This window comes from Trichosurus vulpecula, chromosome 4, assembly GCF_011100635.1.
Source record: "Trichosurus vulpecula isolate mTriVul1 chromosome 4, mTriVul1.pri, whole genome shotgun sequence".
NCBI classification, from domain to species: domain Eukaryota; kingdom Metazoa; phylum Chordata; class Mammalia; order Diprotodontia; family Phalangeridae; genus Trichosurus; species Trichosurus vulpecula.
Window position 1 is genome coordinate 431,536,260 of NC_050576.1, and position 112,555 is coordinate 431,648,814.

At 45.6% G+C, this 112,555-nt stretch overlaps 2 protein-coding genes across 5 annotated transcripts; one reads left to right on the forward strand and one right to left on the reverse strand.

The window, feature by feature from the left end:
* Window positions 1-262: 262 nt before the first annotated feature.
* THAP4 (THAP domain containing 4) lies at window positions 263-60,591 on the reverse strand. 2 transcript variants are annotated; one of them, XM_036753410.1, is made up of 7 exons: window positions 60,495-60,591; window positions 54,023-55,152; window positions 21,996-22,155; window positions 18,467-18,576; window positions 17,272-17,375; window positions 11,036-11,099; window positions 263-591 (listed from the first exon to the last, which is right to left on the reverse strand). In XM_036753410.1, the coding sequence occupies exons 1-7, from the start codon at window positions 60,569-60,571 to the stop codon at window positions 317-319; spliced, it is 1,920 nt and encodes a 639-aa protein (XP_036609305.1). In that variant the 5' UTR covers window positions 60,572-60,591; the 3' UTR covers window positions 263-316. The 2 variants fall into 2 exon arrangements, with proteins under 2 accessions (XP_036609305.1, XP_036609306.1); XM_036753411.1 differs by lacking the exon at window positions 11,036-11,099 and having other exon boundaries at window positions 384-591.
* A 3,475-nt stretch (window positions 60,592-64,066) lies between these two features.
* ATG4B (autophagy related 4B cysteine peptidase) lies at window positions 64,067-104,184 on the forward strand. Of its 3 annotated transcripts, none has more exons than XM_036756681.1 (13): window positions 64,067-64,148; window positions 76,567-76,668; window positions 76,942-77,013; window positions 81,746-81,844; window positions 83,402-83,503; window positions 84,255-84,327; window positions 89,282-89,361; window positions 91,538-91,731; window positions 93,473-93,551; window positions 94,155-94,300; window positions 99,802-99,858; window positions 100,339-100,432; window positions 102,081-104,184. In XM_036756681.1, exons 1-13 carry the CDS (start codon window positions 64,139-64,141, stop codon window positions 102,152-102,154), a joined length of 1,182 nt encoding a protein of 393 aa, XP_036612576.1. In that variant the 5' UTR covers window positions 64,067-64,138; the 3' UTR covers window positions 102,155-104,184. The 3 variants fall into 3 exon arrangements, with proteins under 3 accessions (XP_036612576.1, XP_036612577.1, XP_036612578.1); XM_036756682.1 differs by having other exon boundaries at window positions 64,086-64,148; window positions 91,592-91,731; window positions 102,081-104,158; XM_036756683.1 differs by lacking the exon at window positions 64,067-64,148 and adding an exon at window positions 65,405-65,493 and having other exon boundaries at window positions 102,081-104,158.
* The last annotated feature ends 8,371 nt before the right edge of the window (window positions 104,185-112,555 follow it).

Below are 112,555 nucleotides of genomic sequence, written 5' to 3' on the forward strand. Positions count from 1 at the left end.
GGGCAACAGGGATTCCAGGACAAAGGATGCAGAAGCTCCCATTATAATGTTAGACTCCTCCATGTTTTTCCTCAAATTCACAGAAGTTTATCACACACCCACTGTCCCCGAGCTGACAGACCTGCTCCTGATTGCTAACGATTCTGTTCTAGGTTCACCAACATTTTGATTTCACCAAATTAATTTGCCCAACGATGAGAGAGATGCGAAAGGTCCCCCCCCACCCGCCCCGCCCCGCACAAACATACAAAGGACACATGAGGATGTTCAAAACCACAGCCATAAAAATAAAGGGGTTTTATTTGGTTTCTCTTTGCTATTTAGGGGCTAGCCGAGGAACATTTGGGGTCCCGGGGGCAGTTTCACGACCCGCCCCCCTTCTGGAGCGGAGCGTTCCGGCATCACTCCCCTGAGCTGCCCCGCCAGCGCTGAAGCTGCCGCACATTCCCTCATCCTCGTTGCTCCGCCCCCTTAAGGTGCCACTTTCTTGTAGGTGATGTGAAGATGCTGAGTCATTGGCTGGGTGGTGGTTGCCATGGAGACCGTCTGCTCCAGTCTCCCCTCGGCATTCAGCCGGAACTTTCGCATGATCTGAATGAGAAAGAAGAGCCGCGTCACTTAGGGGCAAGCAGCGCGAGCCTTACTTTTAAACCCTTCGGAAGGGCAGTGCTTCACCACCTCTGTCAACAGCTGTGCTCGGAAAGACTGAGGCTCAGAAGCTGGCTGATTCTTTCCCTCTCATTCCCCATCCCCTCCCTAGCGGCCACTCTGGCCGGCTGGAGCAGATGTCCAGTGGGCCTCCAACCCCAAACCAGCTGCAGCCCTACATCCGGAGCTGAGAGTCTCCCAGCCACACTGAAGAGAGAATGCAGCTTCTCTTTTCTTGGGAAAATCCATCAGTATTTATTAATAGAAGGTCTGGAAGCATGCCCAATGTTGAAAGAAGTCTCAGTCTCTGTCTCTCCTCTGCCCCAGCTTTCCGTCTTGCAGGACTCCTGAGCACCTCCAGAAGCCCCGAGTCTTCCCGGGTTCTACCAAACTATTCACACATTGTTTTTGTGATTATGAAAGATTTCATCCAGAATTTAAATGACCAACATCCTCTTTACAATCTCAACCTCATAGCACCAAAAACCTATCAGTCTGTCTCATTTTTTCTTTAACCCTCTACAGAGACAAGAGAACCTTCTAAAGAGAAAGGAAATGCAAACTTCTAAAGTCAAAAGGGGCCATACAGCTATATCCTACCCAATGGGCCAGCAGGGGGAGGGGGCTAAAGATCCCCAGGGGGCAGACCTCCCCCAGCTAATCCTCGGAGCCAGGAGGTCAGCTGGCACAGACTCCAAATATTCCGCACTGGCCTTTTAACTTGATTCGGAGCAGCCTCTGTCCCGGCCCCTGCGCAGCTGGTTTTTGTTACTCAATCACCCTTGCCCCGACTCTGGGAGAGTCAGTGGGAGCAGGCCATCCAGCAATGTGGGAGCCCCAAAGCCTCCCCACATCTCAGTCTTTGGAGAGGGGGTGGGGCTCATTTAAAATGCCACTGACCGCTGTATGGAATAGAGAAAACTTAAAGGGATCTTAAAAAGTTTCCCAAATTGGGTCATGGTTTGGGCACATTCCCCTCATCTGGGTTTCTCAAAATTAGAAAGTGAGACAGTGTTAGTGGCACATTTCTTTTCCTCCTTTGATACATTCAAAGGCTTTCTACTCAAACAGCTGAAAAAATATTTGTCCTTTCCTAGTGGTACTGTTTATATGGCTGCCTTAGGCGCTTGGCTTCTTAGTGCCAATCTTTCACATGATTAGAGAGTAATGGGCTGGTTGGACACACTCTCAAGTCTCACTGAGTCCTCTTCCTGGCATGGAGGTGAGCCTGGGCTCTAGGAAGGTCCTGCCACAGAACTGCAGTCCTGGCAGGTGGGCCCGGTGCGAGATGCGGCCCGCTGAAGATTGGCTCAGAGGCACTCATACCCCCAAGGTGGGATGATCTTTCTAGAAAGACTCTGTTCCCATGCCAGTGCCACCACAGAGCTTTTGGAAGGAACTGTCCTCAGCCCACACCTAAACTTTTCTACAATTCTGGTGCTATTCTTTCCCATGGTGGCCTTACTGGCTGTGTGGCCAGTTCTTCACCCTCTGGGCCTCCATTCCCTCCTCTGGAAAATGTGTGTGTATGTGTGTGGGGGGCAGACTAGATGGCCTCTGAAGCCCTCTCCAGCTTTAATTCCTATGATCCGTTGCTTGATCGAGCTTGTTGATCTAATTGTCCTCCCATGGGAAGCTTTATGCTTTGTCTTTATTTTTATTTAAAACAGCGACCAGGTCCTAGCTAGCTCCTCTCAGGAAGCAGAAGGGCAGGGACCAAGGCAGTGGGATGGCTCTACCTCTAAACTGGGACAGCTATTTTCCAAATTCTGCTTTCTTCCCCCTTTCCCCCCTCAATTTTTTTCTTGAAAGAAAATTTTAAGCACCCACAAAGCACATCATGTGCAGCAGGAGAACACATCCCTTGAAGACCACAGGCAGCACCCACAGGGCAGGGGTGGTGTGCTAGGGTGGGAGCTCACTTGCCCCTCACTCCAGTCCCAACCTCCTCTTTGATCAGAGGCCTGAGGGACTCAGTGCTGCCCCCACCTACCCCCCCTACCTACGGCCAGCCACACTGCCATAGGGCAATGCCTTGTAAGTGGTAGGAGTGGAAGGCATTTAATCCCCTCGAGAAAAAAGAGCCAAACCCTCATAGCAAGAGAAAAACAAAACTTAACATAAATTTTTAAAAAATTAAAACTACCAGGCAAGATGACAAAGTTTATGGCCAGACCACTCCCTAGTGCAGGCTGCTATCAAAGGAATGCCTATACATCCCATCCCACAGAGTCAGGATGGATTTTGCACATTTACTTTTTTCTTGGGGGAAAGGAGAAACAGGGAAGAATCTGGAGACGAAAAACCAAGGGCCTTTGTTCCATTCCCAGGACCACCGGAAACATTCAGACCTGACCGCCCAGCTCCCCCAGCTGCGCTGACTAGACTGCATTTCTCTCCAGTAGGCCATTTAAAACCCTTCTGGAGTATACAGTCCTTAGAGATGAGATGACCCCCACCCCTGAACAAGAGAGCAAAGGGCCTCAGTTCAAATGGGGAAGGAAGGAGAGGAAGGGGAAGAAGAGAGGCTCGCACATGCTGCCTTTCTACACTGTTGAGAGCTAATATTCCAGACATCATTTGTCCAACCTCAGGGGAATTAGAGGGAGGGGTGTGATGGGGTCCAAATCCACAGGGTCCCTTGTGGGTCATTCCCCAAGCTCTCAAGACAAGATGTAGTTCACTGCCAGCATTTAGAGGGTCCATACTAGCTGTGGAAAATATTATACTATTTTATATCATTTTTAATTTCAACTAGACCCAGAGCCCGAATTAATGAGTAACTGGATGAAGATCCAGGACCTGGGCTTCTTTGTTCTCTCTAAAAGTTTGCTCAGGAAATACCCTTACCTCTGTCAACAAGGCCAGATACCTGTTAGCCATTAAGGGATAAGACCCTAAACCCAAGAGAGGCTACCTCGCTTAATATTAACTGACCTTTGTCAACATTCTTTCCATTAAGGAAAATCCTCTTCTTGTATCATGGTTAAACATACATGGGGGTCATAAAAATGAGGTCATACAGGCTTGCTAGGTCTGCTAAAATAACGTATATAAGTTTTCTCATTGCTTTGTTCAGGCAGCCAGAGCCTATGCTCTGACTCCTTGTACGTACAAGTAAGCTAGCTTAGCTATGCTTTAAGGGAAAATAATAAACAACATGGATTTTTCTATCACCTAGCTCTGTTGTTTCCTTCAACCAAATTTTCAGGTTTAACATAGCAAAGCCCAACAAAGCTGGGGTGTGTGTTGGGACAGGTCTGAAGGGCTGCTTAGTGGAAGGGTCTTGATGGCCATCTTTGGGGAAGGGCAAACACAACTGTGGGGATGAGGAGAGGAGGAGCCTTAACTGGTTCACTAACATGGCAGCAGAGCTCTGGAGGATCCTTCCCACGTTGGAGACTCAACATCACGACCCAGAGAAGACAATTCTGGTCTTCCTCTTACTTCTTTTTCGTTTCCTACCAATCAAAAGGAGGAATTCATTCTCCCTTGGACTTTTCAGTTCATCCAACTTTCACTTGACGTTCTTCTGGCTAAAACTATCAGGCTCCTCTTCCTCTCCAAAGGAGAATTATCTGGGAGAATTTCAAGTTGAGGCAGACTCCAGTCTCCCATCACTTCACAGAGAAGATTCATTTTGTGTTTCTAAAGCACGCCTACTGCCCTGAATCCCCTCAGGTCTTACCTCTGTGGTGAGTACAATGGCTGAACAAGTTAAGTAATCTATAGAATAAATGGGGCACTTAGTTGACCTGAGAGATTTCCTCCTGCTTAGAGAAGTGAGCTGGTGAATGGCTTCTGGAGGGAGGGGCCTTCCATCATTTAACTCAGAGCTTTTGAGACTTGTGATTCCTGGGATGCCCCAAAGGGCAGCGAACCCAGCTGGGGTCATGATCCACAGGAGTCAGCTGATGCCGGCTTGAAAATCAAGACAGGAGCCTGGCGAAGGGGACAAGGATGGACAAAGGTTCTTACTGTGGTCCAGCTTGTGGCCTTCCCCCTAAATGAGACAAATTCATTCTCTTTTACCAAAGTAAATGAGATGGCCCTGATGGGGAAAGGTTTTCGGCTGTGTGTGTCCTCACACTTCACCATTTTCTCTAGGTTGTTGGGTTTTGTTTTGGGGGAGTGGTCTGGGAGCAGAGGAAGTGGCTAAGCAGTGGTAAGCAGACTTTATTTCAAGGCTGCCCAGAAAGTCAATACAGAGAAGGCTTTACTGTTTAACAAACTTCCACGGAAGTTGGGCTTTTTCCAATGCACTGAGACACACAAAGGGAAGGGAGCAAAGAACACTCCTTGGGTGGTGGGTCATAATCCAACTGGACAAAGAAGAATCCTAGGAAATCAGTGTGGTGTGGTTGTGCATGCCTGAGATCAAGAAAAGAAAGAGAGAAAGCCCTGGGGGAGAGTCCTTAGCTAGCCACAGAAGCAGCAGCTTGAATTTGGCTTTGCCAGGCATCTGCTCCTCATCACCACCTGCCCTCAGCCTTTTCTTCCTTTACCCATCATCTCAGTCACCGTGAAATAACCTTCTTTGCTCCTTTCACTGCTCCAGGGGTCTCCCCTTTATAAATTCCCAGCCCCCTCCCATACTGATCCATACACACCTTCCATTTCCTCCCCTCCCCCAGGAGCAGGTAAACTCCAGGACGCCAGAGACTGAGTCCTTTTTTAATGACTGTATCTGAGGCTGAACAGATGCTCTGCATAAAACTGTATGAGTGAAGGGACAAAGGGCAGTGTGTGTGGGGGGGTGGCGGCTCGCATGTAAGAAATCAGCCTGGCAGGGTCTGAGAGGAGCCTGAGACCTGAGACAGGGGTGGGGAGAAGAAGCCAGTGGAGGTAGCTGATGGTCAGGTTGGGGAAATGTGGACACCACCCCTTGATGGTGACACACTGGCTGCAGGTGCTCTCATATACAGATGGTATTGAGATGAGATGTCTGTAAGGGCTTAGCACAGGCACCACCACTGCTCCTAGTACAGTGGGAAGAATGTAAGCCTTGATGTCAGGAGGCCTTGGATGGAATCTTGCCCTAGACATCAACTAGCCAGGGGACATCCATAAGTCCCTCGGCCTCCTGGAACCTCCATTTCCTTCTCTGTCCAAGAGGGCCTGCACCACCTTCTTTCTAGTGTTGATGTGAGGAAAACACACTGCACTCTGAAAACGCTACTGAAAGTGAGTTATGATTGTGCTCATGCCCAGGACTGGGGAGCACTTGGAAAAGTCACTTCTTTTTTCCTTAATGGGATCCAGCTGCTCCCAAACCCTCCTCAAAGTCCTAGGGAGATTCAGCGAGCTGGCAAATGAGATGCCACAGCACAGCCTGGCACCGTGACCCAGAGCCCTGAGGAGTGATGGTAACTAAGCCATCAGGCTTCCTACAGAGGAAGCTGGAGGGATTTTAAAGAGGAACAGCAGCATACACACACCAGCCACCTAGAACCAAAGAAGGTGGACAGAGGGGGCAGAGGTTTCTCAACTAGCTCCAGTTGGAGGGACCATACACCAGTCCCTGGCTATGAATACGTCAGCAAGATGAGCCTTCTGGAAGGTTCATTTGCAAGGTTTATAGGGATCTGTGGGGCCAGGAGGCAAACCATTCAAATTACCTGCCAGCCTTCAATAAAGACGGTAATGATGACACATTATTGGGGGCAGCAGGGTGGCTCAGTGGGTAGGGTGCTGGCCTAGAATCAGGAAGTCGTTGTTGTTGGGTCATTTTTCAGTCAGACCTGACTCTTCAGGACCCCATTTGGGGTTTTCTTGGCAATGATACTCGAGTGGTTTGCTATTTCCTTCTCCAGCTCATTTGACAGATGAAGAAACTGAGGCAGACACAGTTAAGTGACTTGCCAAGGTCACACAGCTAGTAATTATCTGAGGCTGGATTTGAAATCAGATCTTCCTGACTCTAAGCCCAGTGCTCTATCCACTCTGCCACCTACTGTCCTCAGAGTCAGGAAGACCTGAGTTCAAACCTGGCCTTGGACACTTACCAGCTGGGTGACCCTGGGCAAGTCACTTAACCTGTTTGCCTTAATCCACCAGAGAAGGAAATAGCAAACTACTCCAGTGTACTTGCCAAGAAAACCCTACAAACAGTATTAGTGTGCTACGGTCCACGGGGTCACAAAGAGTTGGACACGAATGAAGGCTCAACAAAAACCACAGCAGACACATGACAGTCTGAGGTGACACCCTGAGGCAGGCAGACCACATAAAATTTAGCCCTAAGGAGGCCCAGGGATGCACAGCTGTTCCATGAGCCAGCAGGACTGATTTCCCAGCCTACCTTTCCCCACATGGATAAAATCTCCAATGGAGATTTTAAATGAAGATACAAACAGCCACATGCCTCCTAGGGGAAACCCACATTCATCGTTTGTTTCCATTACCTGAAGATGGGTCTGTTCCAAAAGGGCTGCCAACCCACCACCGAGAGACTCAAGCCAAGGAACAGATTTCCATCTCTAAAGTTTGTGTTCCTAGTCTGGCATTTCATCATTCCATATCCTCCCACTCGTTAACTCCATTGCAATCAGGGAGTTCCTGCCCTGCCCTCAGCCTAATGACGTCAGTCAGGCTCCTGGGTCAGGATGACATCAGGGAAGGTGTCTCAAAGACAGCTGCTCCAGGTTATCTCTGAGCCGGGGTAGCCTGGGGCTGAGACCCAAGAGAAGAAGGAGGCAGCTTCAAAAAAGACAGACAGGTGGGGGTGGAGGGGGAATAATCAGGAGACAAAGGGCAACCTTCTGACTGACCACATGGAGCTGAGTGAAAGACATTCAATCCAGTTGGTTCCAAGCCCTTGGCCCGTCTGAAATGGCCTCCCCTCCGCAAAGGGGATGGCAAGTAGCCATGGGGAGGCGAGGTAGGTGCGGGCTTCTCCAGAGTCGGGCTAGAACACTGACTATTTGAAAACAAACCAAGAGCCATCCTTAGGAATCTGCCTCTTCCTAGGAAGCTTCCTTGCCTCTTGACACGTGGACAGGGATGGAACAGACACTACAGGGGCAGAGCCCACAAGCCCACCTTGCCCCCTCTGCTCAACACAGTGAACCACGAGCAAAGAACTTGGGGTCATCTGACTTCAAAAGCACAGGGACAACAGCTTTTGTCCACTGACAGCAGGATGGTCACTTTCCCCTAGACTTGCTCAGTGCAGAAAGAGCAGACATCACACCCCTGCGTAAAGACATTAACCACTGCTCTGTTTGGGGGCGTGCTTCATCGAGGGTCTCGTCTCCCTTTCAGACATGTGCAGGGATAGGCAGGCTCAGTGAGAGAGGCCTATCTGGGGAGAGGCATAAGGGAGGAATGCATTCACCTGCTCCAAGTCTGACACAAGCATTATGCTCGATATAGAACTGCTGTACAGAGTACGGCAAAGGGGCCTTCAGGCAGCCCTGTCAGGCAGAGGCAGAGACCCCAGCTTCTCCCATCTTCCTCTTCTGGGATGGGAGGGGTTGGGAAACCTAACAGACCACAGCCCCAGCTTGTTTTTAATAGCTCTGTAGGCCTAGTGCTCATTTTAATCTTGTTAACAAACAACATTCCCTCTAAGAAATCCCTCTAGCAACAAAGAGAAGGCAGGACTCAGGCCTCCAAAGCAACTCTCCTTTTGGCCAACTCTGCTGCTGAGCCTAACCTAAAGGAAAAACGGTGGGCGGAAGCAAGAGAAGCCAGGAACCATTTCCACTAAGGCCTCCCTCTTGAGGCAGCAGAAGCCAAAACAAGAACCAAGAAAACCTGCTAAGGAAAAGAAAAACCAATGGATCCATCGGGAGGCACCAATGCTGTGGCCTGGACAAGGCAGGCATGGTAGGGCTGATGCAGCCTAGAGGCACAGGCCTGGAAGGAAGCTGAGGCCTAACCATGAGCCAGCAGGGAGGGACTTTTCGGGCCAGCCTGGGAGCAAAGCAGGGCAGGTTCGCTGCCTGGCAACCAGCTTCCTTCTGGGAACAGGGCCCTCACCTGCATGGAGAACTGCTTCTTGGGATACTGACCCCACTGCCCACCAAATACACGGAACCAAAAACATAACAATAAACAGAACCTGCAGGTAACAAATGAACTCAGGAAGCAAAAGGAAAATTTCTCTTGATCTATATATAAAGAAATTTTGCAATATGAGAAAACCAAAGGACAAAAGTACTATAGAATTGCAGGCTGAAACAACATCAGAAAAGATACAAGCTGAAAAATAAATTCAAATGGAAAAGCAAATAGATGGTTGTCACATTAAAGCAGCAATTCCTAACTTTTATGTGTCCTGACTTCTCAGGCAGCCAGGCCGCTGAGGCCCATGGCCCCTTTGGGCAGCTAGGCTGGTGGGGCCCATGGCCCCTTTGGGCAGCTAGGCCACTGAGGCCCATGGCCCCTTTGGGCAGCTAGGCTGGTGGGGCCCATGGCCCCCTTAGACAGTCAGGCCAGTGGGGTCCACGAACCACCTGCATGATCCTGGGGCAAGTCACTTAACTTCTGTTTACCTCAGTTTCCTCAACCATAAAGTGGGGATAATAACAGTATCTACTTCCCAAGGTTATTGAGGGGATTAAATGAGATAAAATTCTCAGAAGAAATGTTGTTAAATAGTTTTCAAAATATCAAAAACAGTAAGTGCACGGACCCCAGGTTAAGAACATCTGCATTAAAAGGATTAACAGAAGTCTGTGGCTCAGAAAAAAGGAATCCAGAGAACAGGAGCTGGAACAACTCACAGAAACACAGAGAAAATGTGTAAAAATGTCCACCGAAGCAGCAAAGCCCAGAATCAATGTGGGGGGTGGGGGAGGGGGGGAGCAAGGCCCAATCCATCACTGGGTTGAGACCTGCAGCTGCCTTGGGTCCAGCCCCTCCTTTCACAGACAAAGAAATTGGCCCAGAGAGGCCGGTGGCTGACCCAGCATCACATAGCACAGGGCGTGCCTGAGGCTGGATTGGAACCCGGGGCTCCCCACTCCCAATGCCTCCTGAAAATCAAACCAGCACAGAATGCCAGGAAGCCCAAGATGTAAAGACAACAGAAGATAAAGCAATGCACTTCACCTGGGGGGACCCCAGAGGACATTTTGCCTGAAGAGATGAGAGAAATTTCCCCAAAGTGGTCAAGAACATGCAATCTCTGGGTGAGAAAAGAATCCACAGTATGGTGGTACAGAGAGATTCCCCCAATCAAATCTGTAAAGTAAGCCTCTTCATGGCCTTGCTCCCTCTGACCCTCTGCCATAGGCCTGGGTCCCTTGTGCCTTCACAGTCCACATATCTGGGACCCTCAGTGGCAGACTCCTCAGTGACTGTGTCTCATTTAGTCTTTTCTCTCCGCGGGTAGATACTACATACCTAGTAACATATTCGTTGGATTAAATAACTGACAAATGAACAGAGACGAAAAAAGACTTCTCTATTCTTTCAAAATCAGGCTAATCTGCTAATCTCCAATTAGTTCAGGCATCACAATATTTTATATAAAATGAAAAAAATGTATTTTAAAATGTACCAGGGTGGTATAAAAGTTATTTTACTTTTAAAAATGATCAAAAGGTTCCCATGTGGGGATGAAACCTCCTACAAGTCTTAGCTTCATCTAACACATGAGGCATTTACATGAATGCATAAGGAGCACACATTCTGATTAAACTGAATGAAGGCTTTGCATGGACGCTAGGTGGTGCCACAGGGTGCTGAACTGGAGTCAGGAAGCCCTGAGTTCAAATGTGTCGCACTTTGGAAGCCTCTCCAAACAATACCTGTCAGCTGGTCAGGAGGCCAGGCTTGGGCCAGTCCTCTAATGACTAGAGTTTAGCCAGGAGCCATCTGTGCCTCAGAAGCTTCCCAGGCTGCCAGCCAGCTCAGTGGGCCCTAAGATGTACGTGATGGCTTCCAAACTTGGATGTGGCCATCTTGGACTATTCATTCACCTAAGATCAGGAAGGAACAAACACAAGGGGGCGGCGCAAACCCAGGCTCACGCCAGCTAAGGCAGAACGTGGTCTTAAGTGGCCATGTCCTCATCTCCTCAAGGAGTGGAGAAGGGAGGAAGGCTGGCCAGGGCCCATCACCTGCCCCACCCCAAGCTGCAGATGAGAACACTTTTCTCGAGCTGTAGAACCTCGGCCAGCTCACCCGGGCCTCTCTCAGCCTGCTTTTGCATCTGTAAAATTCAATGATCAGTTTGGAATTTGGGACCTGGAGAAATACCAGTTTTGCGTATGGCCGCACCATTTGCAGCCAGAAAGGAAGCAGGAAATAAGGCGGGAGGGCCACTCCCTGATGACACGCGCTGGGTCACTGGTCCCTAGAAGCCAATATGACTTTTCATCATCTCACAAGGTAAACCCTCAGCAGTGGCGACAACAAACGTTTGTTAAGGACTTACCATGTGCCAGGGACACCGAGGAGGGCAAAAGCACGGTCAGCCCCTGCCTCGAGGACCTCACACTCTGAAGGAGGAAATACATACAAACAGCTACGTGCATACAAGACATATAGAATACACAGAAGGCAATCTCAGAGGGGAGGTACCAGTGATGGGGATCAAGGGAAACCAGGGAAGGCAGCAGGTGAAGAGAAGGCAGAGTTCCAGGCAATAGAGTAGGGTATCTCACTGAGTGGACTAGCCCCCAACCAAGAAGGGTAGTCAAAGAAAAGAAAAGAAAAGAAATGAAGTGATTATACCTCTCTATACTGCCACCTGCTACTGCCCAGAAGGTAGAAACACACACACACACACACATACACACACACACACACCCTCAGAGCCTGGCCAAGCAAGTAGAGAACCTTCTGCCAATCCTAAATAAGGATTTCTGCCTTTTCTGAAACAGCACTGAGACCTCAGGTGAGAGCCTCAACTGAGTCTGAAGCAGAAAGTGGGGAAGGCTATTGCTGCCATTAAGGAGCCCACCCAGCCGAGGGACAGTACAGCCTAGCTTAGCAGTAGAGCAGGCTAGCCAAGGGAGTCCAATGGAGACACCCATTCAGGTGAGACTGCGCACGGTGAGGGGATAGTGACTCAGCCTAGCAGCAGAACCACACTTTCAGCCCACAAGGAGAGTTGTAGTCACAGTGAATGAAGGGACGTGGGGGCCCTGCAGTTCCAGAGTTGTGAGCTGCCACGGCCATATGTGCTCCCTACACGTGCGCCTCACTATCATTGTGCCTTAAGTTTCTGCCATTCCTCCTCAATGGACCCTGTGTATTAGTGAAAGAGTGTGCCCAGGATTTAAAGGAGGAATGTCTTGAAACTCTTAAGGAAATGCCTTTGTTAAACATTGAGTCTACTGGCTGGTTGGGGCTTAAGAGCCACGACGTTAGGAGTGTAGCTACCCACAAATCTTACTCGTGGTACAGGAGGTAGCAGTTGCCCCTCTGGGAGACACAAGACTGCAAGTAGGAGTTCAAGCTGGAGGGGGTCGAAGGAGGGGACTACACGAGGCACAGGTCTATCATTCATTCCCCTGATCAGGAATGTTCAAATGTGGGCAAGTCACAATCCCTGCCTGCTTCAGTTTCCTCAACTGTAAAATGCAGATACTAAAAGCACCTGCCTCCCAGGGTTGCTGAGTGCTGAGCATAGTACACATGGCGGGCACTATGTAAATGCCAGCTGTTATATCAGCTCCATCCAAATCAAAGCAACAGTAATGTGGGTGAGACCAGACGAAGGGTCATGTGAGCAGCCTCAAAGGCCAGAGGAAGATTTCGATGGGAGGGTGAGTTCTAAATGAAACCTATTGGGCCTTTCAATTCTGTCTCCATGTGGCTCAAAAACAAGATTGTGTCTACACTACGAAGGTTTCAGAGAACAGGATGACTGATCATTTGGCACCTTCAAGACCATGGGCACTGAAAATGTCAGGTGAGGTGAGAACACTGACTGAGTTAAATACAAGAAGATGAAATTTTATAGTAAATGAAAATTTTAAGAATAAAATTAAAAGGGATTGGTCTAGAAAAAATAATAGTGAGAAATGTAATGTCTATACTCAGAGTTCAACAGTTAACTTTAGTAGTACACAATTGGGAGTGTGACTAGGTGTGTGAGACAGAGAGAGAGAGAGAGAGAGAGAGAGATGGAGAGAGAGAGAGAAAGCAAGAGAGAGCAAGAGAGCAAGCACACACATGCTCAGTATGAGCCAGCAATACAACATGGGGCCAAAGAAGGCAATGACCACCTTGGACGACCTTAGGAGGGGCAGAGTACCCAGGACTTGGGAGGCAAGAGTTGCCTTGGCCAACCTCTGGACCAATGCAGTCTGAGCTCACAGCAGCTGAGGGCAGGCAGGTGCAGAGTTCTGGGTAGGTAGCAGGGGGTGGTGACAATGATGCCAAAATAAGGGGAAATGATCCATTTCACCAGTGCAAAGAGGGGCAGCAGCAGGGAGCTCTGAAGGGGTACTCATGAACTGGGGAGTGTTGAGACTCCTGGGTTAAATCTCATATGGATTAAAAAACCCCAAACAACTTCACGTGAAATCCATTTGCATCTGTGCACATGGAAACATTTATATTTGCTGTTTGTCAAATTCATAAAAATAAGGAATTTTTAAAAAGATAGATCTGTCGGTGAGCTGGTGACCCTGCTGCTTGACATAGCCCACCAGCTGGCCAGGGCTAAGAGCAAAGACAAAGAAAGGCCCCAGGGGCAGCTAGATGGCACAGTGAACAGAGCACCCGGCCTGGAGTCAGGAGGACCTGAGTTCAAGTCTAGCCTCAGACACTTGACACTTACTAGCTGTGGGACCCTGGGCAAGTCACTTAACCCTGGCTGCCCTGCAAAAAAAGAGGAAACCAAAGAAAGGGCTTAGTTGACACAAAATACTGGAGGTAGAAAACAAACTAGAATCCAAGGATACGGAGAATGACGGCTCATCATTCTGCATGAACAGCAGAGAACACACAGGATGTGTCTGAATGGATGCAGAGCAAAACAAGAAGAACCAGGAGTAAAAGAGGCCACTGGGCCGTGAGGCCAGTGGGTCCCCCCTCCTCTGTAGGAAGCGGGGTTGGGGTGTCTATATGGCTGGGCACAATGTTGTCCTTTGGTAGCAAGCTTGGTAGTAACAACAGAAGCAGTTAAGGAAAACTGACCCAATAAGGAAGGGAAGGAACGGAAGCCGACCATAAAACTCAAAAATGGCTTCTGCTTTACAAGGTCATTTCACCTTTAAGTTCTTTGAAGAAAATGCCCTAGAGAAGTGTCTGTGAAGGAAGAAGAAAGAAGACAAGGAGTGGTGGTGGTGGGGGGTGACCAACTGGAAAGAGGCAGGAGTTATTTGGGGAGCACAGACAGGTGTGGGCGTGCTGAATCACACCAGGCAGGGTGATAGCCCAGCAGACACAGCCTGTTTTAAAGCAACTTGGAAACAGAGAATTGGTCCCACTCTCTCCATACCTTGGAAATGGTATTAAGAGACAGATGGACAGAATTGACCCATGACACCCTCAGGGAAGAACAACCTTTGGGGGGCAGAGGGAGGGCTGTTGTCCCGGGGCAGTGGGACAAGTGAGCAACCTGCTCTGTCTCTCTTCTGGCCAAAGGACAGAACGGGACAAGTAAGATCATTTCTGAGTTAGGAAAGGAAAAGCTGTTACCAGAGACTACCTACAGATGGACGGACACATCCACCTTGGCTCTATGCAAGTAAGACCCAGTATGTATGGGGGCAGTGAATGACAAAGGGACCATGTCATCAGTGGGATTCCCATTTCTGGAGTCAGGGGTTAGGTACCTGGTGGGCTGGCTGAGCTGGCAAAGGGGAAGGGGGATTGGGAAGAGAAGCAGGACCAGGGAACTACTTGGGTCTGGGTGCACATAGAATAACCGGGGCTTAGAACTCTCTGCCCAAGATGGGGTTGAGTTCAGTGGAAGAGGGGCTGTGGACCCAGGCCCAGAGAAAGGCTGGGGAGGGAGCAGGGCCAGGCACTAGGGTGTCAGAGGCCTGTGGATGTGGGCATGAGGCACATCAGCTGGGGCAGTCCCACATAGGAGAAGGAGACCTTGGGGCTTCTGGGGAGCCAGGTCTGGGAAATAGTGGAATAGGGTGGTAACTGAACCACTCACGAAAAGGGTGAAGGGCAAGGCCTCCAGGGGCTGCCAAGATGGGCGATGAGGAGATCCAAGTGGCCAAGGGAGATGGGTGCCAGGGCAGTCAAGAGGAGGGCACCCAGGAAGGGTGAGAAAGCCATAGAGAAGAGCAGGGAGGAGAGCGATGTCGTCCATCCCACAGCTGGGAGCTCCCAGCCAGTGCCATTTTGGTCCAGCGGAAGGAATGAATGGGGGGGAGGGGTGCTAAGAAGGGGGTCACTGATGAAAAACAGAGACAGTCAATAGAAAAGTTCTTTCTAGGAACTTGATAGCGATAAGAGAGTACGATCCCTGTGTTTGCAGGTGGCAGAGAAAGACCCAAAAGATAAAGAAAGACTGAGGATGCCAGAAATCTAAAGTGTGACCCACAGGGAGACAGAAGGGCTCCTGGGGCAGGGCTCACCTTGGCAGGGAGAAGGGCCACTGCATTTCCTGGAGGGAAGTGCAGGGAGGCTAGAGAGGAGGCCAGGAGAGATCCAGGGCAGTGCACACTGGGCACGTCATCTTTTCCTAGACACACCATTCATTTCATCTTTTAGTCTCAGTTTCTCCATCAATAAAATGGAGACGCTATGTATGGTGAAAATCAAAAGGGAGAATGAAGAGACAGCCTTTGTAACTACAAATGAGACCCCCTGAGAGCTGGCTGAGCTATGACCTCGGCTGCTTCTGTGGGACTCTGTGCAGTCCCCTGCCAGATGCAAAACAAAGCAGGACCTTTTAGAGGCAGGACACTGGGCCTGTGTGGAAGGGCCCAAAGGGATGGAGAGAATGACCACTGACTGACCGGAAGGAAAAGGAAAGCCCCTGCTGGCCAGGGTGCTGGGCAGGACAAACGTGAAGCCTGGCTTAGGACCCAAGGGGGCAGCTGCTGAATCTTGGAGAGCTTCTGCAGAGAAGCACTTCCTGGGCGGTGGTTGCTGTGCTGGGAGCTGGGGATACACAGGCCAAAAGACAAGAACAAAACGGTTTCTGCCTTCAAGGACTTCATGGTCTAACCTGAGCATGGAAGGGCAGGGTGGCTGAGGGAGCCCTGCTGACCCAACTCTACAACACTCTCTTGCTCCTCCGGCTTCTTCAGGGGACTCCCACGGAGGAGAGCCCTGCCTCCTCCCCGGCTCCTCCTTGAAGAGCCCAGGAGAGAAGAATGCCCTTGTATGGGCTCAGTCACTGGGGCCTGCCCTCCCAGACACCCACAGAAATGCTCAGCTGAGCTGAGTCACCAGGAACAGCCGCCAGGCCCAGAGCTTGCCTGCTGGGAATATCCCTCTTCTCACTGGGAGGTGGAACTGTTTATTCTTCCTGCCACTTTGAGGAGTCATGGGAGGTAGAAACTGAAAACTGAAATGATAACACCCAAGTGGGTCCCAAAGGAGGGATCCCAGCAGGCTTTGCAGAAGTGGGGGACTCCAGGCACGGCACACAGCAGAGGCAATGTGCTGTTTGGCTCGGCTGACCTGCAGCTATGAAGGACAGCTCACTCTAAGAAAGACTGGGGAGCGCCGAGGACACAAAAACAAAAAGCAGTCAAAGAAGTCTGTAAAAATAGGATGAAACAAAGATGAATGGGGTCTCAGGAGAGTCCAAAGAGAATCCTTAACTTTCCCCTGCAGGCTTTGTAGGAACTTTCTTAAAAATAAAACAAGCATCAGTTTGTCAGTCATCATCTCATCTGCAAATGTCTCCATAAGCTGCACCTTAAGGAAGAAGACCAGATCAGCTGATGCACACTCAGAACGCCTTCTGGGCCCCCAGCACAGTCAAGAACTCCAGATCTCTATGGCCTGCATCGGCCCCAGGTGCCTCTTGGGAGCATGCAGGTGACCCTGGCTTCTGGACAGTCTGGACCCGTCCCCTGAGCTGGAGAGGCCTTGAGGCCCAGCCCAGCAGCATTCTGACACTGGCTGCCGCTGACACAACGGAGACAGAAGCTATGCTAATGAGATCATTGCTCCTTGAAATAAAGATGGCACCTGTTCCCCAGGGAACTGGGTGCCAAAGGAATTCTGCCCCGATATCACTGGTCTGGGTCCACTTCCCAAACATGGTTTGTAACTAAGTGAAAAATACCTATTAAGAGTTTCAAGGAGGATGACAGCTCTGGAAGAAAAAGGGATGAGAAGATGAAGGCCTCCCCATGGCAGGGGCCTGAATCCCTGGCAGTGCTGAACCAGCTCCAGCTTCCAAGTAAATCTTGATAAAATCTGAATCTCATTTCCGGGCTCTCATGCAGCCCCCACCACTGCCCATTTATGCTCAGGGACTGTTCATGGCAGACATATTAAAAATCTTGGAGGCAGATTTGGTGTGAGGACAGAAAGATCCTCTCAGGACAGAAGATAAGGGATGTTAATCCTCTCTTCCCCAGGGCTGGTGAGAATGAGGAGATGAGGGCATCATGAGGCCCCAGCTGTGGGGCAGCCTCTGAGCCAACACTTACAAATACAACCTCCTGTGCCCCAAGGTGGTGTTCTGGGGGGCGTCTCCAGAGGGGCGCATCCCTAAAGGGGCAGGTGGGCTCTCACCTGCTCCACGCGGGGCTCTGCAGCAAAGGAGATCCGGGCTATTGAGTGAGACTCTATGCACAGCTCCTGCCCATTCACTTCGCCCTCCTCCACTTCAACAATACCTGAAAGAACAAGTTCCGTCCTTTAGCGGGGTGGTGCCAAAAGCCTGGCGCTGGGGTCTCTTGGTGTGGCTGCTCTGCCTTGGCTGTGAGGAATCTAATCCGGGCCCTAAATGCTCACCCCCCACCTGGCTAGCATCCACCCACTGAGTCTTGAGCTGTGAAACCACTCACTTCACCGATATTCGTGCCGTCAGTCAGTCACCCAGACTCTATCATGCCATCCCAGGCCCCCATGGCTGGTGACAGGTGGGTGCAGACGCTGCCAGGCTCCATTACCTGCTCTTGTGCTTCCTGGGCAGTTACTGAGCAGGATGGGCTAGAAAGCCCCCAGGATTCGGAGTCTCCCCATAAGTGTCCCAGCGGCTGCACCTCTCCCTTCAGTCCTACCTGAGGGTGCTGGGTTAGACAGGATCTCAAGAAGGTTCTAGACTGTCCAATTTGCCCTAGGACTGCGCGGCACTGAGTTAGGCCTTGTTCTCTATCCTCCTAAGTCTGAAACTCCCACCCTACCTCCAGGTAACGGATACACAAAAACATGGTCAAGTGGGTTCATTTCGGAGAGATTTTTTAAATTGACGTGGTCGGGATGAGCATCTGAGGACAATCAAACCTGCCACAGAAAGAAGCTTTCAGACGTGGTGACTGAGGCCTGACCCACTGCCACTTTCCCTCCTTCACAGTCCCCCCAGATGCACCAGCAGAGACGGTCACCCAAAATCCCACTGGAGAGCCAAACACTCCTGAAGCCTAAGGCTGTCTGAAGCGTGAGGGCCAGAAGTCTCTGCAGCCCATTACTGAGATCCCCGCCCATATGCTGGAGGAGTGGCAGTGACTCACTGAAAGCAGTCTTCCTGGAGGGCCCCAATTCTGAACATGTATATTTCTGACCTTTCTTCGTCAAACAAAGAAAGTTTGGGTCACCCTGACCCCCATCTTCCTTCCCTCTGTGGCCAAGATGGTGCCTGGCACACTCTCCCCAAGAGCCTCCCTCTGAGCCCAGCCTGGCAGTAGCCTGGCCCTGAGGGCACACCTCCACTCTGCCCCAGGTGGAGATGACATGGGGTCCTGACGCCCCATGAAAAGGCCAGTACCTGTGTTCTGGGCGCTGACAAAGGCCACCTTGTTGGAGTCAGGCTTGAGACGGATGAATCCACATTCTCTGTGCATTGGCTTCTTCGTGTCTGGATGGAAGGCATTGAACCTAGGCAGGAAAACCATCCAACTGTAAGGGCAAGAGACTTCGGTGATCCCCAAGCACTGCCAGGGGCATACCGATCCTTTAAACATAACAACAATAAGCACCTTTCACTCTCATAGTAGGGCGACAGGCTTCATTCTCATAGTAGGGCGAGAGATGCACTCAGCTCAGGAGGAAAGCTTTGGGCTCGGAAATTTCAACTCAGCAATGGAAGTCTGCTGTTTCTGACATGACTTTAAACGCGGCCAAGCTCAGCGCCCCACACCAGGCCCACACGCTGTAAGAGCCCAGATTCCAGCCCCCCTTCTAGTGAATGGTTTGAAAAAATGTGAATGACTTGTAACTGTTCTTTCCTGATCAGGCAAGGAAGCCACAAGGCCATAACTGCTGTTCCCTTGAGACAGCACAGTGCCCGGAACATAGCAGGCCCTCAATAAATGTTTATTGACTGACTGATTGATATAGGGCAACATAGCAAAGCTGTGTGATCGATCACACTGCAAATCACTGCAGCCTTTCTGAAGCCCAAATAGGCAGAGGAACCTTCCTGGGAAGGGCTGCCAACACCAAGTGAGAATATTCATGAAGCACTTGATCGAGGCTCTTTAAAGCCACTGATAATGTAACAGCAAAGTGCCATAAGAACATTGGCTGCCATTATCATCTCTGGTCAGCTCTGATAAGACAAGAGAGAGAGTGGCTTGGCTCAGCAGGCTTCCTCCATTAGCTCAGGGAGAGGGGACATTTGGAGAACAGCAGATTTACTTAGCACTTTCCTCCCAACGACCTTATGAGGGAGGTAGGAAAAGCTACTATCATGCCCATTTTAAAGATAAGGAAACTGAGGCTCTGAGGACTGGCTCACTGGCCTCCAGAGCAATGATGGGCATTGGTTCAATTCCAGGACTTCTGTACCGACTGCTGAGGGTGATTCTGCCCTGCCCATCACTGGGCTCGGCTTCACAGACAACCTAAGAACAGACCATGCTGAACTTAAAAACAGCAGCTGGGCTGCAGAAGGCCGAACGTGAGGAACCCCACTGAGTCACAAGACCAGCACTAGAGTAAGAAGAACAGAGGCCACCAGGGACAGACAATTCACTTTCCAAACCAAACACCAACCACAAGCTGACTTTTCTCTTTTCTTTTCTTTTCCTTTTTCCTCTCCTCCCCTCCCCTCCCCCCTCCTATCCTTTCCTCTCTCTCCTCTCCTCTCCTCCCCTCTCCTCCCCTCTCCTCTCCTCCTCTCCTCTCCTCTTTCCCCTCCTCTCCTTTCCTCCCCTCTCCTACCCTTTCCTCTCTCTCCTCTCCTCTCTTCCCCTCCCCTCCCCTCTCCTTTCTTTATCCTTTCCCACCCACTAACTTATCTATTTGGAGAGTACAAAACATTTTCACTACGCAATTGCTAATTCTTTCCAACCCCAGAAAACTTAATGGGAAGGTGGGTTTCCCAAAGGCTCTGTGGCCTTTCTGTGAGACATTTACCCAATCCAAGAATAATCCTATTTGGTTAAACTGGAACTGCCTCTCCTGCCCTTTCATCTCACTGTTCAGTTCTATTCAATTAAATCTAGGAAGGATTTTAACAGGGGCCACTTTAAAGAGGAGAAGAATCATACACTTAATTTGGTCATAAAAGTGACCCGGCTGCCAACAAATGGCTAAAAACAGTGGAGATTAAACCCTGTTTAAATTGCTATCACTGCCCAGCACTAGAAAGACCAGTGTTTAGTTCAGTGGTATAGAACTAGGCCCTGGCCCCTCTCTGGCACCCACCATTAGTGTGATGTGTGGGGACACAGCCATGCTCTCCCTCACTGGAGAATCCAGCATGTGAACCCAGGCTTCTCAGAGACCACCTCTCAACAGCTTAGTGTCAGCAACCAGAGACACAGTGGACTGTGTGATGCTGCTTTCTATTCCTCCCAGGGGCAGGAAGGCAGAGCTTCCTCCCCACCTTTCTGGCTAAGACCAATGTAAAAAAGTATCACGTAGCCACAAGAATTCACTTTTCCGTTTAATCATCCTGGAGCCAGAGACCCCAAAGGTGTCTTTCCACATCAGACACCATGCTGCACTTGAGGAGGGTCACTGGCTTTTGGCTGCAGCCTGGATGAAGGCTTTCTGGGCCTGGATAGTCTGGTGAAGAACTTTCCCAATGGGCCTGAGCAGGACTTCACGGCTCAGTCTGTAGAGGCACTTTAGTTCTGCCAGGACCACCGAGCTTCCTTTAGCAAACTGGGAGTACTTCGTTTAAGAAAAAAAAAAGGGTCCCGGTGGGTCTCAGCACCTCAAGGTCATCTGTAAACTGGCTTCTCATAGGTCACTTTACTGCATCCATCTCATATATGCTGTGTTAGGGCCATGATTAACTGGAGCACCCCACTGCTCTAACTGAGGAGGGAGGTCCATGGGCATGGAATGCTGTATGAATTCTCAGACTTTTCAATGCACTGACTGACTTTGCTAATTTTTTTCCTCTTTGTCTTCCTTTTCTTTTCTAAAGAAAATATCACCTCTTATATGGGATAGCTCTCCCGGAGCAGCAAGGGCCAGAGCTCCTGGGGAAATTCTGATTATATAAAGAACAAAGCTTTATTTTAAGTAATTCTGCTCAGGTGACCTCTTCTCATTCTTAAATAATCAACAAGCATTTATTAAGTGAGAGGCCACAGAGGCTGCAGTCCCACCCTGAAGGAGCTTCCATTCTAGCCACGGGCCTCTGGCCTTAGTGAAGAGGGAAAGGTGGAGATCCACCAGGCCACTGGGCGCCACGAGGCCTCCAAGGCCTTGGATCTGAGCCAGCGGCCCTGTTGGCCAAGATGCTTGCATGCAGAAACTGTGGGGTTCAGAGGCAGGGATACTGAACCACTGGCTCTCTGGGGAAGAAGGGATGCATGGCACACTAATCTGCAATAACATGGCATCCACCACTTTCTTAAGTCTACACAATGGACAAAGGAATCAATCAAACCCTGATTTACACATGTGCTGATTTTTGAGGTGTAAACGCTAAAACTGAAAATTTAACATTTGGCTCTCCTAAGTTGGAGTGGGCTCAAGCACACCCCTGGTTAGAGGCTTAATTAATGAAATTAAATTAATGAATGAAATATTGCTCAAAGTAGGACTTACAGTCCAAGCACACCCCACAGAGTTCTGTGCTTGTTAAAACAGTCAATAATTTTAACAGAGGTAACATCTATGTTGGCACCTGAAAGAAGTACACAGTTCATTTTTCTGAATGTACAAATCAGCTGCCTGACCAAGAAAGGCAAGAAAGGGGCATTTCTCTCAAATGCCACTGTCCAGCTGGACTTCACTGCTCCCAACGGATGCTTTTTTATCAGGGTCATTCCTAATGAGACCAAACCAAAGGCCAAACTCACGATAAGAAAAGATAGACTGAGTCTTCTACTTACGAAAAGTTCAGCATTGGCTGGCCCACGTGAGTGATGTGCACCTCCTCCAGGTAATGGAAAGGCTGCAGGGTCGGGTAGATGCCGTCTCCCGGGGGTTCAGAGAGCCAGGTGCCCAGCATCCAGGAGAGAGGCTCAATGGCAGGGTTCATCTTAGGGGTCTCTGAGGATGACAAGGAAGGCGGGGTCAGAATGTGCCATGTCACCAGCTCCAACCACGGAATGAGGGACTAGCCTGACCCACTCATTTAATAGGAAGCAATGAAGGGGAACCCAGGTGGCGAAGGGACTCCAGGCTCCAGGTCGGAAAGCCAGGTAATGGAGGAGCTAGGCTCAGCACCAGATTTCACAAGCACCAGCTCAGTAATGCTTACTACTTCTCTCTTGTACATTAGTATCTGAATGCCTGCTGGTTCCTATTCACTTCGTGGTAGCCCACGCTACTGAGAAGCTGGTAGGGAACATCAAGCCACCAGCAAAGGTCAGTTTCCTGGGATCCTGCTCCTGCTCAGACCCCAGCTGATGCAGCCCCTGCCCACCAACAGCTTTTGGAGACCACTGCAGTAAGACCAACAGGAGCCTCACAGTCAGTGCCAGGCTCAGTCAGAATTGGATGCTATGATGCTGATGATCAATGAGGGAGAATGGGACTGAAAACAAAAGGTGTGTTCAGTGGGAGAGATTCCGGTCTGGACTCCTGAAGGACTTTCACTGGAGCTGCACAACACACCTGGTGGCCCCTACAAAGTGACAAGTCAAAGCTGTGAGCCACAGCATGGAATCCACTGAAAAGTGTGGGAGGCCCACGTAAGAAGCTGCCCGCCCAGGGAACTGTGGTGTGGGGAAAGGGAGAAAGGGTGAGAATTAGGGGAGGGGGAAAGGCTACTGTTCCAATGATTCTAAAAGATTCCCCAAGGCCTTCCCCACAGAGTGTCACCAAAAGTCAATTCAGTGCATGGAAAGCCAACGCTCAGCTTTCCAGATAAGCAAATTCAGTTGAAAGCCTTGTGAGAAACCTTGCCTGAAAGACATTTAATATTACAAAACCCAAGAAAGTTTCTGAATGTGAACACTGAAGTACAAAGGTATAAATGAGGAAAACATATCTAATTTAAAGGGAAAACGAGTCCATTTAAAAGGCAGGGAGATGTTTTTTTTTAATCTACTAAACCTAGATAGAATCAGCAAAAAGAAAGAGTCCCTGACACCAGCTGCTGCCAAGGGACTCATGCAAGGAGTAAGGAGCATGCCTTTGGTGGCAGGGCGCCATTTTGTTTACCTAAGTTTACTTCGACAGTTACACACACAAGGACACCAAATGAACGACATTGGGAACTTCACAAAACTTAGACAGGAAAGGATAGTATCTACCACACAAGAATATATGGGACAAGGTACAGAAGATGCCCAGTTAAAAAGAGCTGGGAGCTATATACAGGTCCCACACCAAACAAGCCAAGATTCAGAGGAACGCTACTGAGTCTTTTTATAATGCCTGTAATTGAGGACACGTATGTAATGGTGAGGTTCAATAAAGTCTGTGCTCCTGAGAGACAAACACCCCAACGATGAGCAGGCTGAAGAAGCCCAGGTCTAAACCAATACTGGCTGCTCTCCATCCCCCGCCCCAAGAAGTCTTAAGCTCACAAAGAATCAAAGGTGGAGGTCACAATTCCTTTTTCTCCAAATGAGGACCTTCAGGCACCAGGAGGTTAGAGTAATTCACCCCAGATCAAGATGGCTGAACTTGAACTGGAATCATCTGACTCTGGGGTCATGGCTAATAAGACCCACCAGGGTGTCCATAATGCTTCAAGGTTTACAAAGCACATTACAAGTCTTTTCTCATTTTGGCCTCACAACTCTGAGAAGGAGGTACTACTGTCTCCATTTTATAGATGAAGAAACTGAGGAAAAGGTTCCTTAGCTCTCTCCACTGCACCACCTTTCTACTCTGCAACGGCTGCCTCATACTTCAGTATTTCAAGCATCTGGGATTTCCCTGATATGCGAACACCCTTCGCTGATAAAGACTGTGACACCTCTATGCCTTAGTAGATGGTCTTTGAGGGCTCCTGTGGCCACTCTAGCTAGTTTGAAGATGAGGCCTCTCCAAACTCTGCTGGACCAGTCCTTTGACATCTCCAAAGCCTTTCTGCAAGAGCATTCCCACAAAGTGTCTTAAGAACTCGGGGCTCCTTCCACTTCAGGGTGAGGCCTTTGTTGGAAGGACTGCTGTAATAGTGGGGAAATGGTCCTTTTTCTCGCTAACAGGCATCCGCCTCCCTCTAAAATAGCCAATCAACAAAAGAGTGAAGAGGAGCAGACTGAACTGAACTAAGAAAATTCCACAGCAAAACACTAACAAAGTTCACCCAAATTCATGTTGCTATATTGCTGAAAATTCTCCTTAAAAATAATGCTGTTTATTCTTTTCAGTCGGCGCCCGAGGCAGGCCAGGACCCAAAGAGCTATTTGCATATGGCGCCTGACTGGATCTCTGCCTCATGTAGGTAGAAGTTTGCACATCACCCTCAGTGTTCAAGTGGACACCAGTGGACTTATGGGGCTTGAATTTCTGGGCAAGTGTTTCATTAAAGGAAGAGAAAAGCATTTATTAAGTGCTTACTATGTGCCAAATGCAGAGGATACCAACAGATAAGCAAGACAGCCCCTGCTCTGCAGGGGCTGGTTCTAAATGGGGGCTCCAGGTCAGGTTTAGTCCTCAGATGATGGAAAAGGCCAGGTAGTTCTCAGGCAGGCAAAGTAGCCAGGTCGATGGCAAGTTCCCTCCCTAACCCGAAGCCTTGGGGAGGGATGGCAGGAGAGAGGAGCATTTTTCCTTCAAATTCTGACACACAAGGAGAGTTTGCAGGCTACTTGCTGCTATAAAAACACAGGAGAGGGAAGGGAACATGAAAGAATTAGTGCAAGGAAGAAGGCTTTGTGGGAGTCTGCCCCAGGGCAGTTAGGCGCTGCTGATTCAGACGAAATGAGTAAGAACCAGGCAGAACCAGATCTGGTGAGACATCTAGGCAGGGGCAAACCCCAAGGAAGCCTGAGCGTTCCAGCCCAATGAAAGGCGGGACTCAGGATCCAGGAGTCTGGCAGGGGCCAAGGAGCAGGCAGGCTTGGAGCGGGCTGCTAATGCTTTGGGGAGGTTTCTGCTGTCCTTCTCAAGGAGGAGGCTCCAGAGTTTAGGGATCATCAGGCTGGGAGGGAAGAGAACCAAGGCACTTTGCCACTTCTTCAAAGACCAGGCATTTCTTTAAGGGGACTCCCATCTGCTTTCTTTCCAAACCTTCTCTTTGACATAAACAAATTAGAGTTACCAAAATGTTAATGTGGAAAACAGTCCCTCAGTGACCCTGGCAAAGGGCTCTGCCCGTTGGGCCTTGGGGGAGGGCCTTTCCAGCTCTCCAGCCAGTATGCTGTGGTGTCACTGTTACACACACATACACACACACACACACACACACACACACACACACACACACACACAGCACTCGTGCCTCTCTCTTCTCGTCTAGCAGACCGCTACGATGCCAACTGTTATGAACAATCAGCCGCCTGGACCATGCTTGCCCCCTAGTGGACATGAGATGGAACAGCCAGACTTGTCCAAGGGTCTCAGTCTCTCAGATCTTGCTTCTCATGCAGGGCATTTACAACGTACTCAAAGAAGAAATGATTGATTGCACTTTTGGGCAGAGTTACCTGGTGAAAATGTTCCCTTCTTTTGAGGTCTAGCTCACGTCCCAGATTTCTCCTTGGTTTCCCCTAATTCTCTGGACATATCTCCCTTTAAATTTCTCATGAAGGAGCTCTGTCACTTTGCATATTATTATTATTAAATCATCTGTGTTAGAGTTCCTTGGGACACAGAGCTCAGGTTAAAGGACTAAGGGAGCCTTTCTGGGCCAGCCCTGCTGAAGGCTGGGCTAGGTTCACCTGTCCAGAGTCCCTCGGAAAATGTGCGGCAGAGCCTAGATGGGAGCTGCCCCCTTCAGGCAGGCACCGCCCCCTTCAGGCAGGCACCACCTCCAGACCCTGGACTCCCTAAAGAAGGTCCAGTGATTTTGGGCATTTTCTCAAGCAGGCTCTCCCTACCTGTCTCCTGTGATGGGGGAGAGCAGCAGCTCCTCCCACCCAAACACAATATAAACTCCCCAAGGGCAGGGGCCATCTGTGTCACCTCGGCATTACTTAGCAACAAAACATTTTGCCAAACTGAATGTTCACCCCCAACCACCTACCACGTGAAAACTACTGAGAAAATACATAAACTGTGATGAGTGAGGTTTTTCAGAAGCTAAGTTTTCCCTAAGATGGACTCCATCTGAGCTCAATAGCCCTAATTTTCACCTCAGCTACATCCATTGATGGCCTCCTGGCTCAGGCAGACAAGCCGACCCCTTGGGGCTGAGTTTCCACTTCTGGGAGGTCCCTACACCACTGGGGATCCCTGCTGGCCACTTTACTGACAGACAACCACAAATTAACATGATCTTTGTTTTTTTTTAATTGTTTTTGTTCAGCCTTTCCCAATTATGTTTTTATCTGCTTCAGCTTCCTTGGGAGTTTTGTGGGCTTGCTACTCATGTCGGACACCAATGCCCTATAACAGCCAGGGGCTCAGGATCCTGCCCTTGTCATGACTGCCCATCCAAGGGCCTCCTCCTTCAGATCCTGGGGTCAAAAGGAGCCAGTACCAGGTGGCCGGCTTGGCTGGCAGACAGACACACAACAGAGGAGGGAGTTGGGGCTTCCTGCTGGCACTGGGATCCTGCACCCCACTTCCACCCACACTCTTTGGCCTACATTCAGCTCTCTTGGGCCATCTCCTTTCTCTTCCCTTCTCTTCTTTTCCAGTTATCCCCATAGCTCCTGTAACCAGATTCTGTTTATAAAACAATCATGGCTGGATGAGAGGCTAATCCCAATTCTCTGTGGGCCCTGAGCACCTTCAGGCAGACCTTGCTTCGCACCTGATTAGTCCTGCTTTAACAGCCTCAATTAGGTGGATTTGTTCAACAAACCCTAGAAGTCCTCCACCTCCTCCATGGGTCTGGCCATTTGCCTCTTCCACAAGAACAATATTCGATTCCTTGTCAAAAGCTCTGATATAATTTTGGTAAATCACATCTCTAGACAGGCGGCTAGGTGCCTCAGTGGATAGAGTGCAGGGCCTGGAGCCAAGAAGACCTCAGTTCAAATCTGGCCTTAGAAACTTACTAGCTGGATGACCCTGGGTGAGTCGCTTAACCCTGTTTGCCTCAGTTTCCTCATCTTAAAATGAGCTGGAAAAGGAAATGGCAGGCCACTCCAGTATCTTTGCCAAGAAAACCCCAAATGGGGTCATGAAGAGTAGAACATAACTGAACAACACCTGAACAACAAAATAACTCCAGACATCTAGAAGGCACAATGGATAGGGCCCTGGATCTCAAGTCAGAAGACCTGAATTCAAATGCTGTCTCAGGCACTTGCTTACTAATTAAGAGTGACCTTGTGTGCCCCTGGGCTTCTTTGAGTTTCTTCAGTTGCCAAATGAGGAGAGTGTGAGCACCTCCCTCCCAGAGTTCTCATGAGAAAAGTAACATCTAAGTGCTGTGCAAACCTTCAAACGCTATAGAAACATTAGCGATGATTATTAATGTCAGCATCTCCATGGCAGGGTTTCTTCAGTTTCCCCAGCAGCTGAAGCATCCAACAAATGCTCTACTAACATGTAGGTGCCCACTGGTCTAGTAACCCTGCCTCCAAAGGCCGTGAGGCTAGTCTGGCATGACTGGTTCTTGGGGAGGCTCAGCTGGCTCCTATGAGCTCGGGGCCACAAGTGAAAGTCCACTTCCGCACTCTAGTTTCCAGAAGTCATGAGCTTCCACTGGGAGAGACCAGAGATGTGTGCTCCTTTTCACGTTTCACCCCCTTTCGTTCTCCATCGCCATTCAAAGATCAATGACGATGGCCCTACATACAGTCAGACCTACTGGGTCTTGCACTTGTCTGAGCCTGGTGTCTTAGACTCATCAAGGCTATCTTGGCACTAACTACTGCCCTATTTATCTTGTGGAGAAAACAAACAGCCCACTTGACTAGGGGCAAACTTTTGGACCCCGATTAGCTGAATTGTCTTTAAGTCCCCTCTGGCTCTCCATTCACAATCCCATGATCCTGAATCTCTGGCCACCCAGCACCACGGGTCCAAGCACACCCTAGGACTTTCACTGAATCCAGTGTACCTTTGGTACCACCTCATGGTGGTACTGCTTCCTGCACAGGCCTGAGGGGGCTGGACTTGAGAACCTCTGAGGCCCTTCCAGCTCCCAACCCTCTAGTCCTTCTCACTCTCCAGAGGGTCCAGGGAAGGGCAACCAGGTGCCCTATGGAGACCAGTTAAAGCAAATGAGAAGATTGAGCTGGGAGACAGACCAGTCAGAGAAGAACACCACAGCTGGGTTCTGCTCTAGAGGGGAGTTCATGCAAAGAGGGTGCCGACTCTTGGTCTGCTGGGCCCCAGGAAGCAGAGCAGGGCAAGGGTAGGGGCTGCAAAAAGCCCAACTTAGACTTAACCTAATGACAAATGTCTCTGCCCCAACACGGGAAGAGTAAAGTGGATCTCCCTCCCAGGAAGCCTCCAAGCCAGGATGGCTGGCTACTTGCCAGGTGTGGGATACAGGGAATTCCGATGCCTCTGCCATTCCTTCCAAGTCTGGAGTTCTGTCAAGTGATGTCCTTCACAGGACTGGAGTCAGCTGAGTCCTGGATACGAATCCTGGCCTTCACTGGTCAGCTGTGTGACCTCAAGTCCCTTACTGCCTCTGAGCCTATTAAATGAGAATCCTTGAAGTATTTACACCTCCCAACGGTATAGTGAGGCCCATGAGAGATGACAAGAAAGCATTTTGTAAACCTCCAAAGTGCCATATAAGCAACTGTTGACTTATGTTCATTATCATTAATTATGATCATTAACTTAGATATAAGTGTGGAAAGATTCGGGGTGTTCCGGCCTCACGTGGACATTTCTTTTCAATATGACAAGGACTGTGTTCACTGAAAATGGAATCTCTCATCACAAAGTCCTCCCCACAAGAAGATTAGTTCTCCATGATTGAACACTGTCAACTGATCATGAGAAAAACACAGAAAATCAGTTAAGTGTCTACCTGGAAACTTGGGACGGAGTTGGCGAGGCCTGTCATTTACCAGCAGAGGCTAGGGTTACAAAGATCAAACAGTTTGTATGATAAATGCCATTTGTTTGAAGGGATTAAGTGAAATAACAGAAAGGTTATGTGGAATATCAGGAAAGATCAGTAAAGAGAAGCTTGTGAACATGGAGTGACCATACGGGACAGTGTAAGGAGCGAGCGGGAAACCTAAATTCTGTTTGTGAAACCCATTCTTAGGAATAGTTTTACAGCGCAGTCAGTAACCTGAAATTAAATGAGAAAAGACTGAGGCGGGGTTTAAGATTATCTGCAAACTCGATCAGATGAGCTTCCAAAACATAAATTCAAGCCAAATCTTCCGAAGACTTAATATTTCTATTTTAGAACTTGCCTGTCCCAGTGGTCTTTGATCTCAGCAATCAATCTGGCCCAGAGACATCGATCACATTATGACAATAAAGAAAGAAGTGGGAGGAAGTAGAACTTTCTGAGGTTGTGAAAAATATTTTACATATATACGTGTGTATATTAATATATACGTATATACCTACACGTATTATATGTAGTACATTCATGTAGAAAATATCTATATGTGAGTATATGTATGTGTATGTAAATGGGAGGAGATAAGCATTTCTATAGTGCCTACTATGTGCCAGGCAAAGGGCTAATCACTCTACAATTGTTATTTCATTTGGTCCTCATGAGAACCTTGGGAGGGAGGTGCTATTATTATCCATATCTCACAGATGAGGAAACTGAGGCACACAGATGTGAACTGACTTGCCTAGAGTCACACAGCTAGTCTGTCTTAGGACAGATGTGAACTCAGGACCTCCCGACCCCTGGCCCAGTGCCCGATCCACTGTGCTGCCAGCTGCCTTCGATCTAGCTATCTATAAATAGTGTGTGTGTGTATACTATACATACATAAATGTATGTATAACATATATCTTTAATTTTTAAGAACTTAAGAAAGAAAAAAGTATGAGAAAATCTTAAAATTCTATTGAAATATTGAAAACTACATTTTTTGAAAGAGTTCTTTTGGAGAAGAATGGAAAAAGGACTCTAATTATTTTGCCCTAAAACCCTTCTTGTCATGAAAGAGCCTTTAACCTAAGTCTTACTATTAAAGAAGAAAAGGGCCAATTGTAACATGTTTTTAAGCACTGGCTTCAGAACAGACTCTTCAGCTGGACCTTGTAGAAGCCACTAATTACCTGCATACACATTCCTGCCAATTCATCTCTCAGTGGCTTTGGCAAAGGCTCCAACGCTTTAGCCTGGCTACATCCTTTGCTCAGCACGGTGACTTGGGGTTTGGCACTGACCTCCCAGCTGCTTCTTGCACAAGACCCCCCCCCCCCCATCCATTTCCCAACTCCAGGTGCTCCCTCTGGCTGTCCCTGGGTCCTGGGAAGCTCCCCCTCATCATCTCAGCCTCTGGCCTTCCCAGGCCCCCTCCAAGTCCCAGCTAACGTCCACATTCTACAGGATGCCCTTCCTGACCCTGAGCAGATCATTCCCAGGCATCCTCCTTGTTTGGAAGTAGCTCATTTGTATGTTGTCTTCTTGATTAGACAGTGAGGACCTTGAGGGGCAGGGCTGCCTCTGTACTGCCAGGGCTTTACACAAAGCCTGGTGTGTATGCAGCAAGTGATCAATAAATGCATTTTGATAATAAACACAGAAGAGGCTCCACACTGGTGACCCCAATCCAGGAGGATCCACACTGCTCTTCAGATCCACCAACCATCGCCTTTCAGGGACCACAGATGTTAACCCAGAAGGCCCAGGAGACTCTTCAGCTTCTGGTCTCCTTCTGCCCCTTGCAGTTCCCTTGTTTCTGGTTTAGAAGGGGAAAGGCTTCTTGGGGCCACTACCAACAATGACATTTTCTATCACTATTTTCACTAAAGTATTGGGGGAAAGAAAAAGCAAGGCTCAGTAACATCATTCTTTTTAAAAAATAAAAAACCCATTAAAGTCAAAATGAACCGTGGAGGCCTGATCACCGTCGGCCTCTCTGCACGGATCGGGCTGGCTTGACTAGACAGCTCTTCGGGTAGGAATGAGCACTTTTCTTCATGGAGTCTCACCCCAGATGCTGGAGGCAGAAATGGGTCACTCGAGAGAAATCTGAGCTCCTGGCAGAAGTTTTATCTGTGCTGCCCTGGAAGATGATGGAGCCACCCCAAGAAGGTCAAGGAAGGAAAAGGAGAAAGGGAAGAAAGGCAGGTCTTTTCCAGCCTATCCCAGGCAGGGCGGCAGCCAGCGCCCAGGCCACTGCCACCTGCCTAGGGTGGGGAGGGCTTCTGGGAAGACCGAAAGGTTACCTTGACTGGACCACGTGTTTTTTGGAAGAGGCTGACAGGAAGAGGAGGAACAGCCATGGCTGCAGAAATACAAAGGAAGAACCATAGGGAGAAAGCACCGAGTGCCAGGAGCAGTCACCACCGGTATTGCCCAGGGAACAGGGCTAGAGAAAGGGGCTAGCTACTCCTGCCACTGTGCTCCCCCTGAATTAGAGGGGAGGGATGGACCACAAGGCCTGGGGGGAGCAGAGCCCCTGAATCTCCTCCAGCCGCCCCACCCCCATCACCTGGGGTGGAAAGAGGCAGAGATAAAAACCAAGAGGAAAAACTGAGGCTGCCTCTGTACCAGTGCCCACAAGTCATATTTATACAGTACTTTAGAGCTGGCAAAGCTCTTTAAGCGTGGCAATGCATTGGCGCTTCCTAAGAACCTTGAGGATATTATAGGTATTATCAGCTTTACAGATGAGGAGACCGAGGCTTGGGGCAATGATTGGCCTGTAGCCACAGACCTGGTACGAGGGGCAGGACTTGGGCAAGGCCCCCTGACTCCAGACCTGCTCTTGGTTAACTGTGCTGAGTCGCCTCAGGCCAAGGACTGAAAACTAGAGGGGAGAAGCTACGTGAACAAGAAGGTGAACCTAGACACTCCTGGAAACAACAGCCACTGGAGTTGGGGGGGGGCGGGGAGGAGCAAGCTCCTCCATCCCAAGCTTTAGCTGTCTGGTGGTAACCTCTAGAGACTGATTCATCTTCTTTCTTCCTCCCTCCCTCTCTCTGTCTCTGTCTCTCTCTCCCTATCTCTCTGTCTGTCTCTCTCCTCTCTTCCTCCTCTCTCTTTCCCTCTCCTCTCTCTCTGTGTCTGTCTGTCTGTCTTGTGTGAGCGTGTGTGCACACACACACATACACACACACACACACACACACACACACACACACACACACACACACACAAAAGGAGGACAATACAGGACAGACCTGCTCTGTAGGAAGGGGAAGGAATTTTATCTTAACTCCAAAGTCATCTGCCTTTTAAGATATTAAAGAAAAAGGATGAAAAATAATTTTTTAGAAACAAGGGGGAGGGAATGTTCATCTGAGAGATAATGAATGAGGCAAAGGAAAATACTATTTAAATGCTTCAGTATAAAAGAAACAACAGAAAAGAAATGCTACAAAGTTGCACGCTGACTCTGCATCAGAAGGAAAAGGAAAAATACCAAAAGATAAAAGAAATGCCTTAAAGTGATTAAAGAAAGGTTCCAATGCAGCAAAATTTTTACAAAAAAAAAAACAAGATAAAAAAGGCCAACATACTGAAATGGAAGGCACAGAGCAGGAGAACGAGCAACCACGTGGGACAGAAGCAAACTTGGGATAAGGAGGCGAGCAAAGATAGTGGGCTGACAGCAATGAAGAGAACAGATGAGCCCAGAACGGCACAGAGCTTGGACAATATGCAACACAAGGCCTGGGCTTGGGAGAGCGCCGACAAGGCCAGGCTGGATGGGCCTTGTTCCCTTCCCTAGCAGCTTCTCTGCCTTGCTTAAGCAGCCTAAAAACAACCATTTTCTGGCCCACTATATCACACTGTGGGTTCACGCAGAACTTGAAGTGCTCCACAGCCTCTAAATCTTTCTCAGAAGGCCTGCAGTTGGGCCAGGCCTCCCCCATTTTGTACTTTGCATCCATTCCCAGATAGTCCTTGCTTGATTCAGCCTAATGTTATCATCTGTCGAGGTCTCAAATCCTGACTCTGTCGCTGATTTTGTTGGTGAACGCTTCCATTTTGTGTCGGCTGTAAATCTGATAATGAAGCTGTCTATGCCTTTGTCCATGGCTCAGCAGGGATGCCTGGGCACTCACTCAGTGGAGAAGGGTCATTTCCCACCACCATGCTGACCCTGAACCAGAAGTGAATGACTACTCTTGGGGGTTGGCTTCCACCAGTCCTAAATCATTCTCCTTGAAGCACTGCTGGGAGGCTCTACTCTATGGATAGCCTGTCTTCCTCTTCAGCCTATCTCTGGTCCACCACAGATTTTCAGAGACCAGCCAGGCCATTTGATGGCTCCTTCAGGCCTCCAGGAGGGCTGGCATGCAGCTGGACACCCTTTCAAAGCCTCCCTGTCTTGAGTACCAGCCCCCACTGGTCATCTTTGTCCTGTCTTTTCCAGGCCAAAGATTGTTCTCCATAGCAAAAGAAAAAAAAAAGATGAAAAATCAGCCTTGTGCAATTCTGTATCTCTCTCACTAACCATCAGTGGCCCTTGGCCCCAAACAGCATGTCTAGAGCTTCTGTGACCCTCCTCTGGGAGCTAATAGCATTACAAAGCCCCAGACCCAACCTCTACCTTGGGGCCCTCAGCTTCTTCCCCAGCCTGATCTGCTCCTCCACTCACCTGGGCCCCAACCTTGCCTCCATCTGCTGCTCAAGTCTTCTAACAATCTCTCCTCCCTGGGCCTCCTTCTTCTGACCTCTGACCTCTGGCTCTCCCCTATGCCATCATTCCTAGCACTGATCGAATGACCCTTTGGACACCCAGCTCTGGCCATGTCACACCTTTGCTCAAATATCTTCATTCACTCCTTCATGGCTCTCGCCAATCTGGGTCACCCTGCCTCCCACGCACTCACTCCATCCTCTCGCTACACTGGGATACAGTGCTCAGCCTCCAAAAGGCTCCTTTTTCCCATCTCTGCACCTTTGCTCACCAAGCTCCCTAGACCAGGCAGGTGAAAGTACTACAAGAAGACATGAATAAGGAGGAAATGCTGCTCCTCTACTATCGACGTATGTTGAGGATTGACTCGTCAAAATCCAGTTAGGCTGAAGAAAGATGGTAAAAATGACAAAACTCCTAAATTAATTTTTTTCACATAATAAAACTTAATAAAATCATAATGAAATTTATATGGAAAAATAAACAAGCCAGGATCACTTTAAAAGGATTAATTTGAAAACAAAAAAGCAGAAGGAAGAGTTGACCACTCAGGCATCTGATACTGGAGAGAAAATGGAAAACTGAAATACTAGAAAGGAATGTCTCTCAACAAGCCCTCACCGAGCATCTCCAAAGTGCCAGGTCCTGAACATAAAACCAAGTACATTAAAAAAACCAAAACAACCCAAACAAATCAACAACCAGGGTTGGGTTAACCTTTATATAAACAATAAAAATGGAGGGAATGATTCACTAATATTCTTTGTTGGGAAAACTAGTTATAAATACAGCAAAAAACATTGTACATTTGTATATCATACCATATCCAAGATAAATTCTAGCTTGATCACAAAATTAAACTAATGGGGAAAACAACTATTAAAATAATTAGAAAAAAGGGAACAGTATACTTATTTCAATTGTGTGGGACAGAGCAATTTTTAACTACTAGAAAAAATTACTAGGCAAAAAGTAGATACCTTGGATTATATAGGAATAAAGTTCTTCATAACAAAAACAGTATAATGCAGATAAAAATCATAGACAAGGATAAATAGAACAGATAAGAACTAATCATCTAGAATTTTTAAAAATTGACACAAGCATTCAACAACAGCATTCTTGAATAAAAAAAGGCCATGATGTCCAAGTGAATGGCAAATGGTCAAAGGCTAGCCACAATTTATAAAAGAAAATACAAACAAGAATCTTAACATTGGAAAAATGTTAGCTTCACTAATAAACATAGAAATACATATCAAAGCAACTTAAAGGTCCTATTTCACACTCATCAAATTGGCAAAAAGGACAAAATTCAGTATTGTTAGGGTTAGAGAAAAAGAGGTTAATGCATACATTGCTGGTAGAATTGCAAATCAGCAGAATAATTTTGGAAGTTAATTCGGTAGTATACATCAACATTAACAGAAGTGATTATATCTTGGACCTTAGAATGCCATAAAAAAAAACATAAGAAGCATATTATCATCAAGAAAAGGTGAGATTTCTGTTAAGTATTAGGGGGCATATATGCCCGTGTGGCTCTCCCACACACACCACGCACGCAACACTACATACACACACCGCACATACACGTACACATGATGACTGCCCACCATGACATGTAGGCACAAACGCACTGACAGAAGATATAAATATATAATATAGATAATAAATACATATATATGATATAAATCCATGTGTCACGTATGTGTGAATAGCTGTATGTGTTTGTGTGGTTTCAAGTTAAGTTCATAAAACACTGTTAAATAAAGCAGGCCCTTCCTCTCCTTCTCCCTCTCCCTCTGGCTCTTGCTTTCTCTCTCCCTCTCTGTCCCTCCCAGGAAATGAGCACTTTCACTGGCCCCGTGCTCCCTGCCCCTGTGCTCCCCGGTACCTGTGCTCTCTGTGCTGCTCATCTCACTCCCAAGGTTCTTCAAGGTTGTTTCCAGGCTTTTCCCTAGGACAAGCTTTCTACCTGATTGTTAAGTAGTTGTACAGGAAGCAATTTCTAGGTCTGCAAAGTGCATCCTGGGAACTGTAGTGCTTTCTTTAAAAGATCATTCCCAAGGAGGGAGAACAATAAGCAATGAATGACAGCCAAGGGAGCCCAGGGAGTGTGAAGAAGGGCCCTCCACGGGCACCCTGGCATGGAGCCACTTCAGTGGGGCACAAGCTAGCCACCTTCAGCACTGTGGGAGATTCTTGGAAACAGCCTCTTCTGTCTCTGGCCCCAAAGGAGAGATGAGGCGAAGGGAGCTCCCACCATTCCTTTGCTGAGGCTGGGGAGGGGTCCACGGGGTGGGGGGCGGGGGGGGGGGCAGAGCACTGCAGAGATTTTCAGAGTTTCTCAATGCAGCGCTCAGCTTGGCTGATTTTTCTCTTCTTCCTCTTCTTTTTGTCTTTTTAAAAATTACCTATATGGTCACATGATCGGTAAATGTTATATGACCAAATGGGTTAACATGTACAGCACTTTGTACATCTAAAAATGCTGCAGAAACGCTGGTGCTTCTTTTTCTTTGGGACGGTTCTCTATGCATGGGAAAATATAGGCAATCCACAAACAAAAGATATCAGTAAAAAACCAAAAAACAAAAAAACGGGTATTTCCTGGTTGTTGATGATACCCTGAGTCTTGGCCACTAAATGACCAGCAATTTAAAAAGCACCCTTACACAAAACTGCCCCTCCCCCAAAATGACACCAGCAAACAATGTTTGAAGTTTTCTCTGTGAGTCACTGATTTTATGGCAGAAAACAGTGAACTTGGCCTCCCTTCTCATCCTACTCGATCACCTCTTTCTTTGGCCATGTAATCCTAACTCCTCAGGTGACATCATGAGAACGAGGGAGTTATGGAGGGACAGACACACTGAGGGTTCCACAGATCCCAGATTTTAAAATGGAAGGGGCTGATCTCCTTCCCTCAGTTTATAGCTGAGGGCAGAGCCCCTCCCCGCCAGCCTCACCTGAGCCTCTTGGAATCCCCAGACTGTTTCAGCACCAACTGCACCAACACTGGGACTTGTGCAGCCCTTCCAGAGCTTAGAGTTTTCCTCTCCCTACAATTACTCAGCCAGCTGGCTCCATGTTATCATTCGATTATAAGCTCCTTGAGGCCAGGGCCTGCTTTCAACTTTCTTTTGACTCTCCAGTGCCCAGGTGGAAGTAGGCATTTCATAAATAGTCACTGCTCCCCCTTACAGAATGGAAGATCTTTGAGGGCAGGGACTATTCCATTTTTGTCTTCATATGCTCAGTGTCTAGCACACCGTAGGAGCACTTCATAAATGTTTTCTGAATTATGTGCCAAAATCTCTTGCAGAAAAATTCTATGGCAAACTTGCTCAGACAATGCTCGGTAACTTTAATGCTCAGATAGGAAGGGGGAAGAATGGCAAAAAAAAATGTAGGAAAACTTCATTCAGAATTAAGAAATGAAAGAAGTGAGCAGCCTGGGAAGAGGGCTCCCATTTGGGAGCAAATCCAGGATTTCACAATTAGTGAGGAGAAGAGCAAGGCCTTCCAGCCACACAGGGCCTCTGACGGTCCCACCAACTGACTCAAAAATACTGAAACTTCCAAAGCCCAATCCATGGGCTTTTGTCACCTCTGGATTGGTGCTTTTTTGCTTCAACAGGCGAAACTCTTAACTACCTCATTCTTCCTCAAATCTCCTCTTGTTGATCCAACTATTGTGGAAGACAACTTGGAATCATGTAGGAAAAGAAATGAATCTATTCATAAACTTTACCCCCCGCTCCTCCCCGAAGTGGGTCTGTATCCCAAGGAGGAGAAAGAGCAAATCAAACCTCCAATCCATGCCAGCACACTTTTTAGCCTAACAAAGAATCAGAAATAGAGTGGGTGGCCTGCCAAATGGGGAATGGCTGAACCAACTCAGGTATAGGGATGTAAGAGGCAGTGTGGTGTAGAGCCCTGGACTTGGAGGTCAGAAGATGTGGGTTGGAAGCCTGCTCCAGACACTCCCTGGCTGTGTGAATCTGGCCAGTCATTTAAGGCCTCTGGTCTCACATTTCCTGTAAAATAAAGGGGCTGGACCCTTCCAGTGCTAAATAGATGATCCTGTCATCCTATGCAGTAAAACCTGAGAACTCAAAGAAATGTGAGAAGACTTATATGAGCTGATGCAGAGAGAGGCATGACCAGTTATGCAAATGAGGACTCACTTGTGAGACGACTAAATACTAAAACAATACTAAACTCTGAGTAACGATAAGGACCAATTTTGGTTCTGGAGAACAGACAGTGAACCATCCCCCTGTCTTGTTGGCAGAGCTGGGGTGTGGGGGGAGGTGTGAAGACAGATCCGTGCATTGGCTTAATTGTTTTTCTTTATTACAAGGGAAGGTTCAGTGCTGGGAGGAAAGAGGTGGGGATGGGACAGGGCACTGTATCTGGAAATGACAGTGCTGTAAAAACACAAGGAATCCAGAAAACTTAACACCGCACCCTCCCCAAAAAAACCTGCCTCCTTGGCTTCCTTGATACTAAGCAATCCTGATTCTCCTCTTTCTGATTTTTCCTCTTCTGTGTCACTGTGTTGTTTTCTCATCCTTCTAGCCCTTAAAAGAGTTGGGCCTTAATGTTCAGTTCTTGGTCCCCTGATCCCCTTAAACTCTTCTCCTTTGGGAATCTTAGCAAATTTCATGGCTTCCAACTATTACAAACCTGTGAAAACTCTCAAATTGACATTTCTCTGAGCTTCAGACCCCCAGCCCATCGTTCTACTTCAATGTCACCAAATCATGTCAAACTCAACATGTTTAATCCTAAAATGTTTATTTCCATCAGCACCCCAAAAACCAGTTCCTTCTCCTAAGGACAGTCCAAAGGTCTCCTGGGAGCACCTGCCTACTCTTCTGCTAATGATGTTGCTATGCTCCCTACGCTCAAAACTCCCAGTCCCTTCTCATTCCCTTGTCCTCATCCTCCAGATAGCCAGTTGGCCACAACTTACGCTGAGTTTTCCTTTAGCAACTTGTAGTAATGCCTTCCTCTCTGTTTACCTTGACACAACCCTAATGGATATTCTTATCTCTTCATACCTTACTTCAACACTCAAATCCACACAAGCACCTATAGAACACAAGATTAGATAAGAAGTAATCCCAACTCTCACCAGCTATGGAAATGAACTATGACATACATAATCATGGTACACAATACTCCAAGACAAAGCCACACCAGAGGGATTTCTAAGCTCTCACTCCATCCCTCAGTGATCCCACCTCCTGGGGGGTTCACTCAGTCCACATCTACCACCCAATCAAAATTCTGGTAGCTATTGTCAACTAACCTCCAGGACATTCCCTTTGCTTCCTCCCTGAGTTCAATCTCAGTCTTTCGCTCCTCCCCAACTCCTGCCTTCATAACAGGGGTCTTGAATATACATAGTGATGCTCCCTGAAATACCCTGACCTACCAGTTCCTCAACTTATTCATCTCCCATGACCAATTCTTCCACCCACCTCATCTACCCCCAGAGATGGCCACACCCTTGGATCCTGCCAGCACCTACAAGTGTTCCACTTTTCCTTAGCTGATCACAAATCTGTTATCATCCCACCTCTCTCTCTGCCTTGCTCCCAAACCTTATTCTTCCTCCTCAATGGGACTTTCAGCCCTCCACCCCTCAGATTTCTCCCAGGCTATCACGTCTGCACTGGCTATACTTCTTTCCCAAGCTTGACCCCTTGGTGAACCAGTTCAATGCTACACTGTCCTCTTCTCTTGAGTACTTCGCTACCTTATCCTGTCGCTGATCTCACCCTGTTGAAGCTCAAACCTGGGTTTCTCCCCACTTTTGATGTACTCACTTCTACTCACATGCTGGTGAATGAAGCTGGGGAAAATCATGAAACCTTGTTAACTGGATCCACTACAAATGTAAGTTGTCTAATATCATCTGGGTCCTCACTGCAGTAAGGCAATCCTTTTACACTCCCCCATTCCATTCGCACAAGGTGAAGGGCATAGAAGACACAAGAGGTTTGAGGAAGGACGACAGTTCAGAAAAAGGTGCTTCTCTTCTCCCCACTCTTTTCAGCTGAGAACCTTGCCTCTTATTTCACTGAAATAAGAAAGCTCCCTCTCATCCCCTCTACCTCATTCATATTATTCAAATGCTTTCCACAATCCGCTCCTTCTCCCATCTCCCATAAGTGGCCTTTTTCGTTAACAAGAGAAACCATTCTACATGCACATCCCCCAGACGATTGCCCCTCTGTCATCTCTAGGCTTGCTAAAACATCCAGTCTCTATCAGTAGTTCCCCTACTGCCTACAAACGTGTCCACATCTCCCTCTTCTTCAACCCCCCCCCCCTTGCTCTATCCACCCCCACTGGCTGTGATCTCTGGGCTTTCTTTCCTTTTGTGGCTAAATTCCTTGAGAAGGCCATTTACACTAGCTGCCCTCCCCTTCCTCTCTCACCTTCTTCATAACTGTCTGCAGTGTGGCTCCTGAGCTCACCATTCAATGCAAACTGCTCTCTCCCAAGTTACCAGTCATCTCTCTCTACAGCCTCTAATGCCATCCATTACCATCTTCTCCTTGATACTCCCTTTTAGGTCTTCCTAACATGCTCTTTCCTGGCTCTCTTCCTACCTGTCCCTTCCTCAGTTTCCTTTGCTAGAGCTTCATCCAGCTAGCCATGGGTGCCCCAGGCTCTGCCCTCATGTTTTCTCCTTCAACATTGTTTCACTTGCTGATCTCATCTGTTCCTTTGGCTTCAATGATCATCCCAATGCAGATGATTCCCAGATCTACTTGCCTAGCCCTAACCTCCCTCCTGATCTCCAGTCTCCTATCTCCAATTGCCTACTGAACATCTCAAACTGGATGCCTCAGAGACATATTAAACTCAGTATGTTAAACACTGAACTTATTCTCTCCCCTCCAACATTCCCTTCTTCCTCATAGCCCTAGGACTGTTGAAGCTCTTAATCTGGGAGTCATTCTCAAGTCCTCACTCTCCTTCACTCCCTCCTCTAATATGGTGCCAAGTCCTGTCAATCTTACTTTTGTAACATTTCTTCTACAGGCCTCTTTCATCAGACACTGCCATAACGCTGCTGTAGGCCCTCATCAGCTCAAGTCTGAACTACTGAATAGGTTGCTGGTGAGTCTCCCTGTCTCAAGGGTCTCACTGATCTTCCTAAAGTGCAGGTCTGACCAACAAAGCCCGGCAGCCCCACCTCATGCTTAGGACTAACATCCTGTCTGGCATTCCAATCCCTTCACCACCACCACCACCACCACCACCACCACCACCACCACCACCGCCCCCCTTCATGCTTTCTGGTCTCTTTACACCTCATTCCCCTGGGTTGTGTGATCCAGTGGCACAGGCCTCCATGCTGCTCCTCCTGTCTCAAGGCACCTTCACTGGCTGATGCCTAGGCCTTGGGCTCTCCCTCCTCATCTCTGCCTCCTGGCTGCTTCTCTGGCCTCCTTCAAGGCCCAGCTCAAACCTCACCTTCTACAAGCAACCTTTTCCAAGCTCCCTTAATGCTAATACTTTCTTTCTGTTGATTAATACCTTGTCTGTACATTGTTGTTTGTACGTTCTTCCCCCCCTGGACTGTGAGCTCCTTGACAGCAAGGCCTGTTTTTGTCTTCCTTTGTATCCCCTAGTACATGGCACACAGTTGGAGCCTTATCAATGCTCATTCCTCTCCAGGCTGAGCTCTGGACTTCTTCAACCATGCCCCCAGTCTGAACCCTCATTGGCTCCTCTCTACATTTCCAACACTTGCTCCCTACCCTCTTTGGCTTTCTTTTACATGTTATTTTCCCCCACTAGAATGGAAGATCCTTAAGGGCAGGGTCTATCTTCTTTTCTACTTGTATCTGTATGCTTAGCACAGTACCTGGTATATAGGCAGTGTTTAATAAATGCTTGTTGACTGGCTGACTTGTTGACTCACTGACAAATGAAATGCTAGATCAGGGCCAAGAGAAAGGTCATTGCCAGCTGTGGGAGCCAGGGAAAGCTTTACAGAAGAGGCAGCATTTGAGTTGGGCTTTAAAGAGTGGATAAGAATTCCACAGATTAATAGGGAGAGAGGAACAGGTGAGGCAGAGGAAAAAACATGAGTAAAAGTGTGTTTGTGTGAAGGTGAAGGGTATATACAAGGACAGGTCAATGGTCCAGCATGGCTGGGGCATGAAGTATGTGGAGAGGAACAGAAGGAAAGAAGGCTAGAGAGTTCAGGTGGCCCCAGGTGGTTGTAGAGGGCTTGGAAGATCAAGCAAACACAGTGGTGCCGCCAGATCCACACATGAAGAGAATTCTTCTGGCAAGAGCATGAAAGATGGACTGGGAGGAGGGAGGGAAGCAGGAAGAGCGGCCAGGAAGCTCTGGAAATAGTTCATATGGAGAGTAATGATGGGCTGCACTACAGCGGGGACAATGGAAATAGGAGGGGATGCATGCCAGACACATCACAGAGGCAGAATCATTAGGACTTTGTAAGCGACTGGCAAAAAGCTGAGTCAGAGAAAACATGGAGGTTTCAGACATGGGAGATTATGGGAAGACGGCATCCTTGACTCTTGCTGTTCAGTTAGCAAGCAGATTACCACAACAGTCTACTAGAAATAATCTCCTTGCCTCTGGGGTCGCCCCCACAATTCATTCTATCCTACCCAACAACCAGAATAATCTTTCAAAAAAGCCCAGTTTCACTCGGGTTCAAAAACTCTCGCGAGGTCAAGTCCACACCTAGCATTCCCAGTCCTGTACAATCTGCCTCAGAGTACCTTTCTAGCTTTATTTTGTCACTGTTACTCTGTTCCAGTTATATCAGCCTGCTCAGAATCCTTCCTTTAGTATGTCCTCTCCTCCTCTTCTCTTGGCCTTTCTGAATCCTGAGTTCCCCAAGGTGGATGATCCTTCTACTCATGGATATATAGTAACCCTTCCATATCTGGCTGCCTGAGCTTCTAGAACCAACACCCACACACCCACCAACTAGTAGCTACCCTTTTAGACTAAGTCTCTCCTGGCCAAACTCATAGTCTTTGGACAATTGTTCATTTGGGGGACCATAACTGAAACCTTTCCAGTTTGGGAGGCCCTACTAGTAGCACAGCCTTTGGCAACACAGAGAAAACTAAAAGCTGGCCAATGTTTACTCTAGAACAAACTGAAGACTTTGGAGTTACAAATTAGGGCATGATATTGCAGAATATTGTGAAATAGCAAAGAAAAATAGAGAGTTAAAATATGTTCAAAGGCATAAACATGATGCAATAAAGAATCGAGATGTGCTCACTTCTTCCTGAATGCACATGATTCTAGAAACAAAGGCCAAATTAGAAGATGTAATTCAGCCAGCATCCTTGTCTGCTAGGGGGCTTTCAAGAAAAACCATACCATAATGCCATGATTAGGAAAGCTTTTGGTCATGAAGTTATGATAAAGTTAGCAAAGAAAAATCATTCAAAGCAATGGTAGCAAAAATCATGCAGCTCAATGAGAAGGTCCATGGAACAAAAATCTAATTCCATCCAGAATAAATGGGGGAAGAGACAATAGGACGCTCACAGCATGTGGGTGTGGGTGGGTATGTGTGCGAGTGTAGGGAGGCTTGCCTTAAATCAGTCCTTTACTTTCTAATACAGTCTTCTTTCGGAGTCGCAGATGTAGGGGTGGGGGCAGGAGGGAAGGGGGGGCTCTGAAAGGCTGGTTCTTAGCAGCTCTGACCCAAGCAGACATCAGAGGCTGGCCTGCCTTGGGTTTCTGAAGGTCTAAGACATTGTGTCTTTTTTTTCCCCCAGATCTGCCCTGTCCTTCTCTCCCTACTTTTACTCCTCCCATACCAAGACTCCTTCATGCCTACTGTATTTCCCACCATTCCTGATATTCTTTTAGTTGTTATTTCGCACTGAATATTGTATTGGCATCCACAGCACATTGCCTCCCTGATTCCTGCTTTTGACTTTTGGTAACAGTTTCTAACCAAGCATAAAAATGACATTCTCTTTATTATATGTAGAGCTGTATTTCTCACTGAGTTCTCAGGCTTGCACTTTAAAAAAAAATATTTATCCAGTAGCCTTGAAACAGAATTGGTAAGATGATGATACAGTATACAGTAACCTTTAAAAAGGCTGGTAACATTTTACAAACATTGTTTGCCTTTTTCTTAGGACATTTCCTAATTTTGTTCTGTATTACATTCACTTTTAAATGCAGTCACTAAACTACCCCGCCTCCCACTGTAGGCTCTCGTCAGAGCCTGCTGAGGCATTGGTTAGTTTCACTGAACTTCTCTTTTTCCCTTTCTTTTCTGCTCTTTATTATAAGGGATGACTTACTAGGTAGAACAGGCACATATTAGGAAATGAAGCCAGAATGAAATCAAAAGATACCAATACAAACTTATGTATAGTTCCCCTTCAATGAGTGTTCCTGGTATGACCACTGGAAACTTCCAAATCACACAGATCGTTCGTCATAGCCAAAGCACTATTGTCACAGTCCCAACTCTCATCCAGGTGAACATCAAGCTTTTACCAGCTCTGGCATCCACATTTCAACCAAACCCCCAAATTCATGAAAGAGGCGACAAGAGAAAAATGGATGGCAAACAGACTGGTAAGCAGACACCTAGCAGCTAGATACCACATGGGAAAAGGAGTGTAGGGTGATCCAGAGATCGAGGCAGCCCTTTTTCTTCTCTCTGGTGTTTCTACTTGGGTTTTTTTTGGTTTTCTTGGGTTATGTGACTTCTAGGGGAAAGACAAGAAAAATGTCAAAATACTCCACGAGAAAACAAAAAAAAATATTAAAAACAGAAAATAGGCAAAGCAAAGGGGGTTTCTGATATAATAGAGAAAATGAGTCACTGAAATTGCCAGGAACAATAGCAATGGAAACCAATCCAATCCAACGTAAGCCATTTAGTACCTGCCATGTGGATGGCCCTGAGTTAGATGCTGGAGTTAGAAAGACCAAAATCCCTGCTCTCAAAAAGCACATAACCTATTGAAGGAATAAAACACATACCCAGATTAACAAACACAAGATAATCTGAAAGAGGAGAGCAAGAACAACCAGGGGTAGGGGGAGATCAAGAAAGGTAGTGAATACAGCAGAACTCTTGCCTAAGTCTTGAAGGAAACTTGGAATTCTAAGTGGCAGAGATGAGAAGGAGTGGATTCCTACCAAAAGGACAGCCTTTTCAAAGGCAGAGTGGTGGGAAATGGATTGTTGAATTCAGGGCACAATAAATACGTCAACTGGGCTGGAATGCAGAGGTTGTGAAGAGGAGTCACATGAAGTTAGTCTTCAAAGGTATGTAGGAGTCAGATTATGGAGAATCTGAAGGTCAGCCTGAAGAATTTGTGTTTTATCACGTGGTCAAAAGGGAGCTCGAGCATAAGTGGCAGGTCCAGACCTGTGCCTTTGAGGTATTGGTTAGTTTTGGCATATTGCTGAAATATCACTTTGGCAGCTGTGTGGGAAATGGATGGCAGAGGGAAGAGACAGAGAAAACAATTAGGAGGCCATAGCAATAACTAAAAAGAGGGGACCAGGGTCTGAACTAGGATAATGGTCATGGGAGTGGAGAGGAGATGGATGGGAGAGATGGTATGGCAGCAGAAGGCACAGGGCTTGAGAGCTGATTAGACAGGGAGTTGGAGGACAAGGAACAACCAAGAATGACTGGCAAGATGGTAGACTTGGGTGGCATCCTTAATAGAAAGAGGGAGGTTTGGAGGAGAGGGAAGAAGGGAAGAAAACAATGTTACATTTTTGACCTGTTGCACTTAAGATTCCAATTAAGATACCCAGATGGAGACAGATGTTATGCCCTGACCCTAATGCCAACTCTAACCCTAATGAGACTGGAGTCCACAAGAGATGAGGTCTAAAGAGAGAGATCTGGAAGTCATTGACATAGAGGTGATAACTGAATCCACAGGAGCAGATATGGGGGGAGGGACGGAGAGGCAGAGCAAGGAAAGGAAGAGAAATGAAAGAGGAAACAGAGAGAAAGGAGAGAGAGGAAACAGAAAAAAGAAAAGTGGAGAAGAGAAGAGAATAGAGAAAGAAGAGATAGAGAGAAATAGAGAGACAGAGAGAGAAAAAGAGAGACAGAGACAGAAAGAGAAGGGGGGAGAGAGAGGGGAGAGAGAGAGAAAAAGAGAGAGAGAGAGAGAGAGAGAGAGAGAAGAGCCTATGATAGAGCCTTAGAAGTCAGAGAGAAACAAGAAACAAGGCAATACTTGCCTAGTGACATCTTCAAATGAAAAAATGACACATTCATAAAAATTAGGCAAAAAATCAACGACAAGAAAATCACCAAGCCAAACAAGAGCTTGAAGAAAGTAAGAAATCATGGGAGAATTAAGCTAGAATTAAAATATGCAAAGAGCAAATATTGAAAAAAGTGACCAACATGAAGAATGGAATAGAAAACATGAGTCAATTGACTCAATCCACAAGAGTCAGTCCAGAGGAAAATGCATTTCTAGCTAGCACCAATCAACTAGAAGAAAAAGAAGTGTCCAAAGCTCAGAATAATCCCAAGAACTGAAAACAAGCAAACTTACAGGTTGTGGATGGAAGAGAATCCAGACGTCACAGTCTGAGGATTTCGGACATCTCAGAAAACTTACTTTTTAAAGACGTGAACTCAATATTCCACGAAACCATCAAGTAAAACTTCCCAGGATAAGCAAAACACAAGCTGCCAAATGAAAAGAATCTACAGAGAAAAACCCAAGAATCAGGATTCCCAGATATATTATTGGTATTAAAATGTTAAAGGAAAAAATACTTCAATTTGTTGAGAATAAGGGCAAGAATTATTTACCAGGAACCATTCATCAGGACTGCAGTAGGCTTTGTCAAAGAAGACAGATGGTGACGAGAGAAAGTGGGCTGCGCTATGTGCAAAATTCAAAAAGCATGGACTATAATTCAGAATGAGCTACCCAGCAAAATGCCATATCCTATTTCAAAAGAAGAGATCCCATGTGAACAGCAACCAGACTTTTCAAAATGACAAAGGCATCAATACTTCCAAGAAGTCTTAAAAGTACTTAAGACAATTCTCAAAGAAAGATAAATCCACGTAAGAACCTACAGAGTATATTATTAGCAATGTTACTAAGTGTTTCATAAGGATGTCTGGAGAACTAGGCAGGGGAAGGGGCAACATGAGACGGAAGAAGGGAAGAGAACACGGTAATCCCAGAACAAAGTCAAAGAAGCGCCCAGCACTGTTCATATAAAAGGATTTTGTGTAGAGTATTTTCAAAAGTTTGAAATGAAAACAGAAATACAAAGAATGAGAAGTGTATGTTCACTAATAGGATGACTAACAAAAAGTCAAACCTAACAACTGTAAAGCTAAATGTAAAAAGGCTAAAAGCTCTAATAAGCAATTGAAAGAAATAAAAGGAAGAATATATTTGTCATGACTATGGAGAAGAGAAACATTTTTATCAGTCAAGCAAATGTAAAAAATTACTAGGCAAAATCTATAGATCTAATTACAAACAGAAAAAAGGATTTTGCCAAGCAAAGAAGCAGCTCCTCTAGGATTAAAAGAAACATGTACTCCCCAATGAAAAACCAGTCAACAACAACCAAAAAAGATCCACTTTCACAGGAGAAAATCCAAACTAGTAATAACCACATTAAAAGATGCTCTAACGCCCCAAGAGTCAGAGAAATACAAATTAAGGTGTACTCAAGATAGTACTTTGTGCTGACTGGGATAGCAAAAGCAATAAAAAAATGATCAGAAAAAAAGTTAGTGGGGCTTCAGGGCAGTTAGTAGGTATGTTGATACATTATTGGTGGGATTATAGAAGGGGGTCAATTTGGCGATTTATTTATACCAAATGTAACAAAACCCATTCTTTTCATACTAATTCATTCATTTGGAATCTTTTGACTGAATGATTGAATTACTAGGACTTTAACCTAAAGATATTATGAAAATGAAAAAAGGCTCTGGTCCTACATAAACATTCAAAGTTGTATGAAAATATTAATTTGCTACATTGAGCCATATAAAAATATGTAAACAAAATATGTGTCAGATGATTAGCAAATGACTGAGTAAATAAAGGTAAATTACTTTACCAGCTTCTGATGCCATTAATGAATATAATGACTCTAAAGAAACACGGTGAGACTTAAAGTCACACAAAGAGGCCAAGTAGAAGAACTGATGCCTGTTGCCTAGAAGGCAATTTTAACGAAGCAAAGGAAGGCAAAGGGAGCCCAGCCTCAGACTGACTTGCAAACGGATGCAGAGCAAACCAGTTCTTGTTTGTTGTACCATTTGTTTGACTCTATTCTGTTAAATGCCAATGGTTTTATGTCAGATTTCAGTCCCTATTGTGTATGTTTGTCAGGTTTATCACTAACCCGACTCTAACCCTAACCCTAAAAACCCCAGATTTTCTGAGTTGGAACGGACCTCTGGAACCATCTCATACAAACCATTCCTGAAAAGGAATTCCTGCTATCACATACCCAATGGGAGAGAGAAGAGAAGAACTGACCACCTCCTTAGCGACCCTATTCTACTTTTCAGTAGCTCTAATTGTTAGGAAGTGTTTTGTTCTATGTTTAAATTTATCTTTTTTGCAACTTTACCCAATCGATGCTACAAGTTCTTGATTATTTGGCTTTGTTCTTGCTTATTAAGTTCATAATTTTAAAAACTGTACACATTAAAGCATTTTAAATAGAAAAAAAATCCTAATCATCATTGACTGAAAGAACAATTGCCCAAGGACAAAGCTAGCATTAGGTTAAGTGATTGAAAAGAGCTGAAAATTAGCAGACTCTGTGAGTATACTGAGGCTGGATTTCTTTAAATCTTGGCTTAACTGAGTATCCTCTTTAAATATATCAAAAACTTCTAAGCAGAACTATTAAGGAATATGAAGATAAAGGGAGCTGGGAGTTGAGTTTTGTTTTTGTAAAGCAAAAATGAATAGGACTGCACTAATTAAGCCGTGTATATCTCTCAGAAAATTGTGATTATAAGAGTCTGGCTGTTTGTCCCAGACATACATCTTGGGGCAGTTTCCTTTGCTTCTCAGTCAAGCATCCATGAAAAAGATGGCTTTCTTCACATATAGTCTCTTAGCTATAAAGGCAAGAGCAAATCCCATGAAAACCAATTATTGCACGGTTCTAAAATTGTTGTCCCTCAACCGTTTCAACCACATTTTCTAAACATTCCAGACAAAGCAAAGTCATATCAATGCATAAGCATGAAGACGAGCCTTCTTAAATCAGATCTATAATCCTTGGGAGAACAAAAACCATGTCTTCTGCCATTTTTGTAACTCAGGCATCTAGCAGAATATCTTAAATGTAGTATGAACTTAATGTTTGTTGATGACAGTGACTAATAATTTCCTCATTTATTTTTATTAGTGATCAAGAACACATTCATTTTGAAGGCTGCTAAGTGTTAATTGGGAAATTTGTGAAAATCTCATTCTTGTCATATTCGAAGAATTCATGAAGTACATGAAGTTCTACTCCAAAATTGGGTGGCCATCTTCCTGCATTAGTATTCTAGGACCACAAATCTGATCTGATTGGTTTTTCAGCACCTGTACTTGGAACATTCTACTATATAGACCAAAGTCAGTCAATCCAGCAGCATTTACTTATCAATCTAGAAAACCCAATGTAAGTAAAACATATAGTCTCCAGACACTGGCAGCTTGTTGAGTTTGTCCATCAAGACAAGTCAAGCTCTTGGACATGACCTGTAATTTGGCTGGGCTAAGATACATATACAAATGTATGTGTGTGCATATACAAATATACCACACACCTGTATACACACAGAGGTATATACACACATAGATATAGATATAGATATATACATAGATACATGTATATGCCAATGGATGGATGGATGGATGGATGGATGGATGAATGAATGGAGGGAGAGAGAGATGACAGCTAGGTAGACAGATTGACAGTTAATTTTGACAATGAGCTAAGTCCAAAAAGGAGTATCAGGAGATCAGGATATACAGTGTTTGGGAAACTACAGAGCATGCAACTACCCCAAACTGCTCATGGCTACAGAAATCCAACTTTAAAACCAATATTCTCCCAATAATTGTGGCGCATGTACTGGTACAATCTCATGAAGAGACGTAGAAGATGCTACATCATAAGAACCAAGTCATAAGTAACCACAGAACAGTGCAGAGTGGGTATGAATAGGCACTTTAAAGAAATCCAAGCCTATGATCTCGTCATCATAGGGAGTCAATCCTTGATTGTGCAGATTGACCTCTTCTCTACCACTTCTAGTCTTGGAGAGCTGCCCCACTAACAAATGCCTGGGACTGTAAGTGGCATAAAAGGCCCATACAGATCATCTAAGGCATATGGTGCCTAAGAAGGAGGGAGGCTACAAAGCTCTGGCCCTACACTGGCACCCCCCACCCCAACCCCGGGACACTGAAAGAAGCTGAAGGCAGCCTTCAGCTCAAAAGGCACCTTTTATTTAAACCTTCTGTTTCCAGGTCTGTCCTTTGAGGCTGAGCAGAATAAGGGCATCCCCTTTTCCACCCGATGGCCTTTCATGACCCTCCCATCCCACCACATCTTTTCTAAGCAAAGATCTCCAGGTCCTTCACATGGCACAGTGTCCATACTGGTCATCCAGCTGCTTGTCTATGTGGTTCCCAATATTCAGCCCTAAGAGCTTACTATAATACCCTCAATGTGGCCTGATCAGACCAGTGCAAAGTCCAACCAAATTCTTTCCTGCCTCCTTCTAGATTGAGACCCTACGCCTTGCTTAATGATGCAGCAGCTTATTGGGCTGAACCTATAAGTCACCAGACTCTCAGATCATTCTCAAAGCCACTCCTGCCTAGCGTGACCTCCCCCATTCTGGACTTGTAAAGTTAATTTTTTGAACCCAAAGGTAGAACTTTACATTTCTCTCTATAAAATTTCTTCCAATCAGGTTTAGCCCATCAAAAGGTTTTTGGATACTGTCATCTAAAATCCCATCTATTCATTCTGGCTTTATTTTATCTGCAAACTCAACAAGGACACTTTCGTCCAGATCAGGAATAAAAACATTAGCCAGCAGAGGGCCAATAACAAATCCCTTGGATTCTCTAACGGAAGCTTCCTGCCAAGCTGACATCAACCCATTAACAGCTGCTTCTGGAGTGCAGTCATTCCACCTGTTCTGAACACAACTAACTTACTGGGACCCAGGGCACATCAATCCATTTTGTCCACATGGGAAGTATGAGACTACGCCAAATCCTTTGCTGAATTTTAAATATGTTGTATCTATAGCACTCTTCTCCACCCCAAACTTAACTCCACCACCCTCTTAAAACAAAGACACTGGCTTCACTGAAACCATATCACGGCAGCTGCATTAGCCCTCTGCCCACCCCTGCCCACTTACATCATTCCTCAAAACAGCATCATCACAGCTATGAGCAGTGCCACCTGCCTCTTCCTTCTGCCCTTGCTCACAGGTGAAGAAGGTGAAGAGACAGTCCTACCCCCCATGGGTAAATCCCTCAGCCTGCATCCTGGATCCCTCTGCCTCCCCTTCGTTCTTCAGCAATCACCCTACTGCCCATGCTCCACTGGTTCATCTCCATCTACCCCGCCCCCCCAAAACCCAAATCCCTGAACCCCTTTTGCTCCATCCAGCTGGTCTCATTACTCTCTTACTTCCTGTCACACTGAACTTCTCAGTAGTTGTCTAGACCAGGGCTTCTTAAACTTTTTCCACTTGTGCCCCCTTCTCACTGTTAGGCAGCATTCCTTGGCATCGAGTGGCCTGAGGGCATACGCAAAGTGTGCATGCTTTGTGTTCAGAACCAAGGCTGCAGTTAAGTCACGATGCGAGCTGGCAAGTGCTTCCAGAAGCACATCGAATTCATTACGAGTTTGATTTTTAATTGATATTTGGTCATTGCACATTCAGAAACCTTTTACTGTTGCCAAATTTTTCTCGACCCCACATGGGGTCACAACCCACAGCTGGAGAAGCGCTGGTCTAAACTGATGCCTCTTCTTCCTCACTAACCACTTTCTTCCACAACACCTCATCAGGCTTCCTCTGCCTTCTCTGTTCCCCTGAAACTGCTCTAAACTCAGCAATTATTTCCTTATTGTGAAATCCAGAGGCCTCTTTCAGTCTCCAGCCCCTCTGACCTTTCCAATCCCTAGTTAGGGGAGACTGTGGTCCCTGACTCTGGAGTCAAAGGGATCAGGTTCAAATCCTGCCTGATGGTTACTCCACATGTGACCTAGGCCATGTCCTGGATGCTAGAGAATGAGAAGATCCCCCTGGTCCCACCCAGCTCTGGGCCTAGGATCTGCTAGATCTAACCAGTCTACCACACTGCTGCTCTCCCCCTTCTGCAGACCCTCAGTGCCACCTGGCTGCGTCATTACGCCAAGGTCACAAAAGTTCCTCCTGCTTCCACTCTGCACTCCTCCCATTCCACCCTTCATCCTGCTGCTTACCATAGAGCCAGGTCACGGCACTCCAGTGCCCAAAAGGCCTCCATGGCTTTTATTGCTCTCCGAGTAAAGTTCACACTCCTCCTGGCAAAGCCCTCCTGATTTTTTCAGCCTCATATCTTATTCTTACCCACTATGATTCAGCAAAAAGGATCTCCTTTCCACCACTGTGTCATGGCTCACACTGTGTCCCCTACCTAGAATGCCATCTCAGCTTCTTTACTCACTGATTCCTCTGGATCGTTTCAAGGCTAACTCACATGCCACTTCCTCCTGGAAGCCTTGCCTGATTCAAAGTTACAGTCTCCTCAGACTTCGCAGTTGTTTGTGGTGCAAATACCGGCTCTGTTATATCAGGTGATCCATCTGAATTAGCTGTTCTTGACTTTTTTTGTCTTTTGCCCACACTTCTAAATGTCGAGTTCCACAATGGCAAGTATTCTGCCTTGTCTACGTGTGGGGGCTTCTGCGGCATGTGGCATGCAGGATACACCACAGCTGAAGGAACGTTGGAGCAGGCCAGGCTGGCCTGGACTCCTGAGACCCCTCACGCTGCTCAGACAAACAAGACTGTCAGAAGCAAAGGAAACTTTCCTTTCCCTACTCAGAACTTGAGGGTTTTTTGTTTTAGGCTTTCACTTGTCATATGAAGAAGCTAAAGATTACATGATTCTCAATTTCCATCTACTAGCACCCATCATGATTCTATAGTGAACACAGATGACTTGTGAGATCAGAAAATGGAAGTATTTAGAAGCCTTAGCATAAAAGTGATTGATAGTGATTCTGTCAAATTAAACAAAGAACCCATGATTTACTGGCCAGTCAATGAAGAGAACATCTGAAACCCAACTGGAGCCTCTTCCCCAGGCATACAAATCCGACAATCCTCTGTCCAAAAACAGAACAGAGTCATTGTCTCATATCTGAGAGCTGCCTGGCCTTGTGCAACAAAATATCCCTACCTTTAAAAGAAGGGAAAAGAATTCCCTCCAATTGGTTGCTACATAAAAAACACAAATGTTAAGCCAATCTTAGGCCTTGACCCGACCCTTATTCTCTGCTGCAGCATTTTTGTGAAGGGTGCCCAGAAATGAATCAACCTTAAGGACAGAGATGCAATCTTTCCCCCCACAAATCTGGTTCTTACACTGAAAGCCAGTGACATTCCTGACTCAACAGAATCCCAGCTTCCTAATTGTCAGCAATTCCCACTTTTTGGTCAACCATGTCCCCAACAGCAGAATCCAAGATCTCTTGGTAGAATTTTAGCTTAAATGAATTATAAATTCATTGTTTAAATGAATTTTTAATTCACTTGCTTGGTTTTCTGCATGTTGTACCAAGCATACTTTTAAAATGGTGATCTTGAAATGGTTTGGAAATGCCTTTTAGATACAACCACGTTTATTTTTGACAGTCAAAAAGCCTTGAAACTACAGATCTAAGGATACTGAAGAAAGCCCTCCTCTGACAAAGAAAAGCCCTTGAAAGAAAGAACCTCAAGGAAACACCCAATTCCAAAGCCTGTGGGATGGAGGAATACTGACCACAGTCCGGGGCTAAAAGGCCGTTCAAGTAGGGGAAAGTGAGTCTCTTGACTTCCTCCAGCTTCTCACGAAGCTTCTTCACCTGGTTGTCAGAGCGGCTTATCCTCTGCCTCAGCAGCTTCAATTCCCCATTCTTCTTCTCCACCTGCTCCCGCAGGCAGCACACCTGGCTTTTGCTGGGCCTGGAGGAGAAGCAGTAGGAATGGAGCGAGTCGATGAGCTTGCAGGCCCCTGACGCCGACATGATAACCTCATTGATGGACATGGGGTTGGCGTCAGTGTCTCCCTTCTGACCGAGCACGGCTTCTGTGGCAGGCTTCGGAGTGACGTCTGGCGGAGGTGCCGATGAGCTCTGGGAAGGCTTCTGAGGCGTGGCGGTCAGGGAGGAGCTCGGGGTACTCTCTGCCAAGCCTGTGCCGGGCACCATGCTGCTGCGGCTGCAGCCCGGCTCCACATCTCTCTTGAGTCTTTTCCTGTCCAACTGCTCCTTTGGAAGGGAGGGCCTCTCTCTCGTGTGCCGAGAGGAGAAGCTGTAAGAGTGGAGTGAGCCAATAAATTTACACGCCCCTGACCCTGGAGGGGTAAAGTCATCGATAGAGATGCCGCTCTTGTCCGAATTCCAGGCCTCAGCCTGGGCATTTGCTTCAGTACAGTCCCCCAGAGCAGGTCTCTCTGGCTCTCTTGGGACACTAGGCTCTGCATCAGAAGTCCTAGGAGCCCCTTCCAGTGGGGCAGGCCTGTCTGCCCCTTGCTTGGATTGGGACTCGGCTTGTTCCATCTTTCCAACCTCTTCTTTTACTGTCAGCTCTTCATCCACAGATAGTGGTGAACAATCATCGACTTCACATTCGGCTTCCTCCTGGGATTCCCTCACATCCCCGGGAGGTTGGCCAGCCTCCTTCCTCCTACTTCGCACATGACCTCGGGCACTTTTCTTCTTCTCTGCTAAGTGAAAGATGGATGGCACAGCTGTGGGTTTGAGAAGTCGGTGCTGGTCCTCCAGTCTCTTAGAGAAGCTATCTTTGGTGAAATGCTCACTGCAGAGGAAGGAATACTTGGTGGGGGTCCAGTTATCCCTCTGAACTGCTTTCAGCCACTGGATTAGGCGTTTTGAATCCTTAAGGGGGAACCTGTAAGACAATTAAAGTAATATAAGTAAAAACTTCTTACATTCATTGAAGAAACAAAAAAAAATTCAATGATTAAAAATGAGAGGATGGTTTTTCATAAACTCAAAGTCTTTACTAAGTTGAAATAACACCTTCTTCCGGACTCCAGGCTGACTGATTCTAACAAAAATGACAAGCTGCATCTCTAATTTGGTATCAGGGGGTAGCGTGGCTTTTGACTTGACATCCTGTCAATAACCTCAACAACTCAACAAATATTATCTATCTGTTGTTTGATGATCCTGCAACTGGTACCACGAAGCAAGGCATGAAACAGAGACTGAGGCTCATCTGAGTTGCTGATCACCACCCAGGAGGAGAGACATCCTGCAAAGAGAAGAGGGCTTCCTTCTAGGTTGGACTAGGAGGCTTTCCAGGGCTCCTCGTTTACAGGTAATAGTATTCTAACTGCATCAAGCACCAAAATGATATAGAACCCTTCAAATAGGACCCCAGATTACTCAAATCAGCCTAATAATCTGTAATGGAAAAACTAAATTGATGAGAGCTCCCTGTCATCCAGACCAGGGGTGGGGAACCTGGTGCCCTCTAGGTCTTCATGTGTGGCCCTTTGAATTTGGATTCAGTCAAAGGGCTGCACTTGAGGACCTAGAAGACCACGTGGGGCCTCAAGGCCCCAGGTTCCCCACCCCAGTCCAGACTATGACATGCAACTGGAAGGACAGTCCGTTGAGTTAGCCTAGGAAAACATAAAGCCAGGACATGAGATGGACAAGGTGGAGTCAAACAGGAATGGGAGAAGGACAGCCGATTAGATGACACAGTGTTTTAAATCCCAAGTCGATTTTTTTACGCAAATGTTTTCTTGGTGATAATCATACTTATAAATCTTGGAACACCAGAATTTCCAAAGAATCAGAACACCTTTGATATAAAGGGTAATGAAGAAATATATAGTGAGTACAAAGCAGGCAAAAGCAGATTTCTGATGATGACCTAAATCATGCCACAAAAAGGGACGTAAAGATATAATTCAGGAGATGGGTGATAAAGGGAGGCAGGCTGATCATGTAACCGAATCAAGTCAACAGGCATACATTAAGAGCCAAGCGCAGTGCTAAACAATGGGGATGCAAAGAAAAGGCAAAAACCAGACCCTGCCCTTAAGTCTAACAAGGGAGACTGTATGCAAACAAGATACAGACAGGACAAAGTTGAGATTCAGCTATGTCCAATTGGCATGAATAAGGAATCAATGTGAAAATGAAGCTGGCAAAATGATCACATTTACTTGAATTTGAACTAATCAAAGCAAAAATTATGAAAAATAAGGTCATTGGTTCCAGCCCTATAGAAAAATGCAATGCAAATTCGAATAATGTGACCAATTCATGGGATCTGTTATTTGAGTCAGCTGTAACCTCAGAGGGAAAGCATTAACATTAGGGAGTGCGGGAAAGGCTTCTCACAGGTTAGACTTTAGGGGAGACTAGAATGAAATGAAGGAAGCCAGCAGCAGAGATGAGGAGAAGGCATTCTAGGCATGGGGAACAGCCAGTGAAAATGCTGGGAGATAAGAGTGTCTTAGATAAGGAACAGCAAAGTGGATGGTAGATTTTGTAAAGGGGAGGGAGATGATTGGAAAAGTTGGAAGAGGCCAGGTTAGGAAGGGATTTAAAAGCCAAACAGGACTTTATATTTGCTCTTGGAGGTAATTGGAAGCCAGTGGAATTTACTGAAATGGGGGGTGGGGTGGAGGGAAGGCTGTGTGGTTCACACCCGTGGACAATCACTTTGATAGCGAGTGGTGGCTGGACTGGAGTGGGGAGACACCTCAGGGTAGGAAACCAACTAGCAACTGTTGAAATAATCCAGGCATGAGATGATGGCCTGCCCCAGGATGGTGGCAACCATCCAAGGAGAGAAGGGGTCATTACAGACAGACAGAATGAAGACGGCAATGGTGCCCATGAAATGGCAAAAGATCTAGAGGAAGACTCCTAATATATCGGGCAGATTCCTCTATGGAAAAAAAAAAAACATGGACCAGGACTGCAGACGATGGAAAAGCACAGACAGAGTGCATTGTACAAGGAAAGAAGGAAGATACACAACCTTAGGGGTACGAACTTCCCGAAGCAGGGGAAGGTGCTGAACCATGTCCTAGGGAGGCCATGATGTTCTCAAGGAGCTTACAAGCTACTGGGGTTTAAGAGTAACACATTGGCTCAATGAGGGTCAAACAGAAAGTCAACAACCAAACAAGCATTTATTAAGTGCTTACTATGTGCCAGGCACTCTGCCTGGCATCACCCAAAGAGTGGTGAGGGGCATCAGCCAAAATAAGAAAATGCCACCCAACCCATCGAAAGCTTTTATCGCTGAAGATGAATATGCACTGGGATCACATTTTAGAATAACAAGTAAATAAATATTTTATCTGTTTCATGGGTCACATGAAGTAGTATAAACTCTCTCAATGCTGGGTATGGCTGGGAAAGGAGCGGGGTCAGTCCTGGAGTGAATGAGGGATAACAGACAGCCCACCTACTGCACTGGGACACAGGAAACAGAAACAGAATGAGAAAGGCCCCTAGAAGGTGCTCCAGCACTTCTCCCTAGTAGGTGCTCAATAAATGCCTGCTGAGTGATTGACTGGGTGGTGGTTGTTCGGTCCTGTCAATTTGTGACCCCATTTGGGGTTTTCTTGGCAAAGATACAGGAGCAGCTTGCCATTTCCTTCTCCAGCTCATTTTACAGATAGGGAAACTGAGGCAAACAGGGTCAAGTGACTTGTCCAGAGTCACACAGCTAGTAAGTGTCTGAGGTCGGATTTGAACACAGGAAGCAGAGTCTTCTTGACTCCAGGCCCAGATCCCTGCCCACTGAGCCCTCTAGCTGCCCCTGGTTGACTGGGTTATATTCAAGTAAAAATTTAAACTCTGTGAAGGCAAGAAAAGTTATTTTTCGTCTTGGACTCCCTAGCACCTAATTTTTTGTCTGGCCTATAAGCACACGACAGACACATAATGAAGTGAATTGGGTAGATCATCGACAGGATTTATGGAAAGACAAGTGAGGAAATCAAAGAGGACGATCAGGGGTGGAGAAGGTAGGACAGCCTTCATTGGCGGAGGGATTAACTGCTTTGTGGAAGTTAAGGATCTCAATCAGGTCTCAAAGCAGGAATTAAGTAATCTAATGTCCAGAAAGTCAAATGCTTGTTGGGCCTCAGTCTCCCATCTGGGCTTCAGGCTTGATTTCTCCGGTCCTTTCCAGTTCTCTGGGGCTAATACAGTTAGGAAGTTTTCAAATTCCATTTGCAGTGTCCTGACCTCTTTTTCAGAAAAAGTGAACTGGTATCATTGGCCTGAAAAATTTGTTTGTGAAGCTCGGTAATTTGTGTCCTCATTCAAAACCATTCAAACAGGGTTAAAGAATTGCAACATTAAAGATGAAGCAGAGAGTACATTTTCTAAGGCCCTTCCAAAGGAATGCAGCAAAAGTAACGAGTTCTAATGTAAGGAGTGCCACTACCAGGCTACAAGACCTTGAGAAAGAAACATACTAAATTATTATGAATATTCACTGGCTATTGCAGAAGGGCCAAGGAGACCCTGGCCTAGGATAGCTTGGGAGCTTAAAATTTAAGAGGAATATTGTTGCACAACATAAGACAAGAGCTAAATATAACATATATCACTTACACATACATACATATATGTACATGTATGTGTATGTACATATATATGGTTATCATATGTCAGCCTAGTATCATAGGAAAAGCTTTGGATTCAGAGTCACAGACACGGGTTCAAAACCCCAGCTCTGTTTTTTATAACCTGTGTGACCTTGGGTAAATCTCAATTTCTCAGGCCCTCAGTATCTTTAGCTATAAAATGAGGTGGTTGGTCTGGATCTCTCTTTGGCTCTCAGTCCCATAACCCTAGGCCCCAAGAGTGCTTCACAGTCATGCCCTTAGGGCACTTCCCTGCAGCAGACTAAGGCAAGCCAATGAGAACTCAGGAAATTGAACTGGAGACACTGAAAAGAAATCATTCCTAAGCTGTGTTAAAATGAACATTTTAAATGAAAATAAGGCATAACGTTCAGTCAGGCTGATCTAAACCTCCTGAATTCACGTTCAAAGGATGCTGAGACCTTCTGACTTCAGTGGTCCATCCCCTAAGGAGAACCACAGACAGGCAGCATCACTTACCACGGGAGGCTGTCAAAATGGCAGCTTCATGGCAGGGTCTAGCGCTTCTCCTTCTGTATGTCAGGCACTTCAGAAGTCGCTTTAGTGACCTTCATGAGGAGATGCCCCGGCTGACTGCCTTGAACACCACACTAAAGTTTCCCTTAAAGCCTCTCTGTTAAAACCACCCCAGGGAGGAGGGTGTGTGAATTCGGGAAGGGCTGCCTCTACACCCTCAGTTCCCTCCTCACAGAAACCAAGATGTGCTCCCTGGGGGATCCAAAGCGCTCAGGGAAGGAAGGCAGAAAGCACAAAGGGGCAACCTGATTGATTGAGAGGGGGCATTGGGGAGGGGGAGACACGTGCCCATCTTAGAAGCTGAGAAGCCAACTCAGAAAAGACTTGACTGAAAAGTTTGGTTTTTAAAAGGCTGTAAGGCAGTAGTGGGGCTTCTTTCATTGAGCCACTTGGGGGGATGCACCATGACTCGGAGGTATTAGCAGAAGTTACCACTGGCCTTTAGGAGGCTTTAAGAGCCGCCCAAGAGGAACCTCAGGGCCGAAAGAGCCCAAAAGAAAAGCCCAACAGCCTGGGAATTCTTTGTCTCGGGGGTCCCGGGCCCTTCCACCCGGCCCAAGCGCTCCCTGGAGGAGGGGGCTCCCCCGAGCCCCTGCTGAGCCTGGCAACGTGAAAGACACCAAGCCTAGGGAGGGGGGGCCGGGGTGGGGGAGAGGCTGGGGATGGGGACGGGGTCCGGGGCCAGGATAAGGATGGAGACAGGGGTGAGAATGGGGGAGAGGCTGGGGATAGGGTCCGGGGCCAAGACATGGTTGGGGACCTGGGCGGGATGGGGGTGAGGCTGGGAATGGGGATGAGAATGGGGGGGAGGCTGGGGATGGGGACCTGGGCGGGATGGGGAAGATGACGGGGAGGGGGAGAGGAGCGCTTTCCCCCCCGGGGCAGGGAGCCCCCCCCGCCCCGCTCCTCCGCGCCGGTCCGCGGCCTCTTCCAGCCACATCAGGAGGTGTGGTCGGCGGGCGTGGGCCGCGGCCGGAGGAGCCGGTGCGGGGCGCGACCTTGGGCGGCCCCCGGCCCCGCCTCCGCCCGGGCCTCAGTTTCCCCAGCTGTCGGCGGCCCGGGTTACCTGTGGAAGCTCACGGCCCGCTTCTCGCCCTTGCCCTGCCGGTTGGAGCAGTTCACCGCCGCGCAGCAGATCACCATCTCCGGGTGCCCCGGCCCGGCCCCGGCCTCCCCTGCCCCGCCCCGCCCCGGCAGGCTGCCCGGCGGACGGACGGACGGACGGACGGACTGCCGGACTGCCGGCCCCGACCCCGGCAGCGAGCGAGCGGCGAGCGAGCGGCCAGGAGAGCCAGCGAGCTAGCGAGCGCGCGCCCCCGCCGGCCCCGAAGCTGAGGCGCGCGCGGAACGTGAGAGCCGGCCCCGCCCCCGCCGCTTCCTCCTGCCTCCGCCGTACGGAGACATGGCGGCGCCCGCGCTCGCGCCAACATGGCCGCCGCCGCTCGCGCGCCCCTCCTCGGCCCCTGGACCCCGCGCGGGGCCCTGCCGCCCGGACTCATTACTCAGAGGGCTCCGTGGGCTGGCGAAGCCGCCTCCGTTATTGTTTCCTCCTGCCGGGGCGGGCCTGGCCCCTACGGGCTCCTATTTCCTCCGCTCTGCCGTACGACAAGATGGCTGCCGCTTCTACAGAAACCCACCCCCGCCCCGCCCCGCCCCGAACAATTAACCCCTGTGGCTGGAAGGCGCTGGGATACAGCTCATCAGCCAACAAGCATCAATGAAGCACCTACTAGGTGCCAGGCATTGTGCTGGGCTCTGGGGATGCAAAGACACAAACGAACCAGTCCTGGCCAGGTTCATGGATCAATCAATCAACAAGCCTCGATGAAGCACCTACTAGGTGCCGGGTGCTGTCCTGGGCTCTGGGGATGCAGATACAGTGAAAGGACATCTAATCCAACCCTTCCACCGGAGAAATCTGAGGACTAGAGGTTCAGTGAAGACTGAACCAGCACTTTCAGATTTTGAGACTCCCTGGTGAATGACAGCATGCATAACAAATACAGTGTAATTTCTTTTAAATGAATTGTGTGGATACGTTTTGGCTCAATGCTACACTCACTTCATTTCTGGATATGCACCCAACCCCATATGAACTCTCCAGCGTATCCAAGAAAAATAAACAGATACATGATACGGAGAATCCATTGAAAGATGCCTAGTGGTTCCCCGACTCTCAGATAAGAGGGAGGTATGTTTCATCATCCATTCTGGGGAGTCATTGTTGGTGTTCAGGGTTCAGCTTTTCATTGACACTGTAGCTGGTTGCATTGGCAGCAGAATAAGAGAAAGCTCACCCTCTCCCCACAACACATTGAGTAGAACCCTGGGGTAACCTTAAGGGAAGGCGTGGATGAGAGTCACACAGATAGATGAACAGGCACAGAAGGCTAGTGATCTGCATCACCAAAGGGACCGTTCAAAACTAAACGATCACAGATTCCTCTGGAGATTTGGTTGTGTATGTTGTAGTGCTGTGCAAGAATGATTTTTTTTTGTCTTGTCTTTGTGGTCCCCAAGCATGGTGCCTGGTGCTGAATCAGCACTTAATGCCTTTGAATGAAACTGTTGAATTTTACAACTGATCTCACCCTCACCAGTATGCTTCTAGCAGGCATTGTACTGGAGGGTAAAGAGCGCTGATTTACAGTCAAAAATCACAGTCTAAAGCTATAAGGTACCCAGGTGGCCTATCATAGCATCACAGCATTACAGAAGAGCGAGAAGGAATCTGAGTGACCATCTTGTCCAACTGATTCACCCATTCATTCATTCAACTTTTATTAAGTACCTACTATGTGCCAGGATCTGTGCTAAGTGCTGAGAATACAGAAAGAGGTAAAAGACAGCTCCTGCCATCAAGAAGCTTATAGTCTAAGGGGGGGAGAGCAACAAATCTATACAAAGCAGGCTATCACATGCCTGATACGTGGTCTTTCAGCATCTGTTTAAAGACCAGTCTTGGCATTTTGCACAAGAGGAAACTTGGTTCCAGGAAATTAAGTGACTTGCTCCAATGTACACAAGTTGTCTAATCTCAAATTCACCGTTTTTTTAATGGACCATGGGCAACTTAGGGGAGCCTCAACTCTGTTGAACAAATGTCCCTCCTCTCCAGGAGATCTCATCCTCCTGGGCATGCACCACATAATAGAGATAAATAAATAGGATGTACAAGAGAATGTAAAACAATTTCAAGAGGTATTGAGACCATTTGGAGGATGGGGTAGGAGATGTCATGAGAGCACTTAATCTCTCTGTTTCCTCATCTTCAGAGGAAGACATTGGAATTTGTTGGTCCCTCTAGCTTTTATGAACTTGTGGGCTAACAACATTTTCCTGGTTAGGGAACCAAGGCACAGTCCATCAGCCAATAAGCCTTTATTAAGCATTTACCATGTATCAAGTATTAGGGATACAGAGAACAAACCAGAACAATCCCTGTCCACAAGGAGGTCACATTCTCACGGGAGGGGGAGACAATGTGTACCTGATAGGAAGAGGGAATGGACCCAAATTACATTCATACAGGGAGCTCCTGGATGGAGCAACCTCCTCCCCTCACCCCCATGCAGATGGATTCCTTTTCTGCAGCTTGTAACCTTAGACAGGTACCTAGAACTCCCAGTGGTTGAGTAACTCTGAACCAGCATGGACACAGCCAGGATATGCCCTGGGCAGCTCCCAATCCCAGGTTTTTCTGGTTCAGAGGCCAGCTGTCTAGCCAAGGCTAAGCTGTGCCCCTCCCATCATGTGTGTAGGTAGGTTTATACAAGACACATACAAAGTAGATGCCATGGAACCTTAGAGAGGAAGACGCTAGCAGCTGGGGGGCATGGTGAAGCCCTCCGAAGAAGGGGGCCCTTGAGTCTTGAAGGGAGCCTAGGGTGGTGGTTAGGAGGTAGAGCATTAGAGCATTCCAAGTGTGGGGGCTGGCCAGGAGAAAGGCATAAAGACAGTTCCGTGAGAGGACCAGCAAGTAGTCCAGTCAACTTTATACAGCATCGATTAAGCGCCTATTATGTGCGAGGAATTTCGCTAAATAATGGAAATACAAAGACAAAATGGAGAGCCGTCTATCCTTCAAGGAGCCAACTTTCCAATCCAAAACCTACCAGACTGCTAACTCCTTGAGGGCAGGAGCTGTTTTGGCTTTTCCTTGCAGCACAAGGCCAGGCCAGCATAGTAAGTCCTTTAAAATGCTGGCCGACTTGACAGCATGCATTTATTAAGCACCAGCTAATAGCTAGCTGCAGGAGATACAGAGATAAAAGGAAGGTCAGTCCCTGCTCTCAGAGAGCTTAGATTCTCCCAGGGAGATGCCAGTCGGATATGCCTTTGCCAGAGATCCGAGAGAGAAAAAGAACCGAGGTTCCCTCATTCTCCAGCCCGGTCCAGAACCCCGTTGCTCTCCCTCCACCTGCCGTGATCTGTCTACGTAAAGACCACGCCCCTCCACCCGCGCACTCTACCCTCCAGCCACAGTTCCGTACGCCAAGATGGCGGCCTCCACTTGCTGCACGCACCCTACTTCCTCTTTCCGACCCCGCCCCTTCCCTACCCCCCCCCCCCACCGCGCTTCCTGCTCACGTGCCTTCAGGCGCAAGGCCGCATCTTGATTGGCCCCGTTTCCGCGTTACGTCACGCCGCGTCGTGTCGCGGTGCCTGTGGTAGCGACGCCGCCGGTTTGTCGGTGGGTGAAGAGGGAAGATGGATGCAGGTGAGGAGGCGTCGTTCCCCCGCTTGCGGCTCCGGTACGGGGGGCGGGGGGTGGCGAGGCTGGGGCCGGGGCCGGGGCCTGGGCCTGCACGGCCGGGCGTGGGGAAAGGCCCCGAGGAGCCACGGCCCGGGCCTCCCTCCCGCCCCCTCCGGGTCTTGCCTCGGACAGGCCGGGCGTGCCGGGCGTCTGGGCCTTGAAGGCCGAGAAAGGGCCCCGCCCCGCCCCCTGCTCCGCGCGCCTCCGCGTCCGTGTCCTCGAGGTCAGGCCGCCCGGGCCTGGGCCAGAGGCCGGTCCGGAGAGAGGCCACCGCACTGGTCTGGGCCTCGCCTCCTTGCTCCGTCAGCTCCCGGGCCCCTGTGGGCCGGGGCTTGGCGGGGTCTCCGGACGGCTGCCCTGCGGCCGGCCGGCCCAAGGTTACCTTGTGCCCTAGTCGGCGGCCGTCCGGGGAGGCGGGCCCGGGAGGGGACCAGGGCGGGCGGTGGGGTCTGCCAGGCCGGGGGACGGGCGGGGGCCGGCGCGGGGTGGGGGGGCGTCCGCGGCCGTTCTGCCCTCGGAGCGCTGACCGGGCCGGGCGGGACGTCTAAGCAGCCCGGCCCCCCAACCGCATCCCGGTATCCAGTCGTCCGGCCGAGCCTGGCCCTCCGCGAGTCACGGGAACTCGGTCGGGAGCTCCCGAGGCGGACAGATCCCGTGGGTCCGTTTGTGGGGTTCAGAGCCGGGTGAAGACCCCCGGTCACAGCGCATGAAGCATCCGGCTTGGAAGGACCCTCTGATCAGTGACCCACTCGTTGTACAGATGACCAGAGGGAGGGCAGTGACTTGTTCGGGGCTGCCCAGCCCCAGAGCCTGGAGCGCCTCAGTCCCCTTCCTTTCCGAAGTCACAAAGAGCTGCCCGTTGTTCTTGGCCTTAGAGACCTTAAGTTTCTGTAAAGTTTGTCGTGAGACCCAAATATTCTAAGAACATTTAACATTTAAAGCCGGGAGGATGGTGGGGCATAATGCAAAGAGGACCTGGGTTCAGATCCTGTCTCTGCTCCAGATTCACCTGTGTGAACTTGGGCAAGTCACTTAAACTCTGGGGGCCTGGTTTTCATTGAGGAATTGGAGGAGATCTCTAGGGGTCCTTCCTGTTCTAAATGTGTGTCCACAGATGAAGAGATCCTTAAACGTTCACTGGGACTCTTTGTCTTAAGCCTAATGGCGCCAGACTCACTGGTTTTCTAGGCATTCCTAAAGGTGTTTGATCTTGTGCCCAGGAAGACCAAGCCCTTGACTCTTTGTGTTCACTCTGGTGTCTTGACCCCGCTGCTGAACTCCTTGCTGTAGTAGCTTCTGTACAAACAAGGTAAAGTAAGAGAGATCTCCCTCCTCTATTCACAGTCAAGATTCTGTCATTTTTGCGGGGGAGATACTTTGAAATTTTAAGTCTTTGTACCTAACTGGTCATTCCTCTAGTGGTGTAGCCTGCTGGCACAATGGATAGAGTGGAGTCAGGAAGACTCATCTTCCTGAGTTCAAATGTGGGCCCAGACACTTACTAGCTGTGGGACCCTGGGCAAGTCACTTGACCCTGTTTCCTCAGTTTTTCTCATCTATAAAATGAGCTGTAATATGTGAATAGAAAGATAGCCCTTCTGCACGGTAGTCAAATAAATACAAGCACCAGAAAATCAGTTGCATTTCAGCAGCATCGGCCTGCCTCCATGGGCTAAACCCCATCAGACCCTCCAGTAGCTTTGTCAAAAAAAAAAAACAAAACCAAATGGAGTCATGAAGACTTGGACACCAAAATGGTTGAATAACAGCAACCACAAAAAAACCATTCCCCACCCCTCTTCCCTTACCTCCCTTCTCTTTGGTGTCTCCTGACACAGTTGCCATGCTTCATCTATATATTCCCAGTTCCATTTTGTTTTAGTTTATCTTTGCCCTTGTTGTTCTTGTGTTTTGGCCTCCGTACAATAAATGACCTTATCTGCAAAATAGATTTCTCTTGGGTGCAATTTTACCTGTCATATGATATTATTTTGCTTTTAAGCTTAAATTAGTTTAAAATTAATGCCATTTTAACTTGGAAATGGCACTTGGAAGGTTTTTGATGGTAGGAGGCCTATTACTTAAATGAATAAAGGTGAAGAACATTGGAAAAACAGAATTCCTGGAATTAACTTATCATTTGAGCAAATTAAGTTTCAAGTTTAGGAGTTTTTATTGCTTTTTTAAAAATCACTGTCACTTCCCAATAGCCATTCCTTCCCCCAAAATTGAAGAGTTTCTTGTAGCAAAGTACAGTTTAGCAAAATAAGTCACCACATGGCCTGTTTATCCTATTTGTATTTATAATCCATTACCTCTCTGCCAGTTGTAGTGAAGCATGCTTCACTGTCTGTCCTCTGGAGTCAAGTTCATTGCATTGATCAGAGCTTTGGTGTTTTTCAGTGTTTCCTTAAACATTATTGTCATTCTGCAAATTATTTTCTTGGTGCTGTTTCTCTGAGTTCATGTAAGTCTAACGAAATTTTCCTGAATTTTTTATCTTCGTTATTCTTTATGAGTCAGTAATAATTCTGTTTATGCTATTTCAATAGCAATTTCAGCCATCCCCAATTGTCCAGCATCCACCTTGCCAAAAGTGCTATAATAAATATTTTCTCCTTTGTTTTTGACTTCCTTGGGTATACATGATTCCTTTTGTGGATGAGTTGGTCTAAGAGTCACTAAGGCCCTTTCCAGCTCTCAAATTGTGATTGTGACCAGTAGTGATATCAGTGGGGCAAAGAGAGTATACCATTTAGTGATTTCTCTGTTGGAAGTTTGAAATTATTATAATTGGGTTTAAGAACATCAGTATCAGTTGTAGTGTTTTCAGAGAAGAAAACATTGTTTATTTTGACATTCGTTGTTGTTTATAGACTTCTGTAATAGGATTTTTTATTTTTAAAAGCAGTCCCAAAATTTGGCTTCGCTGAGGACGTTGATGAGAAGGTGGTGTGATGGTGTGCTGAGAGGGCTGACCTTGAAGTCAGATCTGAGTTGAAGTTGTGTGAAGGCGCTTGTGGGCTCTGTGATGATGGGCAAGTATCTTAGCTTACAGAGGAGTTGTCCAATCAGCAGTGGTTGGATCAGTGACTCGAGGCTTTCCCCCACCCTGGCAAAATGATGGGGACAGACCCTCTGGCTTCTCTCCCCACAAAAGGACTTCATAGAAGGGATGCGATAAAGGAAGAAAATGAGTGTAAAAACATTTTCCTTCGGGTGAAAGAAGGGTGGCTGGTGAGGTGTTGAACTGCTTCCTTGGCTCAGTGCTGGGCTTAGTCTAACTTAGATATTGGACAATTAGAAAATCTATCTCTACCTACTAAGTTTGACATCTTGGGGACAAAGTTTTAGCACAGATCATTTGGACTTAGAAAGAGATCATTTATTTCTTGCAAGGTTATGTGCTAGAACTTGAAGCAAATGTGCTCGACCCTGTACATCGAGCAACATTTTCAACAGCTTCCTATTACAATCCAAGGGGAATGCTGCTTATGTAGGGCTCCTTTTGAGGCCATGGGTTTGTCGAAACAGGATAGGATTTTAGCTTTTCTTGCTAAAATTAGGTAATTGTTTAGGAAGTACTAATATAGCCTCCTCCAGGCTGCCCTTGCTCATATCCTGGTTTTCATTAGCATTTGTACATGATTACATAGTTCAATGCTACGTAGTTATTTTTGCATGTGTTACTTGTAAATCTCAAGTCAGGGTCTCAGATTCTTTTGATCACTTCCTGTTATTTCCATCCAATAAGCATGTGACCCATGGCAGCCCTGGAAATGTCATAGATATTTAATAAAATATTTGATGACTTAGTGATAGACTTCTTTATTATTATCTGGACTCCTAGAATTTTATTTTTTACATTTTGTACATAACATTGATTTAGCATGTTGACATAACATAAAGATAAATGAAATAAAAAAGACAAAATCAAACTGTATGGTAGCATGAATTAGAGAGATGTCATTGAAAACGCTCTGTATAGTTTCCCAGTTGCTTATTAAGCAGTCTGTCTTTATGTCTGGAGTACACTCAGAACTGACTCCCCAGCATTTTAATGTAAGTTATTTTGGGGTTTGTTAAAGGAAATCACTTTCACACTAAATATTTTAAACATGTTAAAAACAGTAAACTTACGAAATTTTCAGAATTTCAGGTTGAAATTTCAGTTGCACTGTGTGAGCTTTCAGAAAGTTTTTGTAGATGCTTATGGTGAAAATGCTTTTGAAGCGAAAATGTGCTGTAGTTTATAAATACTATCAGTGTACATTCTTTGTGTGGTTTTAAGATTGGGATTGTTTTCCAACAAAATCAAGCACTTTTAGAGATTAGAAAGGTCCTGACAGCTCACCTAGTACAAGCCTTAGTTTTTACAGATGAGGAATCAGAGGCCCAGAGAAATGATATGATTTGTCCAAGGTCACACAGCTAGTTCCTTGCAGAGCTTCATGAGAACCCAGGTGGTCTTCATCTCAAACCAATGTTTTCTCTGTGGCAGTCTCATTTTAAGAAAGGGGAAAAGGTGGTTCTGCAAACTTGACATTGAAACCCAGAAAAGGTTTAGACTGGATTAGTAAACAGATGGTTTGTGAGACATCAGAAATGGTGATCCCTTGGAACCAGCATTAGTTCACCAGTGTTAGTCCAAACTAATCTCATTTCCCTCTGTGAAAATTTTTTAAAGGTTAAGTTTAAGCAAACTGGTTCTTCTTGTGTTCCTTCTGCAACAGAAGGAAACTGCTTTACAAATTGTGGTCTCTGTTTTCTACTTTTATTTTTAGCTTTTTGGTTTGGTTTGATATGAGCTCAGTTACAGGATCATGACATGCTGACTAGCTAGAATATAGTTGAAAAAAGTGAAACTTGATAGTATTTCTCATGTTCTCCTTCAGTTTATTACTGGATTTTACTATAGCTTTTTCTGTATTTGTCATCCTTCAAACTATAAAATAATAGCATAAGAACTCAGGCTGTTCTTCTTTTTCTTCCTTCCTTTCCAATTTGGCCATATGTCAAAATGCAGAGATCATGAACACCATGTCATATAAAGGCCATGCAATTATAGTAGAAGACTGAATCATGAGCAAAGAGATTATCTAGTCCCATTTTCTTTAATATCCATATGTTCATTGTCTTCCCTTGGATTGTTTCTTAAATTTTCTTATTGTTCATCCAGCCTGTTTTTAAATCTAAACTCAGTGTTGTGGCTTATCTTGGATAGCACTAAGTTTCCACTATAGCTTCAAGTCTGGACTTTCCTAAGCTTTATTCAGGTTTACTTTTTTATACCTTATCTCATTCCAGGTATTTGTAATTTCCCAGATATTATTAACATGATTTTCATCCCACTACTTAACATATTTGGGAGATCATGGTATTGTTTTTCACAGAGCTTACTTTTGTAAGCTTTAAATTACAGATACTTCAAGAATTTTCTGTTTGAGTTTCTATTTTCTGTTCCAGCTCAGAGAGATAGGGCTGTTTAGTGTTGCTGTGAGGACCAAATACAGATTAGTCACAAGAATGCAAGGAGAAGCTGGTCTTTGGAAATGTCTAGACTGCTAGTGCTGCATATGGAAGGTAGGATGAAAAGTTGATTTGACTCTGAAATCTAGGGGGAGAGTATGGAGCCATTTAGGTTTCTGTGGGAAATGGCGAGATCATCCACCTGGAATTTTGCCAGCCATCATCTGACTTCTCTTTACTTTGCCATCATTGTAGATCATTGAGATGCTTTGGACTGTGGCCTTTGCCAAGAGCTTTTAAGATGGTCTGCCTGATACGAGGGGAGAAGAGGAGACAGCTAGTGCCTAACATAGTTAAACCTTCCTGTTGAGCAAGTTGGGAATAATTTGATTTAGTTGTCACATTCTGGCCTTGGCTTATGGAGTAAATGCTTTAGGGTACGAATTTGTCTTATATTCCCAGTTTCCTTAGTAACTCTGATTTTAATAATTCACCAAAATATTAGATTTGTCATTTTAACACTATGATAAGCTAGTGAGAGTTTGGCCTTGACAATTTTAATTGGCTTGTTTTAATACCTTTTCTCACATCTAGGTTGTCTTTATCTCTTTGGAGTCTTTTGTACTCATCTGTTTAAGTAGCTAAGTAGGTTTCAGTAACTCGTAAATTTCTTAGTTACAGCAGAAGACAGGGTGTGATCTATTTGAACCTATTTAATAAGGCTGACTAACCTGTACTGTATTGGCTATAAAGATGGCTTCCTCACCTATAAACCTTGATAATAAATTTAAGAAATATGTCTGCTCAGCATTTCTCTATTCCATTAATTTAAATTATTTTACATCAAAATAATCCTGATAGAAAATCACAGCTGGGACTTGGTTTAAAAATTAAACTCTTTTTGACCTGATGGTCATATACAGTTTGCTTTTCTCTTTGACGTTTTTCTCAAATGGAAAGTGATGCCATTTTCTGAATGATTTACAGTTTGCCATCATTTCATGGTAGTAAGCCTAAGGAAAATATTTGTGTTTGAACAAAGCCTGTTGTTATCTAGACTGATTGTTCTAGTATTTCCTAGGCCACCAAATAACTTCTCTAGTGAACCCCTGGTCGGTTTGTATAAAGTCTGTAGAAAATGAGGCCAATTGAGAGGCCAGTCTTATAGATGATGGGATTCCATATCCAAAGGGCAGAAATTATTAGACTACAATATTCTGTAACTAAGGTTCAGATAGGTTTTTTTTTTCCTTTCAACAACAAACTTTGAAACTCTGGGTCTGAATAAGTAGAAAATGACATACAACTTAATCACTTCCCAAACTTACAAATTGTTTTCATGGTGGCATGAAGTGACAGGTACTACCATGTTGTAAAAAAGGCAGACAAGGCTTATAATTGAAATGATTTGTTCCTGGGCCACATGGCAAGTTGGTCGAGATAAAAGAGAGCATTTAAGGTGTGATGATTCTTTGATCTTTTCCTTCCAGGATGATCTTCAGGGAATAGAGAATTTCAAAGCTGGAAGAGACCTTAGGAATCACCTGGTTCAACCCTGTCATTTCACAGATAAGGAAAAAGAGCAGGGAAGTGGCTGGTCTCAAGTCATACAGCTAGTTAGTAGCTAGGCCTGGACTGGAACTGTGGTTTTTCACACGTGTGCTATTGTTGAAGAAGAGGGGAGCGTTTATTAAGCACCGACCATGTTCCAGGCACCGTTAGATGTTTTCACAATTATTGTCCGGGGTGATTCTCACGAAAGCTCTGGCAGGGAATCACTATTATTTTCCCCATTCTGTGGTTGAGGAAATTAAAGCAGACAGACATGGAGTGACTTGTCCAAGGTCACGTAGCTAGTGTCTGAGGCTGGATTTGGACTCAGGTCTTCCTGACTCCAGGCCCACTGTGCCACCAGCTGCTTCTAGAGGCCGGAGAGTTGTTTATGAACAGGCTCCCTGTGCTGAGACACATTGAGGAGCGACTTGCATGTTCATCTAGGACATGTAATTTGTAAATAACCGTGGAAAATGATCGAGCTGTTGGTTAAAAAACGTTTGCTTAGAAAAATTTGAGGATCGAGACCTTGTTGGAATGTCGGTGAGAAAAGACTTCAGGCATTCAGATTCAGTTCAGTACACGTGTGTTAAGCATTTACGAGGCTCATGCTGCAGCGACCAGAGTGAAAACCTAGGTGTCGCTTCACTGGATCGTGAGATTAATGCGAAGCAGGGAGACGAGGACATCATGTCATTAGGTGTCATTGAAGGTTTTCTGGGCGAGGAAGCCAGTCCAGCTTGTGTGTGTCTGAGGTTTTGTAGAGAGGCATGGGGAGAGCTTAGGTGCCACTTGGAAAGAATTCGAGTCACTTTCTGAAGGTGGCCCACCCTGCTGCCTTCTTCTAAAGGGACTTCTTTTTTTTGCTGAGTGTTGCTGGGTTTGGTGTTTGTTTCTGTTTTTGGCCAGATGGGTGCTGTGTAAATCATGTCCAGAAGTGGCCAGAGCCTCCTGATAAATGGCCTCCCTTCAATCCAGGGGGAGCAGGGCCTAGTACAAGCACTTCCTGAGAGCGGTGGCTCTCACCTTCCCCTGCAGTCTGAACGTCACACAGAGGAGCGTCTTAGGCCAGGGCGGCGGGGGGGGGGGGGGATGTCTTGTTCACTTTTCATACACTTCAATACACTTCACCCTCCTAAGACAAGCCCTTGTGCCTCTGTTTGACACCAGTGAGTCAGGATTAGTGGTGAACTTGGAGAGCGTCAGGGACTCATCCCTGGTGGAAGCTCATGGAGATTTCTCTCCAAATGAGAAGCATGGAGTCCTGGGGCTCCGTTGATGTTAATGTGGGTCATTGGCGCTGATGCTTCTCCTCCTGGTACTCACGAGTTGAGATGGGTCTTCCTTACAGGATGTGGAAGAGGGGTGGAGGCTTCCTCCTTTTCTGTGGAGCCCCAGCAGACTCGAGGCTGAGAGCCTGGCGGGTGGACTCTTTGCTTAGATGACATCGAATGTGGAAAGGTAGAGTGTGTGCCTTAAAGGATGGAAAGGGGGTAGGGGCACAGCCCTGCTGGACTCTGCATGACAAGTTTAGGGCAGCTTAGAGAGGAGAAGGCATCAGGCCATCTTCGGAGCGCCCTGGTTCTGGCGTTGTGTGGCAGGAATAGAGAGTGGAAAAGTGATTTCAAATGGTAGACTCACTTTCCTACTCTCCAAGGGCATTGGGCGCCCCTGCCTCGGCACTCTTCTCTTTTAGGGACTCTACGTTGTGGGTTTCCTGTTCTATATATTGCTGCTCCTTGAGATGTATTGTAGTGGAAGGAATGCCAGCTTTCTAGTTTCCTGTCCTGCTCTGGACCCAGACGAGTCCCTCCACCTGCCTCTTGGTGCTTTTGGTACCTCCTGGGCTGCATTGGGAGTTTCCTTATCCAGGCTTCTCCAGAACTTAGCACAGTGTCTGGTACCTAGGAAGTGCTTAATACCTGTTGATTAACTGACCGCATCAGTGGATTCATAAGTTTGGTACTGTTGCCGTAGCTATTATCATGTATTTTTACTTAGCTCATGGTAAGATTTGTCTTTGTAAAAAGTGGGTGAAGTTTCCACCCAGGATTATTACATCATTTCCTATAATGTAAGTTTTTTATGGTCCTTTCTGACTCTAAATCTATGATCCTTTGGATTTCAAGCTAGGATGAGGATTTAGATTGTTTTCCTTCAAGGCTTGTCTATTTCTTAAACAATTTCTGTATCAATAGTAAGAGTTGATTAAGCTTTTTAAGCCTGGAGTTCTTGAGTAGATATCTTCAGGTAAATGGAAGGAATTGACCACATCACAGTTTTTTCATTTAGTTTTTTCTGTGTTTATGTTAGTGAATCCCAGAGGGTAACATTGAGTGTGGGGAGGTTGCAGAGAGATAGTGCCTTTTAAATTGAAAAGTCAGTTGAGCATAGCAGCATAAAATGTACCTGAGATAAGACATTCTACTTTTTTAAATAATATTTTTCCCCCAATTACATGTCAAGATAGTTTTTAACATTCATTTTTTACAAGATTTTGAGTTCCAAATTTTTCTCCCTCTGTCCCTACCCTTCCCTCTTCCTAAAATGGTAGGCAATTTGGTATAGGTTATGTATGTGCTATCATGTAAAGCATTTCCATACTAGTCACAGTTGTGAAAGAAGAAACATCAAAAGAGGAAAAAACACAAAAAAGAATAAAGTGAAGAAAATACACTTTGACCTGCATTCAGAGTCCTTCAGTTCTTTATCTGGATGTGGATAGCATTTTCCTTTGTGAGTCCTTTGTATTTGTCTTAGATCATTGTGTTGCTGAGAAGAGCTGAGTCATTCATAGTCGATCATCACACAATGTTGCTGATACTGTATACAGTGTTTTCCTGGTTCTGCTCATTTCACTTTGCATCAGTTTGTACAAGTCTTGCCAGGCTTTTCTGAAATCTGCCTGTTCATCATTTCTTATTGCACGATAGTATAACGTTACATTCACATGCCACAGTTTGTTCAGCCAATTGATGGATGTTCACTCAATTTCCAGTATTTTGCTCCCATGAAAATGTGAGGGATGATTTTCAGTGAAGTTTCCTCGTTGCTAACAAACCACACCCTGCTAGACCAGTTTAATGTTGTTCCTCCAAGCAGTAACTGAAAACAACAGGGGTCCTCTCCTGATTGGGTGTCCCCAAATTGAGTAAAATGATATGGAGGACTGAAATACCACTCTCTGATAGGTTAAGGCTCTTTTGCCTAATTGAGATTGAAGCCCTGCTTTATGATAGATTAGAGTTCTCAAACTATGAATAATTGTGCTAATAAAGGATTGTACACTGCAACTTTCCAATAGGACAAAACCCTTTTGGGATTGAAATGCTTCTCACCTGATTAGCTAACACTAGAGGGAAGGTTGTGAGCTCATTCTGCTAACCAATTGTAGAGTGAGACAGGGGTCTAGGGGCTGGTTAGGAAAAGGATAAAAGAAGCCTGCGAGCTTCTGCAGTTTGCACTCTCTGCTATGGCTGCTTGAGCCACTTTCTCATGAGAAAGGATAAAGACCTTTTCTGATCTCTGACTCAGACTCTGAGCTCCAGAATTTGCTGTTAGCACACAAAAAAGGCTGCTATCAATATTTTTGCACATATAGGTTCTTTTCCCTTTTTTGTGATCTCTTTGGGATACAGACCTAGCAGTGATATTACTGGATCAAAGGGTATGCACATTTTTATGGCCCTTTGGGCATAGTTCCCCATTGCTTTCCACCAACAGTGCATTAGTGTCCCAATTTTCCTCTCCAACATTTATCATTTCCCTTTTTTGTCGTATTAGCCAATCTGATAGGTTTGATGTGGTTACCTCAAAGCTGTTTTAATTTGCATTTCTCTTATTGTTGCTGCTTGCTGCTTGTTTGCTCTCCCTGACATCAGGGAGGTGATGCCATGACATGCAAATGAATTGGATTTAAGTGAGTGGGAGCTGTGCAAAGTTACCAGCCTCACTTTCTCCTCTGGAGTCATCTGGGTCCAGTGGCCAGATACAGATAGGACAACTGGAGATGGCCCTGATGATGCAGTGGAGAACCTTGGCCTTTAAGGTCTTTAACAGGTTTGACTAAGGCAAAGCCTATTCAGGATTAAGGCTTAATAAGAAATAAGGCAAAGGGTTTCTGGCCAAAACAGAAACAATTGTTATTTACATTCATTCTGAGCCAGTCTGGGCCCAAACAATGACCAAGTAGGGCTTGGCCTGGGATCTATTATTGCCCAATCAGTGAGAGCTAGAGTGATTTGAGGTTAACGCTGGTCTTTAAGAGAAAACAGGGAGAAAGTTTCAATGATTGAAAATTTACATTCCCTTTCTTTTAAATTTGAGCTCTGCTCCAGGGGTGGAAGGGGCACTGTCTCAGGCTTCTTGCATCTGAGAATGCAGGCCCTAGCTGTTTGTTTACCAGGTGCTGCACTGACGTTGCCTTGAGGCCCATGGGGGACCCTTGTGTGTCTGGTGCTGTGATGAGGGGGGTGGGAAGTGGCTGGCACTGCTGGAGGTCTGGACGCTTAGCTGGGGTCCTAGTGCTGGTGTCTGTGTGCTGAGGCCAGTGGGGTGTTTCTGAGTTTCCCCAGAGCTATACTGAAGCATGTGGAGGTCTGGCTGCTGGAGGCTGCCGGTTTGCCTTGGGCTGCTTGGAAGCATGTGGCAATGGTGGGGCATGGACGACACACACACACACACACTCTCACACACACACTCACACACACTCTCTCTCTCTCTCTCTCTCTCTGGTGCTTGTGGGGCTGGCATCTTCTCTTTGCCTGGGGTATGCTGAAGCACCTGCTGGTGCCTCTTGAAGCTGTCTGCCCATTCCTCTGCCTATCCTGAGGCACATGAGGTGGGGGTCCTGGTGTTGGTGTTTGCCTGCTCCACCACGCTGGGGCTTAGTATCTCCAGCTGGTTTGCTGAGGTGGGTCTTGCTGGGATGCTTCCTATTCTGGACTTCATTCCCCCTTTACCAGAGTAAGATAGACCTTTCTTGCTGATCTTCCAAGGATCTGTTTTAAGGTACTCTTTTATGGTTGTTTGGAGGTGCATATGGGAGACTTACAGTAGTTTACCCCTTACTCTGCCAGATTGGCTCTGGGGAGTTCCAAGACATTCTACTTTTTAAGCTAGAACAAGGGAAGACTGTTTCCACTGAGCTGGCATAGTGCTTGCAGAGTGATAGTGAGAGGGTTTGTGGTTGACCAGATGGACGTTTCTTCCAGTTTTTCTTAAGTATACCTTTGTGGCGCTATATATCATGTCATGGAAGTATTATAAGCTAAGCATATTGTTTACTTTGTGTACTTCAAAACAAAGATTTTTAAAATATATATATATACCATATAGTTGATGTCTTTTATTTCAACAGCAACCCTTACCTACGATACTCTCAGGTTTGCTGAATTTGAAGATTTCCCTGAGACTACAGAGCCTGTCTGGATATTGGGTAGAAAATACACCATCTTCACAGGTAATATCTAGAGGCTTTGTCTGTGAAAATGTTGTGTTTTGTAGAATTGTTTCCAGCTAATCCCTTTTTGAATAGCATATCATTTAAAAAGTAAAATTTTTTCACAAGCTGGATATGTTAATTATGGAAACTTTGTGTATAACGTAGTTGTAATTCAGTGGTACATTCAAGATAATTTGAGTCTAGAATAAACCATGTTACTTATAAAGCTTTGTGATGGACTTTGTTTTGTGGTTATTTGTTTTTTATTAAGAAGTTATAAAATTCTTCCAGAAAAAGAAGAGATCCTTTCTGATGTGACTTCTCGGCTTTGGTTCACCTATAGGAAAAATTTTCCAGCCATTGGTAAGCAAATCAATTAAATATGCATACGATAACATTGTTCATGCAACCTCTATCCCATGACACGTGATAGCCAGGTGAACCTTGCCAAGCCAAGTCTCAGGGACCCAGATCACTTGCTAAGTGCAAATGGCTGTTGCTTCTGGGAGTTTCCTCATTGTAGGTTCCCTATTCCAATGAAATCTCCAGTGCGGTCCAATAAAAAAGAAAGAAAAGATGCATATTCCTGGGTTAGTCTTATTATTTTATTTCTTTCTTCAAGAATACATTTTAAAATACACGTAAAATATAAAAATGTAATAGTTTAAAAAGTATTAATTTTATGTTTTTGAGAACAAGCACTTGTGTGTGTCATCATGAAAAAACATGATTATTTTCTCCTTCTAGTGTACAAAGTACAGCTCCAAGTCCTGGTTGGGATGTTAAGTCAGACAGATAGCCAGGCTAGGAATGTATTTCATGGCTCCTCCAAAACTGTGGAGTTTCCCATCTCAGAGACGTAGCTTTTCTTGGATGTTAAATTATAGAACTTAAATCTTCTAGAATTGATCTCCAAATTTCCTAATTGGAAGGTGCCTGAAAGGTAATCTAGGCTAACTCTCTCCGTTTGAACAGATGAAGACCAGAGACTGGTCATGCCCAAGGCCACACAGGGAGGGGTCATGCAGCTTCTTTCTAAAATCATAGAGACTATTAATGGTCACATTAGATTCTTTCCTTAAGTCCTCTATTCTGATAAAGCTGAAAGACTAAGAAAGTGGGTGGAAAAGCATTGGACCTGAGCAGGAACAGTTTGTATCTCACTGCTGCTCTGACCTGTAGGGAGGGGCATTCAGGGTGGTAGTATAAACACAGCAGTGAACCTTTGTGGCCTTCTTACAGCTTCTTCCCCCCCACCCCCAGTCTCTGTAATCCAGTGACACTAGCCCCCTTGCTGTCCCCACATAAGACACTGATTCTGAGCATTTTCATGGGCTGTCCTTCATACCTGTTCATCCTTGTCTTCACCTCCCACCTTCCCTGGCTTCCTTCAGGTCTCAGCTCAAGTCTCTCCTTCTGCCAGAGTCCTTCACGGTTCTCCTCAGTGCTGGGGCCTTCCCTCTGTGGATCAGCTTCCCACTAGAATGGGAGCTCCCATAGAGCAAGTTTGGCACATGCCTTCCTGCATATCCCAGAGCTGAGCCCTGGGCCTGCGTGCGACAGACTGATTGACTGACTGAAAATACAGAGAGATAGATAAACTATGGACAAGCTTCTGACAAGTGTATGTGACATAGTTCATGACAGTCCTACACGCAATCATGGATTAGAGCTGGAAAGGGACCGTACGGCTGAGGAGAAACGAAGAGATGTGTGTGTGTGCGTGTGTTGTGAAAGGCCATTGACTTGGGATCGTGCTGTGAAGAAGCTTTTCCTTCTATCATGTGAGCCCTAAAATTGCCCTTTGCTAACTTCTGCCCATCACTTTGAGACCAAGCAGGACAAGTTGGCCTGTTGTATTTACTAGCTCTTCAGATGTGTGCAGGTGGCTGTCTTGGACAGAGCTCGTACGGTGTGCCACTAGCTCCGGCCTGCATGGCATCTGGCCCGCGGCACACTTGGTGTGCAGGCCTTTCTAGATTGCGACCACAGTAGCAGCAGCTGCCATTCTCCATATTACATATGTATTGTTTCCAGGGTTGTGCTTTACAAATGTTATCTCATTTGATCCTCACACAACCCTAGGCAGTGGGTACTGTTATTATCCCTATTTTACAAAAGAGGAAATTGAGGGACACTTAGGTTAAATGACTTGCCCAGGGTCACACAGCTAGTAAGTATCTGAGGCTAGATTTGAACTCGGGTCTTTCTGATTCTTGGTCTAGCACTCTATCCCTGTGTGTGCTCCTTAACTGGAAATACTTTCCACTTTATCAGCACAGTTCGTAAAATGTGTTAGAATTGACCACACATTCCAGATGTCACTACCACCTCCCTAGTCCTGGACACTTTGGTAAGGGATGACTTGAGGAGTCTTCATTTAATAAAGGCCATATGGAGCAGAGAGCCTTTCTGCTTGACTAGAAACCCAAATGTCAGAAAGGATGGGCTGGAGGTGGCCCCAGGGAAGGCTCATGAACTTTACCAGAGCTTAAACATCCAGAGAAGGGTTGTTCCTTTCCAAATTGTTCCTATGACGGACTGGTTGGCTTCCAAAACAGGCATATAACAAAGCCCAGTTCACTACAGTACAACCATATCCTTTTAAAGGTTGGGGGTTTTTTGTTTGTTTTGTGTTTTTTGGCCAAGATCCATGTCGTTGGCTCCAAGTGGCTCAATATCAAATCCATCCTCAAAGGATGCAGATTTGCCAGTATTGATTCTCCCATGTTACAGACTCTGAAGTTACAATGATTCTAGAATTATAGCACCATCATGTTGGATAAGGCCTTCTAAAGGGGGTTATTGCTCTTTGAAGGAGATGCCACTTATGTCACGTGCATTTAGTCTCTTTAATTTACAGTCCTTTCTTTTACAAGTACAGTTAGGCTGGTGAAGAAATCCTAGAGAGGACTCAAAGACGAGGTGAATTCAGTTGGTGGAGGGCCTTGAGGGTGCTAATAAAGATTTTGGATTATTTATCTGTGTCACACCCCAACAGCTAAAATATTCTTGCTGTTTTATTTCCATTTCCTCCCTTTTTTGATCTCACTGGAATGTCTTTTAATGTGGAAAGAACATTTCTTGATAATGGGAGTGACTTGTTAACACTTAAAGACAAATGACAGTGACACAAGCATGGCCTTAATGAGAGAGATAAAGGTAAACTGTTCAAGTAGAGGACCAGCCAGGCTAGAAAGAGGCAACAGGGTGGAAGGAGAAAATGCCTAAGCACTTGAGCTCTCTCAAGAGGTGCAGCAGCCACTTAGGTTGGAATTGGGGGGCATCAGGAGTTTCCCAGCCTAGGTTGAGGGCTTTGGAATCCAGAGATGAGCAGGCCTTGGGTGGAACTCCACGGGATATGTTGAATCTACTGTAGTGTGCAAACTGAATTCAGTTGGCCAATTTGGAATCTTTTATGTATGTAGTAGGCACTTAACAAATGTTGAAATTCAGTTTGGTGTTAGGCTTGGTGAGGAAGTGACTTTGAGTTTAATCTTACTGCCCTTAATTCCCAAGAAATTACTCCATGTTCTTGATCCCCATCTGTAAAGTTACACATAGTTCTGGCAGCTCTTGCCACTGGATGCAGAATCCATGTTGTATTTTTGTTTGGATCGGCATTTGTAAGCAAAACATTAATCTTCCTTAAGCAAATTTTTAGTTAGTATTGAAGTTGTTACACTTATTTCAACACCTGATATTACTTTGACCAATTCTAGTAAGTTCTCTGTAATCAGTGAGCCCCGTTGCTTAGAACCTGGGACTTATGAAACGCAAGTTAATAGTGCAGTCCTCGGGAGCCAGAGAATTTTGCTTTCTTCCATCGCAACAGACTTTGTCTTCATTTTGGCCACATGTTTCAAAAATCCATGTTGTTAGGCTGTTGCAACAATTTGCCTGGCAGCTGCTGTGGGGAGTGAAAAACTAACGCAAGCCCAGGTTCTTTTGATCTGCTTTGCTAAGGAAAGCAGCGTTAAGGGGTTAACAATATTTGCTTTAATCCAGCATACAAATATCATTCACTTAGTTCAGGGAAAAAAGCCAGCAGCACCCTGAACTTCAGAGCAAACACAAACAAATTACAAACATACATTTATAAACAGACCAAATACAATTCATAGTTACCAAGGAACCATCAACATCTGAGTTCAGCTGGGAGCTTGACAACGGCTGGCCCAGAGTCACGTGTCACTCCTGCTGTAGCTCAGAGCTCCGAAAAAAGAAAGCCAACCTCTGGTTTTATGTATCTTGTTCAGGGTCAAAGGTGAGTCACACGTGTGACTCACTCACATGACCTAAAATGGTCACAAAAATGCAACTGAAACCCATGTGGTCTGAAAGCCTTAGATATCACAAACATGTCACTCAAACCCATGTAAACTAGGCTTTCCCTCGAGGCAAGGAGGTCATCAAAGACTCCTAATTTAATCAAGGAAACAAAGGCCAAACTCTTCAAGGCACTTGGTGGAATAAGTACTAAGAGCCCAATATACTGGCAGATAGGAGACAAAGGAGGAGGGGATGACTCTTTGGACAGATTCATAACTGTTACTAAAAAAATTCAAATCACGTGCCCGGTGGTTAGTCTGATGTATAAAGGTGTACATCTCTTCAATTTATTGATACATCTCATAAATATAATGCATTTTAGTCCTTGGAGCCTCTTTTTTCCAGTTCCTGTAGGCCAAAAGTAGTCATCATCAATACATCAGCATATGTATATGTACATCTGGGTGTGTGTCTCAGTTTCTGCAGTAGCAGTTCTCAAATTTTGTTCATCTCAGGACCCCTTTACACTATTAAAAACTATCAGGGACCCTTCAAAGAGTTTTTGTTTGTGTGGGTTATAGCTATTAGTATTTACCACATTAGAAATTAAAGTTCTTTAGTGATGTTATTATAAAATGGCTTTCACCTTGTAGCCCTCCTGAGAGGGTCTCAGTCCTCTAGGGGTCTTCACACCACACTATGAGAGCTGCTGGTACAGTATTGTATTGTGAGAAGCACCATTCATCTGGACAGAAGGTAACAGACTGGCTTCCATCCTGCTTCTTGGCTGACCCTTAAACACTGTTTCTCTTCATGATTTCAGGAGGAATGGGCCCAACCTCAGACACTGGCTGGGGCTGCATGTTGCGCTGTGGGCAGATGATCTTTGCTCAGGCCCTAGTCTGCAGGCACTTAGGCAGAGGTGAGCTACAAAGCTAGATGTGTATGTGTTTGGGGGGAGGATTGTGTTTGGGTTTTGTTCTTGTTTTTTTCAATTTATGTCTTTGGAAGGAGAGCTATTTGCAAATATAACAAATCTAAACCTTGGGGCTGTTTTTCTTAGTAAGAAGTATAGCACATGGTTAAGAGACAGGTTTAGTATCACATAAAATTCATTGCAGAGCTTTCAGGGATTTAAAATTAAATCATTTTAAAATTAAATTGATAAGCATAAACTTGTTTTTAAGAAATTCTGGACAAGTAAAATTGTACACAATACCTTTGGCTTCAGGCTTGTTCTTACCTGGTAGTGTAAGTTTTCAAATATTTTCAAGTATATGTAACTTTTTTCTCCTGCCTGTTAGAATATAGTATGAATTTATGTTAAAATTAACCTATCTTTATGCGTTTTCTGAATTTTTCCATTTCTGCTTTTCACTTTAATGAATACAAAATCGATTGTCCATGAATTCTCTGTTTAAAGGAAAGCTTTTTTTATGTATCAGATGTCAGCTGTCACATATTAAGGTACTTGAAATAGGGGTAGGGTGTTTGTGTGTATGTCTGCGTCTGTGTCTGAGTCTGAGTCTGAGAGACAGAGAGAGCACGAGCGAGCCAGCATGTGCTAGCTGGAGCCTGAGCCTGAAGAGTTGGCCCTTAACTTCAGAAAAAGATTTGCATGGCTCTATTTTGTGCTAAACAGAAAATTCCAACACAATGCTACAGTGGTATCTGACTAGCTTTTTTAGTTTCCTCCTCAGAGACCATCAGTCACATCTCTTACATGGTCTTAAAAGCAGTTCAGGTAGTTGTTTTTTGTACTCTGGGCACTCAACAACTTTCAGAGAATAGATGTGTTTGCTGCTTGTAACCAAGTGCAATCGAGTCACACTTTTTGTTTAGCTGGCGTGATCTTCTGCCTGCTTGTCCCTTTACTACCCAGCAGCTGATGGTTTTTACATACATGGATATGGAAATATGGAAAAGAAGGGGAAGAGTGACATAACATGTTTTTGCTTAGCCCAGCTCTCTTTTCTCATGAAAAGTGCTCTCTGTGGAGCCAGGCAGGCACTTCTCCCTTATGCCTCTTTCTGTCCATCACCTGACTTTAACTCTTGGGCCCCGTTTGTTGCCCATAGAAATGTTCTCACCATCCATCTTGGGTAAGTCCTCTCTTTTGGGCACCTGAAGACTATGGGAGTGATTTGGGCATCAATTAAACTCATAGGAATGAGGTTTTCCCTGTTACTGGTGTCCCTATACTAGCCTTAAGGGGTCCTGACCAGCAGTGGATTCATTGCTGGTTGGGGACTGATCGTCCAGTTTGCCTCCCTTTGTCTCTCTTTCTCCTGCTGCTTTTCTGCTTGCTGCTGTCTTTGAGGTGGGTGGACAAGCTTGAGGTAAAATGTTCATTGGTTCACGTTGTTCTTTGTTACGTTCCAATCGCTCCCTGTTGCCAAAGCCACCTATGATTGGTTAGTATCCCAGAATCCAAATGAAGATTTTCAGTAAGCCTGGCCTTTGTGTGTATTTCCACTAGACTGGAGATGGAAGCGAGGGAGAAGGCAGACAGACAACTACTCCAACGTTCTCAACGCCTTCATTGACAAAAAGGATAGCTACTACTCTATCCACCAAATAGGTAGGATTGCTGGGCCCTTGGGGAGAGCCGGCTGGTTTTTCTGTTCTCTTCTGGGAACGTCTGTCATTTTCTGGGCTGGCTGAAGGGCTTATTGAGATGGTGTAATCAGAGGCACGTGGGATTTGGAGTCAGAAGACTGACATTCAGGTTCCAGCTCTACTTGTATTCACCTGGTGCCCTTGTGCAAGGCACAGCATGCCTCTGTGTCTCAGTTTCCTCTTCTGTAAACTGAGAATACCTGTGCTCCTATCTCATAAAGGAAGGGGCTTCTGTTCTAGGAGCTCTCTGTGAACACCGGAGGGTCAGTGTCAACAACTTAGCTAATAAAGATGTACTTGCACTGGCAGGAATGGTGGGATGTTGGTTATTTGGCTTTGTTTTTTTACAGGGAGCTAGCACTTTCTGCCCATATAGATAGGATCCTCACTCGCAGCCCTGAGAGGTCAGCGGTGTTCTTGTGACCCCCATCTCATCCCCTTACCTGAGTTAAGAAATTGATAGACTGACAAAGTCCCTGGGAAATCGTGGTTTGCCCCAACTTCTGCCTCCTAACAGGACAGCCCTTCTCGTTGAGTAGAAATAGAGCAGCCCGTTCTTGTTCCTTTCCTTTGCCTAATAGTTTTTGTGAATGCTTGTTGCACAAGTTTCTGTGGGTTTCTAAAACACCTCATTCTGAGTAAGACTCAGCTGTGTTCTTAAGGGATGACATAAATAAGGTTATAAATGTAACTAACTTGATTCTTTTTTACAGCTCAAATGGGAGTCGGAGAGGGCAAATCTATAGGCCAGTGGTACGGACCAAACACAGTCGCGCAAGTACTCAAGTATGTACTGAACTGGTATTTCATATTTTTAGTTTTCAACATTCTTTCCACAAGATTTTGAGTTCCAAATTTTCTCATCTCTCCCCTCCACCCTACCCCAAGATAGCATGCATTCTGCCCACCCCTTCCCCCAGTCTGCCCTCCCTTCACTTCCCCCTTACTTTCTTGTAGGGCAAAATAGATTTCTATACCCCATTGCCTGTATATCTTATTTCCCAGTTGCATGTAAAAACAATTTTTAACATGTGTTTTAAAACTTTGAGGTCCAGGTTCTCTTTCTTCTTCCCTCCTCACCCACATTCATTGAGAAGGCAAGCAATTCAATATAGGTTATACATGTGTAGTTATGCAAAACATTTCCATAATAGTCATATTGTGAAAGACTAACTATATTTCCCTCCATCCTGTCGCACCCCCCCCCATTTATTCTATTTTCTCCTTTGACCCTGTCCCTTTTCAAAAGTGTTTACTTCTGACTACCCCTTCCCCTAATCTTCCCTCCCTTCTATCATTCCCTCCACCCCTTACCCCTTTTCCCCTACTTTCCTGTGGGGTGAGATACTCAATTGAGTGTTTGTTATTCCCTCCTTAAGCCAAATCCAGTGAAAGTAAGGTTGACTCATTCCCTTTCACCTCCATTATAACAGCTTTTTTTGCCTCTTTTACTTGAGATAATTTATTCTATTTCTCTCTCTGAAAGTAATTTAAAAAAAAATATTATTACCCTTAACATTTTTTGAAGGGGCCCTTTCCATGTTTTTCCAAGTGATTAATCAATCGTTCCTAGAGTATTTTCCAATGGAAAATGAGAACAATATTGACTGAAATTTTATAATATTTTGTCTTAACAAGTAGGCTCTCCATACGGTGATTTTAGGGGATGTGTAAGAAGACCTTGCTTCTCTTCTTTTTTCTCCCCTCACCACAGATTACCCCATCTGTTGACTAATACCTGAAATGTCACTATTAAAGCTGCATCCCAACAACATAAAACAGTATTTTCAAAACTGATTTGGTCATGGAGCATTTGGGCTTGAATTATATTGAAATGATCCCCAAATACCGGTTGGCAGCAGGAGGTCTAAGTAAAGGGTGGGGACTATAGATATCGTTGTCAGACTGGGCCATATGTTTTCACTGAACTTGATAAAATGATCTTTGTGTTTGGGATAAAATGATTTGAAAGGCAGAGAAGAACTCATTCAGTGTAACCTGTGCTCAGAGCATGGGTACTGGTGAGAGCCTGTTTGGTTTCTGTGGGAGCTGGCCCATGGTCATTTTGGGGGAATGAGAATGTAAGGGAGGTCGGGCTCCGCTCCTTCCTTTTCTCTGGAATTGAATGGCAAGTAAGAAGTAGAGGGAAAGAGGACGTTGGACTCACAGACTCCCTCATAAGGAAGCACAGGAATTTTCAGATGAAGTCAAGAAGCTCCCTCTCCTCTTCTATCACCTCCCCACACCCAGCTTAGGCTCTTCTGTCTGCCCAGGCCTGGCCTGGCCCTGTCCCTTTAAAGCTGACTCACTCCTTCTCCACCAAACTCTACCTTCCTTTGGAGTCTCTCTGTCTACAGGGGCTATCTTGGGCTTTTTATGCCTTCTGTTTCCTATTTTTCCCCCACTGAAATAAAAAGAAAAACATGTAAAATTTTAGAAGGCTGAGTGTTACTAGTATTGAAATTTTCTCATGGATCCACAGTTTATTTGGAATGTCTGAGACCACAGTTTGAGCAACACTGACTTGGATGCTGTTGAGGTACAAGATCTCCCCAGGGGCTATTAAGGTTTTTTAAAATCTATTTTATTTTATTTTCAGATCTTCATTCTCTCCTTTCCAACTTCTCATCTCCTTCCCTTACATTAAGAAAGCAAGAGAAACAAAACTTTTTAAAAACATGTATAGTGAAGCAAAACAAATGATTGCATCGGCCATGTCCCCCAAAAAGTTTCAGACTGCCTCTGCAGCCATCCACCTCTTTCTATAGGTGGGCAGCAGATTTCATAATGAGTTCTGGAATTATGTCTGGTCATTATATTGATCAGAATTCCTAAGTCTTTCAAGGTTGTTTGTTTGTTTTTATAATATTGTGGTTATGGTATAAATTGTTCTGGTTCTGCTCACTTCTCTTTGCATCAGTTAAAGAATTCCTGGGATTCTCTCAAACCATCCCCTTATCTTACGGCACACTGGTATTCCGTCACGTGCATATACTGTTAACTTGATCATCTGTTCTCCAGTTGATGGACATGCCCTTAGTTTCCAATTCTTCCCTATCTCAAAAAGAGCTGGTATAAGTATTTTTATATATTTGGATCCTATTCTTCATCTTTTTCTGCTTCTTTTTGATATCTGAATTATGGACTCAGTAGCCGTATCATTGGCCCAAACGGGATGTGCGGTTTTTAGTAGTGTTTTGGGCAGTGTTCTGAAGTGCTTTCCAGAATGGCTACTTCAGGTCCACTAAGAGTGTAGTAGTGTGCCCATTTTCCCACAGCCCCTCCAGACTGGTAACATTTGGTGGTGCTGGCCAAAGAAGTGTAAGACTTCACAGATGAGCAGAAAAGGGCAAGCCCTGTACAGAATTATGCAGCGGAAGGCTCAGCCCTTTCAGCCTTTTTCCCTTGAGGGGCATCATTTCCTTCAAGCTTCCCAGTGCTAATTAACCACTTTCAGGGTTCTGATATCATTATTTAAGTAAGCCTAGACTAAAACTTACCTTGATGTGTTACTCCTTTCCTGGTTGTTTTTGTTTTTAAAGCCTCTTCTCATTTATTGTGGGATGAAAGGCTTTGTCTTCTGTTAAAGAAATCTCCTTTTTTTCACAGTGCTCCTGAAATCCTCAGGCAGACCAGCCCTCAAGGTTAACTGTGTCCTCTTATCAATGCTTCCATCATCTTCAGTACCTGGATAACCGGAGTCAGGAGAGTCTTATGGTCCATTTTGCTCCCCTAGGCTATAGCTGTTGAGGGCTTATTTCTTAGTAGTGTGTAGATAGTCCTGTTTTCATTGTGTTCTTGCTGCTGCCTGAGCACAGATCCCTACTTTCTGTCTGATCCTCTGTCTTCTCTCTTCATCGGACGCTTCCTTTAACCCTAATCCTCCACTCCCATTTTTTGCCTTCAGCCCTTCTGGATGGCTGGGCTCTCCTCTTAACTTCCTTACAGGTGTTGGGAATGGGGGAAAAGGAGAATCAGGAGAGGGAACGCCAGCTGGAGTGGAGTTAGATAGAGGACCATTGTCTCTTAAGGGTGTCTGAGGGCCAGTTTTTTCTTGTTAACAAAACTAAGCACATACAGACCCTGGAGGAATAATTACCAGGAGAAAGCAAACTTAAAAATTTCTTGGCTTTTAAAAAAATACTGGGGCAGCTAGATGACGCAGTGAGTAGAGCTCCAGCCCTGGAGTCAGGAGGACCTGAGTTCAAATCTGGCCTCAGACACTTGACACACTTACTAGCTGTGTGACCTTGGGCAAGTCACTTAACACCAATTGCCCTGTCTTCCCCTCTCAAAAAAAAATAAAAAATATATATTAGAAAAAATCCTAATTACAGTTCTGTATGTGAAAACTGCTAATCATTTATGCCTGGTTACCATGCAGCAGTTCAGTAATGATTTTGCATGTTGTTGAAATATGTCCAATTGGAAACACTATTGCATTGTTAGTGGAGTTGTGAACTGATCTAGCCATTCTGGAGAGCAATTTGGAACTATGCCCAAAGGGATATAAAAATGTGCATACCCTTAGACCCAGCAGTATCGCTTCTAGGACTGTATCCCAAAGAGATCACACAAGTGGGAAAAGGACCCATATGTACAAAAATATTTATAGCAGCTCTTTTTGTGGGGGCAAAGAATTGGAAATCAAGGGGATGCCCATCAATTGGGGAATGGCTAAATAAATTGTAGTATGTGAATGCAATGGAGTACTATTATGCAATAAGAAATGAGGAGCAGATGGACTTCATTACAACCAGGAAAGACGTATATGAACTGATGCTCAGTGAAGGGAGCAGACCCAGGAGATCATTATACATGATTATAGACACACAGCATCTGTAAGGACTAACTTTGATAGACTTGACTCCTCTCATCAATGCAAGGTTCAAAGACAGCTCCAAAAGACTCATGATGGAAAAAGCTACAGACATCCAGAGAAAGAATTATGAAGTCTGAATGCAGATTGAAGCAAACTATTTGCTCTCTTTTTTTCTTTTTTCTTTTATTTTTGGTTTTGTTACATCTTCATGGTTCATTTTATTCGTTATAATTCTTCTTTACAACTTGATTATTGAGAAAATAAGTTTAATGTGAAGTTATATGTAGAACCTGTATCATATTTCATGCTGTCTTGGGTGGGGGGAGAGGGAGAAAATTTTGAACTCAAAAACTTGAGGCACTGAGTGTTGTAAACTAAAAAAAAAAATTAATTTTTAAAAAGGAAAAAAAATATGTCCAATTAGTTTTAAAGTAAAAGCAAACAGTGAGCCTGATTTGGGTGTGTGGCTTAGGGGCGCAGTCTCCTTCCTTGGTCGCCAACCCCATCTGTTCATTCTTCACAGTTTTGCTCTTGTGGCATAGTCACCCGCTCCTGACTTGAACAGACTGGGAGGCCACCAGTCACTTCTAGAGTAGTAATAGGAATGGAGAGTGGCTCATGAGAGGTGGCCAGAGCCCAGAGACAGCAGGGGCTCAGGAAGGGAAGGAAGAGAGCTTGGAGTTGATGGGGAGGACGCCCAGCCGGGGCTGCCGCCACTCCGGAAACGTGGCTCCAGCAGGAGTGGTGTCTTGGTGACTTTGTCCAGTCCCTGCGGTGGCCGTGCTGCTTGTCTTCTACTGCACTCGCTCGCTGCAGCTTTTCACCTGAAGAATCAAAAAGGAGAGAAACACATATAATTGGGTCCTTTCAAGAACCTGCTGACCTGCTTATTTCTCTCCTGTTCTTGTTTATTTTCAGGAAACTTGCTGTTTTTGATACGTGGAGTTCACTGGCCGTCCACATAGCGATGGACAACACTGTGGTGATGGAGGAGATAAGTAAGTCATTGATGTGTCGAGATACACTGCAGAGGCAGAATTAACTGTAAGAAGCCTCAGATTGATCGGAACAAAATCCGGGTGGTTGACAAACCTTTATTGTAAACTTGAGACCAAACAGATAGCAGAACATGGAGGGAAAGCCACCCTTGGCAGCACAGGGCGCGTACTTTGAGGTGGAAGTTGTTTTGGAGTAAAACAGGTCCTCGAGAAGCTTCAAGCCAAAGCAGGGTTGTGAGGGTGGCAGCCTTTGTCCCACTTTTTTGGTGTGAAGGAAGGGCCAGATCTCTGCATTTGGTCAGTGCTGGGGCCCGTGCTGTGGAAGTGTGCAAGTGTGCCAGGGGCCTGAAGTCTGACAAACAGAAGTGCCCAATACTAAAGTGCAACATAGTTTCTGCTAATATTTCTGGTTTCAGCAAAATGAAAGACAATCAGTTGGAAACCCACAGGGCTCCTAAGAACATAGGAGAGCTGAGCTGGAGGGAAGGCCTGTACATGGATCTTTCTTACAAATGATCTTTGCAGATTGAGGGAGAGAGAGTAAAAGGAGGACAGTTCAGAGTGGCCTGTGCTTTGCTGTGTTTTTGATACAGCTGGATACAAATATGACGCACTCATAGATTCTCAGATACTTGTTAGGTCACATTCCATCCAGGAAATGTTGGCTATCAAGTGCTCAGCACTCCTCTTACCCAAGCAGCTTGTCCTTCAAGAACGTGATGACCATGGACATCTAGCTGTCACTCACCATCAAGTCATCGTTGTACTGAATGGGTCCTCTAAGGGCAGATTTCATCAAAAAGACTGAAAATACAGGGTGTCACCTTTGCAAGAATTTAAAGCTTAGTTGTTAAATCTTTAAAGGGGCTTAAACGAGTGCTTTTAATAGTTGCCTGAATACTGGAATTTCTGTATTAGTACTGGAGAATCCACAGTCTTACAAAATCACAGAATATGAGCTTGAAAAGACTTCTAAGGCAATTGGTACCTTAATAAAAGTCGTGACCCAATAAGTCAACTTTTGATCTTTGCTCAAATACTTTAAGTGAAGAGGAACCTGGTACTTCTTAAAACAGCCCATTTCCCTTTTAAATGATTACTTGTTTCTTACATCAGGCCAATTTTATGTGATTGTAAGGAAGAGAAACCAGTGTGTTTAGGCCTGAGTAGCTTTCCACACAGACATCTCATCCTATGGGCCGTTGAATGTTGGCCTTTGCCTTAGGAAGATTACTTTGGCACATAAGAAATGGACTGCTTGGAAACAGGAGAGACTGGGGGCAAGCAGAGGAATTGAGAAGTCATCTTCTCGGCCAGGACTGTGGGAGGAAGGGAGAGCCACCAAAGATGTCCTGGATTAAGAAGGCCTTGGAGACTGGTTAGTTGTTGGGCAGGGCTATCCAAAATGCGGCCTGCAGTTGCATGCGGGCCCACAGTGTGCCTGCCTACAAGCATAGATATTTACATAAATGCTTTAGTAAATGAAACAGAGCTACCACAGAGCTCTCACTAAAGTGGCAAATCAATACATTGCCTGTTGTTTCAATAAAAACCTAAGGTTGGATAGCCCTGTTGTAGGAGATCAAAGGAGAAGGGAGCTGAGGTGCCAGACACACACAGAGGGCAGTGAAGAGGAGGGGGCCAGGTCAAGGGTGAGTGATGATGTCTGTTGGAGATACGTTGCCTTTGAGGTCCCTGAAGGCTGGCCAGTGAGGGTGGGGAGTGTGTCCAGCAGGCAGAGTTGGAGGAGGAGCTCAGGAAGAAACAATGATTGAGTCTATGGACTTGAGAGTCATTGGTCAACAAGAACTTAACGTGGGCCAGGCCCTGTGCTGGGTTCGAGGGTCACAGATACAAAAAAGGAGACAGGCTCCCCCTCTGAGGGAGCGGACGGAGCCCATGGGAGTGGATGCACTCACCAAGGTGTGAGGTGCCCTGCCGCAGGAAAGAGACTGGGAAAGGGGTTGGTAGGTAGTTTAGAAGGCACTTTGAGGAGTGGCTAGAGCCAAGGAAGCTGGGCAGGGAGAAGTGCTCTGTTTGCTCTCAGCTGAGGAGACACTCCAACTGAATAGCAGATGTGAACTTTAGTGTCTTAAATGTGTCCTAGAGTTATTTAATGTTTGTTTTGAGTTTAGGGTCTTTGTACTCCTCGTATGCTGCTTTTTGCCTTTTTTAGGGAGGTTGTGCAAGGCCAGTTCTCCATGCCCAGATGCCGCTGCATTTCCTCCAGACTCAGAACTGCTCTCTAATGGGTACCCGCCTGGAGCTGAGGTCACTGATAGGCTGTCACAGTGGAAACCGCTGGTGTTGCTGATCCCTCTCCGCCTTGGGCTTACAGATATCAATGAAGCTTACACCGAAACTCTAAAGGTAGGGTTTAGGGAGCAGGAGTCAGGGTTCTGGCCTGAAGCAAGGCTGGATTTAACTTTTTCTTTTCTTTTTAAAGATGAAGGACATTGAGGCATCATCAGATTTTTGGTTGCATGCTTTCCTTCTGCCTCCAAACCAGTACTTGAAATAGAAGTTCTTTGGCCCTAGGGTGCGTGGCCATGCTGGATGCCTCAACTGCTCAGTTGGAAAGTAGTTTTTATACTGTCACAGGGACTGTGGGGAGAGTTTGTAAGCTGGTGGGGCTAGGTTTGGGCACAGTGCCCCATCTGGCTCAGCTTGCTTATTCTGATGGCTTAATGTTATGGTTAAACATCAGATATAAGTGTTAGAGGTAAAAGAGACCTGAGGACTCATCTCTTCCCACGCCCTCACAGGCAGGGAAATAGCAGGGAAGTGACACTGAGTCACACATTGAATTACTAACAAGTCTCCCAATTAACTGATGGATTTGGCTAAGAGCCCAGGGCCTTGGGGTCCTAGGGTCACCAGAGTGGCCTAACGACATTTATAAATGACATCTATAGTCTTATAGTACTTGGGTTGTGATACTTGACAGAGAAGTTAGAGCATCGGACAGAGGAGATGGCTCAGCCAAGTGTGGTGCTGTGTTTCCTGGGAAATGGGATGCCAGGCCTGCCAGGAGCTGGATTGGGGGTAGAACCTGAATCTCCCAGCACCAGGGCCCAGTCAAAACTGACGACTTCACATATTCACAGAACATCTCTGCCTCTACTAACTCAAGGTTTAGACTTGGTGACTGGGTTTGAGAGGTTAAGGACTTCTCTTTTGGGAATTGTAAATTACTTCCCACTTTTAGGATCTTCTCTCTCTCCTCTGTCCATTTGTCACCATCCTTCTCATTCCCAAACGTAAAGCTCATCTTGACCTCGATATTCTCAGGGTTCTGCTCTTCCTGTTCCCCCCACCCTGTTCAAAGCTAATGGCACTTTGGGCATGATCTCAGTAGGAGCCTCCCCATAAGTCACAGAGACTAAAAGGGACCCGAGGGGCCTCTAGTTGAGGTCCCCTCCCCCCATTTTACAGACCCAGGGAACAGGCCCAACGAGGGTGCTCAACTTGCCCATGGTCTCTGTGGTTTCATTTCTTGTAGTTCCGAGCCATCTTACACATCACTGCCGATGGCGGGTCCTCAGATGCTGCTTTTATCTTGTTACTGCTGTACTTCAGCACATGCTTCCCCAGAGCCTGTCAGAAGCCTGTGGTTCTCACTCTGGCATTTAAGGCCTTCCAACAGCCTGACTCACTGGGCTCGCCTCTCCACTCCCTGTATAATCTTGGGGCTTGAGTCAGGCCAGGCTTTTGGCTGTCCCTGTACCGGGATGATTTTGCCTCTAGGCCTTTCTCCTATTGTTTCCCTACCACAATGTCTTTCCCTCCATTTCTCTATCGTGTATTTTCTCTATGAAGCCTTCCCCAAGCCTACCCTTCTGAATCTTTGTCTCGCTGATAGGCTGTTCCTTATCCTCTAGCCCTGGACCATAGCCTCTTTGTGATGGTCTCCAGGTGTTGTGGGTGTGTGCCCACTCGACCTCCCACCTGCTCCCATGAGAGTGCATGCACTCCCTGGCAGCACCATCCCCGTTCCTCCAAACAGTGTCATCTTGGTTTTCTCAGTGTTGTGTTTTTCCTCCCTGGCCCTCATCAACGTATTATGTCTCAGTGGTTCTCTTTCTCTTTCTCGCCCCTGTCTCTTCTGCAGCACTGTTTTATGATGCCCCAGTCCCTGGGAGTAATTGGAGGGAAGCCCAACAGTGCTCACTACTTCATTGGATATGTAGGTGAGTCGCCCACAGCACTGGATTACTGTGGTATCCAAATTGCCTCGAAATTTAAAAAAGGAGAAAAAGAAAAGTGCTCGGTGTATCCCAATGCCTTTCAGTTCATGCCATGGAGCAATGCTGCAGTCTCTCCCTCTCCTCCTACCCACACATCCACTCCATGCTCCTTCCTGTTTTGTTTCCTTTAAAACACTCCCCCTGCATATTGCTGGCTTCCCTTCGAGCGAGATAGCGTGGGTGGGTCCAGTTTCAGGTAGACACATCTGACTTGCCACCCTTTTCTAAGGGAGCATTCCTCACTCGGTCTGCATTTAAATCCCAAGAGGAGGCCCTTCCTTCTCTGTTTCTCTTTCCTTATTTTAGGCCTCATTACCCTTAGCCCAGCTTTGTTTTTCTATCTCGCTCACCTGTCAAACACTGTCTGTAGTTTTAATGACTCTTACTTTTTTACCCCATTCAGTGTTTACTCTCTTTAGTCTCTCACCTTTTTTCCTTGAGTTGTCTTTAATGTGGCAAGGAGGGCAGGACCCCTGCCTGCTGGCTTCCCTCCTTGTCCAGGATGTTTGCTCGTGCTAACTCATTTTCCTCTCTCTGCCTGCCCAGGGGAGGAGCTGATTTACCTGGACCCGCATACAACCCAGCCTGCCGTGGAGCTGACAGAAGGTGGCGTTTTCCCTGACGAGACCTTCCACTGCCAGCACCCTCCATGCCGCATGAACATCGGGGAGCTTGACCCCTCCATTGCAGTGGTACGTATCCAGGACCCCCTTCCGTGTTCTCTGGGTATTCTCTCTCCAGTCCAGCCCTTTGGTCTTTATATGTCGAACTTATTACTACCCACCCTCATCCCCTTTCGAGCTAAAGAAAAACAATTAAGCAAAAACCCATAATGCTGAAGTCTTGTCTGGCACCGTACCTCATGTTTAGTCCCTGCTGTGAAGAGGAAAGGATGTTTGCTTGGGCCTTCTCTTTTTTATTGCTCAGGCAGTCATCTTCCTTTGGGGATCTTGTTTCCATTGTTGGAGTCCTTCTCATCTGCACCATTTCATATGAATCTTCTCACATGTCATGGAATTCCTCGTCATCGTTTCTTCATACACAATATTCATTATCCTCCAATCAATGGGCACCCATTCCCACAGGGCCCCCCTCCCAGTGCTGCACGGGATGATTCTTGGTTTCTTCTTGGCCTTTCTCTCTGACCTCCTCCGGGTATGTACCTGGTAGGGGCATACTTACTGCCTCCCCTCTTTTCAGTGTAGCTGTGGGCTGAAGGTGGTTTTTTTCCTTCTCATTTCTAGGACCATCTTTTTTATCTGGATGGTCCTCAAAATCACTTTGGGCCAAGGCATCTTAAAAGTAAAAGGAAACCCTTGGAATTGAAATGAACCTGCCCAGCCTAGAACGAACAGCTTCCCATTTTGTCTTTCCATTCTCTGAAGCCTAACTCTCATGCCTTATAGTGTGGAAGTAACCCTGGTGTCATAAGGACTTTGCCTTTTGAAGCCAAAAATCCCTGGGCAGCCTTACTCAGCCTGGGGACGCCTGCACGTCTCTTGTCCGGAATCCATTGCAAGCTCCGAAAGCCTGTTCTCTGGGCTCACCAGAACAATGACTATTTTTTATCCTCAGCACTTCTCAGAGGCCTTCTTGTAAATATGGAAGACTTTTCATCTGTGTTGGCAGAGAAGGGTCTACGTTCTGCAAACCACTGAGATTTGTTTTTCTCTACTTTCTTTGGAAATTCTTGTAACTTAAATCGTACTGGAGTATCAAGGAGGGCTTTTTTCTTGTGTCGTATTAGTTTCTGAACCCAAGTGTCTTCCATGCTCCTAGACCCAGCAAATTTTCCCTTATAACAAAGATTTAAATTAAAAAAACAAAAACAAAGCTTAGCAAGACCAGGCATATCGCCCTCTTCTGGCAGCATGTGCAACATTCTGTACCTGTAATCCTTTTCGATTACAGGAGGAAGCGACATTTTCTGACCTCTTCTGAGGTCATTTCAATTACAGTGTTCAGTTGTGCTTTATTTATCTTTCTTTATACATTATTGAAGTCACATATATTATAAAATTTATTTTTCTTAAGCCTGCTTGTCACTACTATTTTCGCATAGAGATTATCAGAACAATACTTGGTGTTGGTACCTCCCTCATATTTAATTCACTCTCCAGAAAGTGCTGAAGCCTGCATTAATTCAGATACTGACTCTTTAACAAGACAGAAGTTGTCATTCTCTAGTATGTCACACAGTCCAGTCCTTCTCTAGGAGCAATGAATTGGGGTCACAGAGGCCAAATGAGACTTAATGTCAGGAGGAACTTTCCTGCCCCAGAGTGGAGCCAGGTTCTCATCCAGATAGCAAGGTGCTGGCTTGTGGGTTGGAATGAACTGCAGGGCTCTGAGAGCAGAGATCCTGCCTGCCTGAAAATGCCGCAGGTACCAACCATCTAGGGACCTCTTGGATTCTCACTGTAGGGTCCGTGGAGGCAGGTTGGCCACCAGGACAGAGGAGACATTTCTGGCCTTTGTGTCTCTGGAAGACCCTCTCCTGAGGCTTCTGTACACAGCACTTGGCCCTACTGAGGGAAATGTACTCAGAGGTCTAACCATGACTGAAGAAAGAAGATTTACAATCCATCTTGTACCTTTCAGGAGTGTCTGCAAGCCTTGGCAGAGTAGAGTGACTAGGGAATGAGCTCTGAGAGGCCCCCAGCTGGTCCACTAAGACTGCTCTTTGTACCAATGCCTGAGGCTTCTGAATGTAAATTGGCCATTCTGGCTGCCTTGGTTTTCCCCAGGTGCAGCTTCTCCACTCCTGCCCTGAGGCCTGGAGTTGTCATCCACCCACTCCACCTCTTGGCACCCCCAGCTCCCTCTTACCTGGTGCCCAGACAGAATGGCTGCTGCTAGTCTATGAAATGACTGTGTCTATTTTGTAAGTAGGTCCTATCTTTTGTGTGTGTTGTTTCTCTTGTGGAGAGTGCAAGGCTCTTGAGGGCAGTGGCTGCTTTCATCTTTGTATCCCCCAGGTCTAGTACAGTGCCTGACACGTAGTAGTTCAAGTTCTAGAAAGTGACCCTCGAAGGATTTGTGGAGTATTTTCCCTCTGCATTATGATCCTGCTTTGTTTCTTGCTGAAGTTTTGTGTCTGCCCAGCATGATTGTGCTATTGCGTATGACAGAGCTGAGTGAAATATGGAGAACTCTCTGTGTGGTTTTGGGATGCCCTCTATGCTTGGGGTGCCTCTGTTTCTCAAAGAATCAGATCCTAAGGTCCCCAGTTGTGCAGGAATGGGCCATAGAGGAGGCTGCAAAGGTAGGAGGCACTGTCTGCACTTGATAATCTAGAATGGAAAGAGAAATGCTAGGGAGACACAAAGGCCCTTTGCAATGTTTTTATCCAAGGGGCAGAACCTCTGGTGCTCAAATTGTATGTTAAATCTGCACACTGTAGTGGGTAAGTGTGGTTTGTAGTTGGAAGAGGCCTGGGACACTCTGAGCAAGAATCCTCTCTATTGTCCCAGCAAGTGGTTTTCCAGCCTTTATTGGAAGACCTCTAGTGAGCGTGGGAGAGCCTAGCTCTGATCAGGAAGGATTCCCTTCCTTCAGCCCCAAAATCTACTTCTGCCTTGTACTTTGAGGCAAAGCAAAATGAGGCCAGTCCCTTGCCCTGATAGCTTTGCAAAGCTGAACAGCTCTCATGCCCCTCCAGAGTATGCTTTTCTCCAGTGCCTAGTGCCGGACAGATGCATGCCTCTTTTCATGTAGCCTGAGGATGCATTAGGGTTTGGGGGGCTTTGCTCTCACATCTCCCTGTCAATTGACACTGAACTTAGAGTGCACAAGAATCCCTCTGTCTTCTTTTGGTCAAACTTGTACTAAGCTTTGCCTCCCCTTTCTTATACTTGGGGAAGCTGAATTTCAGGATTCAGCCCTCATTTCATTAGGAGGACTTTTTTTCAACATCTCTCTTAAAATATAAGTTGGTCATTGAATACCTTGTGTATCCATAGAGACAATTCTTCCTTTTCCTTTTCCAGAGTATTCATCTTTATGTCTTGAGAATTTTGTTCTTGAGAGCTTTTTATCCTTCCTTCTATAGGCTACAGAATTGTCCCTCTCCTTTAAACCTGTAGGAGCCAAGGGGTCCCAAATCTAGGGATATTTATTGCTTTTCTCTTCCTTTTCTCCCCTCTGTTACTTATTCTCATTCTCTGATGAAATGTTCCCCATTTTTACATACATTTATCAGGCTCCTGCTCTGTGTGTTACATGTCCAAGAGCTAAGGTTACAAAAACTAAAAGTTCCTGCCCTTTTAGAAGCTTCTGTTTTATTTCAGGGGAGTGAGCGAGTGATGGGGATCCGTGAGCAATGAGCTCCTATGTGCTCCTGATTGGGAACAAAGAAGTGGGAGAACAAGGTTGGATGTTGAAAGGTGTGATAAATAACTCAGGCTCAGGAGGGGTGAAGATAAAAAAAAAGTTTATTATGGCAGGTCTCTCATAGAAGAGACACCCTATAGAAACAAAAGCAAGCCTAAATACCTATGCCCGACCGCAAAGTCCCTCCTCTGCTTCCCATTGGCTACATACTACAGGGGGCACAACTTCCCCATACGCCTAGTACCCCACTTCCCACTACATGCATCTCATGACCATTAAGATGAACCTTTAGTCCTCCCAGAGGAGAAGTTAATATTCATGAGCTTATTGTGCATGAGTACTCCAAGCAAGATTTAACTTTTACTCTACCTGACTGACTTCTAGGCCCCAAAACCAGTTGGATTCTGCTGTGCCCAATAGCTCCTTCGTTGTGTCTCTCATTCTGCTGACTGTTATTCTGAATTTATGGAAACAAATTTCTCCATTATCTCTCTCAATTTCCCCCTTTTGCTAGAAGATAATCTAGTACTAATCTATGTTGATAGTGTCCCTGTTTAAATATCTCATTTATAGCCATAGGCAGAGAAATTCTCTTACCTTCATCTGCCCTTATTGTTGACAAAAGAGAGGCAATTCCTGGGTTTCATAAGTCATGTGTTACATTATTTCTGTGGAAGCAAATGTTGCCTTAAGTCTTGGGACTAAAGCAGGGGCCCAAGGTCAGGCTCTTGCGGGGGGACTCCCTGCCTCAAGGAGTTTGAGAAAGACTGGAGAGCCAGTAGAGGAGACCAAGAAAGAGGAGAGATGGAAGAAAAGGGAGGCTGAGTGTCCTGAAGGGGATGTGATCCAGCAGGGCTCAGCACTGGGAATCAAGAGAGGACAAGTGTATCCCTGGCACCCCTGCAAGACAGACATCCCCCCTCATTGACTTCTCCACCTTCTGAATGATGAAATCGTCATTAAAGGAAAGCAAGGCATTTTGAGCTGCTATGCTTTGGGCAGAGAAAGTGTTCCATGAGGTGTCTAGATAATTGAAGGTTTCCCAGCAAGCCTCAGTGCCAGGTTTGTGATCTGTTTCTTACTCAAGGGGAGGTAGATTAAGGACTGTTGACTTTGCTGAAAGTTGAGGATTATTTCAAATATTTTGTCATTTAAAACCAATATTTTATTGATTAATACTAGTGAACTTTAGTTTCATAACATAATTTGTATAGTCAGTCAACATGTTTTTTTCTTTTATATAGTATTTTATTTTTTCCAATTACATGTAAAGACAATTTTTAACATTCATTTTTTAAATAACATTTTGAGTTCCAAATTTTTCCCCTTCCCTTAGATGTAAGCAGTTTGATAATAGGTTATACATGTGTCATCAACATCTGTTTATTATTAAACATTTACTGTGTGCGAGGTACTTATTCTAAGCACCAAATTTTTTCTTTTGGTACTGTTTCAACTGTATTTGTCAACTAAAATATTTGTGGGGTTTAAGATTTTGATTTTATTGTTAGGTTTGAAAAACCTAAACCTGCACCGTTCATAGGCAGCACTCATTTAAGGAAAAAAGTTACTAAACTTTCTTAGTTTAGCTTTTGTATTTTGGCGACTTATTCTTTAAAGCATTTCAACTCACACCGTTGCTGGAACCAAAATCTTGTGCCTTCATTAACGTATGCAATCAAAACAGAATTGGGAAGGGGGAGGGGTGAGAAAAGAGCGCAAAGGGTGGCCAGCCTGTTTCCACTTCTTCTTTTTCAGGATTGGCTGATCAAAGCCATCTCAGTACCTGGGCCAGAGGTTTTTCGGTGTCCGTCTTGGTTTGTGTTTCTATATTTCCACTTAAACTAGATTTCTATTTTAGGGTTTTTTCTGCAAGACTGAGGAAGACTTCACTGACTGGTGCCAGCAAGTCAAAAAGGTTTGTCTTTCTTCTTCTCTCCAGTCCTACGTAAACAAGTGTTTATAAAGTCCGAATCTGTGTTTCTTAAGAAACAGGTAAAATACCGGGAACAACCATTCCAAGTTAGGTTTTAAAGGGAAGTTTGAATAGTGCTTCTGAATCTTGTGTTGATTTAAAGATGATGGTGGTGATGATTATGATAATTAAATTTGCTCTGAATTTGAGTTATATTTTTACATTAAGTCTGTGCCTCAAGTTTATGGTGTATGATATTTTTCTTTGTACCTTCAGTTATGTAAGTTATAAATAACTGAAGAGATCTGACAAAAGATTATCTTTGTGGAAAATGATATTGAAATTTTCCAGTAGGGAACACCTCACTGGAACCTTTCTCCAAATTCAGGTCTCTGGTGTACCTTTGGCTCAAGAGCATTGTGGACAGGACTGTTAAGTACACCAGATTTATTCTTAGGCTTCTTTGTGTGGTTTTCCCCGCAGTTATCTCGAATCCCAGGAGCCCTGCCGATGTTTGAGCTGGTCGAACGTCAGCCTTCACACTTCTCATGCCCAGACGTTCTGAATCTCTCACTAGGTAACCTCCATGTTGTCCCTATAGGTTGGGAGCCCACAGGACTTCTGGTGCTTTTTTTTTATTTACACCCTGTGCTTTTGGGTATCAATTGCTCACACTTGAGCTCTCATTTGAATGCCACAGCTAGGGAGAAACGACACATTACAGTGAGAAATTTCAGGGCTTAGGCCCGCATTCTATTCTAAATTTCTCCCTGCACAGTTTTTTAACAATATACATCTGTGTTTTTGGCCCAGAGAAATAAGCAGGAGCTATTTTTTCTTTACTTTTGTCTTCACTTATGTGAATATTGAAGAAAGTTGTAGATCTCTAGTGAATTTTTGTGGGTTTTGTGTTTTGTTTTATTATAAACCCTCCTATGGACTCATTGCTTTGTAGTCTTTGTGGTCCATGATTCCTGTTGCCATTTCAATTTTTAGCTTAGCCAAACACTTAGCTTAATTGACTAATTGGTATATAGATTTTACATGTGTTTTCAGTTGTTAAACCTAAGCTACTGCGGATGTGTTGACATAAATCAGTAGTGTCTGCCACCTTGTCCTTTGATTCAGCCATAGGTCTAGTGTAGACATCATCCATGGTGTTATGAACTCATCACATAACCATTTTCCTCTTTTTGCTTAGTGGCAAGGCTTACATCAAGCATCATATTTAGGGTAGATATGTTTTTTGAGGATTGAGTCAACAAATTTTAGTTTGTCTTTTATGTCTCAATTCAAAAAAAAAGATATTTTGCTGCTTCTAATTTTTATCCATTCCCGACTGTACTAGTTCCTTCATTTCCTGACTCTTTTCCCCATTCATAGTATTTCATCCCTCTGATCCCTCTCAAAAAGAAGCAGCGTGGTCTAGTGGGCCTCTGAAGGCCTTCTTGTTTTTCTTTTTTTTCTTTTTTTTTTTTTTTTATAAATTTCTTTATTTATTTTTAGTTTACCACACACGGTTCTACATAGTTTTGAGTTCCAGTTTTTCTCCCCTCCCTCCCCAAGACGGCATGAAGTCTCATATAACTGTCATGTATAACTTCACATTGAATTAATTTATGCACTAGTCAAGTCGTGGAGAAGAATTTTGACCAATGGAATGAATCATGAGAAAGAAGAAACAGAACCAAAAAAAAAAAACCCAAAAACAAAAGAGAAGCAGAAAAGGCGAGCATGTAGTGTGCCTCAGTCTGTATTCAAACTTCGCAGTTCTTTCTCTGAATGAAGATAGCATTCTCCATCGTGAGTCCCCTGGAGTTGTCCTTCTCGTTTTTCTAACGTGGGTGCCCACTGGGCCCCTTTCTGGGTCTCTTTCTAAGTTCTAGCTCAGCCCTTGCCTCTGCCCTCAAGCCTTTCCTGACCATACCATTTGGAAACCCTTTCCTGCAGACTTTTCTCTGCTGTTTCATTCAGTCAGAATACATGCACAGGTTACCAGCAATGATGATCTTTTCATATACACGTATGTCTTCTCTCTCCAGTTACAATATAAACTCCCTGAAAGTGGGGACCTGATCTTAAGCTTCTAGGATAGAATTCTGCCCATAGTAAGTACTCAGGGTGGATCTCTTGGTTTTACTAGTACTCGTCCCCTCTCTCCCACTCCATCCTCAGCCAACTCAAACGCTCCATTGACCTGAAATGGTTTGTTTTCTCTCCCCTAGATTCTTCCGATGTAGAGAAACTGGAAAGATTCTTTGATTCAGAAGATGAAGACTTTGAAATTTTGTCCCTTTGAAAAGGCTAAGAAACTGACTTGCCTGATCATGTTGCGTGGGGGGTGGGGGGTGGGGAGGGAGGCCCCTCTGAGAGCCCGGCTCACCGGTTTTCACAGGCGCTTGATGACATCCCAGTGTTCCATCCATCCCGGCGTGCGTGCAGCCTCAGAGCAGAGGGTGCATTGTCTGCGTTCTGTCCTTGGATCAAGAATATGTTTTTATGGAAGCCTTAATGCTTGGAGTCAGGATCCTCAGCACAAAACACTTTTTCAGGAAATGGAGACAGTGGTGCCTCGATGTCAAAAGGTCCCATGTGTGAGGGGAGCAGAGCCAAGACTGTGAAGTGCATTGAGCCTGGAGAAGGTCTCTCTCCCCATTGGCCTGGCCCTCTTCAGCAGATGAGCTCCTATTCCACCTCCTAACGCTCTAAGCTTTTGGTTTGCTTTGAATGTCAGTTCCTCTTTTTAGTTATGCACACGAGCAAAGTAGGCTGGACATCGCTCAAGTAGAAATCTGCAGCCAGGCCGAGTGTATTGTACCCAGAGTGGACTGGACTCTCACACTGATTTTCACCTACTATACCAGAGTGATGCTGCTCTTGCTTCATATGCAGTGCTTTCTTACAGACACATAATTGTCTTTCTTTGTCTTCTTTAAACTTTATCCTACCCCATTATTTTTAAGGGCTACCCTTGGGGGGTGGGAATTGGACTGATAGAATTTTATTATACCAGGGTTTCTCATTTTAAAAAAAAAAGTCAAAATTGGCTATTTTAAGACCACTAAACACACACTCCAAAAGAAAACCCCCATAGTTGTGAATAGTGTATTTAAAACAAGAATGATTTCTGCCCCTGGCAAAGTGAGCATGCCCATGGGGTCATAGATATATAAGGGGTAAATATTCTGAGAGGGCGATGCTGTTCTAGAAAGTTTTCAACATCTAAAACCTCTGAGTGTGTCCATCTCTCCAGTAATACTGCATCGCCATTCAAGAGCTAGAGCAGAATAACAGGCTGTTTTTCTATGAGGGGGAAGCGAATAAGAAAGAAACCTGTTTCTCCCATTGAACCAAGAATCAAACTAGCCTCTGACAGGTTACCTACCATGGGCAGGTCTCAGCCATCGGTGGTGTGGAAAGGCATGAAGGAGAAAGGCAGGCTAAGCTGTGTGATTTGCCCACTCCTACCAAGTCACGGCCAACAAACAGCAGTTCCTCTGTGGTTTCTGCACTCTGTGAAATAGTACCTATGATGGCACTGGCTTTATGCTGTTTTCAACTGAACATTTTGGAGCTCAGGAGTCCAGTGCAATGATAATTTTAGAAACTAATGGCCAGTCACTGTCGTAGTTATCCAGTAGTTTGGCCAGCTTGGGATATTCTCTAGGCCCGCCTGTTTGGTTTTCTTTTGCCATTGGGGTCTATGGTTGTCATTCTAATCTGCCCTGCTATACAAATTCTAACCACTCTAGTCCTTAACTTGCTGTCTCTTCAGCCCTGGTTCAGCATAAAGCTGCCATTTGTCCTGCAAGTGTTGTCAGTTCTTTAGGAAATGTTTGAAGAAAGGGGGAGGGAGGGATCTTTGTGGGCCATCTGTTAATCATGCATATAGGGAATGTGGGGGAAGTGGATCTTCTATGAGAAAAAAACCACCTTTACTATACTTTTTTCTTAGGAAAGAGAAATCAGTATTTGCAAAGATACTAAGTGCCCAGTTTTGCCGCTTTTTGACTCCTGTCCTTGGCCAAGTAAAGGGGAGTAAATTGTTAGGAAGCACCTGAATGTTCAGTTCCATAATGGCAAGGGAAATGGACTCAGTAGTTTGACTCTAGTGCTGTGTGTCATACCGAAGAGGCTCCAAGGCACCTTCCTGAAGAGGGGCCACAAGAAACCACTCCATTTCCCTTCTTTTCCTATCCATTCCTTGTCTTTCACATATATTTGGGGGTGGGTAAGGAGAGTGGGGTAATTCTCCATTTAGTGCTCTATGTTTTTATCTGAATAAATAACTGACAAGCTTCTTAAAAGCCCTTTTGTTTCTGAAACATCACTGAATTCCACGTGAGATTGATTTGTCTGCCTAAAGTTGATGGCATGGGTTGAAGATGGTTCATTTGAGAGATCAGAACCTTAGGAGAAGGGTTCTTTTTGTTGTGCTTTATTTAGGTGGCACTTTCCCCCCTTAATTTATGGAGTCATATCCAAAAACACTGAACGCTTTAAGAGTTTAACAACAAAATAGGCCTTGTCTCCACCCGACCTTCCCCTGGGTTCTTCAGGGAAATGTAGCAGCACACCATGAAATGATGACTGGGGTCTGGGCTGCTCTTGGGCCATTACTCTTCTCCATAGGTGGGATTATTCCTCCTGTTACCAAAATCTGGTGCACTTGACAGATTGAGAAAATTCATTGGTGCAAGATCAAGGGATCCAGGATGACAGTGTCCCTACTGTGTTCTTCATATTCTTCTGCCTATTGTACGCTGCTATGTTACTGTGGGAAGAACAGCCAGCTATTCTTAATGCATTTGCTGAGTTAACCGTATCGGGGATATTTCCTCTCCCTAGGGTCACAGGATCATCGCATAGTAGGCATAAGATGCACCAACCCAAGGATGGCATTGATTTTATGCACAACTTTTGTAGTGCTAAGGTTGGCCTACAATGCCAGTGATTGCTACTGTACAGATGCTACAAATATGTTAACTCTCACTTGCTGGTACCATGTTGAAGTATGGAGTATCACAACATGCTTTGTATATTGATGCCGCTTCAAGTGCATGGAGAATTCTCACTGCTTGTTCCATGCAGGATGATGGTTGGTTTGTAGTTCATTCTGTTCCCTGATTTTGTATCCATGACGCTGTTCATCGTTGAGATACCAACTCCCTGCAATACCTCATGGAGCTCATCAATGAAAGATCTGATTAATATTAATCCAGGGCTGTCCAAATGGAAGAATTCCCTCCATTCCAAATCCATGAAAGCTTTTGCATCTTTCATTGAGTTCTCAGGTTTTCCAATCCCCAGTCTCTGTATCATCATCTGGGACCTGAAGGGTCCAAAATAATCCAGCTAGTGCAGAAAAGGCGTATAACGGCTCGGGTAGAACTTTTAAAAATGAGAAAGTCTAATTAGGAGATAGTTGGAGTATGCATTCTTTTGAGTTCAGTGTGCCTGAATCCTGTCTTGGAGAATAATAGAGTGAAGAACAAAATTGGCCTTTTTCCCTGTTTGGGTGTGATTTTTCAAGTGAAAGATTAGCTAATAGCATGAAAGAATAATTATCTAACAAGTTAGTTTAGCCTGATACTATGTAAGTTCATATTTTGTCTCAGGTTTAGGGTCACATTTCTGTATTTTACTCTGCCTTACATATGCTTAAGGAAACTAGCCCAGAAAAATATAAGAAAATCTGTTTTAGGAAAAGTGATCAATATGTTAATTTTCTACAGTAACAGCATACACAGTTCATCTACATTAAGAGCTTCAAGGTTGCCCGAGAAAGCCTCCCAACAGTTTGAGTGTGCCTTTACATTGAGGCACTTTCCATTTCTGTGAGATGTGTGGATGCCCTCATTAAATCATAGTGCAAGATGGTTAGAGTTCACAGCAGCCAAGGCATTGGACAAAGTGGACTTGGTAAAATGAACATCATCCAGTCAGTTTTGCAACTAATGAGGAGTCTTGTATTTTCTGCTTTGTCATTGAAGTTGGTATCTGGTGAATTTGTCCTGAACTCCGTCTGGTATCTGGGAACTAAAACATCCAGGTCATTAAAACTTTCATACCCAGCGTAGACACTGAGAAGAGGGTTTCGGTGAGGCTTTAGCGTTCCATACTGTTCATTACCCCTGTGGACCTCTTGCCATTTATGGGCTGACTTGTTTTCTTGTTAGCTCCCTACCTCTGTAAGTTGCATGTCAAGGATGAGAGCCAAGGAGGCGGACGAAGTGATAAGAAAGCCTATGTTTATTCAAAGGATCACCCCGAAGCAGCCAGGGATTTCTCAAAACTGCGGAAGAAACTTGGAAAGGCAAATCGGTCACTAGCAAAGGAATGTGCTGTTCTCTCATGCCAAGTATGTTTGCCATGTTAACTTCCATGTTTGGAAATGGTGTCTGTGTTGTCACGTGTTCATTGGAAGGTCTACTCTGGGATGGGGGTTTTGTTGTCCTGCTTTTGCATGTCAACAGCATTGGACTGTGACTGGAGCATCTTGAGTAGCAGTGAGGTCTAAGGTTGTGCCTTGAGGTATATCAGTGCTGCTGTGGGTGCTTAGGTGGGATTGCCCTTTCCCAGCATGTCCTGAAATAGCCATTTGGTTTCCTGTGGCCCATCTCCTGAGCCCAGTTTTGCCAAGTGTTACCAGTGGCAGTGCCGTTTGCATAACTGTCATTGATAAAGCTGGCTCCTTCAGATTAAGGCAGGGCCGTCTCCTGTAACTTTGTCATGAAAGGCACCAGCATTCCATGGAGTGAGGGATGCAGAGTAGCAGCCTGCTGGGTCTAACCCTTGGCGTGGTCATTGGATTTCTCAGGGGGGACGCCATGTCAGTGTGCAGTGTAGAGCCTCTGAAATGGAGAACAGCGTGGCACAAGTGGAAAGAGCACTGGTTCTGGAGTCAGGGCCTGAGTTCAATCCCATCTGATTCATTACCTGACTTAATAACCACTCTAGGCCTCAGTTTCCTCATCTGTAAAATGATTCTGACTGTGAAGTCTCTTCTTGCTCTAGGCCTGTTGTGATCCTATGACTATTTTAAAAATTGAAGACCTATGAGCAGTTTATCAGGTAACGAACATTTTGAAAGGTGGTGCTATTTCAGAAGCTCACTCTAAAAGATGTGTGATTTTGGCTCACCCAGTATTCTCTCCATATCTTGCCCTCTTTGGTTCTTGTCCATATTTCCTCCTGTATCTTCCATATTGAGTTTACCTAATCTGTTGTAGGCTTTATTACCTTGGGAACATTAATGAATGTGCCCCTGCATGATTAGGCTGCCTTTCCTGACCAGTTGTAGGTGCCTTAGTTCTTGTACCACTTACCATGGGCATGTTGGTGAAGTGGTTTTGCCCACTCTGTGTCCTTGTATCACTCTTGAATTACCATTTTTGGTGTCCTGTGATCTTCAGTACCAGAGCTTCACTGGAGGAAGACTGGCATAAGAGATGGGCTTCTGCATCAGAATGCAATTTGGGATCAGTTGACAACACTGCTTAATTTCCCAGCTGCAGTCTAGATTCTTCCTTCTGGTGGAGCAGTAGCTCTTAAGAGGAGGGAGTGGAAAAGGTCCCCCACTGAGCTTTAGGTATCAGCCTTTATCTTGGTCTGGGATATTGGATGTCTTGGACTGGCTGCCAGCCTTCTATAGCCAAACTGACCTTACTGAATAAGTTCTCTTGTTTTGGGTTTGTAGGTGTCCTCTTGGACAATAAACTACTGAGGCAGCTGTGAAAGAATTGTTTGTTCATAGGGATTATCTGCGGTCAGTGTGATTAGGCGGACTAATCTGTATTGATTGAGAAAAGCAATCTGTAGGTTATTGAATGTCTTCTGTGTGTGCTCCTAAGACTGAGCAATCTGTTTACAGCCATTCTCAGGAGCTTTGGGGGAGCACAAAACTTGTTTAGGGGGAAATCCTAGAGCCCAGGTTCCTTTTATTACATAGTAAGGCATCGCTCTTTAATAAGGTTCTAGCCACGAGATTTGCCTTCTGCGATTCAATTAGTAATCGCAGGGAAGCAGATGGGCCATTGGTCCCCTCAGCAAGGAGTAATCTCCAAATGACCAAAGCTATCAGTGTGTGCCTCTAGTTCTGCTGCTGCTACCAAAAGCCTTAGTGAGGCTAAGGGGACAGTGTAGACCATTCTGGTCTCTTTTTCAGCACTTAGCTCTTGGTACCTGGCAAATAGAGTTGAATAAATGTTTTTTGACTGACTGATTTTTACCTCTGGCAAATATCACATCAAAGCAAAACCCAGGTTTCTTCCAACAGCTTTTTGCTTGTCCTCAAGTTTTTGAAATCTTGGGCATTTCTCCGCGTTTCAAAAGGAAGACGTCCAATCTTTTAGTTACTTCTCACTTCCCTTCCTAAGTGTCTTAGTTATTTCATCCAACAGAAATCTCCCATTTTCTCTTCACTCCTGATTGTCTCTAGCCATTAAATCTTAAGAGATGTAAAGGACCAAAGAGGAAATTTAGCCCAATTGTGTCATTTGACAGATGTGGACATAGAAGCAAAGTGGCTCGTCCCAGGTGCCCAAGGAATAAGTAATAGGACTGGGATTTGGACCTTGGGTGATGCTGAATGTGCTAAGATTGCTTATGGTGTTTGTGGTTCAGGGGAATACCTTTACTTCTCCAGTGCTGATGTGACTGGGGAGTATTTGGAAGGGGTTACCTTCGGCTCTTGTGAACAGTCCTGTGTAAGCTGTCTTGGGGTGATGCATCTAGCTGATCTCTGGGTTGTGAGGATCAGAGGTTCACATGTCAATCTTTTGCTCGCTCTAAAGTGCTGCATATGTCAATTTATTATTGCCCTCCTTGCAATGTTGCAGCCTCAAAGAAGTGAGACCAATCATTCAGGTCTTAGCGATTTTGTTTGTGGATTTTAAAGGACTATTTCTTAAGCATTACTTTTTTTTTGGTGGTGTTCTCCTAAGGCTGGCAAAATCAGGGGTGTTATATTTCTGCTAAGAGAGGGTAGGCCAAAATGGCTAGTCCATTTAGCTTTATCTCTATAATTACAGTTGGGGGCCATGGAAGTTGGGAGAGCAGTAATAGTTTGCTTACATTTATATTGCAAGACACTTAGCAAATATTTTAACTTGATCCTCAATGCTCATAAAGCAGGTGGGAAAGTATGTCCCCCCTTGTACAGATGAGGAAAAGGCCTTAGAGAAGGAAAGTGATGTGTATCTGATCAGCCAGCTGCCAACAAGTGGCAAAGCCAGAATTGGGCCCTGACCAAATCCCAAATCCAATGTTCTAACTACCTCTGTTAAGTCATTTTCCATAGATTTACCCAGAGATGCTCAATACCTTTTACAAATTTTTTTTTGAAAAGAGGTGGACAGCACTAAACTTTGTAGAATATTTGAATTCTTGTTGGGCAGGAGAGGTGGTTGTGATTTTCTTAACTGAATTATGCTAATACAAAGAGGGCTCCATTAAGGAAAAAGGTCTTTGTGTGTATTAATATCTGTGGAAATGAAAGAAAATGGTATTTACTGACAAAATACCTTGTGTTCAGAATCCAGTTGGACTTGGTATGAATATACTGCTTGCATATTCATATTAAATCAGTGCCTTTTGAGAATAGGACATGATATTTCTTTTAAGGACATCCTTTGAGGCACTCCAGAGATTACTTGTAGGCAAGGGCAGTGTTAATGAACTTGTGCTGGCCAGTGCATGGTGACATGCCTTCCCATATATAGAACTCGAACGGCTTCTCTGCTCTGCACTATTTGGTTTCCAAGTAAAGCTGAGCTCACCACTTAGGAGAGCTGATGCATTCCCCCCACCTTCACTGTCCTGCGTAGCTGTGATATTGGGGTTTACATTAGGTTCTTCATAGAGATAGAATGGGATGTGGAGAGGAAGTGAGCAGAGGAAGAGATACAAATACACACAATGGCCTTGATTTCCAACATCAAAGTGATGCTTTCACGTTAGGCCATGGATTCCAGTTTTCAGATAAGGAGGGTTTGGATTGGAATGACCTGAGGATTTGGTTTGTGTTTTATAATCCCTGTAACCCAGGGCATGAGGTGTGAATCTGGATGAATCACTAAACCTCTTTCAGTCTCAGTTTTGTTATCTGTAAAGTGGGGATAATAACAGCCCCTACCACATGGTGTTAATGGTGATGATCATTATTATCCTAGCTCCACAAAATGGCTTAGGCTGATTCCCAGGTTGGCAAGTCCAACCTGTTTCTCTCTGCCCCATGCACAACCAATTGCAAACAGTACTGTTTACCCTTTTGACCACTGGGCTCATGTCCCACTGCCCTCCACTGCAGTCAATTCTCTTACTCCAACCAAAGGTCCTTCACATTCTAGCCTTGGCTCCATTGTTATTCAGTCATTTCAGTCACGTCTGACTCTTCATGACCCCATTTGGGCTTTTCTTGGCAGAGATACAGAATGGTTTGTCATTTCCTTTTCCAACTCATTTTATAGATGGGGAAATTGAGTAGTGTTAGAGCGGACTACACTGAAAGTTTTACTGAATCTTGAACCAAAAGCTGCTTTGGTTACTCTGAAAGGCAGAAGGAACCAAGATGACTCAGGCATAGCCTTTATTAATAAAAGGTAAGCCCATAGCCATAAGGATCCTTGGGGGATGATCTGGACAAAAGCTGATCAATATGATCCAGAAGTGCAAACAACAGCCATCTGCAGACCTGAAGAGGAAAATCCAATTTTAAATGCTATTTTCTGGGGAGGTAAGTACATCGGACTTACATCAAACCCTGAAAAGACAGGAAGGCTGAGATTCCTAAGGAGGAAGGTCTTGAACAGAAGTGCCTTCCTCAAGTCCTTCATGTTAAACTAAACTCTTGGTGTTAAGCCGGATATCAGTGTTAAAGTCCCTGTAGCTACAGCTTCCATGAATTAAACAACGGTCCAGACTCAAGTGCACTCAACTCTAGAGCCAGCTGCAAACAATGTTAACTTGGATTCACAAAGCATCGATCTATCAAGGTCGCTTGATAGCTTGGTAGCTCAAGGTCATCAACGGTATCAGAAAATATATTTTCAAAGCACAGAAAGGCAGGTGAATAGAAATTTTCAGGTGACAAGCTCTTAGCCAGCATTCTGTGTCCAACAAGCTCATTTTACACATGCTTATATAAACGAATGCCAGCCGCGTCATGATGACATTACAAGGAACTATAAAATTTTTTGATGTAGTTAACATGAGCTATTCCATGTAGATAAAGCATTTGTTAAGCATTTGCTGGGTGTGAGGTATTGTGTTAAGTAAACTATGCTTTGATTCTTGGAAAAGTTCTGGTTATTCCTAACATTCTCAAATCTGACTTTCATATTTTAATAAAGGTGTTTGGAAATAGGGTTCTTTGCATGAAGTTTCCTTAACTGAGTCTAATTTAGTTCCCAGCAACATCAGTTCCTCCCCTAACATTCCAAGTTAGCCCTTATACCTTCACCACAAAAGGCTATATTTTAAATTTTATTTGAGCATTGACATACAAATTCATTTCATTTTTAAAGGCATCCTAATTCATGGAACTCATTAATCTTTCAGATGATGGTGTTATTCACTTGCAAAGCCTTGGTTTTTTTTTTTTTAGGCAGGCGATAATCATCTTGAATGAGGATTCTTTAGACATGTGTTGTCTAAGAGAGAAGCCCTAGACAAGGTCTGTGACATGGAGTCACTACCAACTTGTGCAGTTTCAGTGCCAGTGGGCACCCTGCCTCAGGTGCTTGGAAGAGTGTTTCCTTTCCAACAAGGACCACACACACATTGCCAGCCATAGCACCATGGGAGAAGGAGGGAACCCGTTAAAAGAAGGAAGCAGAACAAGGCTCGCTGGAAATGAGCTAGCAGAAATGGCCCCAAAGTGCTTCTCCCCTCCGGCTGTGAGTCCAGTCACCAGAACCAAGAGCTCTCTGCTGAGCAAGTGAAACGAAGACAAATGTTCACATCTGTGCAACAGGGTGGGCAATAGGAGAGAACGTTTGTATGGACCAAGGACTGAGTGGGTGATCCATTGTACCGCTTCCTTAGAAACCATATTCTTGTTCATCTCCTCAAGGCCTTGTCCCCCCCCAAATTACTCCCAGAACTGAGCCATGAGACTTTAGAAGCAGCTGCACTGACATCCAGGTTAAGTTCCCTCGAAGATGTCCATGGATGGAGACCCGCTTTCCCTTCAGTCTCAGCGATGAAGGAGTCCTGGCTGGGGTCGTTCAGAAGGCCTCACCTCTCTCTACGTCGCTTTAAGAGGTTATTAATAATTGAAACAAACACTGATTAGTATAACCCTGGTACTACTTGTATATCTGTGTCTTTTAGACATTTGTCTCAAAGGAAGAGTGTCTGTTCTCTATTCATCATGACATGGAAAAAGAGAATTACCGTTCAACCATCAGAAAGCTAATTGGCTGATTTCAAAGACCCCGCCCCACCCAATCCAATACGTCTGTCTTATTGACCATGCTAAGGAGACAGGCTTTTCTGGGCCATGACTTTGCTTCCACCAACCCCACTTTCCCCAGGACTGGGCTTCATTGGGGCTTTTATTTCAGTAACCCTATGAGGACTTCTTAACATAACCCAATTACTGTAGACTGAAGCCAAACCTCTACATACACTAACAACCTGCTGCTTAAAATTAACTTTCACATGCTTCCTTTCAATTCAATTTACAGAGTATTTGGAA

What these genes read in the sequence shown, in the direction of transcription:
- THAP4 (XM_036753410.1), bottom strand. Translation starts at nt 60,571, where the DNA reads ATGGTGATCTGCTGCGCGGCGGTGAACTGCTCCAACCGGCAGGGCAAG. An exon ending in TGTCAGCGCCCAGAACACAG is followed by an intron (nt 17,376 to 18,466) that starts GTACTGGCCTTT and finishes TTGTTCTTTCAG; the next exon opens with GTATTGTTGAAGTGGAGGAG. An exon ending in CTCGGTGTCCCTGGCACATG is followed by an intron (nt 592 to 11,035) that starts GTAAGTCCTTAA and finishes TTTCTCATTCAG; the next exon opens with ATCATGCGAAAGTTCCGGCT.
- ATG4B (XM_036756681.1), top strand. An exon ending in CTACTCTATCCACCAAATAG is followed by an intron (nt 83,504 to 84,254) that starts GTAGGATTGCTG and finishes TCTTTTTTACAG; the next exon opens with CTCAAATGGGAGTCGGAGAG. An exon ending in ACAGTCGCGCAAGTACTCAA is followed by an intron (nt 84,328 to 89,281) that starts GTATGTACTGAA and finishes GTTTATTTTCAG; the next exon opens with GAAACTTGCTGTTTTTGATA.